The following is a 144,179-nucleotide window of genomic DNA, read 5'->3' as shown; positions in this document are numbered from 1 at the left end:
ATGGTGGTGGTGGGGTTATGGTATGGGCAGGCATCTGTTATGGACGAAGAACACAGGTGCATTTTATTGATGGCATTTTGAATGCACAGAGATACCGTGATGAGATCCTGAGGCCCATTGTTGTGCCATACATCCATGAACATCACCTCATGTTTCAGCAAGATAATGCACGGCCCCATGTTGCAAGGATCTGTACACAATTCTTGGAAGCTGAAAATGTCCCAGTTCTTGCATGGCCAGCATACTCACCGGACATGTCACCCATTGAGCATGTTTGGGATGTGCTTGACCGGCGTATACGACAGCGTGTACCAGTTCCCACTAATATCCAGCAACTTCGCACAGCCATTGAAGAGGAGTGGACCAACATTCCACAGGCCACAATTGACAATCTGATAAACTCTATGCGAAGAAGATGTGTTGCACTGCATGAGGCAAATGGTGGTCTCACCAGATACTGACTGGTTCTGAGTCCCCAGACCCCCAATAAAGCAAAAAAAATGTGTGGCCTTTTATTGTGGACAGTCTAAGGCACACCTGTGCACTAATCATGATGTCAGATCAGCATCTTGATGTGGCACACCTGTGAGGTGGGATGGATTATCTCAGCAAAGTAGAAGTGCTCACTATCACACATTTAGACTGATTTGTGAACAATGTTTGAGAGAAATGGTAATATTGTGTATCTGGAATGAATTTTAGATCTTTAAGTCCATCTCATGAAAAATGGGAGCAAAAACAAAAGTGTTGCCTTTATATTTTTGTTGAGTGTAATATGTCAGGGCGAAACATATTCAAGCAAGTGACCTTTGTCCCTGTAAAAGATCCTACTGTATTTGCATCTTTTAATTTGCTTCCATGTTTTTTTATTGTGTGAACTATTAGCCTTGTAGAGACAAAGCAAGGTTCTCTCAGCTCACCGTCTCTGTCTCTCTCCAGCTGGAGTCTCTCTCTCTAAATAAAGCAGAGAGTTTGAAGAACTAACACAATACCAGGCTTAAAACTGTGTTTCACTTCCCTTTATAGTTGGAAGTTTCACGTCACATCTCTGACAGGTTAGTAGGGCTAAATCAGCGAGGCAACTAACAGGTCGTTTTCATCTTAGTTGTTGTTTTTTTCTGCTTTTTTTAAATCATGAATTAGATTAACACATCTTTTTTAGATGCAAGATTTAGCTGGCACTTTTGTGTGATTCTTTGAGGAGAAACTCAGTTTGACGGATCTTTCTGTTAAATCATCATCGTAAAATTGTATGAGCGTTAGTCGGCTAAGAATTTCTTGAGGACGACCCTGGTGGGTCATCACTGAGATCAGCTGTTGTTAAATAGTATATAATGCCCTTCCCTCCTCCCACATGAACAAATACTTAATGAATTGCCATTAAAATGTGCCCATACATTAATGAAGCCGGGAGAATCCGTCCTGCCGACTTCTCTGACCCCCTGACCTTTCCTCTACCTCCACCGCAACGTACAATTTGTTTTGTTGTGTTTTTTTGAGTCAAATGTCTCAACAATTTGGTTCAGACATTCATGTTCCCCTCAGAGTGTCTTGTTCACTTCTAAACTGAACATTTTAAACTAAATATTGTATGAGCCAAAACACACAGTGATACTTCCATTTCACCGGTTCGAACCTTCCTTGCTGTGCTTCAGTAAACACAGATACAAACATTATTGGACTGTTTTGAGCTGTGAAAAAGGGGCACAAATCCTCAATAAATATTCCCCCATCATTTTGAAGCAGCTACCTAGTAAACAGTTTTTGGTGTGCGTGTTCTCAAAAGACTGTGCATGTGTTTTCTGTGTGTGTTGTTAAGAAAATGGTCATTTGTATGCATGCTCACTGCTAGTGCACTAAAATAAAGCCCCTCACACACCGAATACCGGCAAACTACCAAAACGGAGACAGCGGTAGAAAATGCCAGCTGGTCCAAAATCAAAGACATTTTACTCTAAAGCTTTAACACTGCTGCTCCGGCAGAAAGAATCTGACAATTCATTAAAAGCGGTGTTATTCTCTTCGCCCTGCGTCCTCAATATCTCTTCTTTCCAAGGCCCACGCGGATATTTCCAGCTGACTTTTATTGGTTTTGTTAGCACTACGGGCTCTACAGACGATTCCAGGAAGGACAACATGAGAAAATCAAAGCCTGACTGATCCGCAGGTCCACACAGAAGCCTTGGGTTTTTTTCTTATTTCCTAATATCACTCAGTGACCCCCGTCAGATGTCGGGGTCAGTTTATTTCTACAGTTATTCTGTGTGTGCAAAGGCTGAGAGGAAGGTTCTCAGAGAGAAGCAGAGCAACAGCAAGACTGGCGGAGTATTTAAAAAACCTTTCAACCTTATTTCTGAGGAATCTTGCTTTTCCCGTTAGTCTAGATGGCTCTAAATGATACCCACGGGCCTCAGCCACAGTTACTATGATGAAGAATGCAGTCAGAGAGCTGAAACATTAATCCTGTGCACCAGTAGTGTATTACGGCGAGTGATCTCAGGTTGGCAACTTCTCAGGATATGCAACTGTTCTACTTCCCAGCATGAACGCACATCAAACTCTTCAGATGTTCTTCATGATGCATCTTTTACTTCGACAAGGTGAGTTTCATCAGCATCCAGTTGCCAGTGACCTAACATTATCTATGCAGAAAACTAAACGGGACTTTTAGTCAAGGAACCCCTTGATGCCTGAAATTACCCCTCTTATTTTGTATCTCTAATCACCACCACCAAGGAGAGATTATCAAAAATGTTTCCATTTTTCCCTTCACATATTTGTATGCACATTCTGAGGTATCACATTAGAAAAGCTATGGGAATGCAATGTATGGGAATGGCAAAATCAGCAGCTTCTGAAGAAACTACAAGGTAGTAGTACCATAGTATAGTATATGGTTCCTGTGAAAACGTGACTTATTCGCTTAAAATTTGCTTGGCAACTGAACATAAACACAACCAATAAGTGTTTTATCAACAAACACGTCTCAATAAAGAGGATTTTTTTTGCTTTAAAGTCAATATCTGCTGGAGTCCTTCCTGACTATCAAGTTGAGCAAGGGTGCATTGAATAAATTGATTAAAAGAGCACCAACGTGTATCTAGCTGTAAACATGAATACGCACATACGTGAACTTGACTACTGTGTTTGTGTTTCCCTTGAAAGAAATGGGCCTTGATAGCTGTTTAGTGGTAATTGAGTGGCTAAGTGGCTGAGGACATCCTGCCAAGTCAGCAGCAGCACAGGAAAGAGGAAAGAGGTTCGCCTCTGGGGGCCAGCGGCTACATTACCCCCCCTGCATATTAAATATTAAACATCCATCCACATAATTGTCAACTGAGGACAAAAACATAGACAAATTACAGGAATGGACAATAAATCAGGCTGCCAATATAATCTATTATTCCTGTTACAGGTAGCCGAGGTAGTATGAAAAGTGTCGCTCAATTTAAAATAATCATAATTTGATCACCTCGCTAAAGCAGATGTAGATCATTCATGACATCTTTCAACCTATAGGAGTTATTACACACATATTGTTGTGTTGTCTGCTTATCAGATTGAATTACTGGTCAAGCACCGAGTATATCCATTTGGGAGTCCCTGGGAACAGCTATCATTTCTGCTCTCTAAAGTTTCCAGTTTGTACATTCTAATGTGGCATTAGATGCATCTCTCATGAATATTAAAATGAGGGAAATCCCTCAACAGTTTTACTACCAGAGCCTCCGACCAAACATGGTGTACTGCATTCTGAGTGAGCATCGATTAGACGGTTGATATATACTTATGTAGTGCATCACTTACGTCCGCCTACTCAATCTAAAATTCAGCATTTAAAAAGGTCACACAGATAAAAGCTTAGATTCCGGAAAACAGACATGGACTCAATACTAAACAGCAGGGGAAAAAACAATAAGTAGGAAGTGAAAGGAGGTAAACTTCTTAGGGATATGGTTGATTTCTTCTGCAGGACTTACAATACAACAAAGACAAAAAAACACAGTCAGGAAACATTTTTCTTGATCAGAAATTTAAAATCAACTCCTCATCCTCCCCCACAGTGCATACCAACAAACAGACACACAGACACACAACAAACAGATGTGCCAGGGTCTCGGACTGACTACAAAACAAACACCCTTCCCCTACTTCTGGATCCAGGTGCGCTCTGTATCTGTTTGTAGCTATCGTCCATGCAAAACCCTCTATTGGAGATCTGCTGTCCGTTTTTCAATGGCCAGCTTATACAATGACCGCCAGCTGCCTTTCGGGGAAAAGTCTGGGCTGAACAAACCGGTCCACCACAACTCCTCCAGTCCAGTCAAGGAACGCAGGTTTAGGACCTTGAGGCTAGACCAGTAGACTGCCTTTCTCCCCACATCCTTAAAGCTGTCCAGGTGAGGAGTTGTGAATGACAGCAGCTGACCTTCCTCCCGCCAATCCCCACTGCTGGGGTGATCCTCAGAGAGGGGAAGCTGTATTCACCCTCCTCAATCCACTGATCACAGAGTCTGGTCCTGTGCAAAAGTTCTCAGATGGGGCGGCAGTGAAAACCAGACTTCCTCCACCATTTTATCAATCAGCCTGATGGAGGTGATGTTACTCCTCTCTCAGAGTGTTGGTGGATGTCGCCGTCATCTTCGTCAGATTGCCTAGTTTGGTGCAGCCAGCTTCTCTCAGGCTTACTCTCAGGCTGGCAGACTGCAGTGTCTGAGTCTTGATACAGTTATTGAAAAACAAAGGTTCCTCAAACAGCCAAATGCCCGGAGTCTCCTCGAAGTCTCGGGAAAACTCGAACATCTGCCAAGCCTGCAGCACTGATTGATAAAAAGGTGTCAGTCCCCTAAGGTTCACATTTTCAGGCTGTATGAGAAAAAGCTGCTTGTCGTAGCCCAAGTGCCCAGCACTCCTCAGCAACAGTCGAGCTGTGTCGAACCAGCCCTCTTGGTGGTGTGAGGACGATGAACTTGTGCCGAGGCAACCAAGTTCTTGGCAACCAGAACTCTTCCCCTATACGACAACTGGGGTAGCAACCATTTCCATTTAGACAAGCTAGTGCACACTTTGTCCTTAACAATTAGGGCCCTAGTTTCGTGGCGCAGCGCTGGGCGGCGCAGGGTGGCAGAGCCTTGCGCACGGTCAGTTTGGCTGTTTGGTGGATCGCCTGCGCCAAGACGGGTGTGGCGGCGCAGCAGGGGGAGGCGTCACAGATTTAGCTTGGCGTAGCGGAAGTTTCGTGGCAAAAAGCCTCGCCGAGACTGCGCTGAAAGCTCGCCAGCTCCAACCTAATCTACTCTCGGTGCAAGGCGCAAGGCGTAAATAGAGTCCATTCATTCAAGGCGAATCACAGCTGGCGGAGTGGAAGTTTGGCTGACGGCGCGCAGTGCGCACACGTCACCGAGATCTCACAGGCAGGTTTCCACAGTTCCAGGCACATTTAAATGCAATAAATAATCACACCAAACACTATTTAATGCAACTAATTTAATTAACACGTGAATTTATATCTATATAGATTGTCCCGTCACATCTGACGTCAGATCAAAGGCGGATGGCACGCGTAACGGAAACTCAGCCTCTCGGACCAAAACATCTCCCTCTCTCTCTCCTGTTTTTTATAATATGGGCATTGTTATTATTATGATACGCGCGCACAGCGCGTGATGCGCGTGGTGGGAGCGGCGGCGCTGCTTCTGTCATCGGGTTGTCAAGTGACGGAACTTGCACTGAACCTCCCCTAACGCGTTAAAGGAGAGGAGAGGAGCTCATTTGATTGGTGAAGATCTGAATCGGCTGTATTAATCCCAGTCCACGCCTCGTCTCCTCCTCGTCTCCCACTCACGCCTTCTTCTCCTCCCTCTTTCCCACTTGCACCGGTGGGCGAGGCAGGAGGTGTGCCTGCGCGAGCCTGCGCGGTGCACGAAACTTGCAAAGTCCAGGCGGACACACCCCGTCGGCGCGGCGCAGGTGCGCTGAGAGCTGACTGCGCCTGGTCTACGAAACTAGGGCCCTTAGTCCCGGTTCTTTAGCTGAAACCCCTCAGTGCCCAAAAACAAACCCAACACTTTTAACCCCTGCTTTCCCCATTCAAGCCCTCCATGCTGGTTGGGAAAAGCCTGATCCCCCCCATATTTACATCATTTGCATAGGCAGAAACGCCACGAGAAGGATTAAAATTGGAGGATCCAGGTAATGAAAGACCACTGAGCTGCTCAACAGAGGCTCAATAGCCAAGCTGTAGAGTTGCCATGAAATGGGACAGCCCTGCTTTATCCTATGCTGCACAGGGATTGGCCGACTCAGCCCTGCCCCCGTCCAGATCAAATTGTGTCATGATTCTTTTAAGGCACCGAGATGACTGTGGGCTGGGTTCCACACCTGTCCTATCCGTGGTAAAATCTAGTGTACAGTCAAAATCCCCAGCGATAACTAGCTGTTCCTGATGGTGTTTACTTAACTCCTTTTCCAGTAGGGTAAAGAGAGCCATCCTATCTCGTCCTTGGTTAGCATATACATATACTAAAATAAAAAAACAAGCTCTTTACTTCGGCTCTGACTATCAACAGCCGACCCTTCACCACGTCAGTAGAAGGGAGGACTACTGCATTTGCCGATGCTCTAAACATAATGGCTACCCCTGCACTAAAGTTGGTGCCATGGCTGAGGGTGCATGAGCCCTCCAATCATAAGCCCCAGTCTACCATCTGCTGAAACGACATACGTCGCTTGCAGAAACAGAATATCAACTCTTTTCTGTGTGTGTTCTTGTGTGCATGTCCCTCCCACCATTGATGCGGTGCTGAATGGAGAGGTGATAGAAGAGGAACAGACGGAATGAAACACCGTGTGATGCATGATCATGTTACTTTTTTAGCCTTCGAGAAGTTCTACCTGGTTTAGCTTTTCTTTGAGTCGTGATATCAGTCTGTCGCGGTAAAGAGAGAGCTGAGCCGAAAGGCAAAGCTCTCGATTTACCTGTCATTCTACATTCCTACCCCCACCTATGGTCCTGAACTCTGGGTCGTGACTGAAAGAATAATATTCTGGATACAAGCGGCCGAAATGAGCTTCCTTCGCAGGGTGGCGGGGCGCTCCCTAAGAGATAGGGTGAGGAGCTCCGTCATGCGGGAGGAGCTCGGAGTAGAGCCGCTGCTCCTACACATCGAGAGGAGCCAGCTGAGGTGGTTCGGGCATCTGTATCGGATGCCCCCTGGAGGTGTCCGGGGAGAGGGAAGTCTGGGTGTCCCTGCTCAGGCAGCTGCCCCCGCGACCCGGCCCCGGATAAGCGGAAAACAATGGATGGATGTATGGATGTTCCTGACTGGTGATGTCTCTGCCTGAGGAGGCAGCTGAAGCCTGTTCTGTGGACTGAGTGTTTCAGTGCCTGCAAACTGAGAGCCGTTCACGTTGTCTGTGTCCATTTGAGCCTGTTGCTCCTGCTGACTCAGTTCTTTCCTGTCTACATGGCTGTCTTCACAATTTAACAGCTGGACACACAGATTGCTCTGTTGTTGGTTGTACAAATTAACATAAGTGCTTATATTCTGTCCCAGCTACAGAAGAACAGGAGAGACGGTGGTTGCATTTCATTTTTAATGACAATGTGCCGGCTACTGTTCATGTTAGCTTGTATGTGTGTGCTAACCACTTCACATCGGACTGCTTCAGTAACGAGGGTCAGTACAAAGCTGGCTTTGCCTCGACACTGACCCTTGTAAAAGGATCTGTCCCAACCATACGGGACCAGCAACTTCACCTGAGTCTCCATAGCGATACATCCACGTAAACATTGGTGCATGCTACCGCTAGCATAAGCGGCATCCTCTCCATCTCTCTCCAAGTAGGCGATGACAGACAGAGCTCATTAGCATTTAAAGGTGCAGGCACAGAAACAGCCTGTTCTCAGCAGAGCTCATTTGAGCAACTTATAGACAGCTGAAATTCAGGACCATGGATGAGATTGGGGCAATGCATAATGAATCCAGTGTTGTTGGACCTCTGACAGCTGTGTGGAATTGATGAAAATCAGTATAATAGGGGACCTTTAAAAAGGCTTACCTGATCATGCAGTTAGATCAGCTGAAAGGCAGAACCCAAACACACAAACTAAAAACTAAACTCTGCGCACCACCACACCGCCACTCGCACTCACAATCACTGGAAACGGAGAGGAGAGGAGAGGAGAGGAGAGAGCTCCGTCTCATCTCTTTAGAAACTGATATTATTTTTGCGCTATGGACGCTTCATATCCAGGTCAATTCACACACCTGTGAGTAAAGCATATGGAGAGGAGAACTCCGTCTTGTCTTAAGAAGCTAATATTATTTTGCGCTACGGACACTTCATAGCCAGGAAGGGGCGGACTGGCCATCAGGACATTGGGGAGATTTCCCGAACGGCCGGTCCTTCCCGGGCCGAACCGGCCGGCGGTCATATTTCAATTGCAGTCAGTTCCAATCATGGACGTAATAAAACAGGTGATGGTACGGCCCTCAGCTGCAACACTGGCTGACCTGGCTTTGGCATCCGCAGACAGCATTAAACGGAGCTCTGGCCCAGCAGTCAGACTGGGCCAGTTTAATACTGTCGATTTAGAGGTGGGGTGCGAACGGCCAAACGACCCCTTCCAACTTGGAATGCTCCACTATTTGTTCAATCTGATTGGCTCAGCCTGACCCTCGGCCAGGTCACTTAATTTGAGGTTACACAGAGAAAACGGAAATATGTTGAAACGAAAAAAAGGTGGTGGAGATGAGAAAGAAATGGGTGAAGCAGAGAAGATACGATAAAAAAAAAACAATTTCAAGAACAGGAACAAGATGCGGCAAAATGCGCAAAATTAACAGGCACGTTTCTTAGTTGAAAGGCCAGAATTGGAAATGTTGGAAACTGTTGTGGAAACTTTGAGCACTGATGAGGCGGAAATGACAGCTGCACTATCAAGCATCCTTAGTTCCTGCGCAATGATAGCTAGCTACCATGATTTTGTTGTGACTCCTTGAAATGTTACGTTTCATTACGCGTTACATACTACGTGTTATTTGGGTGCAAAAGCTCACACAAGAGTCATCGGAGATGGAGCTGTACCCAGCATGCCGTTTGGCAGCGTAACAGTGAATGATTTAGTACTTAACAGAGATGGAGCTGTACCCAGCATGGCATTCGGTAGCATAACAGTTCATATTGTAGCGAGAAGCGAAGTGTGGGCTTACAGTTCTTCCATTTAGGTTGTGCATTTATGTAGACCGAAACAAAACTAGCACTTACCAACATTTTATTAACTATATATACAATGTAATCTAATACAAAAGGTGCACTGACCAACTGTCCCGGTTTTATTTGAGCGGATTCATTTCAATACTTGGTCGGTAATTCGAGCAATTTTTTTATAAAGCCACTGCAGAAATCGGTCGGTAATTGGCCTGGTGCTTAGTTACAGTCATTCAGATAATTGTCTGGCCAAGGTGTATTGATTTTAACTTGGCAGTGACTTTTGAAAAATTTCAACGTGTGCTGAATAACAATTAAAAGCAAAAAAAAGATGTCTGAAAAGAAAGGCAGCGTTTAAAAATGAGACCTTCACATAATTATTCAAATTGACTGAGTAAAAGTACATTTTGCAGTTAAATGGTTTTCATTCTTTTCATTTGGACTTTGAGGAGGCTGGTGAAGGTTGTGGAACCCCCAGCAAATTAGGGCTGTTGGAATGAACTTGTAGTAATACGAATAGTGAAATATTATATTCGAATGCTGAAATTAGTATTTCATTTTTTATTTTGTTTTATAAACTTTTTTTCTTACGTTAGCAGTTCTCACCCTCCTGGCCTTGGCCTACCTGCATAAACAGATGCTTTTGACACATGAACAATTTTCTGAATCACAATCTCACCATCAGAAATAGCCGACAGCGGAGATAACCGCGCGGCAGCACTCTGTGAAATGAAAACAAAGCTATCGACGGATCTCTACAAGTGATGCAGTCATGACAAAGATGCATTCGTGCTGCTTAGTGCGAGCTAGATCGACCCGCATCTGTCCAGTAGAGCTGATGGTGAGACGAGGAGGGCGTAGCCATGGCAACGGGTATAAAGCGCATCAGGAGAACGGTGATGTGGTTGTTTTACTTTCTTAATTATTACTTATCTAGAAAGGTATCACCTGTTGGTAATTCATCATATTTATTGGTAATGTTTTTTGAACGCCCTGCAGTGGACAGGAAGTAAAACAACCACATTGCCATGATGGCATTGGCAACGTATAAACCTGTGTAGTGTAGTAAATATTAATAATAGGCTCAATTTGAGCATTATAGTATTTGAATATAATTTGAATATTGAAAAAAATATGGAATGAATTTTGAGTAGGATTATAGAGGAACATTGACAGCTCTTGAGCAAATATTACAAAATTCGAGAAAATTAACATAAATAAAATATGTAAAAGGTATGATTCTGGTCTTTTATACCATAGGCAATCATTTTCACAGATTTTTATTCATCATTTGTTTCCATCGAGTACATTATATCAACCAGGATGGTCTGCAAACCATCATGGATGTAAAGTATAATGGACAGTTTGAGTCTTTTTGTTTTGTATATCTCTGTTTGAAAACCCGACCTTCCTGTCTTCCTGGAGGCCTTGTGGTTAAGAAGCATGTTAAACATCCGTAATCCATTTATTTTCTGTATCTATACCATCACTATCAAATAAAAAAAATAGTCCTTTAAAAAAACATGTTGCCAGATCTTCAGCATTTAGTTTAGTGAGTCTCATTATTACTGATTGGAATAATAGGCAAAACTAAGAAAATAAGACCCAAATCAGAATTAGCCTTTCATTTTCTTACAGTATAATATATATTGTTTTGCTTTTATCTGAATGTCATGAAAATATACGTGTTCCTGGATATTGAAACCAGGGTGCAGTAATTAGGGCTCTTTTCAGCAGCTACCAAAATGAGCAGTTTTCTACTGTTAATTGGGCTGTGCATTGGGAAATTTGTGTTGAACTGTGTGTGTTCGTCTGTGTTAAAACACCTGTGCGTGGGTGGATCTGTTTAGAGACAATGAACACAATGTACATTCCAATTAACATCAACAACAGCTGACTGAGCTGGTGATTTTTTCATGAAATATTCTCTATGCTCTGGACAGGGGCTCAATATATGCATTTCAAGACTGAATGCATAAAACAAGCTCTTACTCTTATTTCAAAGCTCCCCCGAATGCAGCTGGAAAACTTTGAGGAGGAGGAGACAACTGGTGTGTCCTTTGCAGCACTCAGCATCCCATAAGCCACTGCAGCCTGGCAATTGCGAAATAGAAATATCATAACTACGTCATTCTATTTCCTGGGTATTTGCTTTCATGTGGTACATCAGTCACCGGTAAATAAATACATAACACAATCTTATTCCGGGCCAAAGTCAAAATATCCACTGCAAGATGAAAATAATAGGAAACGCATAAACTAAATGTACTACTAGAGGCCTTTAATTATGGGTGGCATATTATATATGGGACATGTCATTTAAACCTTAGTCCTGTCAAAGAACCTAATCATCATATTCGTCTTATTTCATATCTCCTGCTTCTTCTGTCCTTACATGATGAGGACATCAAACAGGATTACCACCATGATGGACTAACAACCCAGTTGCCAGGAAACATGTTGGCATTGGACATTTCTGTAAACTACAGGATACGTTGAATGTTGACGTCCTTGTATCACGCTTGCAGAAACTCACGTGGTTAACACTGGTAAATGATTGGTTAGCTTTAGGCAACAGCACTAATGTCTACAGTAATGTCTACCAGAGCAGAGAATGGAAGCGCCCGCACAGGGAAACACTGGGTGCAGTCGAATAGTCAAAAAATAAGGTCCTAACTCCTATTCCTATCTCCTATTCCTTGACCTCTGGGGAAAACGTCCCGGGGTTAAGGAAAGGCGATAGGAGAACTCAAAAGGAGTTAGGAAAAGACGACCGCGGTGCTCAGAGAATCCGACCGGACTTTCACTAAGCTACGTTATTAAAACGCGGCCACTGATGATTGACAGCTGATGATCGGCACCGGCGATTGACGTGCGTCTGCGCTGGAGAAACTACAATAATGGACTACAAAAAGCGCATCTTCCACTTCTCCACATGTTGGTTTTATCAACAGCTGGTTCACTGACCAGCTTCAGGTCCAGCAGCTCCTCCTTCCTGTTTGACCGTTTGCTTTATTTACGTTTCATTTGTGGTTTTAGTTTCGTTTTTGTCAAGTTTGTAACATGATTGAAATAAATGAAAAAAAAACATTCAATTATTATCACTGTCCACACACATTTATCATCAATATTCATATTACTATATGTCTGCATGAAAGTCATTGTTAAATATGTAAATGCACATATCGTTTGTTTTCATTAACGGCTGAGGTGTGCGGCACTTTAAATGTTGCTCTCGCAAAGAATTGTGGGTCGGCGTAATCTCCTTTCCTTTCGCATAGGAAGGTCCGTTGCATCCTATGCTAAAGGAGCTCTGAAAGGAAGCATTGGAGCTCCTTTCCTTTGCATTTTGAGAATCCAAACGGCTCTTATCATGGCGGCCACTTGTTTACTTCCGGGTCACTTCTTCAGTTAGGAACCTTCCTAAGCAAAAAAGACTATTCGACTGCACCCACAGTTAGCTGTCAGCTTGTTTGCCATAATTTGTACTTAGCGCTGTTAGCATCGTTAGCTACCAGCAGCTGGCTCAGCCATCTTGTTGAGGTGTTAAGAGGCAATGGAAATGTGCTCAATTTCATAATATATATCATGAAGGTTAAAAAATGATCATGGCTTGTGTTCAAATAATAACTAACTAACATAATGGGCCCTAGTTTCGTGGCGCAGCGCAGGGCTGCGCAGGGTGGCGGAGCCGGCGCAATGCAAGTTTCGACCCGCGCAGCCTTGCGCACGGTCAGTTTGGCAGTTTGGTGGATCGCCTGCGCCAAGATGGGTGTGGCGGCGCAGCAGGGGGAGGCGTCACAGATTCAGCTTGGCGTAGCGGAAGTTTCGTGGCAAAAAGCCTCGCCGAGACTGCGCTGAAAGCCCGCCAGCTCCAACCTAGTCTACTCTCGGCGCAAGGCGCAAATAAAGTCCATTCATTCAAGGCGAATCACAGCTGGCGGAGTGGAAGTTTGGCTGACGCCGCGCAGTGCGCACACGTCACCTAGACCTCACAGGCAGGTTTCCACAGTTCCAGGCACATTTAAATGCAATAAATAATCACAACAAACACTATTTAATGCAACTAATTGAATCAACACGTGAATTTATATCTATATAGATTGTCCCGTCACATCTGACGTCAGATCAAAGGCGGATGGCACGTGTAACGGAAACTCAGCCTCTCTGTCATCGGGTTGTCAAGTGACGAAACTTGCACTGAACCTCCCCTAACGCATTAAAGGTGAGGAGAGGAGCTCATTTGATTGCTGAATCGGCAGTATTAATCCCAGTCCACGCCTCGTCTCCCACTCACGCCTTCTTCTTCTCCCTCTTTCCCACTTGCGCGGGTGGGAGTGACGGGAGGTGTGCCTGCGCGAGCCTGCGCGGTGCACGAAACTTGCAAAGTCTAGGCGGACACACCCCGTCGGCGTGGCGCACGTGCCCCTCGTGACGATGTAACAAAATAGACAACAACCGTCCTTTGCAAACATTCTTACGTAACAAGGTCAATGATTTGTTTTGGTTTCATATGGGACACGAACAGCTGTCTCCTGGTTGAATGTCAACCACCACTCCCACTTGTCCTGAGTGGACTTTCTTACTTGTTATAGTCTTAAATCTAAAACTAGACTGAAAACTTTTATGTTCACCATAGCTTTCTGCTAAATCTTTTAATGTCTGCACTGTTTTTAATTATTGCAAATATGTTTTTATTCTCTTTTCTTTCTTTAATGCATTTTTTAATTTTTTATTATTTTCTTTTAATTCTTCAATTTTTTTTTTCTTTTTCTTCTCACTTTGTTTTATGATGTGAAGCACTTTGAGTCTGCCTTGTGTATGAAATGTGCTATACAAATAAAGTTGCCTTGCCTTGCCTTAAATATACCACCTACATTTTTATTACAGTCCTTCAATATACTACATCACCTACTAATACCTAATGCAAAAACATCCACATCCAAATGCATGGTTTGCAGAAATGTACAATTCCAAGATTTTTGGATAACATTTTTTAAAAGGAATGTCTTAATGTTCTCTAAAGGAGCAGAGAGAAAAACAAGGAGACAAATGAGAAAAATGAGCTCCTCCTGAAATCTGTAGACGAATATAGAGACACCACGCTTCTGTTCCAACTATAACAACATGTCATTTTTTTCCTCAATGTACACATTACAATGGAGAGTCACCCTAATGCTGTCGACTCCTTTCAGAGGGAGGCAAAAGTAAACATCAGGAAATGATTACTTGGAAATAAGGTCCATTTATGTGCCATGTCAACAAATTAGAGCTGTCAATTTTCCTCTATTATGCTATTCAAAATTCATTCCATATTTTTTTCAATATTCAAATTATATTAGAATATTTAATTCTCAAATTAAGCCTATTATTAATATTAACTACACAGGCTTAGACGTTGCGAATGGCATTATCGGCAATGTGGTTGTTTTACTTCCTGTCCACTAGAGGGCGTTCCAAAAACACAGGCTAAAGCCCTGATTATGCTTCCGCGTAGTGATCACGCAACGGCAACGCAACGGCCACACAGTTGCTTGGAGACCGTGATGGTTCTGCGTTGGGTTTACGTGTCGAAATGCAATTCAATGCCACACCGGTAAAGGGCGCTATGGTTTTTGTAAAGACTGACCGACCGACCGAGACTCTTGACGTATATCGTCGTTAGCCTCGTTATAGCGTATTTGTTTACTTTCCGGCTTTAAACGTCCACAATTTTTCAGAACTTGGTGTTTTATTTCTTTGTGCAAAAGCGACAAGGTGCAAACAATAAAACGAGGTGCAAACAATAAAAGTAGCCTTTTAAAAGTTTAAATGGCGGTGTTTATGAGTGGAAACCGGATAGCGGTCTCCAGCGGATGTAGTTAGCGGACCAATCACAGCCAAAGCCGCTGCATTGGTGTTGCATTGGTGTTGCGTTGGTGTTGCGTCGCCTCGACGCGCGTCTAGGATTTTTGGGAGGTGCACGTCAGGCCCTTGCGTTGGACGTAAGGGGGGTCCGCAAGGACGTAAGGGGTCCGCAAGCCCCCTTGCGTTGTGTCGACGCGGAAGCATAATTCAGCCTTTAGACGTTGCGAATGGCATTATCGGCAATGTGGTTGTTTTACTTCCTGTCCACTAGAGGGCGTTCCAAGTAAAACAACCACATTGCCGTTCTCCTGGGGTCTAAATCTAAATAAGAAAAAATAATTAAGAAATTGAATGCTAATTTCAGCATTTGAATAATAAGGATTTTTTGACTATTCAAATTATATCCAATTACTGAAGTTCATTCCAACAGCCCTACAACAAATGCAGTGCAACACAGCCCAGACAGCACATTGTGGGAACTTGGCAACTGTTCCCTTTTTGCTGTCAGCATGTTGAATGGCTGAACACACATGATAATACGTTCTAGGAAAGACAAAACCAGAGAAAATAGACTCATTTTATGACTCTTCTATGGTAATTTTATGTAAGCTATGGAAAACTGTTAAGCGAACAACAACGAAAGATCTCAACATGGCAACAAGTCATCTCTAACCTCCATGTTCATATGATCTGCATTCATTCATCTGTATTCTCACCCAGACTCAGAAACTGCTGAATCATAATTTACTGCTCCAAGGCACGGTACACTCAGGACCGTGACTGTTGGCTGCACCGGCGGTGTACTAATGAACGTTGCCATGATATAAATATCCTGATTCTACTCTAGATGGGGGGAGGGGTTACAAAGCAGTCTGGTGTCACTTTAAACTATCGGTACTGTAAATAAAAGGCATTTCAGTGGCTGTGACCAATATGTCCTTAATAACAATGGGTGAAGTGAATATGTGTAATTCAAAGGAGTCACTTAAAGTAAATAACCCAGAGATAAATAGCATCAGACTCTGCGTTTCTCCTCAGCAGAGTGTCTTGGCTCATCATTGCAACTTTACTGTTCTGATTTACTAACTCTCTTCAACACTGTGTCCAACTAATGGCAGCTGGTCACAAAAAAAGAGCCTCTGATACACCAACTGTCCTCGACCTGCCCAGCATCAAACAGTAAACCAAGTCCATGACTAGCTTGTTCAACATATTGGAGCATTTAGCAACTAAAGAGCCAAATGTTTCTCTCGGGAGATGGTGGAGACCAAAGCCAGAGAGGGAACATTGAGCTTCCATTAACATGAGGTGGTCAGAAACAACATTTTTAAATGGATGTGAATACTACTTTGTGTCTGCAGGATGTGTAAATAAGTAACTGTTTGCCCACATGTTATCCATATTTTTACATTTACAAGGGGACAAAAAGAATAAGCTCCTCTGTGACCCAACTATACGTTTTTAAGCTTCTACCCCTGGTTCACAATGGTTTGGGCTTGTAACCTTTTAAAGCAGGTCATTTGTAGACTTTCCAGTAGCCTGAAAAGGTCAAACTAACTTTAATACACAATAAAATATGAAAGTCTTCATTGGTTTTAGAACATTTTGCTGAAGGATGCCAGTTGAATATCAATACATTTTCATTTACAGTAATATTAATGCATGAATACATACATAGTCAAATTAAGATATAAAAAGTAAGGTGCTTTGTTTTCTCTTTCCTGTCATTTTAATCATCTCACACCCCTCAGACCTTGATTTGGGGTGAAGAGGGTAATTAGGGCTTTTTAATTGGCCAGAATCTGGTGATACAATACTATATATTGTTCACTAAAAGCAAAGCAACATTTTGCAATTTCTCTAAATCCAATTATAAGGAATTCTGTCAAATTATGTTCAGGGCATTTTATGCAATAAGAACAATGGGATAAGCATTTGCATTTATCCCAGTCACTGCATTGTATTATAATTGGTATAATATAATAGCACTGCTTTATGTGCAATCAGATCCACTGTCTGGCATGAATCTGTGCATGTCGACTATTGATTAAAAATGGATAGAGTTTTTGACAATTATTAGAGCATCACAAAACATAATATTATATTCAAGTTTATCAATTTGTTCTTACACCCCTACTTGTAATAGTGTTTTTTTTTTACATTGCAGTAAAATATCTAAATGCTTAACATGACAGCTTCCCGACTGCCTTATTGTTGTTTATAAGTATATAAAGTTGAATTAAGTCATCAAATTCACAGGATACTGTAGCTTCAACTAACTAGACAAGAGGTCCAATGAGCCAGAATAACTAAACACACCATCGTGAATACTCGGAGCCTTTACATCCTGTACTAATAAGAGACTATACACACACTACCCTGGACTATAAGAAATGCTGAACATGCCTTTTATTCCCCAGGGTGAATCCAGGCAGCGCTCAACCAAGCTAATCTATCTGCTATACCATTTATGCCTATACTTATACTGAAGTGTATATGTTGATATATACATTTTGTTTTTCCTGCATCACGACCACTTGTACTGCCAGGAGGTGCTGATGGGGTGAATTTGTTCTGGCTGAATGACTGAGTGGTAAGAGCTCGGTATGCCATGGGTGACTGCGCTCCCCACCAGACCTCTCCGTCACCAGACAGCAGCTATTAGTGCACTGCCTGAGCCCTAAAGGGATGTTTCAGCTCTCATCAGGCAGTAATGAGGAGGGGGAGTGGGATATGTACAGGGTCACGTCTTTGCTGCTGGTCTGCTCACAATTAATAATATATGGTATACTCGCAGTTCAAAGGAGGTACATTATAAGTTTGGCTTACGCAGCATCCTTTTGCACAGGTATGAGGTCCTGATGTACATCTATGAAATACAGTAGGTGGTGAACATTGGTGTAAAAATACATAGACTGAACCTGCTAACCTGATATAAATGGGCACATTTTTATACAAAAAATAAATTCTAGATATACAGCTCAATAGGTTGAGAGCTGTCTATGTAATTATGTCATAGTTTATCTTCTACAGGAATTTGATTTGCCAAAGACATTTTGGAAAAAACATGACAGCTGTTTGGATTTACTGGCAATGTTTTTAAAAGTGAAAAACTCTTGCACAGTTAAAAGGTGAATAAGGGCAAAACTGTTAATACTCATCATAAATGGGAATCTTGCTGCATTACATCAACAATGTATATATATATATATATATATATGTTGGGGTTGTAGCAGGAGCAGATTTGGTTATCAACAGTTAATTATTAATATCAATATGATTACCGGTATTAATAATTATATTTAATATATTATCATGATATAATCATGAATAAACGGGGCACCACCCTGGGATCAGGGAAAAGATAACCTAAAACTGTATTCAGTCTCAATATAAAGGTTTTATACTCACATGCCAATCATCGTGATCATTGGCATAGGAGTACAAAACCAATCGAACAATTAAAAAGGGCGTGAAATTCAAGCACTAGCCTTCACAACCTGCTGTTATCCAGTGACATATACACAACAAGCACAAGAGACCGCTAGTTATAACATAATAAGATTTATTAAAATCAGTAATAATGATCACAATCAATAACACTGCAATTAACAAAGCCTTATTACCTAACTACCTAACACACAAAGCTTAGCTTAAACAAAGGGAGAGACACACGTGGAGTGTGTGTGTGTAGAGAGAGAGAGCGAGAGAGAGATATGGTCGGGCGCGACCATCAGATGGAGCTATTCCTCACAGCGTTCAGGGGCGGAGCCACTGACGTCAGACAGGATCACGAGAGGGAGAGAGCGAGAGAGAGAGAGCGAGAGGGGGAGCTATGTCCTCAACGTCCAGAGCTGGAAACAGCTGGCGGAGGATGTGTGTGCGGCGTGTATGTGTGTGTGTGTTAGCGGGACACAAACAAAGAGAGAGAGAATGCGCGAGCGATATTCTGAGTCCCAGAAGCCGTGCCGCTATCACCCGGGCGCGCGTGAATGAACTGGCGTTTATTCCGCGAGACCGGTCTTTTAACTGATAGTAGAGGCTTTCTGAGCTCGCGAATATGGCGGAGGTTAGTCGCAAACACTGTTACAGAAATCAACCAGCGGCGTGGTACACAATCAGCATTCAAATACAGCAGGACATGAACCAACGGACTCGGCGGTCCGCAATCAGAACTTAAAACACGTTAGCAAGAATTACAAGCATATCCTACACTATCACTTGTGTCTCTGCCCAGACTGATAGCCTCTTACTGGTGTCGTTGCGTAAGCTGCGAGTCCGTCCTGGCGATGACGGCGTTCCGTAACGGCGGTAGTTCGTGAGTCCCCGGCGTCAGCGGGGGACGTGATGAGTCGGCTTCGTCCAGACGAGAGCGGAGCGGGTTTCCTCTCGTTGATCAAACTCAAATAAAGAAAACAGTTGGTGTTTCCTCCTTCCACGAGCGGCGATATAATCGCGGCTTGGCGATTTAGTCAGCTTACTTCAGACAGCGTCTGGTAGCTGGAAGGCAGGAACCGGCTTGGTTCCTCTTGTTGCAGCGGTGCGCTGCAGGAGGGGGTCGCCTCCCGTTGCAACGTGGTGTTGCGCCGGTTGTAGGAAGAGACGCCAGAGTAAGAGTAAGAGAGCGTTCTCCAGGCGGCTTCGGTTTATAAAGCTCATGGCTGCTGCTGGGGACCCCCTGGGGTGCCTGCAGTTGTCAGCCAATAGGGCACCAGTTGTGTGACATCACATTTCTCACCTGGGTGAGATGTGAAACTAAAATGGCGGTGTAGTTTTTAATCCCCTTTGTCCCTCTGTCCTGGCCGCATGTGTAGGCTTTTGTAGGCCGCATTGTGTAGTCCTTAGTCTCTAAGGTCCCAACATATATATATATATATATATATAAAGACAAATGTTTCATGTCATGCTTTAAGTCAGTTTTTTTATTTATTTTTTATATTTAACCACGACAGTGATCTTTCCCTAAAGTTAACCCAGCATCGTTCATTTAATTTTAACCATAAACTTATTAACGATTCTTTATTATTATTATCCCGTTTTCCTCACTAGTTTTGCTCACTATGTAATTTTTAGGAAGCAAAAACTTTTTAATCTATATTCTTTTATTTTATTCCAACACAATTTAAAAAGGTATAAATAACCTATGTTATGTTAGTTTTAATCAATATTTGATTTTGGCCTTTAGCATGTGAACCTCAAGCACAATCAGCACCAAGAATATATTCAGTCATGACACAGCACACAAATCTTTTTTTTTTCTATTCTCTCAAATTGCAAACAGACAAACCACATCCCAAAAACCAATGGAAATAATGAATTCTAGTTTGGTTTCCTTGGTCTAGCTCGTACTGTAAGTGCACAACAACAATGTCTCCAAAAACCAATGGAGTTATGTCACTAAGGAGGGCTGACCAGCCAACAGAGACGAGCAAGGCTATCATTACGCTCTGGTTGTACCATGGGATAACTTCTCAATGCTCTGGGCCACATGTGTAAATCATTTACAGTGTTGCACCCAAGGCTGTGGAGATGTTGGCAACAAACTTTGAAAAAACCCTCTTGTCACCATGCTTTGTGTGAGTGATCGCCGTTCATATAGCCTACAATAAATGTGTTTACAATTAAACTGATTTCTAGAACACACCATTCTTCTCAGCTCTAGACTCTTAATTTTGCTCACCTTTAGAATGAACAGCATGTTCTTACAGGGGATGTGTCCCTGCATATACGTAAACTAAAACTAGACCTACATTGTGAGGGAAGACAACACCCCAGGAAGACCGGTTCCTCACCCTTGCTTCACCGAGGAACCGTAGGCTTTCTTCCAGAGATTTACAGGCAAAGGGGAACCAGTCATCTTGGGGTGTTTTCTTCCTGGGAAGGCTACGTCGTGGTCTGTCTTTGACATTACCAGTCTCACAGACCGTGGTCCTAAATTTGGAAATGGTACCAGGGCTGACACCAAACAATGTTGCCACTCTGCGTACCGGAACACCAACTTCCACTTGGCCTATTGCACTTATCCTGAAGGGACAAACGTGGCATGTTTATGCTTGGAGCACACATGCATGATCCTTACAAGTTGTACCTCGTTGTAAAGGTGACTAATCAGGCTTTTCCGATATAAAATACAATACCAATTGGTATTATTAAAGGGGAGGAATAATCGACTAAAATAATTTATTTGAGGAGTTTATATTAAAAGGCTGATTTTTTTTTAAAATAACAACTGAATGTTATCTTTAGTCGAGGACTAGTCTCTCAGATTGCCTTTACACTTTGATGTTAACGAGCAGATTCTAATGTAGCTCTTCACACCTGTGGAAATGAAGATCAGATCAGACATTTAATGGTTAAGATTTTCCAGTATTTAGAGCCTGATAGCCCAGAGTGCTCGTTAATGAATGAGTTAGGATTTGTTATTAATTAGGAGCAGCATACTGTACGTGTCAGATGAACAGACCGAGCTTTCTAAGAAAGAAAAAAGCACAGATGAGAAAACCTGCAAGGCATCACGGTTTAATAGCATGAACATATTTATATACACAGTACTGCCACTCATTTGTCTCTCCCCATCACTCCCTCCATCATCTAGTTTTCAGCCATCGCTGTCTCACCAGGGAAGATTGAAATTCCATCTACACGCCCTCCAGATGAAAACTTAATATCCATTTGCTCTTAAAGCTGCTACCTGTAGGACTTTGTATTTAATGACTTATTTAATGACTGATATTAGTCCCTTAGTGATGGTTCTTTGCAGTAGTGACTCAGTTGACTTTACATAAATTAATGTGAATTTAAAAAAAAGAAAACCTCTACACTCTCTCTTTGCAGTATGCCTAATGGTCTGAGCTATCATTTCTGTCCTGAAATGGACTTGCTGATTAACTGACGGACAGCTGCTCATTACCAGCCATCTCAGATGTCGCTGATTTTGCTCATTCTATCACAATTACCTCCCCTATCTCCGTCATCAGTCCCAGGTTTCTATTTAAGGGAAAATGACAGACATGACGAGGCTGGAGTGCCACTGCAACGCCTCTGATATGAGAGGAGACGGGGGGGAAAGAGAGAAATCACGTTAGGACCAGATCAAACCAGCCCTGTTTGAATTGATTAATCAGAGATGGAATGCATGGATGTAAAAATGAAAAGTAGAAGCCTTACAAACCACTTTAATCATGAATCCCACAAAGGAAACAGGATTTTAACAAGCTGCTGCTTGAAAAAATAGCTCAAAAATATTTAACTACTTAATGCTGTTTTATGACTTTTTACAAAGTGAATCAATATTCAAAAATCTATTTTTTAACAACCCTTTGTAATATATTTGAAATATTTTTAGTAGACACATTGAATCAAATAGCATTTTTATATTACTTACATTCTCTGGTATTTAGTGAAAGGAATGATCTGACACTCATTGTTCTGGTTTGTTTTTTACAGCCTTTATTTTTCTTCTTCATTATAAACTTCACGTTGATGTATCATTATGGCGAGACAGAGAGAGACCAGGCCAAGAGTTGCAAACAAATAACATTTGTCATGGTTTTGGTTTGGTTTGGATTTTGTGTTGGCCTGTGTTTGTGTTTCTCTTTTTTCTTCCTTCAGTTTCGGTGTGTGGTGACAGGGGGCGGAGCTGACCCACTTCCAGGTTGTACACCTGCATCCAATTCCACCTTCATCAAGCTCCTCAGAAAGACTCCTTCCCCAGTGCACCAGGCTGCCAGATTATTTCGTTCCATGCGGCAGATCACCACAGCCTCTCGTCTTGCCTGTCCTGCGAACGCCTTTTAGTAATTCCTCTGTTTTTGTTTCCCTGTTTTCAGACAGCCATGTTTGGAGTTCCACCGTGCCTTGGGTCAGCTCATCCCCTGTCGCCACCACCTCTTTCAGTTCTCACCCCTCAGTTGGTGGTTGTTTGTGTTTGTACTTGGACTTACCTTTTTTGTTAATAAACTCTTTTTGTTCATTACCTGCACCCCCGAGTCCGGCTCCAAACTCTAGTCCAAACCTCCCACCTGACAAACATTAAGCCAAATAGATTTGGGTAATGTTAAAAATTATAAGATTTTTCTATGCAGCAGGTGCATAAAATACAAAAAGAATCCTGCAAACGGAGATTGTAATTTCCATAATGATCCTGATTATTCAAGTCTAAGAATTATATTCAGAAATAAATTTGTATCAACAGTTCGGGGCAAAAGAAACCCAGCCTGCTTGGTTAGAACATGTTAAATAAAGAATAGAGCCACACAGCTGTGTACCCATTCACACAGCTTTCACAACATTTACTCAAGCACCTGCGAGCAGACCTCACGCTGTGCACTGAGCTCCAGCTGTGTTATCTATACAGCAGGGTAGCATAGTACAAGGGGTCGTTTACCTTGATGACCTGCTGTAGATGTGTTGCCTGGTTGCCTGTTATCAATCACAGTAGTTTGTCTCTACTTTTTCATCCTAATATATATATATATATATATATATATTACTGAATGTTGATTAACAGTGAAACAATGGCTTTTTGATGTTGATCAGCGTACTCGTGTGCTTTGTGAAGGAAATGTGATCTTCTGTAAGATTGTTTGACCCCAAAATACAGTATTTTTCAAGTATCATCTGAAAATCCTTTATTGCTCCTTTTGTATCATCGTATGATCTGAGATTGTCAGTATTTCATTCAAACTGATGATATATATATATATATATATATATATATATATATATATATATATATATATATATATATATATATATACCATTCCCTTGAAATCTATGATATTTGAACTCAGATATAATAAAAGTGCATAAAATAATTCTAAAGTATTCTTCATTCTTACATCAAAAGCCTGGATGAAAAGATAAAATCCAAGCTACATCAGAATCAGAATCAGAATTCCTTTATTGTCCCTCAACTGGGAAATTTGTTTGCCACAGCAGCCAAAGGACAGAATGTTACAAAAAAACACAATAGTAATTATTATTAAAAATTAACAATATAATTTAAAAAGGTAAGAAATAGAATAGACTTGTATATACAGATAAACATGATATTGTACAAAATTAACAGCAGTGAATTTGTTTTTTATTTACAATAAAGTATAGAGTGCAGAATGAGGTCTATTGGGAGCAGTGCTTAGAGTCTGACAGCAGCAGGAAGGAAGGACCTGCGATACCTCTCCTTCACACACTTGGGGTGTATCAGTCTATCACTGAAGGAGCTGACCAGTGTGGTGATAGTGACCTGCAGGGGGTGGGACTCCTTCACCAGCAGGATGACAGCTTGTCCATCATCCTGCTCTCTCCCAGCACCTGCACGGGGTCAAGAGGGCATCCCAGGATGGAGCGGGCCTTCTTGATAAGTTTGTCAAGTCTCTTCCTGTCTGCTGCCGAGATGCTGCTGCTCCAGCAGACTACACCATAGAAAATGGCTGATGCCACCACAGAGTCATAGAAAGTTGTCAGGAGTGCCCCCTGCAGCTTCCTCAGCAGATGGAGTCTGCTCTGACCTTTCTTGCTGCAGTGTGATGAGACCAGTCCAGTTTATTGTTCAGGTGAACTCCCAGGTACTTGTAAGATGTCACCATCTCAATGTCCGTTGTTCACCTGTGTGCAGGGTTGTTTGCGCCTGCGGAACTCCACCACCAGCTCTTTGGTCTTCCTGGCGTTGAGCTGGAGATGGTTCCGCTGGCACCAGTCCACAAAGTCTTTAATAAGTTCTCTGTAGGCTCTGTCGTCCCCGTCCCTGATGAGGCCGACGATAGCAGAGTCGTCAGAGAACTTTTGTAGATGGCTGTGAGGTGTTTGGTGCAAGAAGTCTGCAGTGTACAGGGTGAGCAGAAATGGGGCCAGGACTGTTCCCTGTGGGGCCCCCGTACTGCAGATGACTGTGTCCGACACACAGTCCCGAGTCCTCACATACTGTGGCCGGTTGGTGAGGTAATCCAGGATCCAGGTCGTGAGGTGTTGGTCCACCCCGGTGAGCTCCAGCTTGTCCCCCAAAAGTACAGGCTGTATATGGCTATAACATGGTTATGTTAGCTGGTAATCTGATTACATGAGATCAGATTAATTTGAAATGTTAATTCCCTCCATTAAAAACTTGATGAACTGCAGACAAAAGGACAACCAGTGACTATAAGGATACAAGCAAGAAGCAGATGAAAACAGAGATAACACCAGCATGAATATGTGGTATGTGTTATCATTTCAGTCGTTGCTTCTGTGATTTTGCATCATGCCACATTGCAGCTCAACCCTGTTTGCACACCGCACTATTAAGGTGTCAATGAATCCAGCAGTGTGTGTGCCCTTCAGGTGTAGCAGCTGCCAGTCAAGACATGAGAGCAGCAGCAGAGGTTTATTATGGCAACAAGGTTCCCCTGCACTCAACTGACCTCGGAATCATCGACTGTCCTTCATTACAGAGACCGATGACTTTCAATAGAGGGTGTTTGGCAATGGACCCAGACTGCTGCTAGTTTTCTATTCTACCATCAAATGATATGTATTCAGCTGGCATTCCAGGTGTAAACCTGATTAAATCAGCAGAGCAAAGACAATGACTATCACAGATGGTGTAAGTGCACAAGCACGGCATTGCTGTCAGATAAGGGAACATCTACAACATGGTGCAAGTATAATTACAGCAGTGTACAATGATCTTGATGCCGAAAGGGTCGCTTCAAATGACAAAAAAAACCTTCAACTCTAATGCTGTCTAGCCATCGACATGTCATATCTGTGCTGGTTTTAAGCTACGTGTCTGTACCTTTTTTTGTCAATACAAATGTGGTGAAAGAAATCTGATGTATCATATTCACAGTGATGTGTCTTTCATAAGCAATGTCCCTGTTACTCTGGATAATTGACAGGCTGTGAGTTTTTATTGGGGACTACAGGAAAAAGTTAGAGCAGATGTCTGACTAAATAAAGACTTGCCCTTCAGTCCGCTAATCGACACATTTAAGTCCACTTCAGTTTTTTGGTCGATTGTGCTTTATTAACCGGGCTAAACCAACTAGCATGCTACACAACACCTGACGCGCTGCCAAAACTTTCTGGGTAAAACTCAAATAGCTGTTTGGGTCACAGGGCGTACCGACAGGATATCCTACAGCGAACCGAACGTGCTGTACTGAAACTTTCCAGTATGAATATGTACACCGTTATACCCCTTTGCAGTTCATGTAGTATGTTTGTTGTAAATAGCAAAACATATTGGATGACATACATTCAATTATCTAAGTTAGTGGGAACTTGCCTGTGTTTGGATGTGGTGTTTACCACTCCGTCTTCTGTTTGAGTGCAATTTCCTGGAAGGCATTTCCAGATATGGTTTACACGCGGTGTTGAAAATTGCCTTTCTGACTCACATCTACTTCAACAGAACAATGTGGTCTTCTGGGCTTACGTGCCCTCGCTCCCCCTCCAAACAACACACGCTCTTTCAATCTCAGCCATGCTTCTACGCTGGTCTTCATATATCACAGGAAATGCTCCCATCAAATGCTATCTGTTAGTACACGGGAGAACATGCAGGGAGGCGAGGCGCAGGAGGGATGAGAACCAAAAGCATGTGGGTGCTGAGAAATGAAAGCAGCCAGAGGAAAGCTGAAGCAGCTTCAAAGAGAAACACCAGGGATTTTGACATGTGTGCCTTATGTCATTCTTAGCATTACAAGCAGCTCGGGAAAGACGGATATACCGGGCCTCGCGTAAGAGCTGATCGCTCTTTAAATGCTCTCACATAAAAGTTAATCGTTATGGTGTTCATCAGTATTCTCTTCCATTTTATGGTAAGAGCTGAATTTAAGAGTGCCATGAGACCGTGTTTTCACACAGAGGAGCATCTTGTTGGTCTTTGTGCAAGTAGGAAAATGTGTCAACATGCTTTTCACATTATCTTTATTATGCCGTTATTTAAAACAGGTTTCCCTTTGTGCATTTAGAGCTTTTATCAGAATAGCTCTCAATGTGCAAACATAAATCTATTTGAAATATGGATGCTAAGTGCAATGAAACACACAATACAATGGTAAATGTTTTTGCATTTATATTGCGCTTTTCTAGTCTAAGCAACCACTCAAACGCTCGATGGTAGAGCCATCTGGAGCCATCTGGGGTTCAGGATCTTGCTCAAAGACACTTTGACAGGTGGATCAAACGGCAGATCTTCTGATTAGTGGATGACCCTTCTGAACCACATCCATCCATTCAGACTGACTTTTTTTAAAGCTCCGAACCAACATTTTCCTTTCAGGGTCGACATGTCAGCAGCACATTTTGTTTTATGTAATATGTAGTCAAAGCGAATATTTTATACGACTCAAATACTGGCTGTATTTGAGTCGTATAAAATATACTTATCCTTATACTGCTACCAGTATTAAACAGATAGTTTCATAACCAGTTAAAAGTAACTTTAAAAGATAACCTGAATGAAGCAAAGCCTGCGAGTTTGTTACTGCAAATCACGCAGTGGTCACAGAAATAATATGTCTGAAAGAGAAAACGTTTTTTAACAGAGGAAGACGCTAATCCACCGTTTAGACTCCATTAGTCTGAGTCAGAGGTCTCATGTGTCTTCTAGACAGCCTTCTGCTAGAGAAATAAATGCTTTCAGCAGGACAACAAGACCTATATTATTTAGCTCGAACAGAACTTCTCATTTTTTTCATGAAGATGACTAAAATTAATTGTCAAAATATTCATGATACCCAGTGATCAGAACTGCACAAAGACATTCTCAGAAACAATGTGACTCATCTCTTTAGATTAATGACATTTAAGATAAAATGCTATGATTACGTAAATGTGAATTGTGAATGCAAGGTCTCTGCCTCGTTTTCAATGAAACGTCTAGTCAGGGTTTTAAATCACTTCAGTTTCATCACGGTCACATCAGTAATTTGAAACTCCTGGCGATACTTTTGACATGCAGTCCAGCTCATCTAAATTAACAAAAGAAATGAGGGCTGCGTTATATCAACTGTGGGTTTAATTCATATCTTAAGTTAAATGGAATTGATCACCATAAGTAGACCAAGACCAAATCAATGACAACGATCTGTAGTCTCTGAAGACTCAGTCAACATGCTCTATTTGCCTGGGCTTATTGAGTGAAGACTGCATGGGCTTCATCGTCTCTCCTTCAGCAGGGCGGAACAACCACCCAGCTGGTGCTCAATAGCATAATGAGCTCTGAAGCGTCCCATTCATTATCACGTTTAACGCACAAAGCTGAAAGAAGTTACGCCCGGAAATCAATGGAGGACATCAATGTTTCGATTCGGACGCAGCTTAGGGCAGTCTCTTGACCAGTGAGGGGTGTCTTATTTGTAAACAACCTGGTTAGGTCTTTTAGTGGGTCTTGAACTGGGAGGCGCTCAGGGGCCGGATTTTAGGCTTTTGGCGTTTGAGAACTGTTAGACAGTCGTGGTTTGTTTGTCACCATGGTAACGCCATGGCTCGCATCATTCTTTATAATAATTATGTGCTTAGGTCTGTTGCATAGAGAGTGTGTATTTTTGGAGCAATGGGTGTTTTCAGGACAAATGGGATTTCAGTCCAATGGGACATTTTCTGGGTTTCAGAATGATGGGCCATCAGAACAATGGGCAGTCTTTGTATATTGTTTGACTTTTTTTTAAACTGGTCCAACGCTGATGTTGTGTGTCCAAAATGATGCGTACAACATACAGAAATATTGCTTGATTAAATTACAGTCTGATAAAACAGAACAGGAAATAAAACTAGAAAAATTGGATTAAAACAGGAAATAAACAAGATATATCTGAGCAGACTTTTGATGCCTGCTTTCAGTACTGCCTCAATACCATAACTGTATTGGGTAGAGCGGTCAATTTTCCCCTAATCCTATTCAAATTTAATTCTATATTTTTTATATGAATTATATTCAAATTTTGTAATGCTCAAAGTCAGCCTATTATTAATATTTACTACACTACACAGGCCATTGTCAATGCCATTATTGGCAATGTGGTTGTGGTTTGTTCCAAAAACATTACCAATAAATATGTTGAATTACAGCCTACAGCTTAGGCCCAATGACCTGAATCACATTGCCGTCCTCGTGAGGACACAGTGTCCTCCTCGTCTTCCTCCTCCTTCATCACCATCAGCTTCTTTTACATTCTCACGCACAGCCTGCTGTTGGTCTCGTTCCAGATGAGTCAGCCGATGGAGACGCGGGTCGAGCTAGCTAGCAGTAAGCAGCATGACTGCATCTTTGTCATGACGTCATCGCTTCTTGAGTACATTGATATCTTTGTATTGATTTCAGAGTGCTGCAGAGTGGTTATCTCCGTGTGTGCGTCGTGTTATCTCTGATTATTGTTATTTCTGATCGTGAGATTGTGATTCAGATAACTTTAATGTTCATCAGACTTCATTTGACAAAAGCATTTGTTTCTGTGGGTAGGCCAAGGCAAGGATGGCGAGATTTGATAATATTAGACAACACGTTTATAAAAAAAACATGCATTGAATATTCATTTCAGCATTAGTATTGATTTTTTTTTTTTTTTACTATTCAAATTATATTATAAATGCCTACCCTGGGTTGTGTTGATTTGCTTTGAAATTAGAGTTAACATGATAAAAGTTATTATTTTATTTAACGCTGCTCAAGGTCAGTTTAGGATCCTTCTTGATGACACTTATTAAGGATGCTGCAGCTTTGGAAGAAGCATTCCCCCCCAACAGCCTCAGGTAGAAATGGGCTAGCAGAGGACAAAACATTGACCCTGACTATCAGGACACCTGGAGGAAACCTCATCAAAGCTACACAGTCAGATGTCCTCAGAAAGTGCTGAAAAAAAATTACATCCTTTCACCCAACTTGCACCAAGTTATGAAAAAAAAAAGAAAAAAGAGTGATGACTCAAAGTTCTTGTATTCTGTTACGGGTGGGAGGATTAAAGATTGAGAAGGACGCAATAAGATGAGAAGAGAATGAGAGAGACTGTCTGAACGGGGCTCTTGCAGTGGGGCAGATTACTTGCATCTATGGTGTTCACACAGATTTCATGAAGCTAATATCAAAGCAACAGCTGGAGGAAAAGTCCGGGCAGAGACACACGAGGACAGCCGCAAAAAAGGGAATGAGAAATGCAATCTAGTTAATAGAGGGAGCACGTGTGTGTATGTGTGTTTCCATGTATATATTCATATACCGCTTTTACTTTAAAGGACGTTTTCTGGTGAAGCTCGCTCTTCTGGTCTAATATTTTATACAGCAGCAAATGAAAAACTTTGGGATGAATTCAGAAGCCCTCTGATTGAGAGCATCTTAAAAAATGCAAACCCCATCAAAGAGCTCCACTCTGAATCCATATGAAGATGCTGCTCACTGAGACTCTCAACAGCTACTTTCCTCTCTGGACTTGATGTTAACTCTCTGGGGTTTCATTATGAAAAGACATTTCCATTCTTAGGAGAAAGCTTACGCTGTTTCCTCAAAAAAAAACAAAAAAACAATTCTCTCCATTAAAATTGTCAATAATTTGCTTATTGTTCTCATTCCTGTAGCTAATAAATAATATTGTGTAATATGTTATCTGTAAGTTTGGTCTTTCTGGACTGTATCTCAGCGGTGCATCTTAAGACAGTTTATAACTGGAGCAGAATTAATTTCCTGTGTGAGCTAGTGAGTGATTTTATAAATAAATGAGATAGAGCTACAACAATATTAGTCAACACTGTACTTTGCAGCTGCTTGGATGACAAAAAAATAATGGAGCAGTGTGACGTTTGAGTTTGAATCTGGAATTCAAATGAGCCTTTTAAATTCTCATTAGCAATCATAAATATTATGAATACATGTGTCAACGTTAATCAATTTACTCAAATATATAAATGAACTGCTGCTGTAAAAAAACAAAAGTTAATCAATATTTTTAAGTGATATGCTGTTTTATATTATAAACTACCTTTCAACACATTTAATACTAACAAAGACAGACTAAGCTACTGCATCATGGCTGCTGCCTGTTGCAAATTAAAGTAACTGATAATTATTCACTGTTATTGCAATCCAAAATAAGGTTTAATGTATTCATTTTCAAGAGTTCATTTTACACGGTTGCAACGCTATTATGGTGACAACTCTGTCCGCAGCCAAATATGAAAAGAAACAGGTGACAAAGAGCACCGTCTCTGTGGTACACACAGTCTCAGCAAGTGAAAACAATGCCAATGTCACCTTTGTGGCTGGTTCAAACAAATAAAAGGTCCACTACAAAGCGCATATAGCCAGCTACTTAGCTATTTAGCTTGTAAACTTGTTTTCCACTTTATATGTCATATCAGCATTCTCAGGTGCAGCACAAGTCTTCATTTTTAAGTGCTAAAAATAAGACATGAGCAGGAAAGCTCATTTGTTTGCAGGTCTACATATGACCAAATTTGGTTTTATGGGCCATCCCTGTAATTGATTTAATGTGATCATTGCACATTTTGTAGCTGTTTTCGTTTCCAAAAAGGAAAACCCGATTTTCATCCTCATTTCTGTCTGGACAATATATGCAACCAAAAGTACACTATAAGTAAAAAATGACTGCATGTTTGAGGTTGTTGAAGTTTCAAATATCCTCGAATATTTCTCATAACTACCTATACAAATACAGTTTGCCTCTTAAGAAAGAGCACAGAACATCCTCTAACCTGTAATGGTACTGTTGCTGTATACATACAAATAACCTCCACCTGTAATCCTTCATCCATTTATAGTAAAAAGCAGCAATTTGTCATGGGGAAAGAAGTAGCCATTAGTTGCTAAGCAATGACAGGAGTCTAACTGGCATGTGAGCATGGGATAACCTAGCCTCTTGAATCTTGCTCACTCCCTTTGAAGTCAAAGCCATTATTATCTGAACAGTTTGGTAGCACAGGTGCTGCTTGGCTTTGGTGCTGTGAGCTGGAGATGCTGAAAATTCAGCAGAGAGCAGAACAAAGCTGGCAGAAAGTCACACAGAATAAACAGAATTTCAATCAAGTAGCACAAATCATCACAGGTACTGTATATTAATTAGTGCAGAGCCAGAAACAAGGAAGTGTGCAGCAGGGGGAAGCAAACAGCTAATATCAACAGTTATTTCCTGCATTTTCTTTGTTTTCACTACAGTGTTGAAGAAATACCGAGCCACGGTAATCATGGTAATCTGCATGAGAAATCACGGAAAAACAAATTGGTTATAATAATCATCCACTTATGGTGATCAATTTGACACAGACGTGATCACCAATACAATTTATGCAGCCTTATGCATGTGTGCATACAGTCTGCACGTCCAACGCCTCAGATTCAAGCATTCACAGAGAACTCATAGAAAAGTGCACTACATGTACACTTGACCGCACATTTACGTTGCCCAGACACGCTGCCTGCCTGACATGGACTTATATAAAGAGCGTATACACTCACACTGAATCACACTTTCGTTATCACAAGGTCAGACATTCAAACACACATACACACAGAGCTTAGAGCATGCTTAAAGATATAGACTACAAGTGAGCTGCCAGGCCTCCTCTCTGTTAATGTCACCGCTCTGGGTTAAAAGCATTTAATATGAAAGATAGGGACTACGGCAGCATGTAAAAATAATAACTAGGTCTGAGAGGACATCAGGAGATGTTGGAGGAAAGGATGGTGAGAGGCTGGAAGGGAGGGAAAAGAAAGCTAGGGCTGCAACTGATGGTTATTTTCATTATTTTCAATTAGTCTCTTGATTATTATCTTTTGATTAAACTGGCACTCCAGTGATTCAACACTGCGCTTCAATAAAGCTGGAGGCCTGTGAGAGATTAAACAATGATGGTAAAAAAAAAAAGAAGCGGCAGAGAACCTTTAGTATCTCGTACTTGATGCAGATAATTCATTGTCGCTCATTGACCAAGGTCCTCCAGAGCCACAGAAGATATCATGCAAATGATTTCATTTTTCTGTTCGTATCCCCCATGATAGGTGAACTGGCCTTGCAGTGATAAAAAAAGACATTTAAAAAGGGACAGTGTGTAACATTTTAAGTAAAATCATTCAGCCATTTTGAAGACTCTAACCGCCGAGGAGGGACATGGCACCTAAACGCGTTTTCGTTCAGAGCCAGCGTGACTGAAATTTCAAATTTCAAATTGAAATTTTCAATCTGCCCGTGATGCATCCATCCTGAAAACCGGTGCGCCCAAGTCCCGCTGTCCCCCCTGGAGCTCCCGGAGAGCAACTTTGACAGACTTCTTCATCCGTCCAGTGATGCATTAATCCTGGAGATCCCGGGCTCTTTAGTCACATTGGTTTGTGTTTGTTGTGTGTCTAGTTGTTAGCTGATGCTATAGGCTACGACATAGTAATGGAAGGGTACCAAAAATAAACCAATATAAACATGGCAACATAAATGACTCTCTTGCTGGAGGAGTAATGACTTCTACATGCTCACACATGTTTGAAATATCAACCTCATCACCTGAAAGAATACTGGTGAAGTGGTGTTGGACGACATGTTGTCAAAGCTTCTTGGTATAACGGAGTTACAACAAAGTGATGCACTAGAGAGCACTATTCGTTTGAACGCAAAATATAATTCACCACTAGATGGGAGTAATTCCTTCCTACACACTGTCTCTTTAAGAAGCTGTTGAAGTGAATGACCTTTTTGTTTTATGAAAGTTTGTTTTTGATTAAAGCTGGAGTTCAGAAGTTCTTTGAGTGCTCGAGTGAGAGTCATTACCATATGGGAGATACCGTAGCGAGTATGACGAAAGCCACTTTCTGCTCCAGATAAAAACAAATTCAGCGTTCAGAGGGAGGATTAAAGAGAACATGAATGCACAAGAAGACTCGAAGCGAATGCTTCCAGGGGTGAGGGAGATGCAGCGAGCTCACCTGCCGGTCGCAGCAGACACCGCAACTCGTTTGGCAAGGGCTCGTATGTAATGGACGTTCATTATGGAACGGGACCACACTCCAGCTTTTAGTTTCTGTCAATTAGCTAATCAGCAGCTCACTTCAGCACTGCTCTTTAGGATGATGACATTTCTGAGAGGTAATGTCAAACAGATCATCATGTTTTGCTCCGGTGATTCACACCACATATCACATGGAATCAGGACTTATCTTCTCTCCCCGTCTCACATCTTCTCACACACACATAGATCACAGCGACATACATCTCCCTCTTAATCTCCAGATGTTTCTGTCTCATGGCCTTATTCCTATTTCTTCATCTTGGTGTTGAAACGGATATTTTATTCAACGAACAGCGTTCTGGTTCAGAAATGGTATTAATGCTTAATTAAAATGAAATGAATCACAGAAAGCAGTCTTGGGGATTGCTTTGCTAACGTCATCGGTACCCTGTGTGTATGCATCCGTCTAGACTGGAAATAGGACAACATTGAATTTCAAAGTCTTCTCCGAAATGCAGCCAGCAAAGGATTTCAGACCTTCCTGTCTCGACCTATACGGCCAATAAAACACTTAATACTGTGGTATAGATAATAACACTTGGCAAAGCAGCACCTTCTTCCCAGCCTACACTGTAATAAATCAGTTCTTATCACTCCATTTCTCCTCAGATGCACATTAATGACTGAGAAACTGGCTCTGAATCAAACCTAACAGTGTTTAAGCTCCGAGCACAGACGTTTACAGTGAAGTGTAGGTAGACATTTTGGCACTCTTCATTAAAAAGGTCGATCTGCCTTTCATCCAGGGTTTTTCAAATGGTAAAACCCACTCAACCGCAAAAAGCAGGGACGTAGGTCATATCGCAGTTGATTAGCGATGTACTGCTGTGGACAGGGGCAGCAGCAAAACATATTTTAGCCACATAAATTAGGACTTTGAAGGACTTGGGAACCCTGTGATAGACTGGCGTCCTGTCCAGGGTGTACCCTGCCTTCGCCCAATGACAGCTGGGATCGGCTCCAGCCCCCCCGCGACCCCGAATACAGGATAAGCGGTAGAAAATGGATGGATGGAAGGACTTGGGAAATTAGCATTTTGATGCTAAAACATACCACCGCTAGCAAGCTACAGAATCGTATAAACATTATATGAAAATAATGAAAACATTTTCTATTCATAGCGTAACTCCACTGTTAGCTCCAGTACATGTAAGCTCAAACATCATCTTGCTGTAATCGTGTGGGAGGATAACAACATGTCCTGTGCCTGCAATCTGCCAACAGGCATCACAGTGTCTCTAAGCTGCAGGACACATGCAGCGTCAAACCCCTCGTTACGATCACCTGTCACCTCAGTCACGCTGCGTTGCTGTAAACGACGCTGAGGAAAAACCACACTTTAAGTCCACAGAAATGACTGAAGGCAAAGATGAGTGGGAAGTGAAGCATTAAAAAGAGGACACGTGTTGAGACTTTCTAGCCTGGTGCAGATGACTGAACATTACGCACTGCCTGCCAGCCTTACCATGACCTCAACTGTGGCAGCGAGATGCAGAACAAAGATGGTGGAATGGTGGAAAGCCAATTTAAGACCAGGTTATTTAGGTTACGTTATTGTATGACTGCTTGCATTTGGACAACATTTAAGGAATTTGGCTTCTTCTGGGTTTTGTACAAAACATGCATTTTCAAGGCAAATACCAGCACTTGTATTCATTACCTTTAAGTGATACCCAACACTACTGAAGTCGGCCTTTTTTGTCTTCAGTTGGTGTTTGTCTGACACTGTAAGGACAGCATTTCATTTTTGCATATGTCTCCCCTCACTCTCCTCCAGAGATTTGCCTTTTCAAACAAATGGCTAATCTCTTGAGGAAATGTGCAAATGGCACATGGTGAGATGGAGCAGATTGTGATAGCGATGCAGTGTGTGGCTGTTCATGTGGAATTTTAATAGGCAGCAGCACACAGTTCTGTACGCACGCATCCACATATTTCTTGGAACAAAATCTCTCTCTGCTCTGCCTGAAATGAATTCACTTTCACCCACATCAGCCAGAGGAAAATGTCATCTCCAGCGAAGCACAACTAATTTAGAATAAAATAAATGATGTACCTGCCCAATTGACACACACTAAAATCTCTGATCCCTTGTTATACGCTTCATTTCTCTCTTTTAAAGCCATGGTAAACGATTGAACAGCAGGAATACTCGGCAAGTCTTGAAGATCATCATTTCCATGCAAAAAAAGAAAAGAAAAGCAGAGCAGACGGGTAGACAGCACATTTAACGAGTACTGAGATATAATGCCCCACAGCTAATCAATAAAAAAACTTGTGGAAGTGACTCATCACCAGCGCGCTCCCTCTCCTCACCCCTCAGGCAAAGTGCTGAGGTAAGGCTCGCTCCAGAACGGACAGAGCTGTGCTAGCCCCACTCAGACACAAGTGGCTTGCTGGCAGTGAGTCCATCTCATTCTATTGATCTGCTCAGCCCAGATCTAAGAAATATGACTGAAGCCTGATTCCCTAATGAGGCCGCAAATGCAAGCAATACGGCCGCGTCCTGTCTGCATGATGTATGCCAGGCCGATGGACAGGCCACTCGTCCTCTCATTGTCAGCTAATCGCCTGTCTGCCATGCCTCATGTCTCGGTCGGGCCACGGATAATAGCCAGCAGGCCATGTCTTCCACTCTGACTCCCAACGCCCATCCTGCTTCGGATCAATGCCATAAATACATACATTTCCCCCTCGTACCATTCACCTTCCCATAGGGGACGGGGGGTGAGTCCTGCGGTTATTAAGTGTTGCAGGTATGGTAATGTCCATACATTTATAATCAAAGTGTGGTCTAGGGCTGTCAGAATGAATTTCAGGAATCAAATATAATTCAAATAGTAAAAAAAATCATTACTATTCGAAGTCTGAGATTTGATTATTTTTATTTTTATTTTGCATTAGCAAATCTCACCTCTTCGCCTTGGCCTACCCGCATAAACAGATTTTGACACATGAAGTCTGATGAACAATAAAGTTTTCTGAATCACAATCTCACTAACAGAAATAGCCGACAGCGGTGCCCACGGAGATAACATGACGCATCACGGAGATAACGCAGAGATAACAGGCGGCAGCACTCGGTGAAATGAAACAAAGATATGGACGGAGCTCTAGAAGCGATGACGCTTCTCCATCTGATTCATCTGGAACGAGACCGACAGCAGGAAGTATGTGAAAAAGGGAAAGTAGAGCTGACGGTGAGATGAGGAGGGCGTAGCCATGGCAACGGGGAAACAGCGTCCCCAGGAGAACGGCAATGTGGTTGTTTTACTTTCTTAATGAATACTTATCTGGAAAGCTGTCAGCTGTCGGTAATTCAACATATTGTTAATGTTTTTGGAACGCCCTCTAGTGGACAGGAAGTAAAACAACCACATTGCCGATAATGGCATTGGCAACGTATAAGCCTGTGTAGTGTAGTGAATATTAATAAAAGGCTGAATTTGAGCATTAAATATTCGAATATAATTTGAATATTGAAAAAAATATGGAATGAAATTCGAATAGCATTATAGAGGAACATTGACAGCTCTAGAGTGGTCCCCGTGAAAAGGAATCAGCATCTTTGTTACTGCTTTTTTAGGCCCACAAATATAGATTATCTGCATTTGGAAAGGCTATTAGAATGTATTGACTTTAATAGTCAGAGCAATATTCCACTTAGTAATATATAAAAAAGTAACCAAAGAGAAAAGCCCCTGCTCAGTCTGTCTACCAATAAATATCTTCCCACAATAATGAAACGGTGGCAGATAAGATCAGCCAGAATCAATCATGCAGAAGAGTAATATTTATTTTTTTCAGTGCATGAATGCAACATCAGTTAATCATGGGATCAAATCAGCAATATTAAAGTTGAGTTATTTTAAGTGCACCTATGTAATAAAAAATGGCTTAAACTGGAAAATGACAATCAACAAGCTCCAATGTCTTTACCTATCAGTTCACTATATGTCTCACAAGACGCAACCGGGGCTTGAAGATGAGCGACCTTGACCCTGGGCATTAGGGTTGGGCCGATTTCCAGTTTCACCGGTTTGGTGTACAGGTTTGATTTATGCAAACCGGTTGAACCAGCATTTGTCCATAATGACACGTTCTGGAAAATTAAAAACACCAGTGACCTGTGCTGACGGCGTCACGGCACTAAATCCAACGTGTATTTCATTAGTAATAAGAAGCAATAATGACAAGTTATTCAAATACTATTGTGTTTATTTATAGACGGATCGGCGAGTGTCCGAGTCGGCGGGTGCGTAAAGTTCAGCCGCCCCACTAACTGAGGAGGACAGGAGCTCCAAAAATCACAGGAACATCACAGATTCAGGACATTTACACCTTCTCCATCAGAAGTAAGGCCATAAGTGAAATGGAGGATAACAGCCAGCAAGCAAATGGTATGTTCTCATTCTTTTCCTCTGGAAAACGCCTACAGAGCATCAGAGGTCAGCCTAGCCGCTTGAAAGATAAATTTTACCCCCAGGTGGTAACAACAAACACTTTAAAATAACACACAAGCATTTACAATACCCCAATGATGTTTTTATCATAGTAGAATTTCTTCTTTTTAGTGTTGTTGTCGCTAATTTATTCATATTGCATATCCTTTTTACGGGATGAGAGGATTGGGGCAGATGCATTTCATTGCATTTGAATGTAAAACTGTACTTTTTAATGTATACGACAATTAACTTGACCGTTTCTTTACAATTCCATCTTCTATTGCAATAGCTTGATGGCACCCAACTGGAGAATTAGCGCAACTGACTGTTTACCTTAATGAAAACAACTCTTGATATTTGTATGACAATAGTGTAAGGAAATTCAGATTCATTGTTCTTTTTTACCTATGGAAAATAGCTCTACCTGAATGTGCAGGATGGCTGTGACGGGCACGAGAAATTAAATACCATCCATCGTTGCTTTTGCGATGTTAGTATTGCTATATCCTTCAGCCCTAACTCAAAGAGAAAATGACAACAAGCAAACAACTGCATGGTTTAACAGCCACATAAAATTAAAAGTTTGATGCCTGTGTTGCAGCGTGCTTTCTCCAGGCCATGGAGGCAGGCAATTTCCCTACATGGATGTATGTACTGTAGGAGGAAATGGGGGAGATGTACTCACAGCAGCAGCCACTGTGGATGACCTTAGTGCTCCTCACGAATCAGCCCAGCACTCAGCTCAAGCCCAGGCAGGAAAAAAAAACCCCACTGTGAATAATTTCTTAATGCTTTCACAGGGGAACAAAGAGGGAGGGGGGAAGAAAGGGGTCAGGGAGAGAGAGAGATGGAGAGGGAAAAGTAAAAGCTTGAAGAAGAGTCGGACAGAGACACAGTGGAGAAAGTTGAAATGGATGATAGGGAGACAGAGAGCAAATAAGAGCTGGAGACAAAGAGGAAGAGGAGCGTGACGATACATAAAGCCTGGGCAAAAATGGAATGGATGAAAGAAAGGCTGACCATGAAGGGGGGGGGGGGGTGTTGTGTCCGGTGTCCTGGGATCTGCTGCAGTCTACATTATTCATCATCCAGATTCATCCAGGGTGACTTACAGTGATCCTCATCACCTATGAATTATTAAAATAATGACTTGTGGGTCTGATAATCCATAAAGTATAGGGGGTGAGCTCCGGGAAAGGAAACATTAACTCTGAGGTCAATCACAAGCAGCTATGGCTAAATTAGACCCCAAATAAACTAGTGGTTGGACAATTTATCATAATAGCGATATATCATGATACTCCCTGCTGCTGTACGTTATTGATACACTGGCCCGATGTAAAAAAAAATCTATATTTATTAGTTCTTTCTTTTTTTATTAAAATATGCAAGTGCTATTCGCTGATTCCAAGGATTAAGCCTGTTAGCATTTTGCCTCACCAGAGTCACTACTCCATGACTCCTCTTGGGTTTTTGCCAGTTTATGGCTATTTTGGAATGATGGCACAGTAGAAATGTTCAGTCAGTGTGTTAAAGAGGGACTAGTGATTGAGTGAATAAACACAGTATAAAATTCATTCCTGCATTTGCCTTTTCACTGGTATTTTTCCTCCTTCAGATACACAGATATTGTGATTCATATCGTACATGATTTCTTGCAATATACCGTGTTTCGCAGAATCGCAGTATCGTGATATCATCGTTATCGTGGGCAAAATATTGTGATATTGTATAGGGTTGCACATCTCTCTGTGATAAACGGTTCGATATGCATCTAGATACACAGGTTACGATTCGATTAAAAAACGATATCCTTTTATTACAGACCGATTCGATTCAAATCGATTCCATACAGTGTAAGAACGATACGATTCGATTCTACGGTTAATATTTGTTGAAGATATTTTATAAAATAAAGAAGCCGATTCTATGAAAGTGACAGTAGGCCTACAATAGTTTCTTTTCATATATGTAAAATACCACATATCCCCAAACATTGTGGCTGTATGGCACTGGCAAAAAAAAGTCTGGCTGATTCGTTGGATGGTGGTCACAGGACAGTGTCGTGGACGCTACCCGTGCTGCGGCCGCCACTCGGGCGCAAGTTGAGACACAAGCGATTGACATTCAAAGCCGTCCGTCTCTCACGTGCGGTCGTGGAGTGCCTGCGGTCACACGGCAGCGTCGCAGCCGCCTACCTGTGCTGCGCCCGCCTCTCCACCTCCACCTCCTCCATGTTCCGTGTTGTCCCTTGTTTATCACTCATACCAGCTAGCCAGCTACGGCGTTTCGCCGGCAGCTTCAGCTCTCGCGTTGTTTTAGAGACGCTGGTGTAATGCCGCCAACCGCTTCAAAGTGTCGCGATACCCGATCCATGACTCTGTAACCGATTAATCTAAGAATTCACTGATAATTCGTATCGATTGAGGAGGCTGCTACCGATGCAGCCGTATCTCTCACTTGTTGAACCGAATATCCGGTCGCATCGGTTTATCGTTTACAACCCTAATATTGTATCGTGAGTTACTTCTGTGATCCCCACCTCTACAATAAACATACATTGGCACACAGTCATCACATGTAAAGACCAGAAGAAAAAATGTTTCTATACATCATTCATTAAATTTTTTCATGAAATGCAATACCTGTCTCCAGAAAGTAAAACAGCAGTTAGTGGAAAAACATGGCAGCCAACAGCCAAGTCCATGTATAACTTCTGTGGTAGGGATGGGGCAATCAATACCTAAAGCATCACTGCAACAGAGTTGTGTTTTGATATTGGCATCGACAAGACATACAAAAAAATTGATCCATCTTTCTCAACAACAAAAAAAATCTTCATTATATCTGTGTGTGCCCCTATGGATGTCGAGCAACACAGGCCATCGGTTCGTGACTGTGCAAGGCCCTGCAGGGTTCAACTAGCTGAGCTGACAAAATGATTCAGTTAGGTTTAGAAAAAGATCACCTTTGGGTTAAAATAGGGTTAACAATGTTTGTTTCTTAACAGGCGTATGTGGCGTTAAATGTGTGTGGCTAGGGTTCAGTGTTAGGCACCATACTATTCATCTATATATATTGCCTCTGGGTCAGATCATACCCACATCAAATATCACTTTTATGCAGATGATAAACAACTTCATTTCACTTTTAAACAAAATGAGATGGCCTTTCAAGGCGCCTTGCATTGACGCTATAAATGATTGGATGGCAGAAAACTTTCTGCAGTTAAATACCGACAAGACAGAGGTGCTAATCATAGCTCCTGACAGTAGTCTATCTATGATTAACCAAAGCATTGGGCCCCTGTCACTTGCTTTCCACCCAAGCCTGAGAAACCTAGGGGTGACATTTGACAAATCTCTGTCATTTGAATCTCACATTAAATCACTCACAAAAACATGTTTTATCCATCTGCGCAATATCAGCAAACTTAGGGGTGTGGTCTCCCCCACTGAGATGCTCATGACTATTGTAATGCACTTTTCTCTTCTCTCAACTATACTGTCCTCCACTGCCTACAGTCCATTCAAAATGCTGCTGCTAGGCTACTTACGAAATCAAATAAATATTCCCTTTTCCACTCCCTTCACTGGTTACCGGTATCCTACAGGATCCAATTCAAAACACTCACACTGACATATAGGCATGACATGGTCAGGCCCCTGCTTATCTTTCTGATTGAATTCACCCCCACAACCCTGCACGCTCCCTTAGGTCCAACAATCAGAACCTAATGTACGTCCCCCACACCCACCTAAAGACCTGTGGGGATAGAGCTTTCACAGCTGTTGCCTCCAAGCTTTGGATTGCTCTACCCATCCTGATTAGGTTTGCTAATACTGGGGAAGTCTTAAAAGGGCACCTTAAAGGGATAGTTCAGAATTTTGGACATAAGACCTATTTTCCAAGTGAGCCGGTGTGTTCGAGACGTCTGGAGACGTTTTCAAGAAATTTCATTCAGTTCTTCTAGTTGCCAAGTTCGCTTATGCTATGGCTAGCGCAAGTCAATGGTTCTAGCTAGACAGGCATTAAAAACAGTCTTGCCCACTCCACAGTGCACCCGAGGCAAATCCATTGTAACGGCAGACTATCGATGTACATATGTTGATAGAATGTTTGAAATAAAACCAGCCTTGCATTTTCAAGGATTTATGTCTCAGCAGCAGCAGCAGCAGCGTGTCATACTTCCTAGTAGGCTATGGCAGTGGCGGACTGATATCACTTAGCACTTACAAGTTACCAGTTCTATAATAGTTTGTTTACCTGCTGTCATTGCTACAGACGCAGAGTAGCCTGCAGCGTTAGTTTCTTCAATCTCACAGAAATGGACACTTTTGGAGAATATACTGAAACTTTTGAAGACTCTGATGAGGAGTTTTTTTCCACCCAAACCCAACCGTACCTGTACGAGCCTCAATATACAGAGGAAGAATTTCGCGAGAGGGATGCTCAAAGGGCAGAACATGAGCATCTGTGGAGACCGAGATAGCCCCCGCTGGAGCTGAAAACCGGGGCCGAACAAACGGAGACTGGTGGTGCCAGGAGGGAATCCCCCGCAACGCGTCTGAGGGTTTACGGGTCTACGGACGGAGCAGAGGTCCCCGGGTTCGCAGTGCGTAATTGTGGGTTCGCGTGGCCGTGGGCTGCCCGGTGTTTGAGTGAGGTCCAAGCGCTTTTCACCCAGGTCTGAGGGCATGAGTCCCGACAATTCGTCCCGGTTCGATTGCCTATTTACGGGCAGTATTTCGGGCGGCGCGTCTTAGAGTTTTGAGTCCGACGGAGCAAAGTAAAATTCCGATGCTGCTGAGAAACTAGTTCCTCAAAAAATGGATGATTCATGCGATGCGAGGTTAGTTTTGTTTCAAATATTATTCTATCAACACAGATATGTACATCGACAGTCTAGAGTTTTAATTGATTTGCCTCGGGTGTACTGTGGAGTGGGCAACACTGTTTTTAATGCCTGTCTAGCTAGATCCATTGACTTGCGCTAGCCATAGCATAAGCGAACTCGGCAACTAGAAGAACTGAATGAAATTTCTTAAAAACGTCTCCAGACGTCTCGAACACACCGGCTCACTTGGAAAATAGGTCTTATGTCCAAAATTCCGAACTATCCCTTTAAGACACTTATTTAAGCTGGCTTTTGGGTAGTCCTCTGTCCCCATCTTTAATTTCATGTTTTGTGTGTATATTGTATACATGTCATACTTATTTTTATTATAACATTTTTATTTGGTTTTATCTGCATTTTGTTTATTGTGAAGCACTTTGTGAATTTATCTGCGAAAAGCGCTATATAAAAATGTTTTACTAAGTTACTTATTTACTTACTTACTAGTGTGTAGCATTTAGAGGGATCTATTGGCAAAAATGAAATCTAATACTAATAAGTATGTTTTCTTTTTGTGTGTATAATTACCTGAAAATAAGAACCGTAGTTTCAAGCTTAACCTGCATAAAACCAAACTCCTCTTCATCCCGGGGAAAGACTGCCCTCCCATGGTCGGTCACTGTCGAGGGCATCACAGTATTACCTTCCTCAACTGCGAGGAACCTGGGTGTAATCCTCGATGACCAACTATCCTGCACCCCCAACATCACTGCTGTGGCCCGATCCTGCAGATTTGCCCTCTACAATATCAGGATTCGGACCCTCCTCACAAAGGATGCAACGCAACTCCTGGTCCAAGCACTGGTGATCTCCCGCCTTTACTACTGCAACTCTCTCCTGGCTGGACTCCCGGCCTCTGCGATTAAACCATTGCAGCGTATCCAGAACGCTGCAGCACGCCTTATCTTCAATCTACCCAAATTCTCCCATGTGACCCCCCTCCTCCGTGACCTCCACTGGCTCCCTGTTGCAGCACGCATCCAATTCAAGACGATGACACTGGCCTTCAGGGCCATCAATGGAACGGCACCCATCTACCTTCAAACACTGGTCAAACCACACACCCTGACGCAAGCACTTCGCTCCTCTACTTCAGCTGGCCGGCTGGTACCACCATCGCTGAAATCAAACAAATGTCGCTCAGCAAAGTCCAGACTCTTCTCTGTTCTGACCTCCTAAGCGGCAGCCCTGCACGTCCAGGCTCATGATTACATTTTCTTACATTGCTGTAAGAATTATGTTGCATTCCTTTTTGTAGATATAAATTATAGCAGTGAATGAAAACAGCCTAGAACAAAGTGTTTTAACCTTCTGACTATAGTGATTAGATCAGCTTCTCCACTGCTGTTGTGTCACTGATCACTTATGACTAATGCACTTACTAATAAAAAAGCATTGGTATCGTATTAGATCAAAACCTAATTTTGTGCTGTCATCCAATCCTATTCCATCACACGGCTCATTACACCAAAACTGTCTAGCTGGGCAATATGACTAAAAATATCTTTATAATTTCAGCCTCGATCTTTCCAGTTTGATGAGGAAGGCAAAAAAAAAAAACGATTAGATCTGGAGCATGCGGTGACATAGTAAGAGCTTTTTAATAAGGTGCAATAATCAAGCTCATACTAGAACAGCATGGCCCCATGGCTTTGGGATCAAGACACACCTTAAACCGCTATTGCAACTCTCCCTCATTATCTGTCATCTCACTGCTGGGGCCATCCAGTCAGGATGTCACAGTAACACATGAAAGCAGTCCCACATTATGAAAAAAGAGGAATGTTGTAATTTACCATGAAACAATCGATGTTTCCTCTACTGAAGCTGTGAACTCTGGGGTAGAGTTAAGGTCTTACCGTAATGCTGGTGTCTTGACTTTGACTGGCCCATAGCAGCTCCCGTTCATCTGTCCATAAACGTAAATAAATGATTCAATAAGCATTAAAAACCACTACCATGTTAACAACAATGGCTAATGAATTAAAGTAGGTGTCTATAACAACATCACCAAGAATATCATAATACAAACACTTTATGAGGAAGTTTGACCTTAGTTTATATATTGTATTCTTTTAAGAGGTATTGTGTTCCACTGAAACAGCCAAAGAGCACTGGCTCCTAGTCAGTTTCACCAAGATCAAACAGAGAAACAGTCAAACAGTCCGCATAAGGCATTGTTAGCATTGTTCTATATTTACTGCTGCCATGCTCTGGTAACTTATACTGTAAGCCATACAGTATATAGTCAATTTCATTACGATATGGTGATGCAGCAGCTTGTTATTATAAACCAGATCCAGGTGTGAAATCTTAGAGGCTGCTGAGGCCCAGAGATTTGGCACTGCACCGCTATACCCCTAATCTCAATTAAGGACCTATAATATTTGGATTCCCAGTGGAGCCTCATTGCTGTAGTGTACACACAATAACAGTGAGGCATTTATTAAATATATGTAGCGCTCATGTTCGCCATCTGTTGTGTAAAACATTCTAATATATTACTGTTAATGGATGTTAGTCATTCAAATCGATGCAAAAACAGCAAACAACTCTGGCAGCCTTCCAGTATACCAGATTTATAGTGCAGTTAACATCACATTTAGATGGAGACTGCAGTACTGACACATGGTAACGTGTTCCTCAGCCTCCAGCTCTGTACCTTTGCAAACTGGATTAGAGAAATTATTGATATTTGATACATTCCTTGCTTAAGATACTTTTAACATAAACCGTGCAGCATATATAATTATATATATATATATATATTTATATAATTATATATGCTGCACGGTGGTGTAGTGGGTAGCACTGTCGCCTAACCTCAAGAGGGTCCTGAGTTCGATTCCCGGGTTCCTTCTGTGTGGAGTTTGCATGTTCTCCCCGTGTAAGCGTGGGTTCTCTCCGGGTTCTCCGGCTTCCTCCCACAGTCCAAAGACATGCAGGATGGGGATAGGTTCATTGGTGACTCTAAATTGCTCCCCCCCCCCCCCCCCCCCCCCCCCCGTGACCCTGAATACAGGATAAGCGGTAGACAATGGATGGATTATTATATATATATAAAATTATTACTATTTATTACACAAGAGGATATGTCAAATTACAATTTACTGTCAGAGTTGGGAAGTAACAAAGTAGGCTACAAATACTTTGTTACTGTACTTAAGTAGAATTTTCAGGTATCTGCACTTTACTTGAGTATTTATTTTTCTAACAACTTCAAACATCCAACTCCGACATTTTCAAACCTGGCTCCTTACTTTAATTTGAATGCTTTTGAGGGGAATCATCGATTTGTCCTTCATAGGGATATTTTTTAGTTTATACTTTTCAGAGCCATATCTTTTGACTTTTACTTGAGTAAAGAAGTTTAACCAGTACTTCAATGTTTACCAGTCTTTTTGAACACAAGTATCTGTACAGAATTGTCTGCTAAATGTCAGTCTATTTTAATTTTTATTTGTTAAATGTGTGAGACTACACATTCACAACTACAGTATCAAGTCACATGTTGGACAGAGTAATGAGTGATAAAATGAAAAGGAATTGCTAGCCACAAGCTAGATGTTCAATATGCTATTTTGCTAGCAGCAGTGGATAGCCAAACATATTTGCTAGTTTCAGTTGTTTTGAAGTAACATTAGCACATTTTTACCTGATCAGCGGTCATATTTTCTCCCATTCCATAATTTGGGGAGGGAAAAAACGCCGAGTTGATTCAAGCGCTTGTCCCCGAAGCAACACCTCTAGGTAGCGCTAATGAGCATACATGGAGCGGTTACCGTTAGCGGTATCACGTGACACACCTGCACGTGGAGCCAACGAGTGGGCGGGGTATATCCCCTACAAATAGAATGGTTGTGATACACATATGCTGCATTCACGTGGTATCTGAATTTTGGTAAATACCAGTTACCGAGTAATTAAAAAAATAATAAATAAATAAACCTGTTCTTTAGAATTCCTTGAACTGAGACATAGAAAATGGATCACCAGAATATTTTTTTTACCACTTCCCTCCCTGGGCTTCGGTAGATCGCCATGGTTCCTTAAAAAAAAGACTGTCCTTATGCGGCGAACAATCTACTCAGAAAACTAATCTGGAATAATACCGGTTCTATGGAGTTCCCAGAAGAATATATATATATATATATATATATATATATATATATATATATATTTATATACAGTACAGACCAAAAGTTTGGACACACCTTCTCATTCAAAGAGTATATTTTCATGACTATGAAAATTGTAGATTCACGCTGAAGGCATCAAAACTATGAATTAACACATGTGGAAATATATACTTAACAAAAAAGTGTGAAACAACTGAAAATATGTCTTATATTCTAGGTTCTTCAAAGTAGCCACCTTTTGCTTTGATTACTGCTTCGCACACTCTTGGCATTCTCTTGATGAGCTTCAAGAGGTAGTCACCTGAAATGGTCTTCCAACAGTCTTGAAGGAGTTCCCAGAGATGCTTAGCACTTGTTGGCCCTTTTGCCTTCACTCTGCGGTCCAGCTCACCCCAAACCATCTCGATTGGGTTCAGGTCCGGTGACTGTGGAGGCCAGGTCATCTGGCGCAGCACCCCATCACACTCCTTCTTGGTCAAATAGCCCTTACACAGCCTGGAGGTGTGTTTGGGGTCATTGTCCTGTTGAAAAATAAATGATGGTCCAACTAAACGCAAACCGGATGGAATAGCATGCCGCTGTAAGATGCTGTGGTAGCCATGCTGGTTCAGTATGCCTTCAATTTTGAATAAATCCCCAACAGTGTCACCAGCAAAGCACCCCCAAACCATCACACCTCCTCCTCCATGCTTCACGGTGGGAACCAGGCATGTAGAGTCCATTCGTTCACCTTTTCTGCGTCGCACAAACACACGGTGGTTGGAACCAAAGATCTCAAATTTGGACTCATCAGACCAAAGCACAGATTTCCACTGGTCTAATGTCCATTCCTTGTGTTCTTTAGCCCAAACAAGTCTCTTCTGTTTGTTGCCTGTCCTTAGCAGTGGTTTCCTAGCAGCTATTCTACCATGAAGGCCTGATTCACACAGTCTCCTCTTAACAGTTGTTCTAGAGATGTGTCTGCTGCTAGAACTCTGTGTGGCATTGACCTGGTCTCTAATCTGAGCTGCTGTTAACCTGCGATTTCTGAGGCTGGTGACTCGGATGAACTTATCCTCCGCAGCAGAGGTGACTCTTGGTCTTCCTTTCCTGGGGTGGTCCTCATGTGAGCCAGTTTCTTTGTAGCGCTTGATGGTTTTTGCGACTGCACTTGGGGACACTTTCAAAGTTTTCCCAATTTTTCGGACTGACTGACCTTCATTTCTAAGAGTAATGATGGCCACTCGTCTTTCTTTACTTAGCTGCTTTTTTCTTGCCATAATACAAATTCTAACAGTCTATTCAGTGGGACTATCAGCTGTGTATCCACCTGACTTCTGCACAACACAACTGATGGTCCCAACCCCATTTATAAGGCAAGAAATCCCACTTATTGAACCTGACAGGGCACACCTGTGAAGTGAAAATGCGCAATGCAAGTTTCGACCCGCGCAGCCTTGCGCACCGTCAGTTTGGCAGTTTGGTGGATCGCCTGCGCCAAGATGGGTGTGGCGGCGCAGCAGGGGGAGGCGTCACAGATTCAGCTTGGCGTAGCGGAAGTTTCGTGGCAAAAAGCCTCGCCGAGACTGCGCTGAAAGCTCGCCAGCTCCAACCTGGTCTACTTTCGGCGCAAGGCACAAGGCGTAAATAAAGTCCATTCATTCAATGCGAATCACAGCTGGCGGAGTGGAAGTTTGGCTGACGGCGTGCAGTGCGCACACGTCACCGAGACCTCACAGGCAGGTTTCCACAGTTCCAGGCACATTTAAATGCAATCAATAATCACAACAAACACTATTTAATGCAACTAATTGAATCAACACATGAATTTATATCTATATAGATTGTCCCGTCACATCTGACGTCAGATCAAAGGCGGATGGCACGTGTAACGGAAACTCAGCCTCTCGGACCAAAACATCTCCCTCTCTCTCTCCTGTTTTTTATAATATCGGCATTGGGCGCGTTTCGGATCGCATGCATTTGCGCCGATGCATGCACGAGACTTGAGAGGATCCGCCGGAACTCGTCATAAACACGCCAAGTTCTCACCACGTCAAGTCGGACACAGGTGCACTTCACGGACCTTTTTTTTTTTTTTTTTTATTTAAACTTGATTAATAATTGTATACATAACAAAAAATATCGCGCCAGGGGAAACTTCACGGACTTTGCACAAAGAATATGGCCTGCCCAGTGGCGCTGGCTTTCTTCGTCGCTGACGAACTCCAGCCGAGGCATTTGAAGTCCCGTTGTTGACGGAGGCTGAGGAATTTTCTCACGTGGGAAATACCACGTGATAATTCTAACCAACTAGGGCAACGTTGAGGGGAGTGTCTTATGTCCGCACTTATTTCAGACCATCTGCAGAGAAAAGCATGCGAAGGGAAGGGAGGTACCTGGAGATACCGCGAGTTTTTAAAGTCATGTGACATGTCGCAAAGGGAAGTTATCACCAGCATTTGTGACGTTTTTTTTCCCAGAATGCCTTGTTTTGCGAGGCAAATGCATGCGCATGCTTGATTCGAAACAAGCCTATTAACACAGCCGATTCAGATCTTCACCAATCAAATGAGCTCCTCTCCTCACCTTTAATGCGTTAGGGGAGGTTCAGTGCAAGTTCCGTCACTTGACAACCCGATGACAGAAGCAGCGCCGGCGCTCCCACCACGCTCATCACGCGCTGTGCGCGCGTATCATAATAATAACAATGCCGATATTATAAAAAACAGGAGAGAGAGAGGGAGATGTTTTGGTCCGAGAGGCTGAGTTTCCGTTACGCGTGCCATCCGCCTTTGATCTGACGTCAGATGTGACGGGACAATCTATATAGATATAAATTCACGTGTTGATTCTATTAGTTGCATTAAATAGTGTTTGTTGGCATTATTTATTGCATTTAAATGTGCCTGGAACTGTGGAAACCTGCCTGTGAGGTCTCGGTGACGTGTGCGCACTGCGCGCCGTCAGCCAAACTTCCACTCCGCCAGCTGTGATTCGCATTGAATGAATGGACTTTATTTACGCCTTACGCCTTGCGCCTTGCGCCGAAAGTAGACTAGGTTGGAGCTGGCGAGCTTTCAGCGCAGTCTCGGCGAGGCTTTTTGCCACGAAACTTCCGCTACGCCAAGCTGAATCTGTGACGCCTCCCCCTGCTGCGCCGCCACACCCATCTTGGCGCAGGCGATCTACCAAACTGCCAAACTGACGGTGCGCAAGGCTGCGCGGGTCGAAACTTGCACTGCGCCGGCTGCGCCACCCTGCGCCGCCCTGCGCTGGTCTACGAAACTAGGGCCCCTTGTGTGCAAAGCAGTAATCAGAGCAAAAGGTGGCTACTTTGAAGAAACTAGAATATAAGGCGTATTTTCAGTTGTTTTACACTTTTTTGTTAAGTACATATTTCCACATGTGTTAATTCATAGTTTTGATGCCTTCAGTGTGAATCTACAATGTCAATAGTCATGAAAAGAAAGGAAACTCATTGAATGAGAAGGTGTGTCCAAACTTTTGGTCTGTACTGTATATAGTACTGCATGCTGTCTTACTCAGGGAAATAGACATTGCTTGTTTTCATGATCTTGTAAAAAAATAGAAAATAAAAAGAACAAAAGACATTTATTATAAAAGTTAATTCAACCCTCTGGAACCTCTTTAAAAACTTTTCCAATGTAATAACTGCCCAAAGTTCAAAGAAGACCCATCTATCTAATTATTTTTTGAAATAACATGGCCTCTGGCAGCAGCTGTCAGACTCTGTAATAACACAGGGGGGAAGAAGCATGACATTTGATGTTAAAGGGATAGAAAGCTTGAGTGGCTTGATTCAAAAAGGCTAGTATATAATATAGATTAAATTATTAAAATTCAACAGAAGTACCCATTGGAGAAGCTTCCGTTACAAATAATAGTAATTGGTCCAATTTATGGCATATTATTAAGAGCGATTTACGTTAAATGATTTTATATTCAAGGCAGCGGTCTCGTATTCTGCAGAGAATCCATCCCACCCATTAGAACGCACACTGGATGTCGAACGGCGATGAGATGTATTGAAAGTCTGTGGGCACAGCGGTAGTAAAGCAAGTTCAGTGTGGTGATCAGAAGCTACACACGCACACACACAGTTCTGATGGCATACAAATGTTCATCATTAATTACTGTTAGTCATAGATTCAGTGACTGAAATGTTTTTTTAATCTTTGCCCTCGGCTTCGAGCAGAAATCCATATTCATCCAGCTGCAGAAGCACGAGATCCAATCTGAGAAATTATGGGATAAAAGTGATCAGAAAGATGCTCAGATGTGCACTGGCAGGAGGTTGAATCCGATTATAATAAGGAAGAAGATTTCCCCAAGTGTTGTACTAAAGTAAAACATTTGAAGTACATGTAAGTATTTTCATTTTCTACCACTATGTAAGAACTCCAATACAATTCTGAGGCAAATATTGCACTTTTTATTACATTAAATTTTATTTGAGAATTTCCGATACAGGATTTTGAGAAAATAGCTCCAAATTGACCAGCTGCAATATTAATGTTTATACAATCATGCACAGATAATCATAATCCAATATGCATTATTCTGAAGAAAAAAAATTAAATACATTTTGATGCTGGTACTTTTACTCAACGGAACTATGAAGTCGGAGCATCTTTAGCTTCTGTACTTAAACTAAATATTCGAGCGGTGTACAAGAGGTGATTTAAAAAAAAAGTTTGTGTGTGATTGGACCACTAAAATGTGGGCGGGCTTAAGAGTGTAGCGCCACAGAGCTACAGAGGACATCCTTAAAAGCTGCAGTTTGTTTGAAATTGGTTGGTACGAGCTCACATGAGCAAAAGTTTTTTTTTTTTGGTTTACAGGAAGAAAATATTTTGTTATAAAGAATAGAAAGAAAAGTATTTATATATTTTTTTGCAGGACTTTTACTTGTAACACTATTTCTACACCAAAGTCAATGATCCGAGTACTTTTTCCGCCACTGATTTAACACAATCATGGTCGGGTGATGTTTTGTTCTCAATCTGGACCAGATTCAAGAAACCTACGGCAAAGAAACAATCTGATCGACACAAACACGTCATCAGAGAGACATTTGTACTCCTAGGTGTCTCAGGTCTTCCTAACGTATCGCTGAGAGGCTTTCCTCCTTGAGCAGCCTCTAAGTGGTTGGAGTGAAACTGTAATTGTGGTCCAGCGGATGAAATGACCACTTTCTGCAGGAGGAGCTGGTAATGACAGTGTAGGTGACGGAGGGCCGGAGTAGGATGCCATTCAACCAAATCCTCCAGTGTCATCCTCTGCCTCAAAGAAATGCTTGATTAGACACCAAACACAGTTATAGTAGCCGTCTGTAGGATTTAGGGTCTCTATTGACAGAAAATAATATAATTATCATGACTATGTTTTCAAGGTATCATAACCTGGAACAAAAAAAAATTGTGTTAGCATCACCCATAGGCGTATCTAGTCCATTTATGGGCAATTTAGGGGCCCCAAATTGAGTCCCAGCACCCCTAAAAACATATTGTATAGATAAATGCAATATATAAATAACAGTCATGTTGTTTTTTTTAAAAGCAAGTCAGGTTTGATAAGCTTAAACATGTTCAAAAAACCATAGAAATGACTCTGATTTACTTTAAACTTTATATTTTAACAACAAAAATACAATACACCCCCCCCCCCCCCATCATGGTATGGTATGATCCACACTCTCTCTCCCACCTGCCCTGTTCACCCCTGTTATACCTCATTAGCTTTTAATTTGAATACAATTTAATTTCAAGTTTTGAATTCAAGTAAGTCACAGTGATTTCCCCTACCTCAAAGTTCTAATGTTCTTCCAAAATAACGTTCAAATTATGTAAAGGGAACATTTTTTGGGATCATTGGGTGCTCAGCACCCCTAAAGCTCTGTTCCTAGAATCACCCCCAGCATCACCTTCAGTCAGCCCTTCATACAGGGAGCGGGTCCGTGCACCGCCATGTTTCTACAGTAGCCCAGAATGGACAACCAAACACTGGCTCTAGAGATCGTGTTTGTAGTTGGCCGACATGCTCAGAAAGGAAGGAGCCTCTTGGTATGTTGTTGCTCTGCTTCTTGTAAAACATGCTCATTTGTATTTAATTACAAAAAAAGCAACACATTTGCACACATTTGTCTCATATATCAGATCAGCTGCAGCACAAGAAACAAGTTACTCTTAACAAACAAATACAAATATATAATATATAAATAGGACGGGAGCAGCCCAACTGTCTTAGTATAACAGTATACCAATGTGTGCGCCTGCTTGCAGGTTTTTAATTAATTCAAGTGTTTAATATTATTTCCTGAGGGGAAATATTTAATAATCAGCCTTGAATAGCCACCACGTGCATCCTCATTGGTGGACGCATCAGCCCTCTTCCTCAGCATCTTGACCTCCCTCTGCTGCTTCTTCCCCCCCTGCACTCACACAAAGTGAGATAAGAAAGCACACACCCAGAGACGAGCACTGTTGGAAAACAATAGAGCTGGCTGTCCTTGAAGAGGGAAAATAAAACAAAAAAATAACACAAAGCCAGCACTAAATGCTCAGTAAGCCCTAGGTAATTAATTAAGAATGTTCAGATTTAGTCATGGCTTAATACCCGGCTGTGTGGTGCTAAATTGCTGCGAAGTGAAAGCTAATTAGGCCTGTCTCTTAAGCCATGATGTGTTTTATTTATGACTGCATTCCGGGGAGCGTCTTCTCAATTTATTGCGACACTAGCATGGTGACCGGCGAATTACACGCCGCCGGATTCAAACTCTGGCTGTCACAGAGCCATCGTAAATCTTATTATTGGGTGGAATGAGTATGTTAATAATGTAAAACAAGAGCGGCTTATGAATATTCATGGTTCCCATGATAGATCTGAGTGAGGCGTTATGTGTTGGCTTATGGCTCCGCCCCGAGCAGACAGCTCGCTCTGAAAAGCCATTCGTCATGTGAAGGTGTCATCACGGAGTGTCTTGGCGGTAAAAGCACTTAAGTGGTTTCTCCGTCTCAAACTGTTTGAACTCTGTGAGACTCTCCCAAAAGCTCTGCATCGGAAACCCATGTAGCATTTTTAGATATTTCAACTGTTTGTTCCTCTTGTGCATAGAAGGTCAAACACAACAAGAACATACATGATGTCATAGCTGCTTTAAAGGTCCCTATTTCCTCAATCGGCGTCTAAGAGCGACACAATCCCACACGGAGCCGCAGTTTGCTGCTGAAGTTTGACCAAAATGTGTTAAATAACAGGAGAGATTTATGCATTTCTTCCTAGTATGTGCTCTTCTTCTTTTTGTAAAACTTTGGAAGATCAAACCCTGATCATAGTAAAAAAAAACTTTTCCCACCACAATGTTTGCAGTTTTGATGCAGAAGTGATTGTAAATGCCCACCAAAAACAAGCTAGGGACTCCTTTCCTAATACCAGAATATTGCCTTTCTGGGTTTGTTTTGTTTTGTTTTGGTCCATAATGTGTTCATGACAGGTTTTAGTAAACTATAAATTCATTTCTTTTGGGATATATTGTTAATGAGGCATCTTGGGGGACCAAATGTGTACATTCAGCTTTTTTTATGTTTTTGAATACTAGTATATTGGTCAGTTTTAAGGCTAAATGTATGAAACTTTGTTTTTTATTATTATATTTGAAGTTCCATGTAAAGAATAGGAGATATGCATATATGATAAACGATTTCATATCTATGGTTAGGTCTGAAGTTGTTGAAAAGATTTGATGCGGTGAAAGTGAAAAAAAATTATGTCTTTTTTTTTCCATATTTTTATGAGGGACCATTTTGGGACCGAAGGTTAACAAATGTAAGTTTTTGTGAATAAACTGCCATTGCTCCAAAAATAATAATGCATCAAAATCAAGATCAGATTTGATGCAGCGAAAGTGAAAAAAAAAGATGTATTACATTATTACACTTTACTGAGAGGGACCGTTCTGGACCTAAGGGTAGAGGGTGTAACTTGATTTTAGGGGCCTCAGGACTTTAATATGAATGGGGATGTGATCTAAATCTCAGCTTTAAGTCATGAGTCAAGTCAAGAGATTTTTATTGTCCCCGGGGGGCAATTTGCAGTGCAGCCAGCAGCAAAAAACAACAGTAAAATGCACAATAGTGACACAAACAATGACATGAAGCTAATAGTTAAAAGAGATGGAATACACAACAACAACAACAACAACAACAACAACATGGGTGACATGGATGACACATTAACAAGAGCAACACTGGATAAAAACAAAGCGGCGTTAAAGTGACCCCAGTGCTGTCGACTGTTAAGAAGGCCAATGGCCACTGGAACCCAGGGTTTTTTAAATCACCGGAAATCTGCGTCTAGATGGAAGCAGATTAAATTCAGGTGCTCGAGGATGGCTCGGGTCAGACAGGACATGTTTCGCTTTGTTCAAGGCCCTAGTTTTGTACAAAAGAGAAATGTCTGTTAGTGGAGTGCCAACAATGTTACTGCACACTCTAACTATGCCCTGGAGTCTGTTGCAGTTTTTTGCAGGTTAATTGATCCAAACCAGCAGATAAAAGCAAATGTCAGGACAGATTCAATAAAACATTTCCATGAACTTGGAGTCAATATTTCTGTTCCTGAGCTTCTGAAGAAAGTACATGCGCTGGTTGGCTTTTTTGCACACGGCATCAACCTGATGCTCAAAGGACAGCCTGCCATCAATAACTGTCCCCAGTTATTTATATGCTGGACAGACTCAACAGCTTGGTCATTGATTGCAGAACCTTACACACACACACGTTGGTTTTGTTAAGTTTAGTTGAACTCTGACCCTTTGCGTCCTCTTCTGAAAGCTCACCTCTTTCTGAACTCCATGGAGTGGACTAAAGGCGTGATTATGTGTTTCAGTGTTGAGGAGGTGTTCAGGGAGAAAGCACATTCATACATCGGCCCACGCTGCCACGTCAGACGTATAATCAGCATCCTGTACTGTCGGTTCTGCTCCGTACCACATCTATTTCTACTTTTAACAAGACTTCAGCACATGTGTGTGTTTCGGCGGAGCGGCCATTAAACAGGAGGACTGACCTTAAGAAAGCCCCCCCCTCCCGTACCCACTGGGAGCCCCACAGTGCATTTCAGTGACAGCGTGGCGGCTTCAAGGGGGGACGCTGTCTCCTGTAGTCAGTCCCGCCCTTGGCTCCCCCTCAGCTAGTTCAAAAACCCTGCGGGGTCTCCAGAGCTCATGATTAATTGATCCAATTCTTGTTTGGTTCTATTTATAGTGAACCGCTTCCGTGGAGCAGCACTTCTCTTTCTTCCCGCCTGCATGAAACACAACGCTCGTGACCTGGCTCATCATTATCTGGTCCAAATGTGTCAATGTCACAGCGGGGCGACCCAGAGAACCAATCTATGGCTTGTTGTGTTTTATCTCCACCCCAATGCCGGAAAACAGAGCACGCGCCGTGGGAGCCTCGCTGCATGGGGCATGCATATTTCAAACACTCAATCTGAGAAGATTGCATCGCCACACGGTTGCTAAGGGCTCGATGGGGGCAGGGGGGAAGGGGGGGTCGTCATCCATATTGAATGCTGTTGTTGGTTGTGTGGCGGACCATGTGACTTTGTTTTCCTCCAAGAAGGAGGAAGACGTGCGTCAGCACAAACTTCTCAGAGTTACAGTGGAAGTCAGAATGAATCATCAGAATGAGCGTTGGTTTGGATGATTAGATTCTCACACACTTACACAGCTGTGTGAAGTGAGATTATGTACTTAAAACAACACGATAATGTAAAAGTATGAAAGAATTAACCAGACGATATAATGAATAACTTAAAAAGGTAAGTGGGGCTCATTAAAACAATCAAATCAATTTTGCTTTAAAAATAATTACTTTCAAAACACAGTCATTATCCTGTCAAAAAAAAGAAAAGAATAGGTCTCACTGAGGTGAGCCAAGTAATACAACACTAAATAAGCAAATAACTTCCTATAACGCCTATTATCAGGAAGATGTTTTTAAAAGAAAAAGTATGCATGATGCAGAAAACAGTCAATATTTAAAAAACAAATATCCACTGCAAGAAAAAATCTTGTTACTTAACTGAACGTATTATAAGTTTAACGAATGAAGAAAATGGTATATGATGCAGAAGGAGTGTTGTGCTGTTATTATTAGACGGTTATTACTCATGCATTATTGTGTATGCAGCATTTTATTGAAAATAATACAGAAATCATGTCACAGTAAATCTGCTTCTGCCACTGTTGCACATAAAAATAGAGCTTAGCTCCATCATTGAATATTGCATATCTTCCTCACGAAAACACATTTTCATTTTCACACATATATTTTCATATGAATCTTGGCAAACTGAGGACTATTTCTGGGATGTCCAGGAGACTGTGAAGCTGGATTTGCATAAATGAGTGAATGAGCAGAGAGAACATGCGGATAAAAAAGAGAAAGAGCAATAATCTCTCTCTAGGCGTTCCTATTTATAGGGGTTGAATGTCGCTTCATATTAAGGTCAACGACGGCCATTTGCTGCCCTCTGCTGGACAGAGTTGGAAGTTGGAGTCGCGTATATTATTCTGTGAAGCAGCTCCAAATACTCAACGACAAAATAAATGAAGGGAACAGTCAGTTCAACGTCTGGGAGATCAAGCTGCACATTTAGGAAGCTCAAGTTCCCCATGGTTTTTTTGGAGCAGTGAATTTAAACGTTTATCAACACGAGCACTGATACGGTTAATAATTACAATGCAACACATATGATTGTACGCCTCAAATCTTCAAAGGCAAAGATATAATTCAGTTAATTGGATCATGAGTTCTCTTTCACAAATCCACATCATACGCCCAGAGGCTTAGGTCGTATGATAAAAAAATAATAATATGAAAATGCACATGCTACTTAAAGGAATGGTTAATCAGGCTTAACATCTATTCAATTACTCAATGTAATTAAATAAAGTAACCATAACATAAATCAGATCAGAAAAAAAGGATGATTAAACACGCTCCCTTGTCTTTCTTTGAATGCCTGTTATATATAAATGGACATAATGAGAAATGTAAGTGCTTATGAGAAAAGTGATGTTAATTTGATTTTCATTCAAGGAAATATAAATATTAAATTAATTTGAACCCTTACAGACAGCCGGTTCGCTGTATTACATGTTCATCTTAAATTCTTTTTATTTCGTTCTCAAAACATATTTACCAGTAGTATTTTTACTTCATAATGTAGAGATTTAAAAAATAAAGTGATACTGGGAGGTACAAGTCCTAACCTCAGATATTTAAAGTGGCAGTACTGACATGAAAGTCCATAAATGCACTTGTGATACTGACGAATTCATCACGATAAACATGTCTGCTTTACAGAATGTCTGAAATTATCTTTCAAAACACAGACTGCAGAGTTTAACTTCAGTTAGTTAGAGTTTTTCCAGCCAGGATCATAAACTAATAAATCAAATAAATCAATTAGAAAACATACAAATAACACTACTTCTCACACACATATTTTCGACTGCAGATCTCGATGACAGCCTGTTATAGCCGCTCTAATGCTTCATCATTACTTTCACTTAATCAATGTTTAACAAGCCTCTGGTGTTGTGTAACAGCGGCTGGATCAGCTTGCAATGTCGAAATAAAGGCCGTTGGGTTACATTTTAGATTTGAAGCAGCGACTGCGGAGCAGTGAGGGTTTAAAACCGGAGGGGTTTAGGACGATCCCAGCGTTTTTATTTGACCGGTTTATTGCAGGAAAACTACTGCAACGCAATCAGCTTCAATTGAAATTAAGTATTTTCCACCTAGAAAAAAACCCATTTCTTTCACACACCACTAATGTGGACAAATCAATCCACACTACTTAAATTAAAGCTTGACGATAAGATTTTTTTTTATCTACATTTAGCTTTCATGCTAAAACTTCCAACCTTATTAATAAGTAAAGCCACAAAAAGGCAGGAGGATCCCACCGGTTTCATCATGTAACGACCAAACAATCTCAGATCATACGATGATACAAAAGGAGCAAGAAAGGATTTTGAGATGATACTTGAAAAATACTGTATTTTGGGGTCAAACAATCTTACAGAAGATCACATTTCCTTCACAAAACACACGAGTACGCTGATCAACATCAAAAAGCCATTGTTTCACATTTAATCAACATTCAGTTCAACCTTCTTTAAAAAAAACAAATAAAACTAGACAGTCCAGTAAAAAAACAATATTAAAATATGGATTATCACTTTGTCCTTGAAGTCGAGCCCTTTGTGGTGACAATATCTCAGAAACATGAAGAAGAAACCAAAAAGCAGCAGAAGATCAACTCGTTTTTACAAACGCACAATTCTCTGGTCCATGTTCTGTATGAAATACTTAAAACCGCTAAAAGAAGGAACAGAATAGAAACGTTTGGGATTGAGCTGTAATTAATATGAATCACAAGGATCCAATATGATCTGAGTTCATCCTTTGTGCTTCCACTTCTACTACGTCTGCCACCGTCAGTGGTATTAATGTCTACGCTACCATGGCTACTGCTACCGCTACTGCTGAGTAAGAAGTGTGGCCAACACTTTGCAGGGTAACGTCCGTACACTAAAGATATATTTATCATTAAAAGGAGCAGTGTGCGGGGTTTCTAGCGGCGAGGTTGCAGATTGCATCCAACTGATCACCCCTCCCTTTCCAAGCGCGTCGGAGAACTACGGTGAACTTCAGGTGACGTAAAAACTTGAAAAGCTCCCTCGAGAGCCAGTGTTTGGTTCGTCCATTCTGGGCTACTGTAGAAACCTGAAAACACTATTTTTTAATTTTATATACGAATGAACACTTAGTTATGAATTTGACCCTAAATCGTACACACTGTTCCTTTAAGAGAGAAGATCTCTCTTTAAAAAAAAGGGTGTTTGCTATCGTAACCTTTACTGAAAGAGTAGAAACGTTACTGTTTGACTCTCATTGCAGCAAAAATGTTTATAACATTCAGTTTATTTAGTTATTATGGTTTTTTGCAGGTGAACTAACAGAATAAAAGTTTATTTGGTGTCTGCAGTGTTGGCTCATCATTAATACATCACATTGTTGTTTCCCTTTAAAGAGGAAGTCTCTTTTTCTTCAAGCCCTCGATGACAGTCAGACAGAGCTATAGACTGGGATTGGGTCATACTGTTGCATGCTGTATGCATTCAATTTGGACATTCCTCACAACGTTGCACCTTGAACTTTGACCCTTTATGCTCAAACATGGATTGTGGGTCAGAACCAGACACCCTGGTATGTTTGTATTGGGACACGTCTTGTTCTGGCATACTGGATGGTAGTATGGTTTAGTGGAACACACAGTACTTTTTGTAAAGGGGCACCATATTATTCTGGCCAGCCAATCAGAGCAGACTGGGCTTTTACATGAAAGAGTGCTAAAATGTAGGGAGAATACAGGTGTATTCAGACGGTTATGAGAAAAAGAATGTGTTTTTAACATGTAAAAACGTTCTAGTAGAAACTCAAAGACCAAGTATGAACCTGTAAAATGAGCGTGTTTGAAAGGATTCATGGACACTAAGAAAGCTTCGTACACGTGACATGAGACTTTAAAACCACATTATTTCTTCTTTCTCTAATGGAAAGCAGCTTCGTAACATAACTCCGAATCCACATTCTACAGTAAAGCTGCACTTTCCTTGGAAAACCGACTTCCACCAGCTGAAGAGGGAAAACATCTCAGTCTGTCAAAACATTGCAACCGTGAATGAAGTAAGGACAGAAATACTTAACTCTTCATTCGTACCGCGGGACTTTCTGTGTCGAGCCAGTAGAGTGATTATGCAGAAGGCTTACTGAGACACAAACCAGGACAAGAGGAGTCCAAATATGGAGAGGGTTGGATTAAAATAAGCGTTGCTTAACTTTGCAATCTTGGCCCGAGCAGAGAGCTAAATATAAAACCTTGTGGTTTCTTGTGTCTCGCCTCTGCAATGCCGTTCACGGGTCCCTCACCGGTTCATTTAAATATCGTTTCTGAAACCTGAAGAAAGAGGAAGCTTCTGGTCGGGAGTGCGGCTGAATAAATACAGCACGGTATCATTCCATACAAAATAACTGGACTACAGCCTGCTACGTTGTCCTCCTGACACCTGTCACGTCACAAGATTCTCATTTCTACAGAAATGGACATAATCACAATACTCCCTTTGAACAAAGCGTCTCTGAAAACCTGGAACTCCGGAGAGATCGTCAGCAGCACACGCTCCCTATGTGTGCACCGCGTGTCCGTCCTGGGGGCTCGGTACCATGGCAGTATCCCCCGTGGGCCTCACTTAAGGGTGCTGCTCGGCAGAGTCGAGAGCCAGAGATCCTCGTGGATCTGCAAGCTAGTCAGAGGCCTGATACTCTGTGTGCTCTCAGCGGTCCACGGGGACTCAGGGGGGGGGGGGGGGGAGGTGTCCTCTTCCGCCTTGTCAGTACTTATTAATCCCAAAGATCCTCACGCCGTGCAGCTGGGGCAGCTTGGGGATCAGTACAGTGAGCAAGGAAACAGTGTTGACCACAAAATGGGCCCGATCGTATTTGGTGTAGAAGCTGGTTAGTATGTACCTGAATCAGAGATAAACAGAGAATAAGGATTAAGGGTGGAAATGAGGAACAGTTATATTGCATTTAGTTAAGCGAAGCCTGAGGAAGGACTCCTCCGGTCCAGCAGACATCACACATTAACTCCAACTACTGGGCGAGGAAGAAGTCAGAGAGGGATGTCCCGTTTCCCCTGGCTTTAAAGGCTTTGTTGTTAACATGAAGTAGATTCACAAAGTGACAGCAATGCAACATTGCAAATGTTGAAATTCTACACTCCTTTCACATTGCCACTGGCAGGCGGTTACTATGTCCCCGTGATGACACTGACTCCCTGTGGCGTGTGGAAATGGCGTTAGCAAAGCTTTAAAAACTGTTACCAGCTGTTGTTGCACGTTCAGTCAGCAGAACCGAAAACATTTATTCAGAATCAAGCTTCAAAGAACTCAAGACAGGATCACCAACGGTCACTCTTTAAGTGAGCTCTACTTAACATTCAGAGTATAAGTACATAGTAACCGTCCCTCTGTGTGCGTGCTTTTACTGCGTCTTGGTGCACCACCGGACGCTGCTCTGCACTGCTGTCCTACGGACGTTACAGCAGGTTTCTCCACCAAATGCATGCATGCACCACTAAATACTGGGCCACTTGTATTCTACCCTCTCACTGAAGCACACATTATCTGGAAAGTCAATTTATTTAGCTTGCTTTCACCATCTGGCAGGCTCCTGCACTCTGCTGTCGTTTACCAACGGTAGAAGGGTCTTTAACCTTTGACCTGTATTTCCCCTCTGAAATTCACAGCTAGCCGTTTCCTAACTCGTACCTCACACAGTGCCAACGCTTTCATCTATCATCTGTTTCAACACGCCAAACATCAGGATTGCAACATCGGTTCAACGGACTGAAACGGGGACCTGTGACGCTGCAATGTTCATCGACGTGTCTCTCTTTAAATGGAGAACGACCCAATTAACAGACGGGGAGAGCAACCGAGCAACAAAACACGCAGAAAAGGCCTGTGAAGTGAGTTCACAGCACCGACTGTGTGCTGCTTAATCCGCTGGCAAAAGATACACGAATGTTCCCGTTGAGGCAGACGCTGTTTTAGATGTAATGGCACACATGAGTAAGGGATTTTATGGGCTTGGAATGAAGAAGTGCACGCCCTGTTCTCTGCTAAACAAGTGATGACGTGATAAAAGGATCTCAAGACACACAGATATGTAGAGTTTCCGTCTGGTCTCCTCCTGCTAAAACCAACAGACTACGAGGCCTTTATAACACTGCTGTCACAACAATGTTCAAGCTGAGCTGACCAACAATAAATACACTATTTTATTGTGATTTTATTTCAATAAACGGGTAAAAAAAGGATATCAAAGTAAAAAACATAATGACGGCAATTTGTAGAATATCCAAAGCCATGGCTTGTTTGGTCTGTCTGCAAGACGACGAGCAAGCAACTTTTAAAATGCTTGTTTTCTGAATGGAGTTTGGTCCGATCTGAGGTATGCTATGCTAACACTGTAGCTGCTCCATCAACACTTAAAGTAACGTCATCTAGACATAAACACAGCAGCGACCTCATTGTTTGTTCCACAGAGTCTCTGGGTTCTGGTCTGGTCTCTGGACTAATGTGAGGTTCTATCGTAGACCTCTGGGAGACCACAGGCCGCCACAGAAGGTTTGGTCTCCATTTCTGATTCAGTGACGGCAGGAGGAGAGTCTCACCGCTAATAGGCTTTCCCTTCTCCCTCGTGTTGAAATATTTAAACCTTTCAATCTGAGTCAATTCATGGTTGCTGTGAAGACGCGTTCAGGTTCAGAGGGGCCACTTACAGGACGATGGGCGTGATGGTGAGGAACTTGCGTGAAGCAGTGAACTGCACGCCGTAGTCCATCTGCTCCCAGTGTGTCAGCAGGCGAGCCTTGCCCTGGTCGGGGGTCTCAAAGGGCGTCCCTTTGACCGTGTGAAGTAGGAGGTACATGCACTGCAACAGACAGCACACACACAGTCAGGGACAACAACAAGCACACTGTTGTAACGTACAATCAGCAGCTAATATATATGACGGATATCACTGAGAACATTCTATAGACATGAAAACCAACCGGCAGCGTATGAAAGAAATGCATTTTTCTGAAAATTGCATATATTGTTCAATACGTGCACAATATCATCAGGGATGTGATCTAAAGTGTTAAAACACATTCTTTATTTCAGCTTGACTTTCAAATCTGCTTTTAAACAACTATTAAACACACTGTTGGAAGAATATCATATAAGGGTGGGGGTTTAAGGGCTTTAAGGGGTTTAAGGGCGACAGTGACTTTCAACCTGAACTATTTACTCATGTATTTGTGTATAAAGTGACTCAAGGGGACAACAGATTATGAGTTTATGAGCTCTTAAAGGAGTTGTTGCCAACGACAGGCTCAGAGTGTTCAACAGTATTTAAAGGACCCGACTGAGATCGGGTCATTGTGCCGTGTGACTTGTTGGACAAGACAACGGTAGAAACGTGAGTGAGAGAGGAGCCAGAAGAGAAAAGCATAGCTTAGTGTCATCGAAAAGATTTCAATGCTGCGGCTTGATATTCACAAACAGACCAGAAAAGAAAAAAAGCATTTTAATTCTCCCTAGAGTCCTTTTCCATAATGTTGTCAGACAATTATAATAACAAGCTGAGCCTTTCAGAGGTTAAACCGAGCACTTTTAGTTGCATAAATCCACGGTGACGGAGTTGCCCTGCAGAGTAATTAAATTGCAGTTCATTTGGTGTCTGCCACCACAGCGCTCTCCCTCATTACTGGACAGATTTTTAAAAATTGCTGTCGCCTTACTTTGGTCCCAGATCGAAAAAAACCACCACATTTACTGTTTAATATCGTCCTCGGGAGCAGAACATTCAGGACGACAGACTGAGGAATACTTCAGGCAGAATGAAATGCTGCCTGAAACTTATGGAGAACAAAGAACGTGACTAAGAGCCAAACTTTCCTCTCCTCTTACAAAACCTCGGTGCAGATTTGTTACCCCGTGACTCATAACTCCCAAATGTCTGCGCCGTGTGAGTCCTCCATCGACTCATTCAACGTCCTTCAAGTGCAAAGTGCGTTGGCGGCGGTGCCTTGGTTCCACTGACCAGATTGTGAATGAGGTTGGTGAGGGTCCAGACCACGGGGACGCTGGCGAAGGGAATGCTGAGCAGGATGACGTGCAGGAGGCCGATGCCCAGGATGTACGACAGCCACATTCCTCTGCTGTTCATCACCCGGGTGTTGGGGTTCACCTCGCTGTGTGCCGTGCCCACGTTCATGGCGGCGGTGCCGCTTCAGAGCGCTCCTCCTACTGTACCAGATGGTCTCCGTCACAAGCCAGCTGGCGGGACTGTCTGCTGGAGGATAAACAGAAACAAGTCATCATCTAGAGGATTATGTGGAAATTACCTGAAGTATCCTGTCAGTACTTTAATGACTTCCTCCTAACTCAACGAGGACAGTAATCACTTCTAGTCGGGTTGGGTGATCCTTTAAAATACTAATTCACTATTTTACTTAGACCCCTGTAGGATTAATACATAAATGTATTTACAATATTTCAGTGAAAATTACAAAAAGAAGGCATCGATCATGATCGCTGTATGTGAGCTCAACATATTTTTGTTCATAAAAAACAATTAAAGCAAACTGATAACAGTGAAAGCCAGTTAACATCATGATATCACATCATTTATTTATCAATATAACATAACGTATCATTGCTACAGTAATATTGATTTGAAACCAGGTGCTACATGTTATAAGTGCTTTTTAACCCAACCAGAGCACCGAGGAGGCTAAAGCAATAAACTAAAAGTCATGATGAGTTTACCGGGCACCTGCCAGCCAATCACACACCAGTATTTTACGTGGGTTTCAACGAATGGATACGTTTTTTTAAAATCATCATGTCAAGTAATGCTGGTGAGGAAGTGAGTGTGTGCCTGGTCATCCCAGCATGCCCTCCTGGAAGTTGCCTCAATAGTAACTGGTCGCATAATGCTCCGTAACGTGGCTCCACGGATCAACACGGGAGCAACGCAAACGTAAAACGGCAATAAATCATTGTTCCACTCACAGCAGAGAAAAATGGCTTCAACTCTCCGACCCGTGTTGGCGCGAGTCCGTTATCGGTTGTATCGATGCCTTCCGTTATGTAAGTGACGCTAGCACCGGGAGACTGGCGGGGCTCCGGTGTTTCCATCGGGCATCCGGTCCCGTCGTTCGGGTTCCGAGCAGCGCCGCTCAGCGCTCCGGGGTCCGCTGGTCCCGGCTCACCATCAACCGAGACGCGTCTCCTTCGTCTTGCAGACAACAGCTGGTGACAACACGGCACACTTCATGATGTAACGTCACCGCTTTTCGTTTCCACGGCCCCGTAATTCGGTTTAGGGTTCACGTTCTGCTGTGATTGGCTGCTGTGTGTCAGGTGGCCACGGATGACCAATCGGTGTCTAATGCGTTTTTAAAGAACGTGGACCCCCACCCCCCCTTGTCGGCGTCACAGCGGAGGCGGGACCAGAGAGCTGGGGCATGATTGACAGCTGGTTAACGGCGAAATGAAAGCATGTTTTATACGAGGAAACGTATTCATGACATTCAATATGCTTTTAAAAACAATACAAAATACCAAATTATTCACTCATTCATTCATGTGCAATAACAATAAACATAATATCAATATAATTACTTATTTATTACATTTGTTCTGTTTTGCCTCGTTATTGCACTATCCCCTTTGCTGCTGTATCTTATCAATGTCTCTCTATCTCCCTCTATTTCTATGTCTCAGATAGACAGACAGACAGACAGACAGACAGACAGACAGACAGACAGACAGTTAGACAGATAGATAGATAGATAGATAGATAGATAGATAGATAGATAGATAGATAGATAGATAGATAGATAGATAGATAGATAGGGGACATGAATGTGCTAAATTTCATGGCAATCCCTCAAATAGTTGTTGAGACATTTCACACCAGATGTCAACCTTCTGGTGGCACTGGAGCAAAAGTCAGGATATCATCACGCGGATTCATCCCCAGACCCTGTTATTACGAAATCTCTTCAGTAATTGTTGAACTATTTCATTCTGGACCGACCCACCGACCATCAGAATGACCGATTCAGCCATCCCTAAGTCTCAAGATAAGCTGTTTACAAGCTAAATTCACTGAGTGATTTCTGTGATATTAAAACAGGCCCCCCGGCTCAGACGCCCCTCCACTTATAGGTCTGTAAACCCAGGTACAAAAGGAGGCCCTTGACTACCAAAGCACCCAAGGTGAGAGGAGACCTCGCTAGAGGCAACGAAGGATGACTGACGGGGCGAATACTCCGGTCCCAAAATCAAAGATCAACAGTGTCATGTTCTCGATTCCAAGATAAGCCCCAATACTAATTTAGGCCCATGGTAGCCTGAGGCCAGCGGGGTCAACTGTGTTCTACTTGCATGCGATGTTACGTGACACCCACTGTCTCTGAGGGTGCCCCTGCGATGAGTGGCATGAAACAGGTTGGGCCGGGCCCATAGTGGACTCCCCTCCTGCGCTGGTCGCCTTGGGTGCTATAGACGTCTTATAGCTGTGAAAACCTAGAGCTCTGTTCAAATGCGAACTATGGATGTGAGATCATCGCTGGCATCGGAACAATGGCTAAATACACGACATGGGTACAACAGACCCGAGGAGGATGACGACCAAGGAGAGTCATCATCTGCACGTATTTGACACCGAGGGGCACAATGCAGATTTAAAAAGGAGACGTGACCTTTTCGTAAATACAGTAAAGTGCAATGAATGTGTGCGTGTATTTTGCAATCTTATCAATACAAACCATAACTGTCGAGACAAGTCAAGAGTTTTTTTTTGTTTTGTTTTTTTTCAGTGAAAGTGCGCTCTCTGGTGGTGACATTGGAATAGTGTCGCTTTTCCTTTCTGTTGCAGTGGAATATGCTCGTAAAGTAATCATTGTCACACCAACAACATTATAAACAACAACAGATTAGAGGTGTAACGATTCATTCGATTAATCGATGAATCGATTATCAGTCCTATAGATTCTACTAAATCGATCTGCTACAATAAATAAATAGAATGAATCGTTTTGGCTTCACCAATAATCGATATAAATGCATTTAATCGGATTAATCGTGATTCTTACTTATGATTAATGTTTTAATACGTTTAAGACACTCTCTCCCCTGCCAGCATGTAGTCTACTGAAAAGGTTAAAAATAACTGAGCATATTTTAATTACATTTTTGTATTCAGCATAAAATATTATGCAGGTTTACTTTTTTATAGAATAAATATGTTATTTTTTCACCTTTCAGAAGAATACAGATAGTCTCACTTGCATTATTGTATGTTTATTTCATGGATATAGAATTTTGGTTACAAGTTACTGAATCGAATCGTGGTTTACAGAATCGAATCAAATCGTTCCAAAAAAAAAAATCGTCCTTGAATCCAATCGCCAACTACTGTATCGTTAATCGAATCGCTGTGAAGCCAAATATTCACACCCCTACAACAGATTCATTACAAAAACTTGTCAGTGACGAGGCGACAACGTGATCAACACCGCCTGCTATCATGACTTGATGCAAGTAACCAATATATTTAACCATTATATTGTTTTACAGTCAAGGTGTGTTAAGAAATAAATGGAAGTCTTTTTAAATGTATTCTCAAAAGTTTCTTGAAGTATGTATTATTATGTGTAATTAATATCAAAAATCTGGCCTAGGGCGCCGACATAGCCCGGGCTGGCGTGTCATAAAACCTTGCCAAAAAAATAATTATACTCACCAAGCTGCCTGCCTGAAAGGAGAAGCTGATGTTCAGCAGTTTAGTCAAACATGCAAAATACAATCAAAGTGAGCAGTTATGAGTAGTGATTTAGGAGTCAACAGGCAGCCAGCGCCTAAACAGTAGAACAGTCAGTCAGTTCGAAGGTTCTGGAGGATGCAGCTACAACTGGCCAACTACAAATATTACACAGCACATTATGCATGTTGCTGCAGCACAATACAAGATTAGCTGTGGACAGACAGGAGACACTCACACGATGAAATCAGGATGCTCTGCAGACTGCATCAATGTGAACACAAGCCATTCTTTGCAAATTGAAGGTTGTATACATGTGACGATTGATAGCAAATAAACTGTTTTGAAATTATTCATAAATATGGGTTCCTCACTTTTATGTTCTGTTGAACGGCACCCATCTGGAAAAGACAACAGTTCACACTTCAGCCCAGCAGGAGCGGCTATCAGAGCTTTGAACATGTTGGCTTCCACCGATGGTAATAAAAAAAATATCAAAGCTTCAAAAGTCCTGCAGTTGTATCCATTTCCTCACAACCACACATTTAATAGCTGTTAAGATGTGTTCCTCTATCTTTCTCTGCACTTCGGCTGATGCCCGCAGGTCATCTGGCTGAGCCTTTCAGACGTAATGTGATTCACTTAATAGAAGTCATGCCAGGACTGAAAGCTTTTTTCATGATGGGATGCATTTCATGTTGTACTTTGTTCTGGCATCAGTGGCTGTGAAAAAAAAGAAACATTCTTTGCTGATGACATCCAAAAATAATTTATGTAAAAGGTCAACCTGACAAATCATTTAATTATCAAATATAAGTTTACAACTATAATCCTGTACATGCATTTATGCTGGGCAGGACCAGGACTGGGATTTGAACCGAGGAACTTTATGCCTCGTCAGCATTTTTGTTTTATGTTGATGAACTAATTTCGAACATTAGGATTATTATGAAGTAAATGGTTACTTTGACTTGTTGAATACTCCTTAAGAGAGCTGGCATTTAATGTCATCTTTGGTAGTCGCTAATGGTTTACCAAACATTTAAGATGGTCTGGTCTTTACTTTACTTTGCTATTAATTGGAGAGAAATCATATTTCGGGCGAATGTTTCTTGCATTAGTCAAAACTCAAAGGCTAATTTAATGTTACATCCCTTGCTGTAAGAGCGATTGCAGCCATGTTGCAATTCTGTCAGGTTAGAAATAAAACTGTTCAGCAACTTGTAATTCACAGCATCCAACACAATGTTTTACACACTCGGCTCCTGTTCTGAGAGCAATGCAAGATTTTAAATACAAAGATTGCTTTTTCCTCTGGTGTATAATTTTTATTTAGACAATTCTAGTACGATTCTAGTAAATTTAAATGGACATTTGTTCCGATTGTTGACATTTTTATTGACCGATTTATCAAACAAATATTAAAAATAACTGTTGCGGCTGCAGTCGTCACGTTACAAGCTCATTGCTTCATGCTTACAAGACATTTCATGCATGCTCGACGATCTAGAAGTTCTTGCGGTGTGTGACCAGCAGGTGTCACCGCCAACACACATGTAACTGGTCGCTGCCTCCTGCAGTCCTGCTGTGAAGCACCTACACTCAGTAACTTTAACACAAGCAGGCGAGATGAATGGAATAACAATTAAGCCAAGCTCATTCGCTGTTCTCATATTTTTAGATTGTACATCTTATTTTTAGTTTATGAAGGCATATATCATAAACATTACTGCATCCTATAAAGCCAATGTTTATGTTGCAACCATGTTTTTTTTCCCTACACATGTAGAATAATTATAAGTCTGCATGATCCTCCTTCTAACATGAAACAACATGGTGGCAGTTTGACTGTGGCTGGATGCTACTGCGTGCTAAATTAATATACACAGTTATTAGTGGGCTGCACCCGGCCCAGCACAACATATTCCAAGATTTATTCATTCATCACGAAAAGTTTAAATGTGCAGTTTTTGTTAAGATGTTAAAATGTTTGATTCAACTCCGTGGTCATGTTGGAAGCGGTACTTTGTGGTGGCGTAGCTTGATGCTGAGGTTTTCTAATATTTTGTCACGTTTATATAAATTACGGTGACATCCTCTACATGAGGGATTAGAAGGACGAGGACAGAAGGATTTGACAAGTTCATATCTGACTGCAGTCTACTTATCATTGTCATTATCAAAATAATGTGCTGAAATCTCTTAAAATGGCACTAAAACATACTGGAATCACTAAACATTACTTTATACAAAAACAAAACTGTTTATTGTGACACAGATAAGACGAGCATCTTTTAGTAAAGAATTCAATCATCTTAAATAAGATGATCATGAATCATATGGTTTCTCTCCACAAATACAGAGGAATACATTTTTAAAACGTGAATTTTTGTATCCTGTATGTTTTAAATCAGGGTCTAATTTTGTTCAATCCTTCCTCACAATGTACAGTACAATCTTTACTCAGCATTTACTGGGCTGAAAAAATATGTATTATTTAATATACACTTTCCACATGTCTGCAACATGAACATATTAATGCTGTGAAGGGGAATTTGTTTAAATCAACACATCTATAATAATCTGATTTAAAATATTCCCAACTGGAAATCTGAAAGGGTAAAGCATCAGATTATTGTTGCGTTTGTTTTCCCGTTACCGTCTGTTGCTGAGCAGTTTTCAAGCCGAGCCATTCACAAAGACCCAGAGGAGCTTTAATTAGTGTTGCACAAATACATGAGCAGAATGCCTTCTATAGTCTTATTTATATCTGTAAAATATATAAGTTTTTTATTACATATAAAAATTAAAATCTGCAGTACACCTTTGTGCCACATGAGGGAGCCTGAATGTTCGTGTTGTTGCCTACTCATCGCTGAATAGAAAAAGGAAAGGCTAGTGTACAGTCTGTTTAACTGATGAGAGGAAATTAAAAGCATTACATAGCTTGTTAAATCTGCTTAAATGCATTTATTTCTTCTTATCGTGTGTTTATGTTTTTAATAACACCTGGAAAAAAACATTTTGATTTCTCAAACGTCTCTTTGGAACGGCTGTTTTACCGATTCAAGATCTCATTGATGCAGAAATGGCAGTAAAATTCACCATTAAAAGACTATTGTGAGTTGGATTGTGATAGTTGGTAATTTTGAAAAAGTCGGCCGCCTGAAAAAAAAAAGTTTGGGAAACATTGCTCTAGAGTACGCTACTTGAACATCTAGAAGCAGGCATGGTTATTAATATGATACGGCCTGTAGAGCTGGATGTGACTGGAGTGACACTGCTCTCCAATAGGAGAGGTGGACTTGTGACCCAGGCAGGCTTGGATGATAGCCTCGCTGGAAAAGGCTGACGCAGGGAGTCCATTATTGCCCCTGGAGGAAGCTGAGGATTAGAACACCAAAGAATTTCAATAAAAGAAGTGTCTGTTTGGGGGTCGGGGAGGGGCAGAAGGATGGTGTTGGTGGTGGGGGGGTTCCCCTCATTGTCCCAACGGTGATTGAGAGCAAGAGGAGGGGAGTGGGAGGGCATTGTGTTCGCAGGCTCCTCAGAAGAAGGTGGTTATTAGGGGGGATGGCTAAGGAGGGGTGAGGGATGGGGAGGCTGTTGACTCTTCATCTTGTGTGAACAAAGTCTCTGGCACATAGCCCTCTTCTGTCCCTCTGTCCTGGACTCCCTTGTTTACGAGTGCCATGAATTCTGTCCCTCTCGGTGGGGACCCCCACCGACTCCAACCTGCACCACCGCACATTGTGGGGCTTAAGTGCCCTTTAATTAGGCCGCCTCAGTGTCCGGCTGAAGACTGCTGAGGTTTTAGGCTCTTCCCTGTGGGACCTTGCTGGGCGGCTCATAGAGCTTCCCTTACACAGCTGAGGGATGAAGTGTTTGCTGCTCTAATGAAAAAGTTTATTTGGGGGTGGGGGGGTAGGGGGGTCTTTGTGCCCCATCTTAAAAAGTCCTGACAAAGGCTTTCATATTATCCAACACTCTCCCATTTCCAGGACACATTAGCGAGGACTTTGAGGTGAGGCAGCAGTCTCTCACCCATCAGGAGGAGCATGACTTCCAAAACTCTCCCCACAAATCATGTCAGTAAACACAACACGCTTCCTGTGCATAAAGAGCACTCTGCACACCAGGACTTCATTAATATTATCATTATCTGGTATTCATTTATCAGGCAATTACACCACAGATGGAAGCAAAAGAAAATCTGGTTGTGAAACCCGAACGGTAGATTTCCATTTATTTGCACTATTATGTAGGGAAGCGTGAATATCATGCAAAAATATGTAAAGGAGCGTGAATTCACATAAATTCGCCCATGCACACATACACAGCCAAACACATGCATCGCTTTGTCATTGTGATGGAGCACATTTCATTATCATAACAGCAAAAAAAAGCACAAGGATCCAGAGCATGAAGGGGGGGAGGTGGGCATTGGGAATCTGCTGAACTGCTCCGGCAAAATGAGTAATTTCTGGATGCCCCATTGTGTGAAGAGCTTACAGGGCGAGGGTCCTGAAAGGAAAGAGGCAGAGGACGGATATCAACACGGGAGCAAGTGAAATAGAGTGAAAGATGGAAAGGAATGAGAGACAGAGGCGGATGAAAAGAAGTTTGTGAAGGGAGCAGGGCGGGACCGGGGCGTGTTCAGAAACTTTTCCGCGACAGCACAGTGTGTGTAGATACCCTCCTAATCCTGGTTTTATTGGCTGCCTGTGTCCAGCCATGCTGGTCGGATTGAGTAGGGAGGGTTGAGAGGGGGTGGTGGTGGGTTGGGGGGGGGACACATGTCCTTCTTTGTGGTAATGCACTGATTAGGCCTGAGAAAGAGCCGGACCTGGTTACAGCCTTTCTGAGGTCACCTTAGAAACCAGACCGGTAGGGGACTGATGAGTGTGACCTCCGCCCCCCCACACACACCTACTGACGTTTCAGCAAAGGTTTGTTCATTTCCAGATCCCGGTCTCCTAATGCTCTTGACCTTAATGGCCGTAGCCTTTCCAGTTTGCGTTGCACTTGTGGCCTCGACCCGGGAAACGTGGTTTCAATGTTGTTCAGATGCAGACCGCAGACTGATTCCTTTGCCTGCACTCATAAATTAGACCACTGTCACACACACACACACACACACACACACACACACACACACACACACACTCCCTGGCCCCCGTCTAGAGCTCCTACTGAGTTACTGTCATCCAAATCCCAAAGCTGAGCTCGGCACATTTCTGGCGATGCCGTAACACATGACAATGTTCGTGATCGAAAACAGACCTGCATCATTGTCAGCACCGCATCTCGACTTGAGGCAGTGAAAATCCCCCCCCCCCCCCCAAACAGGGCGGTCGGTCGAGTGCTGCTCAGTCACTGCCTGTTTCCCTATCTTCTTTGTTATGGAGGAATAAAACACAGAAGGGGCGGGTGAAGGGGGGCACTCCACTACTGACCTCCAGACTGTGGTCACTGCGGTGGGCACTCAGCCTCCTCTCTGCAGAGTGCATGCTCCCAGCCCCTGCTGAGCGACCTTCCAGCCCCCTCAGTCCGCCGAGGAGGTCCTCGGCAGAAACACCACGGCCCCCAAGCAACACACAACAGAGAGGTTTTAGATTTATAAATACTCATGAAGTTAATACGCTTTTTGATGGATAATCATCAGTAATGTGGCTACGACTAAGTGGGTAAAGGCAGACATTTATATTACGATATCCTATTTGTATCCTATGAGTATTTGTGGACACGTCCATGACAAACTTTGTATTAGGGAATGGTGGGAGTTTGACATTTGAGTCAGCTGTGAAACCAAATCTACGACTTCAGGCATCAAATGTCTGTAATTGTTAAAAGGGCAACATTTATCTTCAAAGTCTACAAAAATAGTAACTTTTTTTTTGTTGCTACAATATTAAATCAGGATGAAATCAATAAAAATGTTTAAAAACGTATCACCGCCCTACTTACTTGGAAACAGATCTCCCAGACGATGGTTTCCACATGGCTGCACTCGCTCAATTATTGTGAAATCTATCATGTAATCCATCTGGTCTAATTACTTGTACATTTATTCCCAATAAGTCAAACATTTTTTAAATTAGTTTGTCACAAAAGACATCAGTCTCCAGAAGGGCTTAAACAAATTCTAGCAGCAAACTGGTCGGTAGATTAAAAATAATCCTGATGTCAGAGAAACTTCAGAGCCTCACTTTTCTTAAAGTTAGCTCTATTAAGTGTAAACGTTACATGTGTTGTTCAGTGGTCACATCTTTGGTGGTCACCGTCTTTCTGTGACAGACAGACGTGAGAGACCAGATCGGTATCACTACAACCGGCTTTGTTTGATCTCTGCCGGGTATCTTGTTTGTATTCGTCCTGATCAGTTTCCTTTAGTGTGTGTGTGTGTGTGTGTGTGTGTGTGTGTGAGAGAGAATCAAATGCATGGTTACTTCAGGCTAAGTCCATCACAAGTGTCCCAACCTCCTCCTTCACTCTCTTGTCTGTCTCTCTCCCTCCCCGTCTCCCTCTCCTCTCCCCCCTGTCCCACGGCTGCTCGCCCCACAGCCCATCAGAATGACAATAGTATTGATGTAAAATGTGTCGCCTTTGGGCCGCTGAAGCATATAACCCCTGCATGCCTGGCCCAGCCACCACCACCACCGTTTATGGCTTTATTGTGTCCCCTTTTATGTCCTCCCCTGTTGGGGTGGGCGGACAACAATTTAGAAAATTCACTGTATATATCCCACGTGAGCGGAGACAGAGATTATGCATGTGTTGACGTGTGTGTGAATATCCGGATCAATTAGTCAGGGCACAACCCGAAAAAAATCAATGTGTCAACATGTGCGTGGGCCAGTGTTAACCCGAGTCTGGGGGGAAGAAGCTGGCCTGCATCCCTTCACCTTTTTTTTTCTAGTCTCTGATCACACATGAAACAAGTTGAGTAACAACTCTACCTTTTTTTTTTCATGTGTCCCTCCCCATACCACCCTCTCTCATTTCCCTCCCTCCCTCCCTCTTTTCACTCTTTCCTTTCTTTTCCACATTACCAGGGGGTGGCGTGTGATTGACAGATGGGAACGAATAATAATTTTTTTTTTCGTAACCTAAGGCCATCTTCTGTGATTGGCTTGCCAGCTGACATCTCCAAACCTCATTCCCCCCGCCTCTCCTCCACCCCCACCAACCCCCCCCCCCCCCCCCTTTAATATTGGGCCTGTGGATGAGGCATCCTGAGGGAGAAAAAAGTAGAGAGAGAGAGAGAAAAAGATATCTACCTTAGGGAAGAACCTCAGAGAGAGGGAGGGAAGGAGAGGACGGGTAGGAGCGTGTGTGCATGTGTGCAAGAGACACTTATTCTCTTAACTACTAGGAGACAGACACACTTTCCTGGCCCGACTCAAAGAAAAGGGGGGAAAACAGGAGGAAGATTTTTTTTTCTTCTTCTTCTTCTTCTTCTTCTCAATATCATTTTTTAACCTTCCCCTCATTCAACAATCAAGCTGCCCTAGAGCTTCTCTTCCTGGAAAACTCTTCTTCATTTTGCCCGCTGGAAGTTCTATGTATTGATCCACTTACCCTCCTCACACACTACTACAACAAGGCTTACCTCATGGATTTGTATTTGATTGGATATTTGATGTGTGTGTGGTTGTCCAGCTCACGGGTGCTTGGAGGCTATCCCATCTGGTGGTGAGTACAAATCCACAGTTTTCAGCATCAGACCCTACGAAGAGAGAGAGAGAGAGAGATAGAGAGAGAGAGAGAGAGACTTTTCGGTCAAATGATCATTTCTGAGAGGGCAGAGTGTACACTTTCAGTTGACTGCGTGGAAAAATGTTCTCCGGCCCAGTCAAAAGAATCTTAACCTCAAATACTAGTGTAACGGAAAAGGCTCGCCGTTCTTTTCCCCTCGAAAACTCAGGTCCATTTATCATATTGGTGTATGTTGTGATGCAAAGAGGATGAATTTTAAGCTTGGGAACCCCTTGGATGATTAAAACGTTTTTTCTTTTTTGGATTTATGGGAAAAAATCAGCGAGCGGTTGCTGTGTTGATATGAATTGTCATCAGCAGTGTAAGGACTTGCCAGGCATTTCCCCAACAACACTGTAAGTCAGTGAGATCGGTCATTATTACATAAATTGTGGACGGCACTTAAGCGTGATGACAACACTGATGAAACTCAACAAAGCCTCAAATAGGCTCCCCGTTTCTCCACTGTAATCAATTTCTTTCTTGAAATACAACCATATAATTGTAAGGAGTGCCTCAGGGATCATGACTTATAAGATCAGCGTCATTTTGTTTGCTATTGTGCGTCACAGTTTCGACATCCAGGCCGCTGGATCCCTCAAAAAAACATGCCGTGAATTGAATGTTGAATTGTTGTTTTTTTCACTAGATGCATGACATGGCGCTGAACACAAAAATCTTTGCCACTGACAAACTTGTTTACATTTTTTAAATTATTACAAATCTGCGGTCTGCCACGGGGCATCAGCTGTAATTAAATTAATCCTTTTTAAAACAGTTAAGCATATAATTTTGCTTTTCAATTGCGCCACAATTCAACCCCCCTCCACTACGGATTTGTCAGGAGACAATATGTTTAGGTGCCGCAGGGTTTTTATTCTTTGTTAAATTATCCCAGATCGCTTTTGGCACCGGCAACTGAAATTTAGAGGTTTATCTCATTACAAATTCAGCTACATGCAGCTGACCTCATAACTCCTGGTCTCTCCTTTTGTAACATAAAGCTTCTATTTTGAAGATATTTGCGTGGGCGTATGACAAAGCTCTTTTGGCTCACAACACAATACTTGTCAGAGCTACTGCACTTTTTAGTAGCCCGACTAGCATGTGGTCCCACCGCGGTGCCGTCCAAACCGCGAGCATCTTCTGGTTTCATTTACAGAACAGGCAGCTGCCAAGCACACAGGCCACAGGGCTGAAGTGTTAATGGCAAAGAGGACTTTACACCCACTCCTGGCTTCGGCGAGGACCGTCAGACGACAGTGACAAAGAGCCTGAGATTCGCTCCCTGTGTCAATTACCTGCAGCTGTGCTGTTCAAAAGGAGCTTACATGACACCGGTGTAATGTTCGAAACCTCGACAATGCGCACCACCTTTGATTTGGGTAACAAATTTTTGAAGTGTAGGCTGGGGGAACGGGTTACTGAGGGTGGGAAAAGATGAAAAGCGGAGCCGTAGCTCCAGGTGACTGGGCAGGTGCTGAGGAATGGGTGTCAAACAGCGCACATCAGTGGCATCACCCCGCGGTGTCCAACATGTCCAAAAGGGAGACAAAATGAGGTGGTGCGTCAAACGAGAGGGTGCCGAGTTTCAGCAAAGGGCCCAGGCAGGGCTCCTCTCGGCTCCTGTCTCAGGGGCGAGGACTTGGCCATAAATTCTCCAACCAAGGTGGGACGGGTTGCAGGGAAGAGCATTTTTGACTGCTTTATGCCTGGCAGCCTTTCCTTTTACAAGACGGGGTGTTGAAAACAAAACAGGGCATAAATAACTCCGGTGATATGCACATATGCATGGACGGAGATGAGGTGTAGTAGGAAGACAAACTTGATGAGGTGGGTTTGGAAAAGGCCAAACAAGAGCGGTAAATTGCCCCTTCTTGAAATGCAAGAATGTTGGGGGGGTGGGGAACAGCAGTTTTGTGTAACATGGCAAAAAACAAAGTTTGAAAGAATCCCTGACAGTTTAAAGCTTTGCTGCGATGCTACATACTACACAATCCACAAGTCCCACAGTGTCTCTGTCCAACTATCTAACAACGGCTCTCTGCGTGGTTTAAAAATGAAAAATAAATCATATCTGTTCTTGGACTTATTGCTCCTGATTCACCTTTTAACCTTTGATGAAATAATTAGCCAAGGACGTAATATTCTGTTCTTATTGAACGTTAAATTAAGAGTCACGGCTAGTTTTGCATTAAGCCCGTCGTGGCTCAACTCATCAGCTACTTTAAGCCGCTCTGTCAGCCAGCTGTGTGTTTGTGCTCCTTGCGTAAACAGCGGCGGTTGAAAGTGAATGATGACAGTCACTTTCAGCGAGGAATTACCTCGGCTGAATTAACTCCCGATAACAGCCGTCGAGCATCGGCGGTGATCACCGGTTTAACGCTGTCATGTCACAGCCAGAGGTGTTAAAATCCACTAACTGTTAATCCTCCGTTATAACTGAGGTTAAATCTGCATGAAAAAGAAGAGACATTGTACACTTTTTCTTTACAATTTAAAAATTGGGTTTAACATGAGGAAGTATAGAGGAAACGGAAGCTTTGTTCTCTTTGATGATCAGCATGCGCTGACACAGTCCTGATCAATCAGTCTTCAGTGAAATCAGTGAGCCTGGCGGGGCTGCACTCCGCTGCCACGCAGGTGGAACATTAACAGTCACAACTGCTTCATATTCTGCTACAAATGCAGGCATACGTTACATGTAACTATCATCAGAACAAAAAAACAAGAAATACTATTTCTTAACAGTGCAGAATAACAATTTAAAAAAGGTATTACACTTATAAATACCATTTAATTAGGCTCGGTGCATTTTTTAAAGCTCTCAGAGATTCAATTTGAACATCCTTTGCGGCATGAATAAGCCCTAAATACGGCTTCCTGACTAAAATTGCTGTTTGAAGGACTACTTGTAGAGGTATTGGGAACCACCGGGGGCCTCAATAACATCAGCAGCGTACCTCTTGAAAGGGCTCACGCCAGGCTATCTAGGTTTACCAAACTGCCCAGTCGACACACAGACCTTACCCAGTTCAACCTGAGCGGCTTAAATGGGGCTCTAGAGTTCATCTCTGGGTCTCAGGAATGTCATTATCTGTGACTGTGACTTCCCCCCCTGCCTCCAATCTTCAATCCAATCTTCAACCCCGAAAACCCCTACCAATGGCAAAGGGATCACTTAAATGATTCTTACTGCGGGAAAATCCTCCGTCTGCCGCCCTTGTGTGAAAAGATCAAGGATGTTCGGGTATTATTCTCAGCGGCGTGGTGGAAGGTAGAGAAAAGAGCAGGAAAGTCCAGAAGAATGTCATTCACAAGAAACTTCAGGGTTCCATTATGAATGGCCGAGGGCAGCCGTAGGGCCGGGGTCAAAGGCAATTTGGAGAGAAATGTCTCCGTGGAAAGTGACATCCACGAGGACAGAGGGGAAAAGTAAAATCTGAAAATTCAGCAGGATTCAGCTCTTAAAAGTAAGAGCTGAATCCTGAGCAGGTGTTTTTACCACTGCTGCGTTGTGGCAGGTGCATTATATGCAATATGTTATATTATGTATATGTACATATACATGTATATATATGTGTGTGTGTATACATGTGTGTGTGTATGTGTATGTATATATATATATAGCTAAAGGATATACCATCTATATTTTTCTATACTGTTTCTATAGCGATGTCTGAAAGAAAACACTGCCTGATGTTCATGTTTAGGCTTTACGTTCTGATCCCTGCATGTGGGAGCGAAGCCAAAGTGAACAGCTGTTTTGTTATCACAGAGAGGAAACTGTCTCAGACTCAGGCCGATCAAAACAATATTATAGAGCAGGCTAGGATCATCCCCCTGCACGGCTTCTTCACCTGAAGCGGACTGCAATACACAGAAATGCATTAACGGCGTTAAGATGAAGATAAAAGGCACAATTTCACTTTAAACCATTCAATATATATACCGTTTAAAAGTATATATAATATAATGAGAATGTACTTGATATATACAAATGTAGTCTTTGCCATGTGGTTATTTCATGAGGACGGTGTATAGAATTACCAGAAAACAAGGTTTATCGTGTATCGTTCAGAGATGTGAAAGTGCACTTGCACTGTCAGCGATTGTTACCTCCACATACCGAACCAACATGTTTCTTCACAAAACATACTTGCAAGACTGTCGTCACCCAACAAGCGCGTAGGATGACATTATCCAGTCAAACTGGAGCTTCAAAGGAGGCTGGTATTACAAAGCAGCGAGTTTTCTCGTCTTCAAACACTATCAAAGGCCGTGCAGCGCGCTCTCGTAGGAAATGACAAAGTCCCCCAGTGCACAGCTATTAGCTGCACTAAAACACAGGCCGGGCCAGTTCAAAGGGAAAACGGCAACGGCCAGAGGCACAGAGATCGTTAGGGTCACGTGCGGAGGCGCGCACACGCACAATATTTAAAGTCTTCATTACCTGGCTGATGTCACCTGCGTGGGTTGTTACAGGAGGTTAACTATTGGCAGAGAGCAGTTTCTCTGACATGCAGGTCAGCGACAGAGATCTGTGGCTCACACCTGTACAGCCTGTATTCAGTCAAAGCCCCGGGGTCGCTGACCAGGTCAAGCAAACGGCTAATCAGCACGCAGCGAAGGAAGGAAGAGAGGGCGTTCACTCAATGTCTCTCGGTAACCGCAGATAATGTCGGGAATAATTCCAAAGAAGTTGTCAGGTCAGAAAACTGGGGGGGGGGATTATGGTTAACATTATAGTCATGGTTATATATTAAATATTGAGATCAAGATTATTTACTGATTTTAGGGACAAAATATGTTTTTATTGCACTCTCATTTAAAAATACACAGAGCGCTGCTTTCACTTCCGTGTTGTGCTACATTCCCGCTAATGCATCAAAATAAAAGCCTCATGGTGCTTCTTCACCTGAATTTGGTGCTTTTTCGCAGACAGTACTATACAGTACATGTTGCCCTTCTGCGGGCGCAACTTATGGGAGAGTTTCTAACAACCGGCTGCTGCTGCAGAGCGGCACGCCGGCAGAGCGGCACGGCAGCGGTCGCACCCCGGTGGCTGGCTGTGTGTTGAGGAAGTGCATCATTTGATTTACAGAATCGTTTTCCGTGATGCCAATTTAACAGCTAATCATGTTGCATTTAATTGTGGGAAGCCAAAATTATGATCACAATCAAAATGTATCAATTGTGCATCCCTAGGTTCCTTTCTTTTTTTTGTTTTCTAATACTCTGGTGATTTCAGTACCGACACTGCGTTGATACCGCTTTTTCAAGACTTACATTTGAGAAATATAACACTATTTCTCCAAAATCTTTGTTCTTCATTTAACAAATGAAGCCAAAACAATGACCGGGTGAAAGAATATGTGAACATTAAGATTGAAGTTCTGTGCATTTCAGATTGCACCTGAAATGTATTGTTGTACAGCACCCAGCCCCCACCGAGGGATACAAAAGAACAACAGGGGAGGGGTTCAAACCGAACAAGGTAGTCATCACACCACAGGGTTTTTTTCCTTTCCAAAATTACCTAAGCATGCGAAAGTCAACAGCAATTAGGGTTTTTAACTACGTTTAAACACACAATGCTGTGGCTGAAATACACAGGAATTCCAAACATACGATGGAAGATTCCAGAGAATCCACTACGAGTTATGATTTGCATAGGATCCATTCGCTGCTGACAATGCCAACAAGCCGCCGCTAATGAGCGGTGCCAGGGAACTATGCATCGTTTGAAGCGGCGGTTAAAGCTCCGTCCATTCGAGACAACAGATCGTCCACCTGCAGACAGGCTTCCAGTCTTACGGGCGTCCGTACAAGCTACCGCTGCATCACATTCACCTTCTGACAAGGCAGGTTCACAAGTTTACACCTCGTTCTGCTTCCCTCCTCACATCTCTCATACTTGTGACTGCAGGGGCTCCTTGTCCCAACTCCACACTCTCTGCAGCAGTCTGCGGCGAGGGGGAAAGGAGGGGAGGCAAAGAGGAGGTAGAAAGAGAGAACAGGTTGGAACATTTTTCAGGGGTCCTGTCATTTTTTATCTGATCAGCCAGGAGCTGTTGGACTACAAATCAAAAGTGTGCCAAAGAAAAGGGAGAAGACAACAAAACACAGACAGGAGATTTGCATTCCAGCCTCCACCAGGAAAAGTCCCATCCTCGGGCAAAGCCGACAACTTTCCTTGGCCCACTTACCTCTCTTTCGACTGTCTTTTATCTCTCCGCGGACTCGACTTGTGGGATTTATGAATACAATTCTGGTGGCGATGTTTTCAACGCACGTCTCTCGACTGCTCTGCCAGGGCCTCATTTAGCAGCACAATGTCCTCCAGGCAAATCTGACAAGTTGAGCTGCGGCGTCAACATATAGAGGTAAATTAGAGGTAGATTAGAGTTTAATGCAAACAATATGCTCGCAGTCTGTTACTGCCGGAGCCTTTTTCGGGAGCCAGGCTCTCACAGAGGAGGTGACAGAACACACTCGGGACTTGGCGCTCCAGGCACAAACTCTGGCATAAGCTAACATTATTAACTTTGCTTTAATTAAATAAGTTAACTTGTTCAGACATGGCTAAGAAGGACTAGCACCCATTGTCAATAATGGCAAATGCTTCGGAATGTTGTAGCTTTTTATGAAATCTGACGCCAGAAACAAATCTGTTACTTAAGGAGACATATCGTGCTCGTTTTCACGTCCATACTTGTGTTTGGGGTTTCTCCTAGAACATGTTTACACACTTTAATGTTCAGAAAACATTATTTTTATAATATACCTGTATTCATCTTTTTAAGCACCCCTCCTTCCCAAAAAGCCCCAGTGTGCTCTGATTGGTCAACGTGTTCCAGTCTTCACAGCGTCACTGCAGCCGAGGACTAACTGTGTGCGTGTTCACTGGACCCGAATATTCAAGTCTTTTTTCTTAGCCCCTCAGGATTACAAACACACCAAAACGTTAGAAAAATGCTTCTTATTTGATGACAAATTCAAATGAAAACAACTATGCATACTAAAATGAAAGACGCTAGTTGCAGCACTACGAGATCATCAGCCTTGGCATGAAGACGAGCAAAGACAGAAGCCTCTTCACCGTTGTTTATGTTGGAGGGTAACCCATGTAACCTTGAGGCCTCCGCAGGCCGCATTACGCTCAGGATCATTCATACGGAGACAGCAGCCTCGTTTAGAAGGAGAGAGTCAGCAAAAGTCATTTTGAGGCACATCAGAGGCGTGTACTGTCCACGCGTGGCGTAAAAACAGCACTCGTTGACTCATCATGGCACAATTTTGTTTTAAAAACAACAGAATTTGAGGCAACGTCGTGGGCCCAAAAGGGCAAGCGCTCTAGTGTTTCATTCGCATGAAAAGAGGAAGGAAAATCAATTTCTTAGTGTATTTTACAACTTTTAGGACCTGGGGATTTACAAAGGGACTTTGCAAGTGTTCATACTGGGAAGTTGATTTACCTCAACAACAACAACAAAAAAGGCATCTAAAATGCTAAAATGAAAGAAATTAGATTTAAGATTTGATGATTGATTCATTACAGCATCAGAGCTGATGAAATCCTGGTGTCTTACTCATTGTGAAAGTCTTGAATTCCACACAAACAAGGTGCAGTTACTTGAATACATCATCAGCTCCTCTTCACCTGAGAGCGATCACCTGGACAGCGTCCCAACTTATGATGAAACACGTGTTTGCCCAGAATGAGCAATACGAATAAAGGCATCCACACCTTTGCATCAATTTAGCGATGACCTTGTTGTTAGTAACACAACTGCTCACCCTGCCTTCATGCATGGACGGAGGCTTCAATCAGTCCTTGAGCAAATGCCTCAGGAATAATGCATGGAGGGATGGATTGTGACAGGCTCCATTAAATACTTCCTGTTTCCTCTCGTTTTCACCCTAATACTTAGGTACAGGTTTGCTCAGAACTACAAACCACTCAAAACTTCAGTCAGAAACAATCTGAACATAAAAATGTCTTCATTTGTGCCTTTCTGACCAGTGATCAAGGCTGATCATTCCAGCTGAAACCAGCAGTGAAAACAAACAGAGCGCACATACTTTACTGCAGTATTTCCAATTTATGTTAATTAAAACTTCTAATATACTGTATTTTAGAAGAGAATATTGCCACTATATTTCTTTTAAACAGCTAAAGTTAAAGGTACTTTTGATAACTAGATGTCACACTTGCACTCCCCCTTCCATTGCATTCACGTCGTTGCACAACCTGCGTTCTCATGGTGGAGTGGAGTGACACTCAGACAGACTCAGTCATGTCAAGTGATGAATCTTTCGCGGTATGAATTCATTTTGCAACATGTCGCTATACATTTGGGTTACTTTGTGCATTGGTGAATGCCGCCCGCTTACCCTCAAACACCATTTTTCTGTTTTCTCCACACTAACTGGCAACCCCAAAGACTCTTGACCCCTGACTACGCAGAGATACCATGTGATACCAACGTGGTTATTCTATTGGCTCACAAGCCTTGCTAGAAGCCGCAGCCACACATCACATCTACACAGAAGTAAACAGAACATTCATTACAGACCGACAACATTTTTAAAAATGATTCATTCACAATCAAAAAGGTTTTTTCGCAAGAAGTGATACTTTGATTCTGCACCTTTCTAAAAGCTCTGTGGAGGTTTTTTTTTAAATTGTTGTAATTATTCATTTATGAAAAATGTTATCAATATGACCTTTAATTTCTATTATTAATTTGTTTATTCAGATTTTACACACAGAGCATGAAGTAACAACATACAAATACTTTGTTACTGTACATAACATACTGTATAAATCCTACATTACACTACATTAAAAACAGCCGGTAGAAATTTTGAGTACTTTTTCACTTTTACCTTAGTAAAGCAGTTGAATCTGTACTATTACTTTTACCAGAGTATTTTTTTAACACAAGTATCTGTACATCTACTCGAGTACAGGATGTACTTTTGACAACTCTACATTACGCACAAGTACGTTTACGAGTACAACAGGTACATTTAGCTAAGAAGTACTTTTACTTTAATAACATCTTAAATGGCGGACGTAATAAAGGTAGTTTTCGCTGACTTACTTACTTACTAAACAAGAGGGGATGAGAAAACAAAGTCGTATTGGACGTCACTTGTTACTTTTACGTTAACGACCGAGGTGCGCGAGCGCATTGAGGAGTAGGACAACGACGTAACGACTTTACACTGAAAACGCGAAGCTAACGCTAACATTAGCTAGCTCTACTTCCGTTTTGCTTAAGGCTAATTACACAAGTACAACACTAAAAAATTAATCAGCAGGTCGTTTGAGAACACTTACCAGTTTTTTGAACACACGTCCAGATCCACCGAAGAGTTTTCTGACGATATCCAAATAGATAAATACATAAATAACACAGTTAGCAGCAGGAGAAGACAGTTAAAGCAAACCTTGTTTTCCACACTTTGACCAAAGATGGCAGCCGGAAGTGACATTTGGCTCCTCATTAGGTTTGTGCAATTATCAATATTTATTTTCACATTATATGAAAATATGAAATAATGGGAAATCACATGTACATTACTTATATATAGGCTACACATAATAATAATAATAATAATAATAATAATAATAATAATAATAATAATAATAATAATAATAATAATAATAATACATTTTAATAATAATAATAATAATAATACATTTTAATAATAATTTAAATGTATAATTTTGGAGAAGAGTAATTAGCAGTGTGAATTTATTGTAACCAAGTCAAGTTTATTTATATAGCACATTTCATATACATAGACACAATGCGCATCAATGCAAATGTCTCAAATGAGAACATGTAAAATGCATGGAATTATCCTCGTTTTGACCATCACAGCCCACTGAATCAATGTGATGTCTAAAGTTAGTTCAATATATATATATATATATATATATATATATATATATATATATGCCTAGACATTGTTTCAGTGTCTGCATTTTAAATTCTGTTTTTAAAATATGTTCTTAATCTGTTGCCTAATACATTTTAGTCTAGTTTAAGTGGGAGGTTTCAAGAGCCATGTTATGCTTGTGCCATATAAGCTACAGTATTCAAAATTCAAAATGTTTTACACAAATGTAAGGACCAGAATCCAAAACAGTGCAAAGGGCCTGCAGGAATACAATTCCTTATTTTACTCTCCTCACTTAAAGATGAGCAGCAACTCTGACAGGGTGTATTATTGAAGTTCACCTGATCATAATGACTTTTATCTGCACCCCCCTCCCTTTTTGTTTTATATACTTGTGCACGGACCCTAGTCATGAACTTCAAACTGTTTCTGTAGGCCATCAGGGTAAAAGCAGTGAGGTCAGGTGTCATGTTCGGCTCAACAGGTTCAGGGGGTCACCTGGTAATTTTTGTGCCTCTGGACATGGAAGGCTGCCACAAAGAAATCTCCCCAGTGCACAAACATGTGCTTCACACTGACCCCTGTAATGCAGGCCTCCCACAACAACAGCTGCAACATATTTCTGACAGTACAAGAGTCCTTGTTCAGAGACAAAATTGAAAATAAAAAAGCTGCCACTGCACTTTTCTAATGCATTGGGAGTGGTTGAGTCCAAAGTTTTTGTTGACAGCATTATAGTCTTGATTGCTTGAATTTCCACTCTTCAGTGAGGTGTGTGGTGGAATCCCTTTGTTTCCTCTGCTTCATTTCTGTGGTTTCCAGCGGCCCGTCATACTTTCACATCAGCCCAGTTTAGATACTGAGAAAACCCCCAACCAAGCCGTAAACCCCCCCAGGCCAGCAGAGGCCCCATAGGGACCTGCCTGGGCATGCACCTGCCAAACCCTGCCGCTCGCTGCTGCTCTGCTGCCTGTCTCGTCCCCTGCAGCAGATTCCCCCGGCATTCTGCGTCTGTGGAGGTCTCTGCGTCTGCTGCTCCCTCACTCGGTTGAGACACGTTGCTCGTGGCTTCCGAGAAGTGAGCGCAAAGCAGGCAGGATCAGCGTGGCTCACATGTGGCCCGCATGCATGCGTCTGTTTGCACGATACGCCTCATAACCCCTCAGGGTTAAGACTCTCATTAGCACCTAGCCAAAAAGATATCCCTTTCATCTCATCTGTCCATGTGGATCAAGTGAGGCACGTCCTTTGCAAACAAAGACAAATAGGCTGGTAGATCCACAGCCTGTAGTCTAAACATGCTATGTCCACCACAAAGTCCCATGCGGTTAGCTAATTGATTCCATCAGTAAACCCAACTTCACTAGCTAAGCCAGTATGTCAGAGTGGTGGGCAAGCGGTTCAGCTGTCCCGAATAGAACCTGAAATGTAACGGGTTGGTACGGCAGTCTAAGTGCAGAGGTATTTCTCTCTCCTTTGAGTTAACTGACTGATGTTGTTGCGAAGCGTGTGACATCAGGGTTCAAGCTGAAAGCGCGTGCAGGGCATCACCCACTCTGGTCCATCCCATGACTGAGAGATTAATGGGCAGTAACCAAGCTTAGCAGACAGTGTAATTAAGGCCCTTAGTCACTCAGTCACCAGACGGAGTGAAGTCAGCAACACTTGAACTCTGTGATGTTGGTGGGATCGGGACTGGCCGATGAGCTAATGTGGCCGCCTCCGCTTCGGTAAACTTGAGACAAGAACATGAATGAGATTGATGAGTGCTATCAAATTACGGCATGGGAACATCAAATTGGGCAAAAGAGCATGTTCAAGTTTGAATTATTGACTTGGATATGAGACTTATTTTTTCCTTGTGCGTGGCAGCGTTTGGAGAGTTTTCAAATAGTTTATTTAACTGCGCTGCCCCTGGAGGAGCTGCAATCAGACGGGGTTTACATGCTGAAACATAAGAATTGTTTGTTGTGCGCTGGTGTCAGCCGGGAAGCCAACAACACAAGTGGCTTATGGCTGATTATGTGATCATCGTATATTCCATTACACCAGCTGTGAAAGCACAACAGCTCAGCCTCATGTCTCGGTGTGTAAGCTCCTCTGGCAAAAGCTTGATACCTGGGAGCTTGCTGTAACAATTCCCACCTGAGATTCAAAGCCGTGTTGGGGAGGGGAGGAGGGCGTCGGTGAGGTGGGGGCAGGGTTTTGGTGGTAACCATACGTAGAGGGGTGGGGTGGGGCACTGCGCCGCACTCATCTGTCAGAGTCAGCGGCTGCTATGATTGGGTTGCGCCCCGCGGGGGTCCTGAGGTCATCATCAGTGGCGCTCTGATCTGGTCAGTGTTGTTCAATTGTTCCCCCGTGATGCTCTAGTGGCCTCCAGCGCCACGTTGTCCTCCGGGACTCCGGCCCAGTGCTCGACTCTCCGCACATCTCCACGTTCCTAACCCCACAAACGCCCAAATCAACAGAAACATGTACGTCTCTTGCATGTATGACCCAATATAAGTAAACATTTGAGTCCGACATGCTACAGTAAATCCATGACCCTCTGGGAGAAACCGTACGGTTTTTGTTTGAGCTTGTCATCACAAAAAGCATGTTAAAACACGGGCACGGCAAACATGTTTTCTCTCTCTCTCACACTTTTATTTCAAGAGAAATAGAAAGCAATTAAAATTAATGACCTGAATGAAACTATAATGGTTTCTGGCATCGCGGGCTGATCTTGGCTGTCTCGTGGTGGTGATTAATCCCTGCACAGGCACATCTGAACGATCCTCCTGGGAAGGCGCGCATCCTCAGATATGTGCCGTGTTCGTCCGTCGCCGACGAGCTCGGCCGCAAACGTTGTCATTCTTATCAAAATCAGCTACAGAGGAAAACCGCGAAGGCAGGTGTTTTCATATGATCTGAAACTGGATGAGGGGGCTTTTCCCAGGTAGACAGGTTCTTATCTGTTCGATCAGCAGAGCTGTGTATGCTAACAAATGGAAACACTTCAGCAGTTTAAAGCCAGCACTAATAGCTTGTATCCCTGCCCTGAAGTGGGCCCAAGAACAGCCCAACCCACTTTCCCGATGGAAAAGAAAGAGCCACGCTGAACAGGAGCTCTTGGTATAAATGACATGAAACAGATACATTATAAAACACCCCCGCATGAATCACCGCTTACAGTTAAACCCGAGATCAATGAACGCCTAAGCGATCTCCTCTCCTTCCTCTTGGAGGCCTCCCTGGCAGCTCACCATCGTTGCTACTGATGGGTTCAGGGAGGGCACAGACTTAAACTGGGAGGCAGGCGTCCCATGAAATTGGGTATCATTTGCTGACGCCAACGCACAATACTTTTTACGACACCTTTCGTTTGGAAGGCATTTTCTACCACAAAACCTTTTAGATAATTTCGCAAACGAAGCCAAAAATTCCCAAATCATCAAACTGTAGAAATTGGGAACGATCTGGCCAAAGAACAGTCAGACCCTTGGGATGAATAAAGTTGATCTCATGTTGTAAGTTATTACTAATCTGTCGAGACTACTTAACAGTTCTTTAGTCCGTCTTTCTTTAGCCGGTACCAAAAAAGTATTGAGGTTCAGTCAATATGAACCCTTAAAAAACATCGGTGGGACCAAATCAAGTCTTTAACACGTCAGAAAATATTCTTGGTATAATTTTCTTTTAGTTCTTGTTATTTCTTCATGTTTCTCTCCTGCAACTTGGATGTTGTCTTAACAAACCTGGGGCATTAAGAGTCGATGACTAGTGTTAACGTCAGTTGATTCGGGTAAAAGGAAATTAACATTTTTAATATAGGAAGACGGTATTCATTGAAGTGATTTTGTCTCGTGATGCAAAACAAGCAACAAATAAGAAATGGGCTTGGAAAAAAGTTTCAGTTTCAGCTCGTTAGCTGTTTGGTTGTGGTGATAAACCTCTTTTTGAGCATGTTGCAGCTCTTTGTATTCCCAGTTCTGAACAGGCGTCCGGCATGATGCAGCTCTCCCTCTCTGTGTGTCCACAGGTCCCTGGCCCTCGGGCAGCAGTACTCGTCCCTGGGCTCCCAACCCATCCTGTGCGGCTCCATCCCCGGCCTGGTGCCCAAGCAGCTGCGCTTCTGTCGCAACTACATAGAGATCATGCCCAGCGTCGCAGAAGGGGTCAAGCTGGGGATCCAGGAGTGCCAGCACCAGTTCAGGGGTCGGCGGTGGAACTGTACCACCATCAAGGACAACTTGGCCATCTTCGGCCCCGTGCTGGATAAAGGTAAATGAATGAATTTGCTGTGTTGATCAAAGGATCTGCTAACTTCTAAAAGTAAAAACTATGGCTGAGCCTACTGCAAGCCGTTACAAAACGTACACCCTAAGGCTCAGTGCTGCCTGTTCTCTGGGCTTCTGCTGACAAACGCCTAACGAGGGCAATTACAATAATATACACCTTTCCTGGCTGCAGTGAGAAATGAGCGCAGGTACAAGCTCTGACACATTATTCAACCTCCATCCATCTTTACCTTCAGCCTCGCATTCGACTTCAGACTCGACTGGGACTTCTGTTCGGTTTTCTCCCCGGACCGTGTTTACACTGTCACACATGAAAGAGGGTCAGCGCGGTAAGAAAAATCTATCAAGGGAAAGACATCCATTGGGGTGCTTCACACGTTAGATATAACGGCGTCCTTTGAAACAATCCCACTAAAAAACCTGACGGTGGGGAACAAAAGGCACAGGTGTCCCGCTTTAAGGCCCCCGCGGTCCCTAATTATAAAAGGTAGAAGTTTATGTGTCGTGATTGGAAATGAATTACCCCGAGTGTCAGAGGGGAAGGAATCTGGGCAGGAATGGGCAGTGTGAGCAGTCCAAGCTCCTCAGTCAAATAAAAGGGAGAGGGGAGGCCAAATGAGATTACAGGCAATAGAAAAGGGCCGGGGGGCTCCGCTCAACCCCTACTGTGCATGAAGGCCGGTGCGCGCCTCACACAGTCCAGCTCCCACGGACGCCCCATTCACACGCCCTTTTGACTCTGTCATGAAAACAGGCTGAAAGGGGATCTCTCCCAACCTAGTCTGGGTGTGCACTTTGGGAAAGGGAAGCAGAGGAAGGAAGGGAAGGAAGGAAGGAAGGAAGGGAAGCTCACTTGGGAGCGATGAACGGAAAGTTTGATTTAGGGAAGAGAGAGCGACCAAGCACCAGTCCAGGCCACCTTATGCTGGCCATGGTGGCGCTGTCGGTGGGTGCCCGGAGGAAGTGGGGTGGTGGGTGGTGGTGTATGGGATTTCAGCTCAGGGTGTTGGCGGAGGGGTGGCTGGAGAGAGAGAGAGAGAGGTGGTGGGGGGGGGGGGGGGGGGGGGTGGCGGGTTAGGGAGTTTAGGGAATGCCAGCTCCGGGCAGAGCGGGGCTGTGGGGGCGCGAGTCGCTGGGCCCTTTGTGTGGATAATACAGTGTGACACAAGGGAAACAAAGGCGGATTGATGGGCCCAGCAGGTAGCAGAAGCAGCGCTAGCCATGGCTAACAGCCAGAGCTCCAGGGGCCCAGGGCTCACAGGCCCCTGTTGTGGAGGGCCCGGCTATGCCTTTGCCAGGTCGAGCAGGGATGCCCAACCTGAGGAGACAGTGTCATCCAATCATGTAAGGACGCACTGGGGATTTAGATCAAAACTTGCCCCCTTTTTATTAAACGAAACTACGAAAAAATACAGTTTCTCTAAACATGCAGTTAGTAATTCATTGTTTGAATATAATATATATATATATATATAGTTTCAGTTTGCATTGTCGCTTTTCAAGTATTTACTTTAAAAATATAGTTGAGATTTACAGTGTTTCAGCATCTGCGATTGTTTCACAATAAAATTTTAATTATTTGCATTATAAGCAATAATACAGTTAGAAACTGAGTATCTTTCAGAAACTGAATTTCAATCATTTAAGAATCGTTGTAACAGAGGATAATAATAATAATTAAGGCTAACAGAAAAAGGTATTTTTGTTTTGTAACTTCACTTGGAGACACTTTAAAGTTAGAAAAATATGACTAGCCTCCAGCCAAACATCAGTAAACTTTGTTTGTGGCTTGTAAACTTCAGTCTGATCAAGTCCCGAAAGTCTCCTTGGCAGCAGAATAGCTGAGGAATTTCTGGCTTTAGTTGCCACTGTGGTCTGCAAAATATCGGTTTAATTCGCCCGTCGTGTTTGTACAAATTTCAAAAACTCAGATCGGGGCAATTGTTGCGTATCAGAAACTCGAAGCCACCGAACGCCTCCGAGAAGTGGACGCCACCCCTTCGCTCCGCTAGCTGCTCCACAGCTAGCGGAGTGTAATGGGTGAGCCACGCTAAGTGTGCTGCGATTGTGAAACAATGGTGTCTGGTTACATAATAAGCTGTTGCCTTCAAAGGAGGCGTAACTCCATCCTTCGGAGCAAAAAAAAAAGAAAAAGAAACAGGCCCGACACACTGCTAGGTTTCACTAGAAGGCCCTGGGCTCCGAGCAGGGGACGGGTGAGGAGGTGGGGGGGGGGGGGGGGGGGGGGGTTGACAACATTCCTGAAACACTATCCAGATGCAAAGCAGCACACCTCAGGGATGACAAGAGGTCACTGAGATCCCACTGAGCGTTAGGCCCTCCTGACATAACCACAATGGGCTGATGTCACTGCAGGGACTCTGCTTTTTGCTCCTTCATGTGTCCTGTAGCATGTGCTTCCTCATCGCCCACAATCGTCTTACGGTAAATACGAGGGGTGGAACCGTACAGCGGTTCTTGTGTAAGGGTTCGGTATGTTTTCGGAAAACAGAGGAAATATATTTTTTGTTAGTTTACTTTGAAAATGATTGACACTCAAATAATGGCCAAAAAAAACCTTATAAATTACAAAAAGAAACCACAGACATGCCTGTTATGTAAATTCCAACTCCCCTCTGGTGATCCAAAAATACCTCCGACTGGGTAATTATCCATCACAGAACTCTGATTAAGCACTCCTGATTATTCCTGAGCTTGGCTGTAACTAAAATACACAATGTGAACGCACATTATAACATTGTTCAACCACTTCGCTGAAACCACAATTCGGGGTTGTCTACGATAGAGTGTGGTCAGACACACATAACGCTCTGTAGCATTAGCAATTACTTTGTGAATCTGCAGTGGGAGGAGCCTGTGAGGAGAAGGAGGAGCCTGTGAGGAGGGCATTTCTAGTTTTTCGTTGCATTAATCGACACATTCGGTTGACGTCATTGTGAATTAAATGTTTGATGTGTCTCCAGGGCAGGCTGCTCTCACTCAGCTTTCATACTAAAAAGTACGAAAAGCAAAGCACGATATTTTCGTATGATTTCCTACGTATTACACAGAGCCGTAGTCACGTAAACGATGCGCTTTATGCTGGTAGTTAGAGACCATCAGACCTAAACCTGACCAGGTTGTGGTAGAGGGGGTTAGCTGGCAACTTCAAGATCGTTGGTTCGATTCCAGGCTCCTCCAATTCTAACCCTAACCTTAAGTTTTACCCTAACCCTAACCAACAAACGAAAGATCGTATACATTCACTGACGGATTAATATGAGAACAAAATGCATGTTTTTCGCTAGGAATGTCATCAAAATGTACTTTAATGCCGAAACAGCTTTAAAATGCTGCATTATGCTGCATTTTCCATTATGAATGAAAGGAATGGAAGCCATTTTTCACTGCAGGGAATCGCGCAAATTGATATTTGTAGGATAAAACACGGAAAAATTGCGGATGCGCACTGGTGTCATTTTGAAATTCGTAGGATAATACACGAAAAAATTGTACATAACTTTTCGTACGTTTCCATACGAAAATTCTTGAAAATACGTTGTCCAGGGATGTACCCGACTTCGGTTTAGTAATGTCAGACACAAAAATCGGGATCCATTGAGCTAACCAGGCTAAACCAACTAGCATGCTACAGCTAAATACAACTGGTGCGCTGCCAAAACTTTCCTTTCGCAATCCAGAATTTCTTTTCTGTGTGTGTGAGTAGAAACAAATCGCCAAATTTCCAGTACAAATCAGGTATCCCCTCCATGGTAAATACAGTGAATCATGTATTGTATATATTGTAAAATATAAATGTTTTTCACCATGGCGGTCCATCAATGTGCCTTCTCAAAGATGAAATGCTGTGTTAAAAGGTTGTTGCCTGGAGGTTTCCCTTTCAGGACTTCTGTCTGGATGTTGGCGGCGGTAAAGACCGCCTCATCCAGCACAACATTGACACTCACCCTCTCTTATTTCTCTCTCTCTTTCTGCCTGCCTTCCCCCGTCATTTCTCACAGCAACCAGAGAGTCTGCGTTCGTTCACGCCATCGCTTCAGCAGGCGTGGCGTTCGCGGTGACGCGCTCCTGCGCCGAGGGCACGTCCACCATGTGCGGCTGCGACTCCCACCACAAGGGCCCCCCCGGGGAGGGCTGGAAGTGGGGCGGCTGCAGCGAGGACGCGGAGTTCGGGGTGCTGGTGTCCAGGGAGTTCGCAGACGCCAGAGAGAACCGTCCGGACGCTCGCTCGGCGATGAACCGACACAACAACGAGGCGGGACGCACGGTAAAAAGACACAAGGAATAAATATGCTTTGTTAGGGTTGCGTATTCCATATTAATATAAACTACACTGCAGAAGGTGAACATTACACTTGTGAGTTATTGTTTCAACATCCTGTGCCATTGTCTGCTGCTACAACAGCCTCCAATCATCTGGGAAGGCTTTGCGGCGGCTTTTCCTGGAGGGCCTTTCTGCAGGAAGTAGTTCCCGTTCAGCCACGAGAGCATCTGTGAGGTCCAGTAGTGATGATGGTGATCAGATCTGGAACTAGGGCTTTTTTACCAACTAACACTCTTTGGATTTTGTCAACTAATTGATAGTCGATATAAGAGACCCATCTGTAAAACTGGTTAGCGAGGTAGCTTTTCCTTCTCTGAAATGGCGGTGAGGCGGAGAGACGCTGCTCGGCTACCAGTGCAGCATTAAACAATGATTGAATTAGCTAGCTAGCTAACTGGCCACCAGTAGCTAGCTTGGTAATTCCACTGATTTAATGTTGCACTTGTTAGAGAAAATGAATTTGAATGAATATAGAATTTCCACAATTCCTGAAAAAAGGAAGTGGACAGGGAAGTCCACACACTTTTGGCGGGATAGTGCAACAAATTGATTACCCCAAGCAAACTGATCAGCAGTGGTTTGAGGGACGACAGGATTTCACATCATTCATTAGATGTACAGGGGAAACTGAGACGCAGTAAAGGATCTGTCTGTCGGGCGGAGGGAGGGGATTTATCAGGAAACATTACGGTTTGGGATTACTTATTGTTCATGTGACGGGCAGGGATTTTGGTATTTGACTTGTCCGCACATTGCTGAGTTTCCATCCCCCCCCCCCAAAAAAAAGAAAGCACTTGACTTTGAATGACTGGTTAATTACTCATCTAAGCAACACACCTTGCCTTTCATGCCTTGCGTCCCAATGAAAAAAAAATCCCCTGACAGTCAAATAACCTGAGTGAGTCGAGGGGGGAGAAGGAAATCAACTGACTTAAAACATCACCGTGCTGCTGTCACCGCTCGGGAGAAGAAATAGGCTCCGCGGCGGCTCGCTGAGGGGCAAATGGAGGGACCACACGGCAATAAGACGGCCCTTTGATGTAAGCACACGGGAGCAGCCGGGGAGACCACAGGAGCTAAAGTGAACAGCAGTCCTGTCAGGAGCCTCCTTCCCCTCTCCACCTGGCCCTCTCACGCTCCATTATTTAGCCCCGGGGCCTCTGGGACTTGATGTTGGCATGACAAGCTCACAGAGTGATGTCACTAGTCCCCCCACCCCCTCAACTACCTCTACCACTACCACCCCCAATCTCCCCTTCCTCAGCCACCTGCCTTCCGCCCCGGCTTGGGGGATTTCTGCAGCTAAATATAGCTGTTGAATTAAAAGCACAACAAAATCAAAACACAAAGGTAAAACAAGCCCCGCGGCAGCACACTCACGATGTGAGCCAGCGACTTCAGAGGGAGTCGGCAGCAGCAGCGGAGCTTCTGTACTTCACAGCTGCATGACACTTAAATAAATTGCAGCCAGTGGCGTATTGTTTTTCTTGGCCCGCCCCGCGACTCTTCAGTGGTTTTGTTAGCCTGCATTACTTAATTTCCTGTAAATTTCTGACCATAAAATTCCAACAGATCTTGTTTGGTGGCGGCTGACTTCCTCGCCCCACGATCACCGAGTCGAATTATGACCAGCGCAGTTTAGTTTATTTCCCTTGGAATCCTCGACCCCCACCCCCCAAAAAAAGAAATCTACCTTTTTAAAGTATCAAATTCTCAATGCCTTAGGCCTGGAAAGGTGGCTCTGAGAAGTTTGCAGCCTCCCCGGAGGATCGCGGGCGTAGTCGGCTTGAATTTGCAGCCTTAAAGTGGATTCCAGTGGCAACTGAGAGACACGGCAAACAAATGTCAAAACGTCCATAGAAACTTCTCACCACCTCGCGGCTCCGAAGCGCTGCCAAAAGAAGTGCATTTAGGGATTTCTTGACGATGGGAAAACAGCTCGGGGCACACTCAACATATGGATCAACTGCGGAAAAGTGGTCTATGCATTTAGAAAGTTTCTATTCTTTATCTTTGTGTCATGAGTCTGGATTGCCCTTTCAAATCTGTTGTAACTGTAGTGAATCCAAGCTGACGAAGCCTTTCAAAGCCCACAGGCAGCGACTCTTTACCCTGTAATGTTATATTTTAGTGGAGCGTTGCTTTAAGGGATCAGGAAAGTGGGTCATGAACGCTTACATGTTTGATTGCCATATAACTTTCCTAGTTGTACATGCTTTTTCTTTCAACTGGGCTTGAAAGCGAGTCAACTTTAGAACCGATATAGACCCTTTCACAGCCAATGTCCTCAAAAATATGCATGTATGCATGTTGGCAACGGAAATTACGGGGTTTTTTTTGTTGCCCCTGCTATCCAGCTGAAATAAAACCGTTACCAACATCAAAATGTCTGGTTGTTGGGTGTTCGGCAAGTTTCTACAGAGTTCAGACAGGATCACAGCCCATTTCAGACCAACCAGGTGTTTCAAGTTAAAGCGTGACTGTGTTAACTGGTGAATTTCTGCCAAATGTGCCTGTGATTGCTCGTAGTAACTTACGTAAATGGTTGGCGTGGATAATAATCACAGTTTAGAGATGCTATTACGAGGACACCTACATGTTCTGTTGCTGTCTGATGGCGTTTTCTAACAGATGCTGTTCATTTCAACTGAACCACTACAAAATGGTTTTCCTTGGGTTCATACCGCTGTAGTAAACCAGCTGATGTGTCTCTTGCTATTCACAGTGAATACAGCTCATTTAAATTTACCAAGCACCTCTGGGTGATGTCACACACCTCTATAAAATGATCACAAGCGTGTCCTCTGTGTTTTCAGACCATCCTCGACCACATGCATCTGCGCTGTAAATGCCATGGCCTGTCAGGGAGCTGCGAGGTGAAGACGTGCTGGTGGGCGCAGCCGGACTTCCGCATGCTGGGCGACTACCTGAAGGACAAGTACGACAGCGCCTCCGAGATGGTGGTGGAGAAGCACCGCGAGTCGCGAGGCTGGGTGGAGACGCTGCGGGTCAAGTACAACTTCTTCAAGCACCCCACCGAGCGCGACCTGGTCTACTACGAGGGCTCGCCCAACTTCTGCGAGCCCAACCCGGAGACCGGCTCCTTCGGGACGCGCGACCGAGCCTGCAACGTGTCGTCGCACGGCATCGAGGGCTGCGACCTGCTGTGCTGCGGCCGCGGCCACAACACCCGGACTGAGAAGCGCAAAGAGAAGTGCCACTGCATCTTCCACTGGTGCTGCTACGTCAGCTGTCAGGAGTGCGTTCGCGTCTACGACGTCCACACGTGCAAGTGAGCCAGACACAAACGGACTGCTGGACTACCCCCCCACCACCTCCTGCACGACTTCCCCAGCTTCCCCCAGACACAGAGACATGTTCATCAGCACACTCAGGCCCTGACGGGTAATGGCACATCAGCTGTGGATACTTTTTTTTTTTGTAAAAACCCTTGAACCCGTCTTCTGAACCACTACACCCACTCCCATAATATCTGACGTCCTGCGTTGACCCGTCTGACCTTTATTCCGAGGTAGAGTTCGGTCTCATGGGAAGAAGCTACAGCTGTGCCACTTTTCCCCTGCAGCTTTGGACGCCTCCTCTCCCTTCCTCCCCCCTTGTCTTTATTTATTTCCCCCCTCCATGCCAACACGATGATTGTGGCATGTACAGTAACACTTTTTTTTTTTACCTGTGAGATTAATGCAGTAAAAACGAAAAACAAAAAAAAAAACAACTTTCTTTGCTTTTGAATAAATAAAAAAAAGCATCTTCTAACTAACACCTCACTCCTCCGGCCGGTCTGGCTGGTTTACCTTTTTGTTTTGTTTTGTTAAAAACTAAACCAACCTCTACACCGTCACTCAGCCGTAAGTGATACTGAACGCGTTGGCAAGCCCCCCAGGAAACCATCACTTTGTAACTACTGAACTGAACAGGTGTTGGAAGTGCCGCAAGTCCTGTCTTTTAAACTACTGAGCTGATGAAATCCTCGGTGTCGCTGCCCTCCTCGCTGACTGACAGTCAGACCTGGAAGATATATATGCTACAGTCTGATTTTATAGCCCTGCATTTCTGAAATATTACCATTGGGCTGGGACTGGAGGTATGCAGCATGTGTGCGAACAAGCATGCTTCATTCCGCCAGCGACCGCTCACATGTATACGTATGCACTATTCAGTTACTCCGGGTGGGAAAAAACATGTGAGCATTGTTTAACGTGAGAAAAAAGTCTTTGCCATCGCAAGCTAGTGGCTGTCGTGAACGACGACTCTCGTTCCTGCATTCGGGTTGCGATCGCCCCCGCAAACTTACGATTTCCATGCGTGCGATGCAAGGCGGTCGTGTAATTACTCGATCGGAGGATGAAAACATTCATGCATCAGAGTCGAGCTTCAGCATGCTTAAAATATTTGTATCTAACTCGCTCATCGGGTCCATCATTCTGTAAAAAAAAAAAAAAAAAAGGAAAAGCAAAAGGGGGACATGTGACGACATGTGGAACCAGAATGGGTTCTGATTGGCTTTCACCCCCCACTTCCTTCTCACCATGTGTTCTACTCAGTTGGACGGTGGAGGTGTTCAAGAAGCCTCGTCAACCCCCCCCCCCCCCCCCCCCCCCCAAAAAAAAAAACACACTGTAATTTACTCACAATATTATTCATTTTCTCAGAGGATGATATGGATGTTGGCCCAGTCCCCTTTTTAATTTTCCAATTATTGAGGTTACAGATGTGATTTATTTTAGGGGGGTGGACAGAAAGGAGGCTGGGAAATGATTTGTGTGTATGCAAGACGTGTATGTGTGTGTCTGTCTGTCTGTCTGCATGACGGCTTCCAGTGACAGACAGACGCGAATGAAAAACGTATGGATGGATGATGGGTGGATGGATGGATGGATGGATGTGGGTGGATGGATGGATGGCTGGATGGTGGGTGGATGGATGGATGGATGGATGGATGTGGGTGGATGGATGGATGGATGGATGGATGGATGGATGGATGATGGGTGGATGATGGGTGGGTGGATGATGGATGGATGATGGGTGGATGGATGATGGATGGATGATGGATGATGGGTGGATGATGAATGGATGGATGATGGGTGGGTGGATGGATGGATGGATGGATGATGGGTGGATGGATGGGTGGATGGATGATGGATGGAGGATGGGTGGATGATGAATGGATGGATGATGGGTGGGTGGATGGATGGATGGATGGATGGATGATGGGTGGATGGATGGATGTGGGTGGATGGATGATGGCTGGATGGTGGGTGGATGGATGGATGGATGGATGGATGTGGGTGGATGATGGATGGATGGATGGATGGATGTGGGTGGATGGATGGATGATGGGTGGATGATGGATGGATGATGAATGGATGGATGGAGGATGGGTGGATGATGAATGGATGGATGATGGGTGGGTGGATGGATGATGGGTGGATGATGGATGGATGATGAATGGATGGATGGAGGATGGGTGGATGATGAATGGATGGATGATGGGTGGGTGGATGGATGGATGGATGGATGGATGATGGGTGGATGGATGGATGGATGGATGATGGGTGGGTGGATGGATGGATGGATGGATGATGGGTGGATGGATGGATGTGGGTGGATGGATGATGGCTGGATGGTGGGTGGATGGAGGATGGGTGGATGATGAATGGATGGATGATGGATGGATGGATGTGGGTGGATGATGGATGGATGGATGGATGGATGGATGGATGTGGGTGGATGGATGGATGATGGGTGGATGATGGATGGATGATGAATGGATGGATGGAGGATGGGTGGATGATGAATGGATGGATGATGGGTGGGTGGATGGATGATGGGTGGATGATGGATGGATGATGAATGGATGGATGATGGGTGGATGGATGATGGATGGATGATGGGTGGATGATGAATGGGTGGATGATGGGTGGATGGATGATGGATGGATGATGAATGGGTGGATGATGGGTGGATGGATGATGGATGGATGATGGGTGGATGGATGGATGGATGATGGGTGGATGATGGGTGGATGGATGATGGGTGGATGGATAATGGATGGATGGATGATGGGTGGATGATGGGTGGATGATGGGTGGATGGATGATGGATGGATGATGAGTGGATGATGGGTGGATGGATGATGGATGGATGATGGGTGGATGGATGGATGATGGGTGGATGATGGATGGATGATGGGTGGATGATGATGGGTGGATGGATGATGGATGGATGATGGGTGGATGGATGATGGGTGGATGGATGATGGGTGGATGGATGATGGGTGGATGGATGATGGGTGTATGATGGGTGGATGGATGATGGATGGATGATGGGTGGATGGATGGATGGGTGGATGGATGGATGATGGGTGGATGATGGATGGATGATGGGTGGATGGATGATGGATGGATGATGAGTGGATGATGATGGGTGGATGGATGATGGATGGATGATGGATGGATGATGGATGGATGGATGGCTGACTCGTGGACCAAACTGAGAAGGTTTCCACACACGTTCCCTCCTGCTTCCCATTGATTACATCAACAAACAAACCCCCCCATCGTGTTCAGGCTGTCTCCTCTGTGTGACGTAGCTTAGCATCCGTGTCATCCTCCTACCTGGGCCCGCCTTTCTGTGTTCAGCCCCCCCCTCCACTTCCTCCCGCTATATCCAAAGTTTTGTACAAAATGTTTTAAAAGTGAATAATTCCCTTTTTATTTTATAATCGTAAATGTTATGTTTTTATAAATATTATTTATTATACGATGTATATATCTGTATGACTGAACTAAGATTATATATTTGAAGAACAAAACTGTCTCGTGCTTTTTTTTTGCTTTGTAGCCACACGGTCCACACTGGTGTGAAGGTGGTTTATCACATTATTAGACATGAATCACTTCTGTAGTCGCTTCACATACATTCATGTCACCATGAGGCGCTCACAGAAAACACATCGCCTTCCTCTTTGCCACAGAGATCATTGTTGTTTCATATCAAATATTAATGACACATGAATGTTCCTTCATCACAATTAACACACTATTCATTTCCCCCGTGTGGATTAATACACCACTGAAAATAGTCCCCCGCAAAATCCCTGCTTGATTTAAAAACTACAGCAATCTGCTGTTTTAGTTATATATAGAAACTATAAATACATAGTGAGACTGAGACAAACACATTGCTCTTTCTGTGGGATGCGTTACCATAAGAAAAATAAAGAATAACACCAGCATTTTCCAGTAAAATGGCTGTCATACATGTTAGCATAAAGGATGGATTATGATTAAATAATTGGGTGTTAAGCGATGAGATGATCCAGATGAGGTGACACAATCACAAAAAACATGTAGAAATAATGAATAAAAGTTAAACTGAGCTCTGGTTTGGTTTTTATTTCATTTCACTTGTAGATTAAAAAGATAAAAACAAAAGTGAAGACCACATATTGTAGCAACAGAATCAGCTCATGTTACTGAAACTGGAAAAGAAAATATTTGGACTACTTTGGGTGGACAAGGCTGATGACTGGAGAAGGCTGCACTGATGGATTCCTCTGCAGAAGCTTCACTAAACGGTGTTTGAGCTGCTGTCACTGATGATGCGAATGTCTGCGTAGGTTCGTTTTAATACGAGACGTCAATCATAGCTATAAAGACACGTCCTCATGAATTCAAACGTGCCAAAATAAGAAGATCACTCGATAGTGAACTGGTGGTGGATTGGCACGACGGGTTTTCAGAGGGACTGTGGTGAATGAGGAGAGATGTTACTTTATACTGAACAGCCCAACACATGTTTAAAGCAGCGTGGTGTGACCTACAGGTCGGACGATGATAAAAAATATAAGTTGATTGTGGTGAATTTTCATTATGGGGATAATATCATCATGAGCGACTCTAAAATGCACTTTAGCTCACTATCGTGGTAGAGAAGTAAAACAAATAAATACATGAAATCGCACTCGCACATGTCCATTTTTAAAAATGATTTATTTATCATTTATTTATGCAGGGAGACCTTATGATTTATGATTACCTTATATAAAATGTATTTTTCAACCCCCCTAAAAAAAATAGAAATGTTCTGTTATGTTGTAATAAAACATTTGCTTCTTAACAAAATGTGAGGTACAGTGATTCCGGATGTTGGGGATAATCACACGGTGAATCAGGACGGTGGGGACAACGGTGACATCACACCGTCCCACGCCTACTGTGAGGTAACTTCACTCGTATCATTTGGTGGTTCATTTCATTTCAGATACTACATCTTCTTGTTAGTAATAGCAATAGAATTAATTTATTCATTAAAAGAAAAGGTCAGACACACAAGCAAGTACATAACATGATAAGAACTAATGTTTTAAGTGACGCAGCCACCTGGAATGATCGCCTTAAAGCTGTGCATTCAAATAAGGCCTATACAAATAAACAAACAGGGTTGTGATTAGTGTTTGTGCACATCTACTCACTTTAGAAATGCATCTGTTGCCTGAACTCTTTTATATATATTTATATATATATAGAACATCCCAAATAAGTGCATCACATGGAGATTACAGCAATATTGCTCTGCAAATGCAACATAAACAGTAAACCACAAACACCGCTCGCTTCTCTTATTTTACATTTCACATAGCGCTGAAGAGGAGGATGAGGAGGAGGCCGCCTGGTTGGTTGCTGCAGTGCAGAGAGAAGCGCACAGAGCTTCAGGGATGCAGAGAGAGACAGAGAGAGAGGGAGAGAGAGAGAGAGAGACACACAGAGAGAGAGGGAGAGAGAGAGAGAGAGAGAGAGAGAGAGAGAGAGAGAGAGAGAGAGAGAGAGAGAGAGAGACACAGAGAGAGAGAGAGAGACACACAGAGAGAGAGGAGAGAGAGAGAGAGAGAGAGAGAGAGAGAGAGAGAGAGAGAGAGGTGAAAGCGTGTCTCTTGCTTCCTCCCGCCTCGTTCAGGCTGCCGTTCCTCGGCTGCTGAGTGATCAGAGACAAATAGAAGTGAGATGAGACAGACAGGCCGCCGCAAGAGAGCACCTGTGTTCCTCGACCTATTTTTAGGCTAGCCGACTATACCATAAGTCTCTGAGGCTGCGATGAGAGGCGGCGCTCCGGCTACGCGTTGAAAAGTTCTTCTACCAAGTTTTTTGCCGTTTGTGCACGCCTCGCGGGACGCCGCTCACAAAGCGGCGTTCGCCAGAGAACTTCAAAGAGAGCAGCATCTTCTGGAACTTTGCTCAACATGCGAGTAACGCGAGGACATAATGTCACCGTTACCAGGAGAACTTTTTCTTGCTCGTGTTGATGGCTGAGTGTTTATTCATCGTTTATCATTTTAGTTTTATTGGCTGAACACAATTAATGAGGCTCACACACTATAAGCCTTTATTTCTCTTCGGTTGCTTGACACCAATGACACCAATGACACAAATGACTAACTGAACAGATTTCACCTTTAGTTCCCTTCACTCGGGACAGGAAAAAGGGAGTAGAAATGCGACCATGCAGCCTGATGAAGGCCCTGCAGTCTTACCGTTGAACGATTCTTCACTATGTGGCTCCACAGAATCTAGATCCCCATGAACGTTTCAGAACCCAGTCTGCAAGCAAAAAAAAAAAAAAAAGACAAAAATGTATTTTATTAATCCACATTTTGTGCTTCTCACTGCTTTTTCTTCCCTTTCTCTGCTACATTTGTACATGTCGACAAAATACTTACCCTCCTTCATCCTTCAGTAGACTTAGGAACTTGCAAACTCTGTAGCCAGGATCCATCTAAAAAAAAACCCACACACATTACTTCTGAGTGCACATATGCATCAAACAATAAATCTACCAATCAGTTGAAATTCAGAAGCAAGGTGTTGAAACTTGAAAGCGATGTGTGAGAGCAGCAGGTCCTGGAGTTCACGCTTCGGTTCGCACAAACAGGATTGCGGCGAAGGGGAGGAGGACAGGAAGTCAAATTAATAGCAACCTATGCAATAACTTACAGTATGTTTGGAATCGCCTGCAGCTACGAGAGTCAAGACACGGAGCAGTCAGAGACGTTGGAATGAGAGGAAAGAAGATAGAACGCAGACGAATCGTGGATGTGGTGCGCGCGTGTGTGTGTGTGTGCGTGCGTGCGTGCGTGCGTGCGTGCGTGTGTGTGTGGCTGTTTGTAGCATGTCTCGGCAAACGCAGATTCATACTTCTTCAGGCTCAAACTGGGGAGGGGGGTGCACAACATGGCTGCATTTGTGCATACCACAGCAATTACACAGTATCCAGCCTCAACAAACAGGCAGTGCACATCATCAACATACCACAGACACACAGTCACAGGGAGAAATTAACAGCAGCCAACTTTCTGACAAAAGGCAGATGGAGCTGGTTTCTGAGACGATCTGGTCGCCGTGGACGGCAGGACTCAGGAGCACCGAAGAAGAAGAAGAAGAAGAAGAAGAAGAAACTGGAAAAATGTCTCTTGGAAAGCCGACTTTATAAGCTTTAAAGAGATCTCCGGTAATGTACACTTCCATGAAGTTTGAGACTGCAGCAGAGGCAAAGACGTCCTGACGTCCAGCCCCTTAAAATACATCAGGGACGAGGACCGCCTTCTGCTGATTAGTAAATGTTAAACTGCGCCTTGAAGTCAGTTTAAGTGAATAAAGCTTTCTAATTGAGGTGCATTGTTTGTGTGGGTAAAAGCTCAACAAACAGAGCTTTCATGCAAGCAAAAGAAACCATTTACATTCTTGAAAGTCTTCCATTCAAATCACTGAGGCTGGGTTGCACCAGCAATGATTCATTTAGTCCACTACTAGTTCTAGTTTAGCAAAACTAGAGTTTTAAAGGAGTTAAACTGGATTTAAAATTAAGCTGAGCACTGTTGCACAAGTGGAAACTAATCTGTTTAAGTTTGAACCAAAATGATATAGAGTTGAATCAAAATGACACTTGCTTACCCGAATCTAAATAAAGGAATAAATAAATAAATACACTGTGTGTGTGCTGCCATGACCTACGAGCTAGGGGGCGCTCCGTTTTCCTCCACAAAATGTTAAATAGTTTGTTAGGTAACAAGATAAAAAGTCAGTTGGCGTAATGTTATTCATGGAGTATTCCTCTGCATCGGCACAGAAGACCTTATTTCTTCTTCTAAAGAGAAAAACATGTTATTAATGCAATGAATGGATTTTTTATTATTTCAAGCTAGTTTTAAAATTTGGTGCAACGTGTTCTAAAGTTAAACCCTAAGCTCTCCGGGAACACTGCGTCTCAGGGAGCGATACACGGCGAACCAATCAAATTGATTATCATCTGAAGAGTTTTGACAGGGTCGGGGCCCCAACAAGCACGTACATCATTTAGGTACACGCTGAGCAGAAATAACTACACCACTGTCAACAGGACGGGAAAAAAACAAAAACCCTATTACTCCGAGGCCAAACCACAAAACCCCTGAAGAGGACTTTTAAAAGGTGAGTGGACTTTCTACCTACTGTACTCGTCCAAGCCAAGAATCTGCTGGGAGTTGGTGGTCGGTGTTTTTTCTACACGTTTCCACAGTTGGATGAGTTTAAAGTGAGGTTTTTTTTGTTTTTTTTAACCTGCCGTATGTGTGGGATGAGTGATCTTTATTGATTTTGCTCTAAATTGCGGGTGCACCAAAACCACAAGCTGCGTATGATGGCTCTTATGAGTAGCTTCCCTCTGATTCAGAACACGTGAATGTAACTTGGAAAGCAACGCGAGAACACGGTTTCAAAACTAGGAGTGGATCCTGACGGCGTTTCGGAGGGAGGGAGGGAGAGTGGTTTGTGAACTAGAAACGTAGTGGATCCTTATGCTCAACAAATCATCAGGACAGTCGCACGGTTTTCCTTCCAACTAACAGATGACAGTTTTATGACGGAGACAGATTCTGTCGACTGTCGAGAATGCCGACCAGATGTCGAGGAAGAGGAGGGACGGAGCGCACGATCACAGAAAACAATAATAGATTTGAAATGTGTGTTTAAAAAAAAGAGAAATAGACGAGGCTGCCTTGCTCTTTTCCTTAAGCTGAGACCACTTGACCTTTCCATATTTTAATACCGCTGGCACACATCCTCCATAGAAACATAATTCAGCCAGTAATGTAATAATATTGAATACTTGTCGATACCAGAGACAGAGGGTCTCTGGTCTCTTTGACTTTGTCACATTTCACTTAAAAGGTCCCAAAGTTCCTCGTTTGGAAGGGGAAGTAAAGAGCTCGGTTGTGGCGTTAGTAAACTAAACACAGCATCCAGCAGCAAAAGTGACCTGCAGACAATGAGCCTGCAAAACCCCAATGTGGACAACCCTAACCCTGCTGCTACACAGAGCAGCTTGTTTATTCAATCAATATTTAACGTGTCACATGTCTTTTTACTCAAAATACAGGAAAGAGCATGAAAAAACGCAAATGCACAGAACGCATCTCTTTACTCACCTGCACGGCCATTTCAATCAGCATGAGCAGCTTTTTAATGCCGATCCACAGACTTTTGCCCTTCACAGACTTAGCTATGCTGGCCCGCTCCACCTCCTGAAAGCTGCCCAGCAGCTGTAGGGAGGAGGAAAGCAAGGAGAGCACTCAGCAAAGGTGAGTTCATTACTCAAACATGGAAGATGTGTGTGTGTGTGTGTGTGTGTGTGTGTGTGTGTGTGTTACCTCCAGGGCCTCGACCAGCTGCTCTCCCCTTGAGATGTTGGGAATGTGGATGGTGGTGCTGAAAGCGTCCAACATCTCCATTTCCTGGAGGACATCTTTGCGGCTCGTTGTGCCGATGATCAGCAGCTTACGACCCTGACGAGTGACGCAAAGATGTGAATTCAGTTTCTTTATTCAACCGTTCATTTGTTCATGTTCTTCAGCTCTTCAGAAGTCTGCACATTAAATATCTGGGAAGGTTCTCAGTCCCAGACAATCCTTGAAAGTCTAGTTGCCGACGATAAGGCTTTCAAGGACTGCGAATTAAAATTATGTGATGCAACAGATAGCGTTTTTATTTGAAGACACGTACACGATATGGGAGTAATAAAACTTCCTACAGGTCTGTGTGGGACTGTGTTAGCTCTGAGGATACCAATGATGAACGTTGAGTGAATTGATGACAATCGGAGAAATAAAAAAAGCCCAGGAAGAGACATCTACTCAAAAATAGATCATTTCAGGTTGTATTCAGATTATTGTTATTCTCATAAAGCTTATGGCAGTTATCGCATTGGGAGAATTTTCTTCTAAATTTATGACGGCGTCAGTTTTGATGCCCCGTCGATTGATTTTATCAACGGGGCCGGGCGGCAATTCAACAAGAGAAATAACTGAAATGGCTTCATTAAAAAAACTGATAACAAGCACCTACTAACCTGAACAAAGTTCTCAATTAGCTTTATATTCATCAAGTATTTAAGTTGCACGAGAGTACAGAAAACCTTGTAGTTATTTCATATGAACTATTTGTTCATTGGAGTACCAGACAATATGGTGACATATGGTGAAACCTATATCAAGCCAATGCTCCTCAGCCGGTGGTCAGCAGGACCTCGGGATGCCGTTTCACCACATTTCTGCCATGATGGTGCGTTTCAGGCTGTAGGTTGACAGCGTACCGGAGCCTTAAGTCGCAACAAGAGCACAGGGAACGGAAAACAATAAACAGAGCACAACACAACAGGCGACAACAGCCGAGAAGAAAGAAGGAGAAGCGAAAGAAATGTAGCTCCGCTAAGCCGACAAGTTGGAGGAGGACCAGGAGGAGACGGCGAAGGAGGAGAGGCAGAGGAGTGGCGAGTAGACAGGGGGATTATGGCTGCCGGCTGCCCCCCCATGGCGTGGGGGGTTGTGATGCTGCATGCAGATGAGGTGCCACACAGGCGGCGGCGCTGCCAGGTCCTGGCTCTCTCACAGAGCCCTTTCTCCTCCCTGTCCCCCCGGCCTCCCCCGGCCCCAGGCACCCCGCTGGGCCCAGCGCTTTACAACCCCAGAGGAGCACTGCAAGCCAGGCATTCAACACCAGGCCCCGCGCCACTTCTCATGCACATGCAGCCATATAGTGGGCTATACTCTCATTCACAAACACTGTGTGTGTGTGTGTGTGTGTGTGTGTGTGTGTGTGTGTGTGTGTGTGTGTGTGTGTGAGAACTATGAGAAATGGGTCTCTACCACCACCATTCAGTGTGAGCACAACAGGCCCGGACCAAAACACTCGCTAATAACCATACACTCACACACATGCCAGCCGCAGCCAAAGACCTCCAACTATTCCTCACAAGACTTCCTCACAGACGCGGGCATCTGTAAGATCTGCTGCCCTCTCTCTGCCACCTCGGGACTAGCAACCCCCGGCAGTGAGCATGCTCCAAAATAAATACCACAACAACGTGTTTGTCACCTTTGGAGGAGGTTTCTTCAGCAGCACCAGCAGAGCTTGTAGCACCAGGTTGGAGAAACGAGGGCCAATTGGGACGTAGTCTGATGAGACAGATCATTTTCTATTAGACAATAGTATGTCCTCATAAATATAAAGGTGTCTATTTAGTTCAACACACCAGCTCATCATTAGCCGCCTTGTAGTAGAGGGATTCTCCATCTTACCTAACAAACGTTCAATGTCATCCACAACCACACAGCTCAGCTGGGACTTGTAGGCATCTTCAAATATCTGTCACAGGGAATAAAAGAGCAAACGGGTTCAGATCAAGCTGAAAAGAATGATTTGAATGTTGTGGCATCAGTTCAGACTTTAAATAAATGATACAACAAGATCCAAAACCTTAAATTGACCGACGTGTTTGACTAAGTGGCTCACCCTCCCTTTTACTAGAGTGTGGACCTGAGTTAGTGGAGTTACTGGAATTGAGTGAGTGGAACTAAGGTGGCCTGTAAGTAACATTGAAAACCGTGATTCTCCAGGGCCAGTTGGTTTGTCCACTCTGGGCTCCTGTAGAAAAATGGCTGCTGCCTCAGTAGATATGAGGTTTCAGGTGATACACTAATGAAAACATAGTTATTAATACGATACTTATGTGATATTATTACATTTGTGCTAAAAGATCCTCCTAAATACTACAAACAGTTCCTTTAAGTCTGAGTTATATTATGTATGCGGTACAATAATGCTATTAAAGAGAGATTATTCTGAACAGCACTCACAAGATGGGAAACCACAACATTATATTTGTGACCGTAAACATTTTCCACACATTTACATCATTTCTGTACAAATGTCAAGACTTGACCTTTTTGATGGCTTGGCATTTGGCGATCTCCGAGTGTCCGATCATCTTGTCGGGGGAGCAGATCTTGATGAAGGGGAACTGGGAGTCTTCAGAGATCTTAGCAGCCAGCGCGGTTTTCCCACTGTTAGGTGGGCCTGACAGAGAGGATCAATCACAAAATCAGCTGTCTGCAACACAAACTACCCATTTAAATACATTTTTATTGGGCCGAGTGTTCAGCCGCTGGATGCTGATTAAGGAGGCTGTATGAGGTTGGTGTGTGTGAGTCTTACCCTCCAGTAGCACGGAGACCAGCGGTGTGCGGTCGCTGTTCTTCGTCTGCTGCACCAGCAGCTCCCCGTCCTCCAGGACGGCCGACACCGGGTCGCCCCATCGGATTATCCCGTTCATGATGTAGCTGGCGTAGTCCTCCTGATTGGTGCCAAACGCCTGGGTGGCAAGAGAGAGGGAGAGAGAAATAGTGTGACGGTTGGGGGTTTTGTTTGAGTGTGTTGTGTCAAGTTAGAAAGAAAATATACAGCAGGTTGGGTCGGTAATCTTGGGAAAGGAGAAAAGCAACCTATATTTCAAAAAATATGTTTAACTGAAAAACCTAGCACAGTGCTGCCAACTCTTTAGAAATTAAATAAGCTAGCAGCTCTAGCTCCAAAATTCCAAATTCAGAAAATGTTAAAAATCCAGATGCATCAGAGACAGAGGGCACCTGTCACTCAATATGTCCACGCTGTCAATTATGCCTAAATTTAAGCCTCAATATAATTTCCAGTTGTCATGAATGGGGATATTTGCTACAGAGACTAGGTCTATGAAGATTTCAGAGCAAGCCTCGAGTGGCCATTTGAGGTACTGCAGTTTAAGCACCTTGGCTTATTACATTTAACACAGAAAAAGAAGGAGACACAGAGGAGAGATGGAGAGGCTGAACTTACAGGTTTGATGTCGTTATTCAGTGAGGCCATGAAGTCCAGTCTGTTGACCTGCAGCTTCTCTGCCGTCTCGATGTTCACCTCCACCGTGTGACTGGCCTGCAACACACACACACAAACACACACACACACACACACAAGTTGAGTTACTTTGTTCCTGGACAAACTCTGTGGACCCCCCAAATGAATTAAAACCATTACATGAAGTATTGCACGATGTGTCAGCAGACAATGTACTCCCTCAGAGCAGAAAGGTCAGACCGAGAGAAGGAGGCAGGGAGGGGGGGAGGCAGGGAGGGAAGAATTAGTGTTTAGAGGAGTGAAGAAAAACGTCACAGCCATCAGACTTGTGTAAGGCCCTTGTCTGTCATTTATCATCACCCTCCAATATCTGCAGCTCCATGTGTGTGTGTGTGTGTGTGTGTGTGTGTGTGTGTGTGTGTGTGTTGGGGGTGGAGAACACTTAACAGATGAGAACTACGCCTTATCGGTGTGTCCTACCGAGTTGTGTAGATTTGAGCTTATGCACCTGATGAAACACTTAACTGAGGAACACACACCTGGGTTATTTACCCGATCCTTCCTCACCTGGGTGGCTCTTTATATATATATATATATATATATAAAAACAAACCCTAAAAAACGAGTCTGGTTTGTGCACTTCCAGGTTCCCTCGTCAGTGTTTTTCATGATTTTAATGGGTTTTTGTTCAGGTGTCTGAATAAAGGGTCTGGGGTTACCACTAGATTTTTACCACTTGAGAAGTTTTGTTAAATCGCGTTCACGAGAATGGAAGGACTGACAACTCTGAACACATAACAAAAATACAGACTAAGTAATTGAAGGCCTACATCGAACTCATTCATAAATACAGAGTCTAACGGTTCTAAACCCAGCGGCGCTCTCTGACCTTGATGTGTCTGTTCATGGCGGTGGACTGCGCGGCCCTGACCAGCCCCTCCAGCTCGGCACCACTGAAGTTCTTCGTCTCCGCCGCCAGCTCCTTGATGTCTACGTCGCCGGCCAGCAGCTCGTGCTGACGCATCTTTGTCGTGTGGATGTTGAGGATCTGAATGCGGCCCTTTTCATCCGGCAACCCTGGAAGGAGGACGGGGGAAGTTACGGACCTCGAATGTGTCGACTTGATTTATTTTTTTTTTACTCAAACTGGCTGTCGTTGCAGGAAAGACGTGGCGGGGCCACGTGGGGCTCCACTGCTCTTTCTGTCCAACATTCCCACACTAAACTATCTCACCGGGGCTGCTGAATCACTAACTTTTAAATGTTCACTTGAATAAATACCAGATTAACTGTACTGTAACAGCAGAGTGAAAACCTTATCAGCGCATTCTTCACTCCTTACCGATCTCCATCTTGACCTCCAGTCTTCCCGGCCTCAACAGGGCCTCATCTATCAGGTCAGGCCTGTTGGTCATACCTGAGGGAGGGGGAGATGGACAGATAGCAGAGAAAGCAGAGGAGAGTGATGAATGAGAGAGATGAGTTAGGAGTGCAGCTGTTTCGGGGAGAGCCGGTGAAAGTGTTTATTTGTGTCCGAGCACCTATGACCAGGATGTTGTTGAGCTGCTCCACTCCGTCTATCTTGGACAGCAGCTGGTTGACGACGGTGTCGTGGACTCCCGTGCTGCCCGCCATGCTGCCACGCTGTTTACAGATGGCGTCGATCTCATCAAATATGATGATGTGAAGGCCGCTGTTGGGACCGAGCTGAGGGAGACGAGAGACGAGAGGGGACAAATAAATGATTAGGTCAAAGGTCACCACAACCATTTTTTTAGGTGCATCAGTGATGGGCTTGGAAATGGGATTTTGGAGTCGATGGTGGCATGAAAGTTATTTAATTTAAGAAAAAATATGTAGATGCATGCTTTGAGTTGTATGAATATCACTCCTGTATCTGCACAAAATGCATTTAATGTCTAACACTTATAGACTATTGAATAAAAAATAAAAATAAAATATTTTACAGGTTTAGTTGGAAGAAACGATGTACTGGCTCTCCATACAGAGGATTGGTATTTTTAAACATTTAATTCTGTTTTAAAATATTTGGTTTGGATAGAGACTCATCAATTGTTTTCTAGACAAAAAAAGATAACATCAAATGTACAAATTACAAAAAGTAAATTCTCCACAAATGTGCTGCATCTTCACATATCTACATAAAGGGTACCATCACTAGTACTATGACTACTTTCAATAGTAGTTGTTCTACACTCAGCTCTAATTAATTCCAATAAATACATAATATATTTCCCTCTTTCGGAGACATAAGCCAATGTTGTACTTCCATCCTGACCTGAAAACCAGCACTGACCCTCAATAGAGGGACGGATGGAAGAAAAGCAGCGAGAGTAGCAGGGTGGGGGGTTATCCCTCCATCTCCAGACCTGTCAGTCTCCTCCGTAGCATTTAAAGCAGGTGTGGAGCTGTCCTTATTACACACTGTGTGTGTGTGTCAGTGTGCGTCTGTGTGTGTGTGTGTCGCGACGTCTAACAGGAGGTCAAAGACAGCCCGGCCCCTCATTAGGTGGTGAAGAGTGAGGCCTCGACGCCAGCGTCTCTCCATCCAAACACCAGAACTTTACCAAAGTTATTACAGCTACGTCTGGCTAAAGGGCAGATCTCTCCACTCCTGGAGAAATTAGTTTTTTTTCTCCGCTTCTGTTTGGACGGATGAAATATCTTATCTGTGTTTCACGGCAATGAAGGGAGAACTCTGGTGCACAAGAACAGACGTTTTATCTGATGTGTGGATAATAAGTTGTAGCACTGCGGGTACAGTGACGCATCTGGAAGCTATAATCAACTTGTCAAGGAACTAAAAAGGTTAGTTTTCGGCCTGATTGTTGTCTGCGTTTCCATAGCGATCTAAAGCAGACTGACGAGGGCTGCTGGTCAGGAGAAAATCTACTCCGCAGCTTTTATTTCATCTAAAAATAAAACAAAAAAACACACTGGAAAAAGAAATAAACCTTGGATTTGTATCATTGCGAGATGAAGCGGCACTGTGTGTGTGTTTGACAGGTTAGTGACCGTCATCCATGCAAACACAGACACGAACGTTCCTGTACTTTTAGCAAGACGGACCCCTTATTTAGACCCTTATTCCTGCAGCTGAAACGCAATGAGTTACTGGAAAGGTTGCTAGTCTCTGGGGAAACGGTTCTCGTGGTCGAAAAAAAGGGCTCGAAGCAGTTCTCAGGATAAAAACCTGGGTATACGTGTATATAATGTAATAAGTTGCGCTCTCACTCTTTTCTGTTCGTCCTCTGCGTCTGCAAACAGCTTCCTGACGTTGGCCTCAGACTCGCCAACATACTTGTTGAGGATCTCGGGGCCGTTGACGATCTTTGGCTCCCGGGCCTTGAGCATCTTGCCAATCTGTCGTGCCATCAGGGTTTTGCCGCAGCCCGGGGGTCCGTACAGCAGGATTCCCTTCACATGCTTACAGCCTGGAGACAGACACACACACAACCGGGGGGAGAGGGGGGGACGGAAGTCAAGCTCGAGCACAGGGACGTTCACACGGGCAAATGTTTCTGCTAGTTATGAAAGCTGGTATATTTGACGAAGCTCAAGCAGAAGACGTTTAATCCAGCGGTTCAAACGCTGAGCAGCAGGAATGTTCCCTTTTCACATGAAAAGTCTTGTCCCAACATTTAGATCACCATGTGGCTTTTCTCCCTCTTTTCCTGATCCCACTGCTTTACTGTTGTCAGTAGTTTAGTTTTGTATTACACAAGGTCAAGAGACGCACACACGTGGAGGAATGTATCGATTTCACCAGGAAACCAAAAAATAAAACTGAAACAGGAAAACAATAAGTGCTTCCCGGTGTACTGTTGCGACTGTAAGCGTCATTGTTACATCAAAGACTGCAACAAAGAAACAATCGGAAGCATGATTTAAAAAGAGCAATATATGACACACGATCTCCACACAATAAATAGATTGCATATACATCCTTATTTAGTGTCTCAGGATTCTGCTGCTTTGATTAAGTATGCGTTCATAACAAAACATTGTGGGACGTTAATCTGTCTGATGAAGAGCGCCATCTGTTTGCGGGAATAATAATCCCACCATTTTCTGTAACTCATATTTATGAGGAAAAAAGTTTTTGCGTGCTGAGATTTCAGTGTCCTGACTTAATCCATTGGATCTTAAACAGCGGAGCCCCTTGTTACCTCGACAATTACTTCAAGAAGTCAAGACACAAAACCAGAGCCCATCATGTCACCTTAAACCAGAGGTGGCCAATCTGAAACTTGACCTTTAGATTTAAAACAGGGTCTCGGAATTACAGAGGAGCTGAATTAAACAGACGCTGCTGGACGACATCTTCAAATAAAGACCTGCTTATTCCAATACATTAGAAGCAGGTTTTTAAAAGAAATATCTAAATATGATGTTTTTTTTTATTGTCATATGTATCTGTTGGTGTGTTGGGGACGTGGCGTGTCATTACATTTGAGCTTTGTCTGAAAAACTAAGCTAAACTGAATCATTCCACAGCAGCATCATCTCCACAGTTTCACACAGATTTCCACAAAGACCAAGTGTGGAAACCAGAAGCTCCGACTCCTCCAAGTTCACAGTGCCGGTCTTTTAATGGCCTTTTGCACCTGCTTAATGACATTTAGCCCAGACTAATTGAGAGGCCCTCAGATAACCATCTGAGCTGCCATTTGGGTCTGCTGAAGGAAAAGCAGCCAGGTTGACAGGTGAGGGAGGGGTGGGAGGGAAAGGGGGGGGACTCGAGGAAAGGCGGGAGAAAAGTTAACATGGTTGTGTTTGGGACTGAAGCTTGTGTCTGTCTGCTTCACCTCTCTGGGAGCAAAGGGGAGACAAGGTGAAACTATGAGTGCACACACACACTAACACACACACACAGTGTCCAACGTGGACGTCCGTCAGCACCTGCCCTCGCTGCTCCCCCCGCCTGCCAATTACAGCTTTACCTTTAGCTGGACGCTCTATCGGGGCAGCCATCTCATTACAGCAGCCAGCTGGCTGCAGCCACACATCGACTGCTGCACACCGCGGCTGAAAAAGGTCAGCGCACACGCCGCCGGACGCTGCCGCAAGGCCCCGAGCACCGAGCCGGTGCCAGATGTGAGTGAATGCGTGTGTTTGCCGAGCTCAGGGCGTCTTTACGACAGGTTTTCACAAGACTTGTAGGTCTGGGAGCGGGGATTAGGACTGATTGTATGTGTGTGGGAAGGGAGGGGAGGGGTTTACGTATGAGTCACAAAGAACACTACCTGATGGCCTTTGCAAAAAAAAAAGTGAATCACTGTGGTAATCTGACAGCTGCCGAAGATCAATTAATGAGTTTGTGCAGGGATCACGGTCGCTGCCTCGTCTGCTCATGGCTGACGGTCGGGTTCCACCGATTCAGGCTCAAAGGCATTATTGGGTGTCATCGTGCTGATTTAAGGATCACATAATAACTGAAAACGGTGATTATGTTTTTGGTGGGTTTTACTAATCTGTGCTACCTGATGAATGTTGAAAAATTTGAGGACAGTGTTTTCTCACATGATTTTCTATGACGCCCATGTATAAAATGCATTATGAACATACTTATAATGCATCATAATCTGCTTATAGCACTGTTTTGACATAGTTATTCTCATAACAATAATCAGATTTTTTTGTAAGGATAATAGTGTATTATAATTCATTCTACGCAAGAACACACAAAAAATATAAATTTTCACTTCACAATAATTCATAATCAGAATATAATTAATTATGAAAAAATATAATGTATTACAACAATGGCAATACTAATACAATATGATCCTTACAAAACAATCATTTCTCAGGTATTACTTGACTGTAACTGTAAAATGCTTTACAATGTGTTATACAGTCAAGTAATTCTTCAGAATTGATTATTCATGAGTGATTAAAGCAAATCATTATACAGTGCTATAAATAGATTATAACACGTTATAAGTATGTTTTTAATGCATTATTGTCATACAGAGTGCTACAGTGATTTAATGCTCAACATTCAGCATATTGAGGAAAAATGTCCTCACATCTATTTAAAGTAACATTTTCAGATAAATCACGGATGAAGATGTGAAAAGGAAAATGTCCTCAAACCCACGCGGACAAACTCCCGACATCATCGTGTGACGTACGGCGAGAGAAGAACTCACCCATCTGCTCGACGATGTCTGTGGGGAAGACTCGGGAGGCGAAGGCTCGACGGAAGATGTCAGAAAACTCCTTGTCAAGTCCGCCGATGCCCATCCTCTCGAAGTTCCAGTCTGGGCTGATGATGGACTGGCGAGACTCTCTGGTCTTTGCTTTCCCTGGAGAGGCGACACAAAAACAGACGATAATGGGTTGTTAAAGCAGAGCCTCATGTTTGCTGATTATTGACTTACCTTCCTTAGGTTAACACAAGTGTTTTTTTAATTGACAGTTAAGAGATGATTGTGTGCAGTGAATTTAATAAGCAGGCATCAAACATTCATTATTTAAATCTCTCTATTTTATGAGGCAAATTCAAGATTTTAGCCTCGTTTTGACTGTTGTGTGAAATAGATTATCTCATATAAGCAGAATATTTAAACCTTGTCATGCAGGTTAACTGCCTGTTGGCCATTGATATTGTACCACTGCCAACAAAACATAAAAGGCAAAGCAAGCTGAGTAAAATTAGTGAAGTGTGCCCCCTTGTGGTTTTGTGGAGAACCACCCAGCTCAATAGTGGATTTAAAAAACCTGTTTCTCTCTACATAAATACGTTTTAAGGTTTGAAGTGATCATGTCAGTGGCTGTTTGGTGGAGATCAGACCGCAAAAGACTCAAAGATTCAAATCTCTGAATGTCATCGACACTCACCAACCAGGGTCATGGATGAGGTCTCGGACTTCTCAAAAATCACCTGACTATTTCCCAGCAACAAGCCGATCTCAATCTGAAACGAGAAAGATGATCATCTTATTGACATTCACCACAATCAACTTGGTGTGAGTGTTTCATGATCCGCAGAGAGACAGAACATCACGGGACGCTGATACCTTGGGTTTGGTGCCGGAAGCTTGGTCTCCCTTTAGGATACTCGGGTCCATGGCCTCCATGTCCTTTATCACCACGCCAAACAGCTTATCGCAGAAACTAAACACCAGCTACAAACATAGACATCAGGAGATCAGGACAGAGAGACTTTGTACGGGAGTATGTGGACATTAAAATTGATCAACCAAAAAATGAAGATGCAATTAATGCCACAAATCTGTGGTTGTGCTTTGACTGTGAACACACGTCACACGTTATTGAAACCCCTTAAAGCACCTGCTGGTTGATGGTGAAGGCCTGGTTGTTGAAGTGCTGGATGAACTCGGTGGCCATGTGGTCCGAGTTGTACGGGTTGCTGTCCACACTCTTCTTCTGCAGGAAGTCAATCTCCACCGTCATGCTGCTTATACACTGTTTGGACTTGTCAAACTTGTAGTTTGTTACTATAAAGGGAGTAAAAGAAAAGAGAAAGTAGTTTAGACAACACCCTCTGGATTACTGTCTCCACCAGGTATAAGCATCGCCATCTTGGATTTTGGTCGTCACCATATTTGGGTGCGGAGGAGCGACGGTGGATGTGACGAACACAAGCAGCAACCTTACTGCATCCGACTCGATGAGAAGGTTAGTTTCCATAATTCAAGGTAAACATTACAGCTAAGTGTTAAAGTAGGCGACCTGTCAATCAGCAGGTAGCCCCGCCCCTAAAGCATCCCCTGCTTCCTGGTCTGGTGGACTCTAAATGGACATTAATGGACTAAATGAACATCATGCTGGATTGAAGAAGACTGAGATAAAAATCAAGAGAGAAGTATTTTTCTCATAGACTTCTATACAATCAGACGTCTTTTTGCAACCAGTCTTACATCTGTACAATTTATCTGTGGTAGGCTGATCAATGCAGACTGTAAGTTGTAATTCTAATAATGTTCAATTAGACACTTACTTAACAGAAGGATTTAAGCTAATTAGCACATGTGGAGTGGTGACTTAATCAATGAATCGACCACTCAAAAGGAAGTTCCTGACTCCTTATGCAAATGAGATATGTTGTTAGCTCTCCTCTAAATTGGGCTGATAGATGCGCTGCCAGGTAATTAGGAAAATGACCTCCCGCAATAAACTGCTACACTATTCATATCACGATAATCTGGAGACACTGCTGAAAACATTGATCCATTCTATGGAATGTTATGCTCAGCTCTTCTGTTATGGTTCCTTTAAACAGAAAGAGACAGAGATGACGGGTTGTTTTTCAAGGCCAAGTCATTTTAAGGTATCATGAGGTTTTTTCTCCCACTCAGTGGATTACATTTTCATTCCTCCCTTTCACTGCTGATATGCAGACAGTATCATAATAGCGCCCATCATTTGGGGCATCGCTTGGCCCCGAGGGAGCCGAGTGAAATATTTCATCAAAGAACAGATCTTCTGTTTCTCTGGATGCTGGCCAGCCTCCCAGACAGATGTGCAGTGACACCACCCACCCACATTGTTAGGCTGTCTCTCCCTGAGCTGGGTAAGTCATGTTCCCTCCACTCCGCATGACACCTGAATAATAGCTAAACCCCGTAGCCCCGTGAATAATTAGTCATCTGTAAGATATGACTGTCAGACGTGGCGAGATGTTTCTCTGACTGCTGCCTTTAAAGTCGGTCACACGGAAGTGACTGAATCCCTCAAAGACTGAACCCTGTTGGGTTTGACGTCTTGTTTCGAGGCGTCTCTGACTCAACGGGCGCTCGGTGACGAGAGAGAAGAAAGCCAAGCTCCGCTAATCAATGGATGACAAATGAATGGTAGTCATCACAAAAGGCTGAAAGGAAGAAGACACACAAGAGACACGCGATGGCAACCAGCCTGATAAATGATCTGGTGAAGGAAAACATTTAAAACATTTTGTTCACTGAAAATTCAGACATTGCTTTAATTCAAAAAGCTTGTGATTAAAAAATGAAGTGTTAATGAAGATCCAGTTCTCAAAATGTAACTCCATTAAGCAGTTGATACAATTTTGGGAACCAAAGCCTTATTCTGATTCATTCTTTGGACGCGTGTACAGGACTTTGGGAATGTGCGTCTCAACCGGGGGTTTTACTGAGACACACAGCCAGCTCAGTGTGTTGTACACAAACCAGCTGTTTATAAAAAGCTTGCAAAACTTGTAGTAGAATATTCATTTTCATATCGTCTTTAGGGAAATAAGGGAAAATAACTGAATATTTTGTGTATGTAAATGTCATCATTGCGGCTCATTAACAACAGAGCTGCACTCCCAAGAAAAATATCAGAGTTTGATACAGACAACTTTTCACTCAGATCAATTAATTGTTAATTAGTTTTGGACTTTTGAGGATATAAAATTGGTATTTTATTCTTAATGTGAAGCTTACCTTTAACCTCTTGTCCAATCGATAGACCGGCCCATTTTCTCTGCAAAGAAAAAGAAAAAAAGGCAAGCGATTGACTTAGTTGCATGTCTCATTATTTCTTTTTGTATTAAGATATATTACTGCAGAAATAGCCATCAATAAGGCAATTGCATTTTCAAAAAGACAGCTATACACTAAAGGTTTCGGAAACATCCAGTGGTATACCTGTGTGCCGTCGTGGCTGCCATAACGACGGAGGACGGGCAGGCAAAAAAAGGAAAAAAGCAGTAACAGACAGATTGAGACAAACAAAGAGGTTTCGTGCAGAGAGCACACAGAAAACCACCAAAGACAGCTTCATTTTAGAGGATGTCCAAAATCTACTATTATCTGTGTGTGTGTGTGTGTGTGTGTGTGTGTGTGTGTGTGTGTGTGTGTGTGTGTGTGTGTGTGTGTGTCCAACATGCTTCTGTGTTAGCGCAACAGTAGCACGCATCTTTTCAAATGCACTGAACTGTATCTACGACGTCACTTCCTGGTTACCTACTTGCCGCAGTAACCTGTACCGGCATCATGTGATCAAATTATGATTTGTAAGGATCATAAAGTCTGAAAAAAAAATTATATATATGTTTGGAGAAAAAGAAATGATGATTGTATTTGGTTTTGCTGCCTTCAACAGCATGCAAGTCACCTATTAAACTTATTAAACGTATTCCTTATAATATCTTGTTTACAAGGAAAATGAAGCATTGAAGAATAACGGTTAGCTACATGTGGTAAAATATATTTTTTCCTATTTTTGTCTCACAAAATCAATCACTTTAAATGACATCTACAGAAAACAGCTAAACACCGCCGCCATCGGGTGACACGGTGATCACTGAGAACATGCGGCAGGAGAACACTGAAACCTACCTGAGGCAGGCTGAAGGCGATGGTCCCGGAGTTGACACTGGGGTGCGTCCTCAAGGTGAACACGTACTTGTGGGCTAAATTGCGTACAGTCACATGTCTGGACGGAGATGGAGAATTCAGAGAAAAGAGGAAAGGATTCAATGTGGAACCAAAGCACAGTGTCAAACCCAGATGTTACCGTTCCTCCACTCACTGTTCAAACTGGGGCTCCTTCTCATTGATGATGGCACAGTTGGTCAGCGAGAGTTCATCCGTCGGGCATCGAGCCACTTGCATAATCTGAAAAGAGAGCAGAGGGACACGTAAACTTTGATTCCACTGAGGAAGCAATACAGACAGATGTTTTTCTTATGTGATGCAGGGATTTTAAAGATGCAGCTCCCAATTTCTTAAGTAGTAAATAGTCATTCAAGGTTGAATTGGAGTGCTCTAAAAACTATGTCCTAAATCTGGTGAGTTTTTGAGCATTTTCTCAGCTTGATACAAATTGTTCTCTCTCCTGAATTTATATTTTAAAAATAGGTGGGTGTTTATAACTGGTGTAAAAAAAAAAAAAAAACTGTTGGTAGTTGAGAAAAATGTTTTGAATCAGGATCATTCTTTCAGTCCCATTTAGAAAAAAGTGCTATATAAATGAGGACCATTTAGAACATGTGTACACTGCAGCCCCTTGTGGCCAAACTGAGTATTACTATAACTAACACTTGAAAAATTTAAAAAATATATAAATAGCCTGCCAAAACTTACACAACATGAAGAAAGCAGCAATAGTTATTTCAGCCGTGACTTATGAAACACTGTTGGTGTCTACATGGAGGTAAATTTGCTTTGTGTTTGTGAGCTTATCAACAGTTAGCAGCAGATCACTGCAATATTGTTCGAAAACCGTCTGACCCATGGCATTAGCTACCAGCTGGGTGAATCAGCATCCACAAAGCTGTGGTGAAACAAGCAACTTCATGATCCACTGTGAAGAAATATGGACCAAAGGTTCAGTAAAGCACATCCTCACCAGTTATAGACCAAATAATAGTAGCTACAGTCATTTTTGTTCCATTACAAACAGCCTCTACTGATCAGGAAAGATAAATATCTGTACGATAGAAAACATCACAGTATGTAGATTTGGATTAATAAGGAGAAAAATCAGACAAATACAGCGTCAATCTGCTCTCTCGTTACAAATAACGATGTTGAATGTAACCTTGCAACGCTGACAGACATATCAGCGTGCTTTAAATAAATCTGGATTATTAAATGGTGAGGCCACTTAATCTTAGAGATTAAGACAAATCAGTAGGAGTATTTACTAGGATACCGTCAACCCCATTCACTTAAATGAATGGTGTGGAGGAATGTGGGGTTCTGTTTGTACAGAAGCCCAGAATGGACAAACCAAACACAAACAAGAGCACTGTAGTTATTACATACTTGGGATTGAGAGGGGTGAGTGGTGGAGCATTCAGTCAAGTGCAATCTGCAACCCCACCACTAGATGCCACTAACTGCTCCTTTAAAGAAAGAAACTAAGAAAAGCCCAAACTAATTAACTTTCTAATTAAAAGTGCACTGTATGCATGTCGTTTGGACACTGTAATTCTTATGTGTATACATATGAATATAATTTAATATGTTTATTTTTATCTATGTATTTAACTGTATCTACAGGGCACCATTGTAAAAGACTTTTATACTACTATAATACTTTTTTTACTTTATATTTTGAGTACATTTCAGAGCCTGTACTTTTTCCACTTTTACTTGAGTAAATACGTTGAATCAGTACTTCTACCAGTCTTTTTGAAACACAAGTATGTTCTTCTACTTTAGTATAGGATGTCTGTAATTTTGACACTTCTGGCTGCTGATGGGACAAAAAAACAAGCAATATGAAGACGTTTCTCAGCATTGGTGACATTTTGTAAAGGAAATGAATAGTTGAAAAATAAATAAATAAATTAACTAAGCCATAATAACCTCCGTGAAGGTACGACTCATTGCAGGGCTGTTGTATTTAGACGGCAGTACTTTTTTATTTTACCGTGAAACACACGGTCACGTTGTTTACACTGTAGCTAATTAAGAGCTGATTTAACACTAAGGAGTTAACTGAGCATCTTAGTCCTCTTCTTGTTCACTTTGAATGCAGCTACACTTCCTCCTTCTATCACCCAACGGCCACCGGTTGATTTAAGCCTTTTTAAATGGGAGCTACGTGTCCACACCTAGCATAATGTTTAAGTCAATAAAGCTACTGACAATACAAGACCGGTTGAAAACCCGGGCTGCTGTTACACATATTAGTTAATAACAATGCTACATGCTAGCTGCGGTCATAAGATACTCCATTCCACTTCCGGGCTGCCTACGAAGTTTCTTTGAATGACATCTGATTCTGCCACACAGGCTAAAGTGCTGTGTTGGCTCACTTGTACTAGCTTCTGGTACTTAAAAGTACACGCTAGGTTCAACATTCGGCGTTTCCGGTTCGTGGCGGATTTAAAAGTTAGCTTCGAGTAAACTCACCCGCTCGGTCATCTTTGCGTTTCTTTTCTGTTGTTGTTGTTTTTGTTTTACTCCCGTTCAAGTGCTATTCAGCACAAACGCTGACAGAACAACTGCAGAAATGAGAAAGTGACGTGCGAAGAGGCGGGATCTGCCGGCGTGACGTGACGTCATCACGCACACAACGTATCGGGCATAGCGCCATATAAAGAAAAATATATTCTCCATCTACATTCTCCAAATTCTTATGTTAAAAACTATATAATTTTGGCATTGTTGAACCGGAATCGTTTCTGCAAATTTATTCTGACATTTCATACATTCAGTTCGAGTAAAGATAACAGCCTGAATTGTGTAAAACAAATAATAATAATATCATAATTAAAGGTAACAATAAAAGTTGCTCCCAAGTTCACTGCATTTGCTTTTAAAGAAAATATTAAGATGTTCAAACGTATCGATTAAAAAGTTACAAAACAACTGTCAAACTGCATGTTGAACCCTTTAAATTAAAACCTATGTTTCTCCCTCATTATTTTATTTTATTGAGTTTATTTTTCTCCATTGTATTTTTTAATTATTGTTTTTTTTTTAATTTAAGTATTGTTTATCTGTACCATTATGCTGAGGAGCCTAATTGTCTGCAATATTATATTATTTATATTTGAATGTTTTTTAGCTTTAAAAAAAATGTGAAGACCAATACACACCAAAAGTTTTATCTTATGATTTTATCTATATGTAATATATACATCTTTTGTGTGTTTTCTTTTTAAAATTGGTATTGGTTTGTTGTCTTAAACTAATGAATAAAAATAAGTACTTAATTTGTGAAAATTGTAATTGTGTAATGTCTTTGTTCTGTCATCTGTTTCATATGTAAATTGTCATTAAAAACAAATGAGATAAGGAATAAAATATGAGGTATGTATAATATAATAAATGTTAAAGAAACATGTATTATTTTTTCTTGTCTGTGAAAAATCAACCAATACTTTATTTTGGTTTGTTAAGAACAATAATGCGGGTTGTGTAAAAATCAAAATGAGACAATCCAAAGCTGTCCGTTTAACTGATTTAATGCCCTTTGATGAGTGTTACTTTTTCAATTTAGTGACAAATATAGCAGCAGGAGGAAAATACTTGTTATTTTATAGCATCAATGAATGGCTTGGACTTGTCCTCTGATTAGCAGACATACTTCACTCATCCATTTGATACCATTGACTGCCATTCTTAGAGTGCACTTCAAAGAAATATTCTTGCAACATTTCAATACCATCTTCTCGCTCTCGTACTGTAAAAGGAATATCATAGCTGAGTGGCTGATGAAAGTTACACGTTTGTTTTTTGCAAGAGACAAGACAAAAAATCCTTAAAATACAAAATATTTATTTTGAAAATGTCTTTATAAGAGTAAAACAAAACCAAAAAAAAAAAAAAAAAAAATCAACCAAATCAAAACCATACAAATTGTTTGGTTACTAGCATTCCACACTAGTGCTAGGAACTAACAATGGAGAATTGCTCACTCAGGGTTAACTCACAGACGCTCAGAGGCGATGAATACATCTCGACCTCTGACCTTCGACCTCATATTGCACTCAAACACTGAGGCAAACTGAAGCGCCCAAAAAGTGGCACTAGTGGTGAAATGGCATCCTGTCTGTTCTTACATATCCAGGCTGGGCAGACATGTGGCAACCATCTGATTCTGTTCTTTCCTTTTTTTTTTAAACAAAAACACAAAACCAAAAAAACATATAAAGTGAGTTTAATACATATCTGAAATACAGCGGGGACTTAACTGTTGGCATTGATATGGTGAGGAAAAAAAAGAAATGAGAATTAGGGAGGAGCTCTTCGACCAAAATTCAGTATCCCAAGGAGTATCCCAACCTTCCAAAAACTGAACAGTGTGCTTCTGAAAGATGTGGACGAGAAGGAGGAGAAAGCCTCGCTGCTGCGTACGCAGTTGGCAGCAGAGTCCGAGGCCGCAGAGGTCAATGTTGCACCGTTGAGGTTGCACTGGAGTCAGCTTAAGGCTTGGAAAGCCCGACCTTATAGCAGATATAAACATATATGTATTCTTAAACCTTTTAAATCTTTTTTTTTCTTTTTTATTGTGGTTGTACAATATTCCCTGATGGCCTGATTTGGCCGCTGAGTGTTACAGAATCCTGAAGAGATATCAAAATTATAGGAGGAAAAAAAAACAACAAAAAAACAAACAAGAGAAGTGATGAAATTGTCCATTGAGGGAGAGGAGTGGGGAGTTTGATGGGGGAATCCTGTTTGTTGCAGTTTGTGGGACTTTTTTTTGTTGCTCTCCCTTGTCCCCTTCTTAAAATGTTACGCACGCTGGTCAAACTCACACAGTTCCTCCATCGCACTGCCGTGGCAATCTGCTCTGAGGACAGAAGACAGAGTATTTAGTCGGGACTTATGCAAAAGAATGACAGCAATGCTTAAATTGAATTTTTTTATTACCTATGTCAGTTTCTTGGCTTTGTTGTAAAGTGAATCCACGACTTTGCTCATGTTCTGAATTGTTTCCAAGGCTGCTTCGTATGTTTTGTCCACTGGGGGCTCTTCGAAAATGATCAAGACTCCTTCACCTTGGTCAAGGATTCCTGCACAACATATCACAACAATATATAAACAATTCATAAGAAAAATATTTGAAATTGAATTAATTTTTTTCTCTCTTTTTTTTTTTTAATCAAAAAGTGTTAAAAAAAAGTTACAAAAACAAAGTGGTCAGCGGATTCGTCATTAGGAACAGACTATTCCAATTACCGTGAAACTTTTCGTCCAAAATCATCTGCGATAATTTCCTCTCCACATCCGCCTGAAAACAAATAAGAAACAAAATATATATAAAACCCACTTGTTTAGAGAAATACATTATTATAACAGTAAGCAAAAGTACAAATATACATACCTTTGACAGTTTGATTAGACCTGATATGTGTTCTATCTGAAAACAGAAGTAGAGGCAATTAAATAATCATTCATTTAGATACTCGTCCGCCTAGAATATGGAAAGATGCCCATCATGGACAGACTCTGGTGACTAACATTAAAAACCTTGTCTGAGTAGAGCTGAAGACAGTTTTTGTACAAAGTTATGAAGAAATAAAGTGGATGCTGAGGTAAAAATAAATGTTTTCCTTTGTGACGACAGGCCACGCACGTCCTTACCTGTACTCTGGAAAACGGTTCGATGACTCGGATGAGGTTTTGTTCCAGCAGGTTGTCGTACAGCTTGGCCAGGTGAGTGTTGATGATGGGATCGTCCCTCAGTTCTGCTCTGTATGCCGTTAGAGCCTGGAAGACGCACAACTCCAACGTTCAGGCAAGTTGTGTAGAAGCTTTGTACAGAAACTTTATTCACATGCATTTTTTAAATTGTATTTATATATATATATATATATATATATATATATATATATATATATATATATATATATATATATATATATATATAGAGCAAGATTGTGCAGAAGGGTGGCAACATTTAACTAGTGTGTGAGCTGCAGATATGACCTAGCAGGCAACAGGCGCAGCACAACGATTAGGCTAAATGGAGGTTTGCCTTTGATTTGAGAAGACAAAGGATTCTTACGTTTTCAAAGTCTGCTAATGACCTGTTCTTGCAGGCCTGAGCGACACATTTCAGTGCATCTGTCTGGATGGATAATGAGGAAAAAAGATGAATGTCACTGAACAGAAACAAGCTCAATTACATAGTTTACCTGCACAAAACTAGATATCTAGGAAGTACAGCAGAATTAATTTTCCTTTAGACAGATCATATTCACGTATCACAAAATGAGAGGTAGAATTTTGTTTTATTCCTGTGGTATTTAGAAAATAAAGCAGCTTGTATTTCCATTTAGTAATTGTGTGCATCATCACATAGAATTCATCCTTAATCTCATTTTCTGTGTAAGAGCCGCAATATTCAGGAAAAAAAAGCTGCTGGCTGCCAAAATTTGGAACAAATTATATCACTGCTTTGCCCAATTGGCTAAGAGTACTGAATGATGAATGGTACTTGCCTGTCGGCCGGCATGTCGCAGGCCAAGTTTACCACTGATGAGGGCTTGAACCTCCTCTGGTCTGAAACAGTCAAGTAACAGACAATAAGATCTAAAAACTCATTAATGTAAATGATTAAAAATGGATCATTTGCATGTGGAAACTAATGGAACAGTTAAGCATTTCTAGCTCTACTCACAAGTTAAGGACAATTTTGCACAGGAGCATGTATTTGAGCGACGTGATGGCTCTGGGGCTGTCAATGGAGTCGTAGCCCTCGAAGGCCTCGAAGAAGTAGGAGTAGGCCGTCTTCCAGTCCTTCTCCTCTGCTGCATGGATGATCCCTGCAACAGAGATGACACAGCATATGACAGTTACCAACACGAACCGCTTCAGCCACCGTGAAATGTAACAAGAAACTGGAGAAACTGGCTGGGCTGGAGGTGATGGTAACTGATTGTACCATTCAAAGGAATGTTAAAAGCACCGCGTGTGGCTTTCACTGGGCGTCGTCTCTTAACAAGGACCTTTTAATCTAAATGTTGGAAATGCCAGAAGAATTAGCCATAAGCCACAAATGACCACGACACCGTCGTCTTGCCTCACAGCTCTTCAACCTACAATACAATGTACATCAGTAAAGATTTTCGACAGATAATTTGTTCATCGAGATCTGATGTGCGATTTAAGTGTTCTCTAAAATGTTTTGCCGCAGTGTATTAAAGTAATATTTGAGACTAATAATATAAATAATCATTCTAAAACTGTGAGTGCCAAGTTCTCCGTTTCCCTGGTATGATAAGCGCCACTCCACAACCCACGCACAGAGACTGGACCGCTTTAAGCAAGAGACGCTTTGAAAGTGAAAACATTAACACATTCTGACCTGACTGCATGTCCAGAGCTGCCTGGAGCTTTGGAGGACAGTAGATGGCGTTGGCGGTAGTCCTGGCTGAGGTCAGGGCTGCGCGGGCCTTGGGCAGGTTACTGAGAGCGTGGTACGTTTTACTTTCAAGCAGCTGGACCTCGACCAGAAGAGCTTTGTCATCCATCTTTTTCAGCTCCAAGAGCAACTGGGTGCCTGGTGGCGAGAGAATGAATGAGTTAATGTCATGCACTTTAACTGTTGTGGTAACTTTGTGCAACACTCAGTGAACACGAGGAGTAAATGTCCTGAAATGTGTTTCTTGCTGCTCTTGTTAGAAGTAAAAACATCTTCCAACAGCTTTGCAAACGCTTTGTAGCTAGCTAGCCGAACATTACATGAACTCTCTGAAAAAGAAGACAGATGCTGCCATTGATACCAAAAGATACAAATGTTTTGTCTCTAAACACTCACCAAGCGCCAAGGCCTCCTGGTATCTTTTGGTGTCAAAATAGAGCGAAATCAGTCGTGCCTGAAAGAAGACAGAGCGCCATTAGAAAGACGGAGAGAGGCCGCGTCATTGCCTTGTACAGAAGCTGCATCATGCCTCATGGACCTCCAAGACCAAAAAACTACCTGGATATCAGTTATAGGAATCTGCACCATGTGCCTAGAAATTGATTCTTAAAGCCAAACAAAGATTAATGTATTACATGTAACTGTTGGGGAAAATGTCCCAAACCCCCCCCCCCAAAAAAACCCAATTCTCATACAAATAAAAGAGATTTATCTGCTACCTAATTTTCAACTTCAGTCTCTAGGTAGAAACAAACAAAACCCACACACAAATACTTCACTGACATTTTTGGCCCATATAATGGAATAGGCACGTTTTAGCTAGTCTCAGGGCCCATCAAAATGTCAATAATTATGAAGCATTGCATGGCAAACAACAAGATGTTGAAATGTCACTCACACACTTCTTGGAAGAATGTGCGAAATTATAGACAGTTTCTACATTTCCTAGAATAGCTTCTTAAAGAAACTGGCAGAGAGGAGGTGAACTAACTGTTCTCAACGACGGAACTTAACACCAACACATTCAAGTGATGCAGGTGATAAGTGATTGTCATCGTTTTCCTTGAAACGCAGCGTCCTGAAGCCGCATTACATTACTGCCTCACTGCTGATGCTACCGTTAAAAGAAAAACAGCTCTTTTCAAAAATGGAAAAAAAGTAAGTCTGGAAACTGTTGCCGTTTGTTTTTTGGAGGGCGACACTCAAACCTGATGTCCACCACCAATGCATTGGATAGATGTTGGCTACAGATAGGTGTATAAGTGGTTTAAGTACATGAGGACTCCTCTCTCAGCCTGAACTGGTAATAAAGTTTTCTGTCATTTTCTTCTTCTTCTATTACATTACTCGTAATGTGTGTCCTAAGGGAAAATAGGCTGCCTGAGGAGTTTCATTACAGTTATTTCCTACATCTATCTTCAACAAATATCTTGTTATTCAGCCAAAAGCTCGGGATCTTCCTGGCTGTGAGCGTGAACCTGCTGGCAGTCGTTTGACAATGAAGCCCATTTTGGCAGGGTGACATCATTATAAATGGCAGAGTGTAGTAGCTGTATTGGCATCTCTTGTTGTTGCTTTCTTTAGGCAAGCTTTCAACACTGCTTCATCACATTTATAAAGCTTCCTGTCTTCATTTGGTCTTAACCAAACTTATTGCTACGGTGGCTTGCTCCACCATAGTCTGTTTGAAATCACAGCGTCTCCCATCTCAGGAGTCAGGAAAAGTTAAATCTGATCCCTCCCACAGCTACTATGTTTTATTGTCAACGTCAATCATAAACGGTGTTGTATGTTGTAACAACAAGGGTTGGATGAGAAGACGACTATATCAGTTGTTGGCAATGGTTAATATCCTATATTTCTGCCTCATCAACAATCAATGTGTCAAACGTAATGCAACTAATAAAACATCGGACAGCATTATCGGTGCGCTTTAGTAAAAAGTAGTGAAAATCTATGACAGCCTGATAACCTTTATCTACACAATGTCAACAAATTGCTCATTTGCAGCTCTCTACTGGAGGTCCTCCATAAGATGCTACAGGTTATAGTCCCACTGCAGGTTTTATATTTCAGTGATAACCAGTTGTATACTGTAGTTTACCTCCATGTTATACATAAGCTATTCCCAGTTATGGAGGCATGCTGATATTGTATTATTTTTCAGAAAACAGCGATGGGAAATATGGTATGGCATATTCAGCTACATTTATTCCGTTTGATAGGAACCCAAAAGCTTATTCTAGACCTCCTTACCTCCAGAGCCTGTCGTAGGAAGGTTCTCTTCTCGGCCTTGGCCCACTCAATGCATTCAAGACACAGCTCAACCTCCTGTCCCGTTGCCGCCTCCATGTCGAGAAAGAGGTCCAGCAGAGAGCGGACCAGCCGGGCCGCCTTGGCCTTACTGATGGAAATCAGAAAAGGCCTCACAAATTTCAGCAGACCCCCTAGTTCTGGAGAGAGCCACATAAGAGATAGGACAACCATTTTAGAAAATGGAAACATGACCCATAGTTGGTTCCATTAGGTTGTTAGTAAGCTTAGTTGTAAAGTAAAAAAAAAAAAGGGACAGAACAGACATCGAAGTTTGACCATTACCTGCAGCTTGTCCTGTCTTGGCCAGGAGCGTCCCCAGCTCCAGGATGCTCTGTTCTTTGACCCTGACAGCTTCCTCATCGTTCTCTTGGACATCTCTCCTCACTGGAAAAGAAATGCACCAAGTTTACATTTCAGTGACATCCAGATATTTACTGCACTTTTCCCACTCTACGTGAGCTACTCCCAGTTCAAAAAGGGCTACGGCGACCAGAAGTGAAAAATATAAACAGTTGACATCAGAAAACAACTTATGTATTGCTCACTTTATTTAATGCAAACATTTCCAACAGCCTGGATGGCAAAGTGAGACTTATTTAATTAGTGCGAGTACTGGACTTTTATGCTTTGGAAAAAACTAGCTGACACAGTCCTGTTAAATATGTTTTTTTGGTGTCACATGATCAGAGGTGGGAAGCAACTTAGTACAAATACTTTGTTACTGTACTTAATTCGAATTTTCAGATATCTGTACTTTACGTGCTTATTTATTTATTTACTTTTACTCCTTATATTTAAAAAATAAAAATATCTGTACCTTTTACTTTTCATAGGGATAGTTTTTACTTTCTACTTTGAGTACATTTCAGATACTGTAGGTATAAGGAAGATGTTGAATCAGTACTTCTACATCTTCTAGAGTCTTTTTGAAACCAAGTATGTGTACTTCTACTTGAATATAAAAAAGCCTGTATTTTTGACACCTCTGCACATGATCAGGTTTATTGACATAAAATAAATTACTCGATATTACATATATTATCATATACTATAGATACAACTTATAGTCATATACTATAGATACAAATATAGTTGTCCATTCAGTCTATAAGGAAAGAAAAGTAGAAAATGCAGATCACATTTCTTAAAAATGGATTTATATGTCAAAAGCCCAAACATATGACTTTTATATAAAGCAGAGAGTCCTCACGTTAAGAAGGAATAAGTGAATGTTTGGCTTTTTGGATAATAAATGACTTCATTGAAATGTAAGTACTTTTCTGTCAAATTGCAAATAAATGTAATTTACCGCCATACTGAGAACAAAATCAATGTTTTGTCACGACATTCACACTCGAGAAGGGTTACACCGTGGAGCCTGGACAGCCTGAGAGCTAGCGGGCTGTAGTGACAAGGCGATTTGAGTGATTCCTATGGGAAATGTAAGACCTGTTTACAGTAACGTTATATCCTTATGCCATTTATATGCTATTTTTTGGGGGCGCAACTATAAAACACACAGACAACGACAGCCACTTAGTAATACGTGTCCTCGTTAATAACACAATATGTAGCAACAAGTTCTTTAAAGTGTTGCCTTAATTGTTTTGACGAAACGGGGTCTGAACGCTTTTGACAACAAGCTAAAGACGTTAGCCGCGACAGCAATCATGCTAACATGACATGTCTCGAGTAGAGCTAACAGTAGCTAGCTTAAAAACGGCGTTTACATGTCACAACACGGGACACAACTACAAACGGTCAAAAACATAACACAGCCGCCGACTACTACATATTTTACGCCAAGGCCTACAGTTAGCTAAATCGCTAACGGGGCTAACATCCACTAGCAGTTGCCGTTACCCACCGTTCAGCAGTGAGTCAGCACCGGCTCCTGCTATTGAACGCCACTAGCTAGCAGGCTAACCTCGTCGCCTAACACTGACCGAGAGACGGCCAGTTACGGCCGTCAAAGGAACCGTGTTTACCTGAAAACCTCGGCCGAACACCTACCTATTGAATGGAGGATGTCGATAGAGGCGTTGCGGTCCGTGCTAATGAGAGACTGGGCTCTCTGAAACTCAACCACTGCTGCAGCCGCCATCTTCCTTATTCAAATACTGCTTGAATGAAAATTACGTGCGGGGACCACGTTACCTAGCGTATCGTGACGTTGGCGTGTGACTTGCATGTCGGGAGTTAAAGATTTGTGGGAAATGTAGTAATATTAGAACAGGGGTCGTAAACATGTACCAAAGGCTCATTTAGCTTCGCATTAGATTGGTAGGTGCGTTTACCATGTAGTTAATGCAATTTGTTTTTGTCATAATGGAACCAGGCCGATGTTGGAGATCTTCAATGCAGTGTTAATAATGTACTAAAAACATTTATATAGACATACCGAATAAAGGCTTTGAATCATCCTTTAAACATGTTGTTTTTCTTTATCAATATTTGGTATAGGCAATGCCATAATGAACCTACTTCGAATCTATCTGTCACAACAGCAAAATTAAGCCATTCTTCAAACTTAATGTCCACAACATTAAGATTCATACACTTAATTCATGATACAGCCGATGCAAATTCATCACAGAGCCACTAATGTTTTCCCAAATCCAATATTTTGTGCTAATATTCAATAGTTTTGATCATAATAAGACAGAAAAGTCCATTAATTATTGTATTCTTGATGGGAAAGCATCTAAAGCAGTACTTCATACAATCATAGAATACACAACACAAAAACCCTCCTATGAAACCGCAGGCTAAATGGAAAATAGCCAATAATTTGTGTGTGTGTGTGTATATATATATATATATATATATATATATATATATATATATATATATATATATATAATATATATATATGTGCGTCTGGAGTCCAAAAGGGCCACCCTTGCACTGATAATGGATGACTGGCTGATATCCAGCAAAATGATGGTCCGACTATTTCTGATAATGGACTACACAGACACAAATCCCTATAAGAGGAAGATATCGACCATTGAGCTTACTGTAACACAAAGGTAAAGGCTACTGAGACTATAGAACCACGGAGCTTGGCTCCCAACTCACTTACGTAAGTGCTTACCATGTAGTTAATGCAATTTGTTTTTGTCATAATGGAACCAGGCCGATGTTGGAGATCTTCAATGCAGTGTTAATAATGTACTAAAAACATTTATATAGACATACCGAATAAAGGCTTTGAATCATCCTTTAAACATGTTGTTTTTCTTTATCAATATTTGGTATAGGCAATGCCATAATGAACCTACTTCGAATCTATCTGTCACAACAGCAAAATTAAGCCATTCTTCAAACTTAATGTCCACAACATTAAGATTCATACACTTAATTCATGATACAGCCGATGCAAATTCATCACAGAGCCACTAATGTTTTCCCAAATCCAATATTTTGTGCTAATATTCAATAGTTTTGATCATAATAAGACAGAAAAGTCCATTAATTATTGTATTCTTGATGGGAAAGCATCTAAAGCAGTACTTCATACAATCATAGAATACACAACACAAAAACCCTCCTATGAAACCGCAGGCTAAATGGAAAATAGCCAATAATTTGTGTGTGTGTGTGTATATATATATATATATATATATATATATATATATATATATATATATATATATATATATATATATATATTATATATATATATGTGCGTCTGGAGTCCAAAAGGGCCACCCTTGCACTGATAATGGATGACTGGCTGATATCCAGCAAAATGATGGTCCGACTATTTCTGATAATGGACTACACAGACACAAATCCCTATAAGAGGAAGATATCGACCATTGAGCTTACTGTAACACAAAGGTAAAGGCTACTGAGACTATAGAACCACGGAGCTTGGCTCCCAACTCACTTACGTAAGTGCTTACAGGTGAATGGTGTCGATGAGCCGAGGTTAGAATGGTGCCGTGAAGAAAAACATCATCGGAGTTCACAGGGTGCATGCGCGCTTTGCATGCGTGTGTGTGTGTGCGCGTGTGTAGGCGGAGTTGTTCCACCGCGCACAGAGCGCAGAGCGGCGCCCCACCACCGCCTTTGCGTCAACCTTCCTCCTCACACAGTCACACAACAGCAACATCAGCCTCTTCGCAGCATCCGCATCTCGCGGCCAGGAGGAGCAGGCGCACATCTTCATCCCAGCATCCATTCCACCACTGCCCGCCATCGTCTGCGCACCGCCGACACCAGGCGTGCTCATCCACCACTTGCTTGTTTGTTTTTTTCTCTCTGTGTGTGTGTGTGCGCGCGCCTTGGCTCGGATTACTTTTCCCTTTGTTGCATTTATATTCTCGGAGATGTTTTTTTGTTTTTATCGCGTCTTGTGAGGAAAAACAAAACAAGACTCAGCACACCATCGCCCCGCCGCGCATTTCTATTCTCGTTGAGCAGATCTGGTGAGTTGTCTTTTCATTCGTGGTGCAGGAGGTCAGATTGTGCAGATTTGTGGACGGCGTTATATTTGAAAACACATGACGTGCAGCTACATCGAATAATGGAAATTTGGCAATAGATTGGCAGAAATCAGGCGATCAGAATGCACCGACATGTTGTGAAATATTAACGGATAGGAAAGGGTGGAAACGAGGATTTTCTTTATTTCTAAGCCACCGCCTATGATGGCCAGCCTTCGCTCATTTCGACGCTCGGTTTCAGCACCACGGAGAGCGCCACAGCTCCCCATCACACAGCAGGAAGTCCGCCGCATCCCTTCTTCCTTCCTCAGCCCTGTCGCATTAAAAAGCTCACGTCTTTCTAAATGTTCTCAATCCGCGGGGCTGAATCCCAGCTGACAACAGCGCGATGGAATGAAGCAGCTTTGGATGATGATGCTCAAGCGAGCAAAGTTGATCCCATCGTCATGTACCGCAGCGAAACCCGCAAAAAATAAATACATTTAAAAAAAGAAGCGCACATCTCTTTGATTATCTATTCTAACAGAGAAGGGAGGTAATTGCACGACCTTGGATGTGCGCTTTAATATGCATCAAACGCGACCTTCACCTTCCCGTTAAGGTGTTTATGTCTTCCATTTTGGTGAGAGGGGGTGGCGCGTGGTTCGGCGGCCATTGAAATATGGCTCCCTCTTATGAAATTTATGGATTTACCACACAGGAACCATCTAAATCATACAATGAATAGTTGATGTTCAGTCACTGTTATTATTATTATTATTATTATGATTATTATTTTTCTGTATAGCCTATGCAGTATCTCCTGCATCTTCATAAATTCAGGGTGCTTATTACTCAGATCATTTGCAGCAAGGAGGGATCTATACTGGTTGAATTAATTAGAATACGCTATATAGGCTGATCCATTCCGCCACTTACTGAGTCCAATCAATAGTGGTAAAAAGCCAGAGGCACAGTCAGATAAACCACTCATGCACACAGTCATGAGGACGTTATAGAAGTGATAATCATGGTATTATCTGATGGATGCTGAATACAAAATCTAACATGAGATCAAATGCTTTTTTATTGTTGTTGTTGTTATTTGTAAACTAATAATGGGTAATAACGGATGCTTCACCAATTATTTTTCCTGATTATTGATCTTTTCTGCTTCCAGCGAGTGGGCATCAGGAGACGCAGACGGGGAGCTGAAACCCAGCAGAGACGTTTCAGTCCAGGTGGTCGTTATCAGATCGCTTCCTCAACTAGATGCCCAACGGCAGCTAGCCGGGACTCCCAGAAGCATAGAGGCTTTGAGACCCTCTGGATCCCCCCCCTGGCAGACCCTCCTCTGACCCAGTGCGGCTGAAGCCCCTGGACGCCTCCCCCCCCTCACACAGTCACCATGGGAACCGTGCTGTCTTTGTCACCTAGCTACCGAAAGGCGGCTCTCTTTGAGGATGGGCCGGCCACCGTGGGCCACTACACGGCCGTCCAGAACAGCAAGAACGCCAAAGACAAGAACCTGAAGCGCCACTCGCTCATCAATGTGCTCCCGTGGAAGCGGATCGTAGCGGTGTCGGCCAAGAAGAAAGGCTCCAAGAAGGTGCAGCCCAACGGCACCTACCAGAACAATGTCACCCACCTGAACAATGAAAACCTGAAGAAGTCGCAGTCGTGCGCTAACCTGTCCACCTTCACCCAGGATCAGAGCACTCCGGCTCTCACCAAGGCATCCAACAACACAGTATCGTCCGTCAAGAAGGCCCCTCTGACCAACTCCAATGTGGCCCCCGGGACCCCGAAGAGAGTGATCGTCCAGGCCTCCACCAGCGAGCTGCTGCGCTGCCTCGGGGAGTTCCTGTGCCGGCGTTGTTACCGGCTGAAACACCTGTCCCCCACCGATCCGGTGCTGTGGCTGCGCAGCGTGGACCGCTCCCTGCTGCTGCAGGGCTGGCAGGACCAGGGCTTCATCACACCTGCAAACGTGGTCTTCGTCTACATGCTGTGCCGCGACGTGGTCTCCTCCGAGGTGGCCACGGAGCACGAGCTGCAGGCCGTGCTGCTCACCTGCCTCTACCTGTCCTACTCCTACATGGGCAACGAGATCTCCTACCCCCTCAAGCCCTTCCTGGTGGAGAGCTCCAAGGAGACCTTCTGGGACCGCTGCCTATCCATCATCAACCTGATGAGCGCAAAGATGCTCCAGATCAATTCCGACCCGCACTACTTCACTCAGGTGTTCGCCGACCTGAAGAACGAGAGCCAGAAGGAGGAGGAGAGGAGCCGCCTGCTCATCGGCCTGGACCGGTGAGGGGATGCTGGGGGGGTGGAGGAGAGGGGTCAGGGGAGGTGGGGCATACTCCAGTCTGGCATTTTGACGAGATTACTTGTAATGCTATTTATTTATTTATTGTGGTCCAAAATCGGAGGGGATCTAATTAGGAAGTGTTTGATATGTAATTATCAAAGCCAAAATTCTATTTTCAAACAAGCAAACAATCTAAAGTTGGATTATCTGCAGATGAAAGCTTTTTTTGACGATATATAAACAAAAGAAAATGCCAGACTTGGGTAAATCCTTAGTGAACATGCAGGTATATATACATCTATATATATATCTATATGAAATACTGGAAATCGTAAAAAAACAAACAAAAAAACAGACAAACAAACATTAGAAAAGGAAGCAAACATCTACAGCAATGAATGTGGCGAGGACTGAGGCTGCGTCAGCCTGCCAGCGACCTTCTGACTGTTGGACGATGTGATGTACGCTGGCGAGGGCGAGGGCTTTCTTCACGCATCAAGGATGAACGGGGCCCCCGGCTGCAAACTGGCTCTTTGGAACGCCAGCACCACGTCCCTCGGTTCAGTCGGATACCACTGGACTTCTGTTTTGTTTTTGTTTGTTGCTGCGATGCATATCTGAGAGAACAGCAGGGCCCATCGATGCTGGATCCATATTTTTGTGGGTTTCTGTTCTTTTGGCTCTACGTGAGGACTCGTGCTGTACAAAGGGGGAGACTGGATGGACGATAAGCAGAATGCTGCATTGTGGGACTTTCAACAGCCGGAGGACGTACGATGAGTGGTCATGCTGTGTGTGTGTTCGGAAACCTGCTTTATTTTCATCTAGAAGAAAAAAAAATAAACCAACAAGTTAATGGATGTTTTACTTCCCCAGAGGCTTACACCTATGGCGGCTTATTTATTGCTTTTCTGGAACAAGTTTTCTTTGATTTCTTTCTTTTTTTTCTTTTTTACTTAGAAATGTAATGTTTTGCACGTGTGCCATGCAATTTTTTCAGCGTTTCCAGGAGGGAAGGAACAATTCTGACTTTTTCTTCTTTTTACTTGATTCGTAAACCAACTGCATCTGCATTAGAGAATGCCGTGAACAAAGTGACACTAGTTTATTTAGCTATGCTTGCTAAAATAGGCTATTTGTTTACCAGGGAAATTCTTTTTGTACTTTTGTCGATCTCTTGGAATGATGTTTTGATTCTTTCGTGCTTATGATTCAGCATAGATAATGTTAAATACAGTGCCATATCTTTGATGAAAAAAATCCCACAGGTCTGAGAACACTGAAACACTGTACCGGTTGGCCAGCTGTGGAGCGATGGGATGGATTTTCATTTACTACTAACTACTTACTGACACCTAATTTATTGCCATTTGCGTATTTATTTAGGCATATTTAATGGGAATGAAAGATCGGGAGAGACTTTGGAAAGGGAAGGACGTGAGGAGGTTGGGTTCGCTGGTGTAGAAGGTGTTGCTCCTCTTTGGTGGGAATGACGATTGATGTGGTTTATGCAAATGAATGTTGCGTGGTTTTATTGATGAATACCTGATTAAAAACAACCCATGTTAAATCTGACCAATGCCAAAGTGACAAGGACACCTTGACAGAACACATCATTGACCTTGTCCTCAAAGACAAAGCCCTCATAAACCAGCTTCTTGTCCCGCACGAGGAGCTGACCGATCGTGCCGTCCCACATATCAGACAGAGAACAGCACACTTTTCCGGGGGACGACGACACTCGTTCAGCATCGCTGCAGAAAAGCACAGCTAACCTTGAGGGTAATCCATCAGCGTCACCTCGGTGTAAATCGAATGTGAGCCGGCCAGGCTGCAGGGGACGAGGCCTCCATGGGACTTTTTAACACTGCAGTGTGCAAAACCGCCACAAACAAAACAGAAAACGTGCAGAACAGTTTCTGTCTCTGTAATGAACCCAATCATTGGATTGGCTATGACGAATGTTTTTAATGGTTTTCACATTCATCTCAAAACCAGCATTTTTGCACTTCCGGTTCCCTCGTCTCAAAGTCAGTGTGGTTTTTAAAGCTTTAAAAAAAGTCGTTACTAACAGATGGCTAAATGAGACTACAAAACGTCATCGTGCTGAACACTAGTGCGCCTTTAGCTTAGCGGTGGTGATGCACGGTCATGTGACTGTGGTGTAGTTTCTTTTACAGCCTTACGTTACCTTTTTACTTCCGCCAATTGGCGCTTCAAAAAATCGTAATTGGTGTCGACTTCTGAAGATTATCACACGTTTGTTTGCCACAGAAGTTATTTTCTGCAACAAACAGAAATCCAGTTTTTCCCACCTTTTTGTCGAGGGAACCTGCATGATGCTTACTTTATGGTTGGCCTGCAAAAATGGCGCCGTCCCTGCAGCACTGAAGAGACGAACGCTCGCTTTCTTTCTTTGGCAGCGTTATGAGAACTCCGCCTGAAAGGCTTAATGGAGCGGTCGTGCCAACAAAAAGGCTCCTGTCATCTTTCTTAAGTCGTTCCCAGAGAAAGTGAAGTGTTCGACTCCAAGGAAATGTGCAGCTGTGTCGGTGGCTGAGCTGTGGGACTGTTGCTGCCCGTGTGGAGGTCGACCAGTGAGAGAAAGTTCATTTGGAGTGTTTGTACTGGCACGTTGGGAGGACACGCACCTTGGATGGGCTTCTGTTCTGGCAGAAAAAAAATCAGGGCGTTTTGGGATAAAGGGCCTCCAGAAGAGACCCTGTATCTTTTCTTTCCTCCACATCCACTTTAAACCCCCCGACTCACTTGAAATGTGCCATTTCTTTTCTCTCCCCACTTTGCATCATTGAGTAGTTGTTTGAGAAAATACTTTCAAAACCTTAATAAAATATGAAAAAAAAAGACTCAAGTAATAGTTCAAGATTTCTGTCGAATTCTTTTCTGTATCTTGTTGCGTACTTTGTAGATAATAATAAAAAAGACGAAACAGTGGTTAAAAAACTTCAAAAAGGGATTTCAAATGGCCGCATGTGTGTGTGAATGTGTGTGTGGATGACAAGCGTTTTATTTGTACAGAGGAATGTGTGACATGTTGTTTTCTTATGGACATGGAGCCACACTGGGACTAGGACTTAGTTTTTCTCTTGGTGGGGTTGTTTTGTTATTTTTTTGGTGGGGGAGAAAAGACAAAAAAGCTGTTACTGTAATTGAAACTTTTTTTTCAGTTAGTTTCTGCTTATTTTAATTTATTTTTGTACTGTGATGGAAAAATAAAATGCACTGATCGTTCAAGGCCACTTGTCTTTTTGTGCTTCCAGACTGGTGAGACCTTTCATCAAAAAAAAAACAGGACGCAATGCTAAAAACCTCTTAAAATGAATAAAGGAATAAATGATTGTTTATACTGGAAGCTGCCCAGTACAGCCACCAGTCAGACCTCTGGAGCTTGATGGGTAACTTGGGGGGGCTTAATCCACCTGAACTCCAACTGACTCCTGTGTGTGTGACTACAATGGGAAAACTTAAATTGCATCGGACAAAATAATGTAAACACAGCGAAGGAATCTGATGAGCAACAAATTCTCATTGTAACCAAAACAGTGCAGCGTTTCACTCTTCACCATTTACCCAGTTGTAGAAACCGAAGGCCAAAAATATATCGCACACTTATCTCAAGCTCCGACATTCTGAAAAGATATTTTCTGTCTTCTTTGTTTGCTTGCTAACTGGTGTTCATGTTTTCTCCATCGCATCGCTTAATGACTAAAAATGTGTGTATAATATTTAGAATGTTTATTTTTTCCTCTGCAGTACTATGTCCTAGTTATATAGACCCCCCCCCCCCCCCCCCCCACACACACACACACACACACACACATTAATTTGGGTCACTTCACTCTGTCCATTAACTTCCATTTATTTAACCACTGGGTCAGTCAGCGCCATCTCACTTAGCCACTGCCCTTCACTACAGATAGTCATCCATCAACCAGTGGATTAACCCCCCCCCCCCCCCACATGATGGCTGATTCAGTGGCAGTGGGAAGCGATGTTGTCATGCCGACTGCAGGGGTTTTTGCCGTTCAGTCATCCGGTGAAACAGCTGTTAGTGGGCGGATTAACGATGTGCCACGTCACAGAGACATATTTGAGTTACCAGACTGATAACTTCTAACAGTTTGATCTGATCTCTCACACACACACACACACACACACACACACACACACACACACACACACACACACACACACACACACACACACACACACACACACACGACTCAAATCAGCTACTGATGCAAATAAATTTATTAATAAAATGATTAATGAAATATTTCTCATCAGGGAACACATATCGTGCATTTATACAGAATACATTTGCACAAAAATAGTATTACAACGGTGACGTCCCCTTTCTGATTTGGTCTGGATATTTACGGTAATCACAAGTAGGCAAAATATAAACTTAATATAAAATTAGGCACATAATGAATGGTGTACGGATTTTTTAGGGAATAAATTATGGAAAAGAAAATGGAATTTGTCTCCCTTTGGCGGACATGGACGGCCTTGATAACAGAAAACTAGAGGCAAAGAGAACTGTGAAGGGAAGAACACAATGGCACAAGTCTCCTTGTGTTGACATTCATATTTCATCCTCTTTTATGTCCATTCACAATGGAGAAATTAGGAAAAACTTGAGTATAATGGAAAAGTAATCTTCGCTGATGAGGTTTTAACACCAAAAACAAATAGTTGAAAGACAAATCTGATGATATTCCAGCAGTATTGTGTGTTTATCTGATGCATCACCATTGTTTCCCAAAAACTCATCAATGAGCCACACTGCTGCACCAAATGTGTATTAATACGCTGCTGAAATTAGTCCTTGACAAACACACCGTTTCCTTATGTTTGAGTAAGACTTGCTTAAAAACTACAATGACCAGCTGGTGTAGGTATCAACCTTGACCTTGAAAACGATCAAATAGTTGATTTGGGTGCATTTAGAAGTCTTTAAAGTAAAAGTAAAGAAGTCTTTGGTAAAGCAAACGGTAATGCTGCTAGTTAGCTAGCTTATTTCTAGCTAGTTAGCCAATGACGGCGATCATGCTCTTTGGTGAGTGTGCAACAGATGTGTTTGTTTAGAGACGAGTATTGTGTCCTTTGCGGTCACTCGGCTAGTACGAAAGAAAATGGTTTTACTGTTGGTTGTCATGGTGATACCGTTAGTGAGGCCGTGAAGAGTTGCCTCAGCTCACCAGGAAGAGAGCGACACGAAGCTCTAGCTCGTTAGCTTGTAGCATCTCCAGAACTAGCCAGCTGCCCGTTAGCTAGCTCGCTAATTCCACCCCGCTTGAATGCTAAACTGTGTTTTCCGACACTGTGACGAGTTACTTAGTTATATATTACTCATTTACTATGCAAGTAGTTACATTGTGTACATGGATCTGTTGGTTTTGGTCTTTTGGTGGGAATATGAACAATAGAGAAATATGATAACTTATCGTATTTACATTTGAGGTTTATTCAGCTTTGTCTCATCTTTTGTTTGTTGAGGCTCCTATTGTTCAACGTGTTGTCTTGTTGCTGGTGTAGTTTCCTTTTTTATTTCCATGCCTCCAGGACACAGAACGCAACGCAGGGGGAACGTCAAAAATCAAATCAAATAGGAGAACCTTCACTGCCCTGCAGGAGGGTAGAGTCAGGCCGACCGGGCGAGGGATTTGACAGAGGGAGAGAGGGAGGGAGAAGAAGAGGAGGCAAAGCCAGGCTTTGTTCAACAACCCCCCTTTTCGCCTTGAGAAAAAGGA

At 42.8% G+C, this 144,179-nt stretch overlaps 5 protein-coding genes across 9 annotated transcripts; 2 read left to right on the top strand and 3 right to left on the bottom strand.

Annotated features, from left to right (window-relative positions):
- Nucleotides 1-56,973: 56,973 nt before the first annotated feature.
- psmd11b (proteasome 26S subunit, non-ATPase 11b) lies at nt 56,974-133,801 on the bottom strand. Of its 3 annotated transcripts, none has more exons than XM_084001916.1 (13): nt 133,669-133,801; nt 131,938-132,039; nt 131,596-131,792; nt 129,736-129,793; nt 129,283-129,477; nt 128,596-128,740; nt 128,413-128,477; nt 127,981-128,039; nt 127,557-127,682; nt 127,297-127,332; nt 127,152-127,203; nt 126,843-126,985; nt 56,974-56,989 (listed from the first exon to the last, which is right to left on the bottom strand). In XM_084001916.1, the coding sequence occupies exons 1-12, from the start codon at nt 133,757-133,759 to the stop codon at nt 126,843-126,845; spliced, it is 1,269 nt and encodes a 422-aa protein (XP_083858042.1). In that variant the 5' UTR covers nt 133,760-133,801; the 3' UTR covers nt 56,974-56,989. The 3 variants fall into 3 exon arrangements, with proteins under 3 accessions (XP_083858042.1, XP_083858040.1, XP_083858041.1); XM_084001914.1 differs by lacking the exon at nt 56,974-56,989 and adding an exon at nt 126,111-126,762; XM_084001915.1 differs by lacking the exon at nt 56,974-56,989 and adding an exon at nt 126,111-126,757.
- Nucleotides 59,583-66,521, bottom strand: ormdl3 (ORMDL sphingolipid biosynthesis regulator 3). 2 transcript variants are annotated; one of them, XM_084040686.1, is made up of 4 exons: nt 66,235-66,521; nt 65,261-65,512; nt 63,954-64,105; nt 59,583-62,134 (listed from the first exon to the last, which is right to left on the bottom strand). In XM_084040686.1, exons 2-4 carry the CDS (start codon nt 65,432-65,434, stop codon nt 61,999-62,001), a joined length of 462 nt encoding a protein of 153 aa, XP_083896812.1. In that variant the 5' UTR covers nt 65,435-65,512; nt 66,235-66,521; the 3' UTR covers nt 59,583-61,998. The 2 variants fall into 2 exon arrangements, with proteins under 2 accessions (XP_083896812.1, XP_083896813.1); XM_084040687.1 differs by having other exon boundaries at nt 65,261-65,509.
- On the top strand, nt 76,552-99,910 carry wnt3 (wingless-type MMTV integration site family, member 3). The gene is made up of 4 exons (XM_084039740.1): nt 76,552-76,687; nt 90,690-90,931; nt 94,971-95,236; nt 98,110-99,910. The coding sequence occupies exons 1-4, from the start codon at nt 76,608-76,610 to the stop codon at nt 98,587-98,589; spliced, it is 1,068 nt and encodes a 355-aa protein (XP_083895866.1). The 5' UTR covers nt 76,552-76,607; the 3' UTR covers nt 98,590-99,910.
- On the bottom strand, nt 104,139-124,494 carry LOC311032991 (vesicle-fusing ATPase-like). 2 transcript variants are annotated; one of them, XM_084040122.1, is made up of 22 exons: nt 124,374-124,494; nt 122,041-122,126; nt 121,848-121,944; nt 120,951-120,990; nt 118,834-119,000; nt 118,560-118,667; nt 118,381-118,456; nt 117,690-117,845; nt 114,769-114,968; nt 113,055-113,220; nt 112,856-112,930; nt 112,403-112,590; nt 111,496-111,591; nt 110,839-110,995; nt 110,567-110,700; nt 109,923-109,989; nt 109,720-109,799; nt 107,997-108,131; nt 107,775-107,888; nt 105,033-105,088; nt 104,847-104,913; nt 104,139-104,290 (listed from the first exon to the last, which is right to left on the bottom strand). In XM_084040122.1, the coding sequence occupies exons 1-21, from the start codon at nt 124,383-124,385 to the stop codon at nt 104,883-104,885; spliced, it is 2,241 nt and encodes a 746-aa protein (XP_083896248.1). In that variant the 5' UTR covers nt 124,386-124,494; the 3' UTR covers nt 104,139-104,290; nt 104,847-104,882. The 2 variants fall into 2 exon arrangements, with proteins under 2 accessions (XP_083896248.1, XP_083896247.1); XM_084040121.1 differs by having other exon boundaries at nt 104,139-104,287.
- Nucleotides 133,802-135,806: 2,005 nt separating the features above from the next.
- Nucleotides 135,807-141,657, top strand: cdk5r1b (cyclin dependent kinase 5, regulatory subunit 1b (p35)). Its single transcript, XM_084001843.1, has 2 exons — nt 135,807-136,091; nt 137,269-141,657. The coding sequence occupies exon 2, from the start codon at nt 137,497-137,499 to the stop codon at nt 138,403-138,405; it is 909 nt and encodes a 302-aa protein (XP_083857969.1). The 5' UTR covers nt 135,807-136,091; nt 137,269-137,496; the 3' UTR covers nt 138,406-141,657.
- Nucleotides 141,658-144,179: the final 2,522 nt, after the last annotated feature.

Source organism: Eutrigla gurnardus, assembly GCF_963514095.1.
Source record: "Eutrigla gurnardus genome assembly, chromosome: 22".
Lineage (NCBI taxonomy): Eukaryota > Metazoa > Chordata > Actinopteri > Perciformes > Triglidae > Eutrigla > Eutrigla gurnardus.
Note: the sequence above shows the minus strand (reverse complement) of the source record. Positions and strands in the feature narration are given on the sequence as shown.

Bases quoted from the DNA above. Each gene is read 5' to 3' on its own strand.
- ormdl3 (XM_084040686.1), bottom strand. From the start codon at position 65,434: ATGAACGTGGGCACGGCACACAGCGAGGTGAACCCCAACACCCGGGTG. The intron at 64,106-65,260 runs GTCAGTGGAACC...TGTCTGTTGCAG, and splicing joins CCAACCTCATTCACAATCTG to TGCATGTACCTCCTACTTCA. The intron at 62,135-63,953 runs GTAAGTGGCCCC...TCTCTGATTCAG, and splicing joins ACCATCACGCCCATCGTCCT to GTACATACTAACCAGCTTCT.
- LOC311032991 (XM_084040122.1), bottom strand. The intron at 119,001-120,950 runs GTAAGCTTCACA...CTCCCTTTATAG, and splicing joins GATTGGACAAGAGGTTAAAG to TAACAAACTACAAGTTTGAC. The intron at 110,701-110,838 runs GTAAGACTCACA...CCTCTCTGTCAG, and splicing joins GGTCTCCGTGCTACTGGAGG to GCCCACCTAACAGTGGGAAA.
- wnt3 (XM_084039740.1), top strand. From the start codon at position 76,608: ATGGATTTGTATTTGATTGGATATTTGATGTGTGTGTGGTTGTCCAGC. The intron at 90,932-94,970 runs GTAAATGAATGA...CATTTCTCACAG, and splicing joins CGGCCCCGTGCTGGATAAAG to CAACCAGAGAGTCTGCGTTC. The intron at 95,237-98,109 runs GTAAAAAGACAC...CTGTGTTTTCAG, and splicing joins ACAACGAGGCGGGACGCACG to ACCATCCTCGACCACATGCA.
- cdk5r1b (XM_084001843.1), top strand. From the start codon at position 137,497: ATGGGAACCGTGCTGTCTTTGTCACCTAGCTACCGAAAGGCGGCTCTC.
- psmd11b (XM_084001916.1), bottom strand. From the start codon at position 133,759: ATGGCGGCTGCAGCAGTGGTTGAGTTTCAGAGAGCCCAGTCTCTCATT. The intron at 132,040-133,668 runs GTAGGTGTTCGG...TTTCTTTTCCAG, and splicing joins CGACATCCTCCATTCAATAG to TGAGGAGAGATGTCCAAGAG. The intron at 131,793-131,937 runs GTAATGGTCAAA...GGCTCTCTCCAG, and splicing joins CAAGACAGGACAAGCTGCAG to AACTAGGGGGTCTGCTGAAA.